The following is a 144,179-nucleotide window of genomic DNA, read 5'->3' as shown; positions in this document are numbered from 1 at the left end:
TGATCAAAGACCTCAAAGAAAGTGAAATCAAGCAGATGAATGAAATAAGGAAGTTAATCCAAAGCATAAATAGGAAATTGAACAACAGGGATTAGAAATTCAGAAAACAAAATGAGATTTGGAGAAAAAAACTTTATTTCAGAAACAAAAACTTTAATGAGTCAAAAGAAAGATGAGGAGGAAGTGGGAAAAGACTAAGAAAAAAGGAGACAAAGAAAGGGAAGACAGTGGAAAATAATCACCAAAACACTAGATCAAGAGAAGAAAAATTATCAGGGATTGAAGAAGAGATCAAGGAAATATTATAGCCACAGCAATAACAAAAGAAATAAATAAATGGGGATGCACAAACACAGTTTTCAGGAATTCTGGGACACGATGTAGAGAATAAACAAGGGACTACATGGGGAAGAAGAAATAGCAGAGATACAGAATAATGTCATACAAAACCTATTCATTAATTTACATCAAAAAACTTTCAAAATCCAAAGGAGATAGGACATCCAAGATTGAAGCATTTGTAACCCCAACTAGATATCACCACAAAGAACTTCTGCACATTACATTATAGCTGAAATGCCAAAACTACACAACAAAGAAAGAATATTGAGAGCTTTAAGAGAAAAATGACTTCTTATTTACAAAAAACAGAAACTCATTAGAAAGTCATCGACTCTCAGCAGAAATCCTAAAAGCTAGGAAAATATGGAACAATTTCTTTCAAACCCTGAAAGTAAATGCCTACAAAAGCAGGCAAGTCAGATGCTGCAAAAGGGTCCCTGAGTTGAGTTGGAATTCACTCAGAGAGGCATCAACACTTTCTATTCTCTGCTCACAGTCAGTGACCAAGGCTACAACTGAGCAATCCTAGGTAGGACAGAAGATTCTCATCTTAGCTCAGAGGGTAATATGACTACTGACTGGGGTCCAGGTTGAGTGGACATTCTGGACCCTACAGAGATAATAAAATTCAGTTAGTCACAATCTCCTGAGATACAGCCTTCATTGAGTATTTGAAGGCTATAGTGCCATATTTGACAGGCACACCACCATCTCCACTGACATCAAACCAAACATGTGATTCAATCCCAGCCAACCTTCCTCAGATGACTCCTGCACACTAGCACCAAGGATCAGTCATATCTACTGACTACTGTGCATGTTGACTAGAATGAGAAAGATACATTAAAGAAAGCAGGAAGGACAGAGATGCCCACATGAACCTCTGCCAACTCTAAGCAGCACAGCAAGGAGGCAGATGCCACTGATTTAAGATTGGAATAGGAATTGAGATCAAACACTAGACTTGGACCCTCCTTCCAGGGTTGACACAGTGAAACCCACTGTCATGCAGAGCTGAATGGCATCATATCAAAGAAGAATACCTGCAGACCAAACTTCTCAACCCTCATGAACCAAATGACTAAATGACTACTTCCATCATCCAACTGCCAAATTTGGAAAGCAAATTAGAAGCAAAGCTCCAGCTGCTAGATAATTGGGCAGGAACATAAGCATAGCAATGTGTCTTGGAACTCAATTTCACATTGGTAAAACTGAACATGATTGAACCCTAATGGGGTCTATCCACAGACCAGTGCCCATTGATGGTGGCTCTGGACTGATGCAATGCCAGACATCCACAGGTGGTATTGATCAATTATACTTAGCCAGAATCACCCAGTGCTGGTGGCACTGTCTCATGCCCAAGTCTACATCAGCAGCACCTTGCCCACTGTGGTGTGTTCTATAGTCCTAATCTTATGTGGCACTAATCTTGGTGGACTCTGAGCTCTGAATGTGATCTCACATTGGCACACTGGAAGCCACAGTACTGCCCACAACATTTTTCTCACAAACCCAGGCAGAATAACACAGAAAAAGCAAATTATCTACTCAGAGGATGGACAAAAAGTGAGTTCCACATGTGCATTGAAGCCTAGATATAGCTCCTTTGCCATGAGGCCTTAATGAGGGAAGAATCCCATGGTGCCTGATCACAGGCTTCTCACTATGGATAAACCACTTGTGCCAGTCACTGACAGATGTTCACAGGGATGGACTTACCCATTTTAGACACTCCTACAATTTATTGGGAACTACACACTAGCTGGATTTGAAATCAATTTAGACTTGGACCTTACACTATATGAAACTTTGGGAGCACCTAGAATAGCAGACTGAAGGAAAACCTAACTTTATGGCACCATCTATTGCTGATGTAGTACAAACGTTGACAGACTCAGAGAAATTATTAGACTGCTTAGAATTCCTGAAAGGATATACACAAAGTCAGATTATGATGACTTGACTATATACCTGATCCTTAAAATTGCTGATGATTTCATACACCTAAAGCATAAAGAACTTTCAGAGAATCATGCCCTCGCCTAAGGGACAAAACTAACAATCCAGTAACTGACATCTCTATACTCTGACATGGAAAATTTTAAATAGCAGTGTTGAGGGAATTCCATGATGGAGGCTAGAGGGAGGAAGCAGAAAGTGTTGCTCCTAAAGTAAAATCATGGAGAGATGCTGGAGATACACCTTACAGGAAAAACCACCAGAAGAGACAAAACTTTGACTCCTCCACACCACCAGCCTGTGCATAGCATCTCCACTTCATGTTAAATGGAGAAACCTTGAGGCTCCCACGCTGCCACCAGACGACAGTGCCCAGATGGCTAGGAAGACGTGTACCACAAGGTGAGCTAAGTGGTATGCATTACTCCCACAACCCTGGGCCACATCAGCATAGCCCCCTGGACAGACTGACCCCCACCCAGGGAAAAAAGAGAAACTGAATAATAAGCAATACCAACAAAAAGACATGTACCAAAGAGGGTGGGGTGCCCTGAGTGCCAAAGGTGGGGGAGGGGAAATCCCCCACAAGCTGACGGAGAAGTCAGGAGCGGTGGCACATGCCCAGCAATCAGGAGCAGGAAAGCTTGTAAAAGTGGCAGTGGGAGGAAAATTCCACAGGAGAAGGTGAAGACCCATATCCCATATGAACTGTAAATAAACATGCAGGCCTGAGAAAGCTGGTGCAGTGTCACCTCCCCCAGTGTGCTTGGAAAGGGGAAAGCTTATAGCAGTGGACCATGCCCAGGAGAACTCTAAGTAAACAAAGCCTGCAGGGCCAGGTGAGTGTTAAGCTCAATCCTGAGATCTGCATAAATAAAACCTCCAGCAACAGCAGGCTGACAGCAGTGGCAGGCGAGCCACAGGAACAGACAGCCATTCACAGAACTGTGTCCAGACTCTTTTTTTTTTCTGTCTTTCTTTGATGACACAACAACCAAACTACACTGTATTGCATTTGAACTCGAGACACTTTGTGGGGGGTTTTTGTTTTGTGCTGTTTTGTTTTGTTTTGTTTTGTTTTGTTTTGTTTTTAGTTTTTGTTCCCCTATGATGAGACAACCATAGAACTACTTCTCAGACACCATCTCCAGGATTGGAGGCTGAGGGACGAACACCAAAATTATTAAGACTGAAACTTTATTGCATTTGAACTTGGAGATTTTTATATATTTTTTTCATCTATTGATTTTTTATTTTTATCTTTTTTTTATTTTCTATTTTCAACTTCTCTCTGTCTCTCTAATGCCTGTTCAGCTTACTGTTGATTAGTACATTATCTCTCCCTGTTTATATCTTTGAAACTTTTTTTGTTGTTTGTGTGCTTTGTTTTTTTCTACTTGTTTATCTATTTTTCCCTTTTTCTTTAACTTCTTTGCTTTCCATCTCCTTTCACACTTCCATTCTAAATATCACCTTTGCTATTATTACAAGCTAGAAAATACAGAATTACACACAGTACAGGGACAATAACAATACCAAGGGCAATGATGGGAAGACAGAAAAAAACAGGGAAACTAGTTTCCCCACAGCAAAAAATTAGTACAGGAACAGAGGGAGATAAAGAAAACAGATACTCAGATCCAGACTCCAACAAAATGAAGATAAACTATGCCAAAGAACCCAATGAAGCCCACAAGAATAATTTAAAAGAAGAAATCCTACAGGTAATCAATGAGAGTTTTATAGAGATGATACTGGACATGGTCAACCAAAATGTACAGGAGACACTCAAGAAATTCCAAGACAACAAAAATAGAGAATTTGAGAAAGCACAAGAAGAAATAAAAGAAACCATAAAAGCACTGTATAAACAGCAAAGTGAAACAAAGAACATGATTAATAAAGAGATAAATTAACTCAGAACAAAAATAGACAACATTAAAGAGGAAGGGACTCGGGATATGAAAAACCTTAGAAAAAAGAATGAAACAGAATTGCAAAACAAAATAGAAGGCCAATCCAGAAGACAGAATCTCAGTAACTCTAAGATGAAATGGTAATTAAAGGAAAAAAATGAACTGTTAGTTAAACAACACAAAACCTGTGAAAAGAAAATGTAAGAACTCACTGACTCCATCAAAGACCAAACCTGAGAATCGTGGGCATTGAATAAGGAGAAGAAGTACAAGCAAAGGGAATGCATAATATGTAAAAATAATTAGAAGAGAAATTTCCCAAATCTAGAGAAATCTATTCCCATACAGATGCAAAAGGCCTCCAGAACAGAAAAAGACCAGACCAAAAGAGAACTACCCCATGACATATTACCATTAAAACAACAAATACAGAGACCAGAGAAAGAATATTGAAGGCTGTTAGAGAGAAAAAACAAATAACATACAAAGGTAAACCCATCAAAATCACAGCAGACTTCTCAACAGAAACATTAAAAGCAAGAAGAGCTTGGGGTAGATCTTCTGGTCACTGAATGAAAATAACTTCAAACCTAGGATACTCTACACAGAAAAACTATCATTCAAAATAGATGGAGCAATAAAAGTCTTCCATGATAAGCAGAAACTAAAACAATATGTGACCACAAAGCCACTGCTACAAAAGATTCTTCAAGGGATTCTGCACACAGAAAGTGAAACCCAACATAGTCATGAGAGGGCAGGCAGCACCATACTACAGGGAAAGAAAAAGCAAGAAAGTAGACAGTAACCTAAATTTAGGTACACACAATCAAACCTTCAAATAACTAAGACAACTAAATGACAGGAATCACCACATACCTATCAGTACTGACATTTAATGTTAACAGACTTAATTCACCCATCAAAGGCACCTTTGGATGAAATGGATTAAAAAGGAAGATCCAACAATTTGTTGCTTACAGGAGACCCATCTCACTGACAGAAATAAACATAGGCTTAGGATGAGAGGCTGGAAGAATATTTACCAAGCCAATGGCCCCCAAAAACAGGCAGGAGTAGCAATACTTATCTCTGACAAAGTAGATTTGAAACCTACATTGATCAAATTAGGTAAAGTAGAACAGTCCATACTAATAAAAGGGGAATACACCAAAAAAAATAACAATTATCAACCTATATGCACCCAATGTCAATGCACCCAATTTCATCAAACATACCCTGAAGGACCTAAGAGCACCTATTAACTCAAACACAGTGGGCTTGGGAGACGTTAACACCCCATTATCATCAATAGATAGGTCATCCAAACAAAAAATCCATAAAGAAATCCTAGATCTAAAATATACCAAAGATTAAATGGACCTAGTTGATATCTACAGAACATTTCATCCAACTTCTACATAATATACATTATTCTCAACAGCCCAAGTAACATTCTCCAAAATAGATCATATCCTAGGGTACAAAGCAAGCCTCAGCAAATATGAGAAAATAAAAATTATACCATGCATTCTATCTGATCACAATGCAATAAAACTACAACTCAACAACCAAAATAAAGACAAAAACATGCAAACAGCTAGAAACTGAATAACTCATTGCTTAATGAAAAATGGGTCACTGATGAAATAAAAGAGGAAATTTAAAAGTTCCTGGAAGTTAATGAAAATGAAAACACAACCTACCAGAACCTTTGAGACATGGCAAAGGCAGTCAGGGGAGGAGAGTTTTAGCCATGAGTGCATATATTAAAAAGACTGCAAGACCCCAAATCAATGACCTAATGCTACATCTCAAACTCCTAGAAAAACAAGAACAAGGAAATCAAAAACAACTATAAAGAGAGAAATAATAAAAAGTAAGAGCTGAAATAAGTAAAATAGAAACCAAAAAAAAATACAAAAATTTAATGAAACTAAAAGTTCATTCTTTGAAAAAATAAACAAGAACAATAGACCCCTGACAAACTTGACCAAAATGAGGACAGGAAAAACCCAAATTAGTAAAATCAAGGAATGCAAAGGGGGAGATAACAACAAACACCATGGAAGTCCAGGAAATCATCAGAGACTACTTTGAGAAACTATATTCAAACAAATTCGAAAATCTTAAAGAAATGGAATTATTTCTAGATACATATGATCATCCAAAACTGAACCAAGAGGATATTAATCACCTGAATAGATCTATAACACAAAATGAAATTGAATCAGCAATCAAGAATCTCCCCAAAAGAAAAGTCCAGGACCTGATGGATTCTCTGCTGAATTCTATCAGACCTTTAAAGAAGAACTGATACCAACCCTCCTTAAACTGTTCCATGAAATAGAAAGGGATGGAAAACTGCCTAACACATTTTATGAAGTCAGTATTACACTTATCCCAAGTCCAGGCAAAGACACCTCCAAAAAGGAAAACTATAGGCCAATCTCCTTAATGAACATTGATGCAAAAATCCTCAACAAAATAATGGCAAACCGAATTCAACAACACATCAAAAAGATCATTCACCACAACCAAGTAGGCTTCATCCCAGGAATGCAGGGGTGGTTCAATATATGAAAATCAATAAACATAATAAACCACATTAACAGAAGCAAAGACAAAACCACTTGGTCATCTTAATAGATGCAGAAAAAGCCTTTGATAAGATCCAACACCATTTCATGATAAAAGCTCTAAGAAAACTAGGAATAGAAGGAAAGTACCTCAACATTATAAAAATTATATGACAAACCTACAGCCAGCATTATACTTAATAGAGAAAAACTGAAATCATTCCCTCTAAAATCAGGAACTAGACAAGGATGCCCACTATCTCCACTCCTTTTCAACATATTACTGGAATTCCTAGCCAGAGCAATTAGGCAAGAAGAAGGAACAAAAGGAATACAAACAGGTAAAGAAGCTGTCAAAATATCCCTATTTGCAGACACTCTGATCCTATACCTTATAGACCCACAAAACTCTACTCAAAAGCTCCTAGGCACCATCAATAGCTATAGCAAAGTGGCAGAATATAAAATCAACATAGAAAAATCATTAGCATTTCTATACACTAATAATGAACAAACTGAAAAAGAATATATGAAAACAATTGCATTTACAATAGCTTCAAAAAAAATCAAATACCTAGGTGTAAACCTAACAAAGGATGTGAATGACCTCTACAAGGAAAACTATACACTTCTGAAGAAAGAGATTGAGGAAGAATATAGAAAGTGGAGAGATCTCCCATGCTCATGGATTGGTAGAATCAACATAGTAAAAATGTCAATACTCCCAAAAGTAATCTACATGTTTAATGCAATTACCATCAAAATTCCAATGACATTCAAAAAAGAGATTGAAAAATCTTCCATTAAATTTATATGGAACCACAAGAGGCCATGAATAGCCAAGGCAATACTCAGTCAAAAGAACAATGCTGGAGATATCACAATACATAACTTCAAACTATATTATAAAGCAATAACAATAAAAACAGCATGGTACTGGCACAAAAACAGACATGAAGACCAGTGGAACAGAATAGAGGACCAAGATATGAAGCCACACAACTATAACCAACTCATCTTTGACAAAGGCACTAAAAATATACTATGGAGGAAAAGACAGTCTCTTCAACAAAAACTGCTGGGAAAACTGGTTAGCCGTCTGCAAGAAACTGAAACTAGATCCATGTATATCACCCTATACCAAGATTAACTCAAAATGGATCAAAGATCTTAATATCAGACCCCAAACTCTAAAGTTGATACAGGAAAGAGTAGGAAATACTCTGGAGTTAGTAGGTATAGGTAAGAACTTTCTCAATGGAACTCCAGCAGCACAGCAACTAAGAGATAGCATAGATAAATGGAACCTCATAAAATTAAAAAGCTTCTGTTCATCAAAAGAAATGGTCTCTAAACTGAAAAGTACACCCAGAGAATGGGAGAAAATATTTGCCAGCCACACATCAGACAAACAACTGATAACCAGAATATATAGGGAACTTAAAAAACCAAATTCGCCCAAAACTAATGAGCCAATAAAGAAATGGGCAAGTGAACTAAACAGAACTTTCTCAAAAGAAGACATTAAAATGGCCAAAAAACCATGGAAAAATGCTCACCATCTCTAGCAATAAAAGAAATGCAACTTAAAACCACACTAAGATTCCATCTCACCCTTGTTAGAATAGCCATCATTAGCAACACCACCAACAGGTGTTGGCGAGGATGCAGGGAAAAAGGAACCCTCTTACACTGTTGCTGGGAATGCAAACTAGTACAACCACTCTGGAAAAAAATTTGGAGGCTACTTAAAAGCTAAACATTGATAATATGATCCAGCAATACCACTCCTGGGGATACACCCAAAAGAATGTGACACAGGTTACTCCAGAGGCACCTGCACACCCATGTTTATTGCAGCACTGTTCACAATAGCTAAGTTATGGAAACAGCCAAGATGCCCCACTACTGAGGAATTTTATGCAGCCATGAAGAAGAACGAAATGTTATCATTCACTGGTAAATGGATGGAATTGGAGAACATCATTCTGAGTGAGGTTAGCCTGGCCCAAAAGACTAAAAATCTTGTTTTCCCTCATATACGGACATTAGATCAAGGGCAAACACAACAAGGGGATTGGACTTTGAGCACATGATAAAAGTGATAGCACACAAGGGAGATATTAGAATAGGTAAGACACCTAAAAAACTAGCTAGCATTTGTTGCCCTCAATGCAGAGAACCTAAAGTAGATACTTTAAAGCAACTGAGGCCAATAGGAGAAGCGGACCAGAAACTAGAGAAAAGGTTAGATCAAGAATTAACTTAGAAAGTAACACACATGCACAGGAAATCAATGTGAGTCAACTCCCTGTATAGCTATCCTTATCTCAACTAGAAAAAATTCTTGGTCCTTCCTATTATTGCTTATACTCTCTCTACAACAAAATTAGAGATAAGGGCAAAATAGTTTCTGCTGGGTATCCAGGGGGTGGGTGTGAGAGGGAGGGGGTGGGGAGGTAAGGGAGGTTGCTAGGGTGGGGGGAGAAATGACCCAAACATTGTATGCACTAATGAATAAAAAATAAATTAATTAAAAATAGATAAATAAATAAAATAGCAGTGTTTTCTCTTAGCATATACTAATTGTACAAAATAATGGATATCATTGTGACTTTTGACACACACATGAAATGTACTTTGATCATATTCACCCTCCCAATCACTGCTTCCTAACCACTGATTTCTTATTCCTACTTCCTATTTCCTATTCCCAAATAGTCCCCCTCTTCTACTTTCCTCTTTTTTTCTAGACTTCATGTTTTAGAGAAAGCGTGTGATACTTGGCTTTATGAGTTGCTTAATTTGCTTAACATTGTGAGCTCCAACTTCATCTATTTTCCTGCAAATGACAAAATTTCCTTCCTCTTTATGGATGAATAATTCTATATTTTCTACACGTGCCATTTTTTCTTTATCCATTTTTCTGGTGATGCTCACCTAGGCTGATTCTTTATCTTGGGTATTGCAGATAGTGCTTCAATAAACTTGGACATGAGAGAATCTCTATCATATTATTACTTTTTTCCTTCATTTATATAAGCAACAGTCATATACCTGGATTGAATGTAGTTCTGTTTTTATTTTTTATTTCACTTATTTATTTATTTATTATTTTGAAGTTACTAGGGTTTCAACCCAGGACCTCATATTTACTAGGCAGACACTCTACCATGTGAAAAAACACTAACTCTTTTTGTGTTGTTTCTTTTTTTAAATGGTTTCATAAAATTTTGAATTAGCATATATTAATAATGCAGAAGATTTCTTTGTGATAATTCCAAACATGTGCACAATAAACTTTGAACAAATTCACCCCATTTATATTCCCATCCCTCCCTTCCTTCTCCCTACTTATTCATACATTGTTTGATGAGTTTCATTATGCTGTCTTCAAACATGTACAGGTAGCATACTTTAGGGTACTTTCATTTCCACCCCCCCCCCTTCTTCTGGTTGATCTCCCCTTAGGCTAACCCCTTTCACATTCATATCCCTTTGTTATTATTAGTATCACCATCATTTTAGATCCAGATTCTTCAAATGAGTGAGAACCTCATTTCACTTTTTGAGCTTGGCTTATCTCACTCAGTATGATCATCTCCAGCTCCATCCATTTTCCTACAAGTAACATAATTTCATTTTTCTTTATGGCTGAGTAATATCCATGATATATATACATGGCTATATATTTATATAACAGATATATGTCATAAAAATATATGTATATATACATACATTTTTGTGCATATATATATATACACACACATACATTGGCTGATAAATATATATATATATATATATATTTATATATATATATCAGCCAAGGTCCCAACAAATGGTGAATGATCCATTTCACCATTTGTTGGGCACCTTGGCTGATTCCATAGTTTAGCAGTTGTGAACAGAGATGCAGCAAACATGGATAATCAGGTATCTGTCTTGTATATTGATTTACTTTCTTTGCATATATACCCAACAGTGGTAAGATGGTGTCATAAGATAGGGAAATTTCTATTTTGGGCAGAACCTCCCTATTAGTATCCATAGTAGTTGCACCAGTCTACATTCAGCATCAGTGTATGAGAATTCATTTTCCCTGCATCCTCACCAGGACTTGTTGTTGTTTATTTTGTTGATATTTGCCAATCTGAATGGGATAAGATGGAATATTAATGAGTTTTGGTCTTCATTTCCTTTATAGATAAGGGTGTTGGATATTGCTTAATGTATTTATCAGCCATTTGTATTTCTTCAGAGAATGTTCTATTCAATTCATTTGCCCATTTGTTAATTGAATTACTTGTTCTTTTGCTGTCATTTTTGTTTCTGTTTATTTGTGGGATTCGGGTTTAAACTCCTGGCTTTGTACCTGCAAAGGAGGCACTTTACTGCTTGAGCCATGCCTCCAGTTCTGCTCCAGTTTTTTTGAGCTTTTTATATATGATGTATATTAATCTGTTATTGTTGAAGAGCTGGCAAGGGTTTTCTCCCATTCTGTGGATTGTCCCTTGATTCTGGTAAGTGTTTCTTCTGATGTACAAAAACTTTTTAATTTTATGCAGTCCCATTTGTCAACTTTTGGTCTTATTTCCTGGACAATTAAAGTCCTATTCAGAAAACAATTACATATGTCTATATCTTTCAGACTTTTTTCTGATGGTAATTTCAATGTTTTGGGTTTTGAATTAATGCCTTTGATACATTTAGAGTTTATTTTTGTATAGGGTGAGATAAATGGGGGGGTCTATTTTCAGTCTTCTGCATGTAAATAATGAATTTTCCCTAAAGCGTTTGTTCTAGAGGCTGCTTTTCTCCAGTTTGTTTCTTTGGCTCCTTTGTGAAAGATGTGCTGTCTGTACATTGTGTGATTTTATCTCTGGGCCTCCTATTCTGTTCCTTTGTTCTTCATTCTGCTTCTGTGCCAATACCAGGCTGTTTTTCTCATTATGGCTGTATAGTAAAAATTGAAGTCTGGTATTGTGATAACTCCAGCATTGCTATTTCACTCAGGATTGCTTTTGATATTCCTGTTCTTTTATTCCTCCATATGAGCTTCAGAGTTGGTTTTTCTATTTCCAAAATGAATATATTAGCAATTTGATGGGCACTGAATTAAATCCGTAGTTGCTTTCAATAGTATAGCCATAGTCATGATATCAATTCTGCCAAATAATGAACATGGGAGGTCTTTCCACCTTTTGTTGTGTTCTTTGAATTCTTTCTTCAAAAATTAGTTTTCATTGTAGAGGTCTTTCACTTCATTGGTTAAGTTTATTTCTACGCATTTTACTTTTCTGAGGCAACTGTTAATGAAATTGTTTTCTTGATTTTTTTTCTCATAGTTGTGTACAGAAAAGCTACTGATTTCTGCATGTTGATTTTATATTCTTCCTTATTGTCAAAAGGTTTCTCGGATCTAGGAGTTAAATCATTAGGGCCTTTTAAGTATAGAATCATATCATCTATGAATAGGGATAATTTGAATTCTTCCTTCACTATTTATATCTCTTTAATTTCTTCCCCTTGCCTTTTTGTTGGGGTAGAAATTCCAGTACTATATTGAATAAGAATGAGGAGACTGGATACCTATATCTCATCCTGACTTCAGAGGAAATGATTTCAGTTTTTCACCATTTACTTTAATACTGGCTGTAGGTTTGTCATATAATGCCTTTATTATGTTGAGGCACTGTACTTCTATTTCCAGTTTTCTCACAGTTTTTAGTATGAAAGGATGTTGATTTTTATCACAGGTATTTTCTATATCAGTTGAGATGATCATGTGATTTTTTTCTTCTGCTATTTAATTGAATGTGTTTTCTATCTCTTTAATTTACAATTCTTTTTCTTCTTTGCCTATGATTTTTTGGTTTTATCTCTTAATGATGGCATAGAGGTCTTGCATGTTCCATTTTTATTTCTTTGTTTTGTACCTTTTTTCTTCATCTGACTACTCTTAATACATCTCCTTTGGAGTCAAGCTTTTATATCCTTTCTTCACTTTGATCCACTCTACTGGAGAGAGTTTATACAGAGTTTGTATATAACTTATTGAGCTTTACATTTTGAAATTTTCAGTCTGAATCTTTTGCATGATTTCTGTATTTCTGTTGAATTTCTTTTCCATATCCTTCACAGTTTTCCTAGTCTTGTTTCTTACTCTTGTAATGTTTAAGTTCCTTTATCTTTTGGTACACATCCTCTTTCATTTCACTGATCATTTTTATATCCATCATTTTGAGTTATTTGTATGGGCTTTCTTCATCTTCATTATCCTCAGTGTCTGTTACTGTACAGTTATTGCATTTTTTTCATATTTCTTGCATTTCTGTGTTGATATTTATGAATCCAAGGCCAAATTAATTGGCTTGATATATTACTTAGGTAGTCTTCAGTTGAAGTATTCTCAGTTCTCATGCAGGACTGTGAGTAGGAGGATTGCAGTGTAATTTCTGACCAGCATACTGGGGGATAGCTCCTTAAGCAAACTTGTGTCTCCAAATCCAAGGCACTAGGCCTAGTCCCTAGCGTCATTCAGATAGAGAAGAAGTTATGGGAGTCTCTTGTGATTCCTTGTATATGAGTTGCTTTTATAAGTTGGTTGAGTAGGATGATTAAGGGTCAGTTGTACACTTCTATGCTGTAGAATTTTCCCTTATTTGTGTATTGGAACCCACTGCTGGGCACATGGTGCTCTTTAGTCTATAGGTCAGGCAAGTTCCCACTGCATGCATAAGCTCCCCATACTCGAACGTCCCCTCCAGGGACTCAGGTTGCTCTGCCTTCAAACCTCAGTTCCTTCAAACTCTGCCCAGAAGGGATGAGACAGAGCTCTCCACTAGACTTGGCATCATACCCTCAAAGCCACCGATAGCTTGTGGATGTTGAGCACTTGACAGCCCAGGACTCAGAGCAGTTCTCCACTAATCCAAAGGTATTGAGGCTTGCTTTTGCCAGGAAGGGTAAGCCACCAACAACCAGTATCCCCACTTCCTGAGCTCTTAGTGTGCTCCTTCAATTTCTGACCTATGTCAACCTGCTACCTCTCCTTGACCATGGCAATAACTGACGCAGTATATTGCTGTCATGGGAGGTGATTTGTGACAGGAACAGCCAGCATAAATTGGCAAAGGATTACAAATTAATTTTCTCTAAAAAGGACAATTTGAATAATAACTGTATTCTAGAAGATACACTTGTTTATTCTGGTAAGCCAGATGCTGAGGGGCATAAGTGGAAATCTTATAAGTTAGTGAAGTTTCCTGGGAAAATTTCCATTCTGGGAACTGTTTGAATAACAAATTAACTAGAAAGGTATTTATATTTAGGCAGAAGGTGAACTAAATTTTAAGTACTTCATCACTCAGTTTAAATAAAACTTCTGTTTGACAAAGTAAGGATTTTTTGAGTGATGATAACATTCAATCATTCTACCTTTTTGGAACAACATTACTTTATAAATTTTCCCTTGAGGGATTCCATTCATGCTGCACATATGTAAAATACTTCTTTTGCATCCTGTGTCACAATTTCACTGCAACGACAGTAATATAACTATAAAAGTCAATTATTTTTTTAGGCAGGAGGTGAGGAGAATCCTAAAAAGATAACAAATCTCACAAAATGTATGAGTCACAACAATAGATTGGAGGGTGATAACTCACTGGAGCAGGAAGAATGATGCTATAACCTAAGTGGACTGAAGAGAATGATTTCTCAAGAAAAAAAAGCATCTGTGTCCCTACAGTCTCTATAAGGATCCTTGTTTGGAAATATCATATGTCAAAGAATATATAAACTAATATGAAAAGATACATTTTCTTTACCAGGTTCCCTCCACATGTTCATTCATCAGGTAACTGATTTTTCTAAGAGGGAGAGGTTCACTCTTCAGAGAAGCTAATCATGAGAAGACCTGTACTGAGGAAACTTGAGCAGTGGCAAGGGTCGAATGAGGTTTGGAGCTGAAAAACAAGGTTTGGTAAAGGTTATTCCTTGAATTCTGACACTCATTTTTTTCTTCCTTTTCTCCCTAAACTCAGAAAACATGTATTCCAATAGAATTAAGAACTGTAAAGAACTCCTGATATTTTACCACGACATAGAAAGTTCTCTCAAAGTGCCCACCACAATGAATGAAATAAAAGCACTCTCCAAGGAAATAGTCATGGAATTTCAGAATACCAGGATTGAGGACATATTCATAAATCTTCAGAGAGATGTATCAAATCATTTATTAATACTAGTATTCACACTACATTGGAAATTTCAAAAGTAGCTGTTGCCTCATGTATTAGTCTATGGGGGTGTGAGAATATGTTTTCATACCTTTAAGTTTGTCATAATTTATCCCTCTATTTTCCAGTCTTCACCAAAACATAGACAATATGCTGTATCCAACTGTCTGACCAAGTCAAAGGGAAGTCATGGGCTCCAGGAATCAGGAGCACTCTTGGAGGAGGATGAGAGTGTCAGCAAAACTGCTGGCACAAAGCCTAGAAAATACTTAATTCAGAAAGGACCAGGTGTATGATGCAGGTGTGAGGAGTGAACCAGGAACAAAAAAAAGTGATTATAGTCTAAGATTTTCCAATAATGGGAAACTTATTCTTAGGGGTTTGAAGTAGCTCCCTGAATATTTGGAAATAATTTTAACTCAAGAACTGGAAAATTATAAAATGATATTATAGACACAGGGTTTATTTAAAGAAAGTACCAACAATGTAACATAATCATAGTTTGGTAATAGGGAACAATATTTACGTAGTCTGAATGATGCAATCAATATTCATATCACAATAATTATAATCTAATATACTCCTATGAATGCGCTGGGAGGAATCTTGCATGTGTGTACATTTGATCTGTTTATGCATATGTTTATATATGGGATGTTGTGTTAATTTTTGTCACTCTGACAAAGTACCTCAGAAAAACAATCTAAAGGAGGAAAGATTTATCTTGGCTCACATTTTCAGAGGTTTCTGTCCATGGTCAGCTGAATCCACTGTCCTGGACCAAAGGTGGGCTGAAGATCATGTCAATGGGATCCAATAGCAGAGGAAGCTGCTCATCTCATGACAGTCAGGAATTAGAGAAACAGAGAAAAGCCCATGGCAAAATATGGTATCAAGGACTCAACGGTGACCTAGATTCTCCACCTAGGCTCCACCTCAGAACATTTTCATCACACCACAATACTGCCATCAAATCATGAATCTATCAGTGAATTATTCCATTCATTGGGTCACAACCCTCATGATGCAATCACCTCTCAAGGATGGATCCACTAGCTTGTACAAAGCCTTGAAGAAAAGAGCCAACCAATAACAGGTGAAGATAGGGATAAAAAATTTACATCTCCCATAAGCAAGAAATCAATAAACATAATCTAACAAATGGAAGTAAGGAAGAGAGTCAATACTGAAAAATATGATTATAAGCTCCAGAAGGAGGCACTAGAACACTCAAAGTGTCCACACTGAGAAAGCAGGAAAATAATAAGTGGACCATTGCAAATTGTTCTGTCTCTCACACATACACACACAAAAATACATATGTACCTATAGATCCAATATGATTTTTAATCCCAAATGTTGTGATATAAATGTAATATTTGATTCCTGTCTTTCTACAAGGACTATAATTTCTTGATTAAATTATGTTTATATTGTGACACATTTATTTATATTAGCTTTAACAGATACTTTATGCATATACTAATGTACAATGACTTATTTTTGACAGGAATGGTATGTGTGTATTCACAAAAACTCATTTTATATGTCTAGATATACCCTTGGTATAATTTATATATCTAATGCTATTGGTGTACCTTCGTCATGCTCTAAGCATCCCTGAATTGCTACAATTTACATTTTTCTCCCTTTTCATCATTTCCTACTCATGTCTTGCCAGCTAAAGCCCAGGAAGAGATTGACCACATGGTTGGCAACTCTAGAGTCACTGCAAGCAGGACAGGTGTCACATTCTCTACATGAACACTGTGTGGCATAAGATCCAGAGATACATTGACCTCCTCCCCAGCAATCTGCCCTCCTCAGTGACCGTGACTTTAAATTCAGAAACTTTCATTTTCTTAAAGTGAACTTGTTTCTTCTGTGCTGCATCTTGGTGCTCTTGATGTTTCCACAGTTCCAGTACAAATCCAATCTTTAAGAACAGAAGAAGAGTGAAGTGAAAAATGTTTTGATGTGACAGCTTGACAGACTTTGTGTTGTTTCTGGTTTAGGTCTATAAACCTTTATCAAAAGTCTAGCTCTCGGGCACTGTGAGCCTTCCAATTTGTTCTAACTCTTTAAAATAGTTTTACATAATTGTAGGTGTATACAATTCCAAATTAATGTTAAAAGTTCAGTTTATTGAACTTTGTGTCAGTTTTGTCATTGACAAATTATCTCAGAAAGACTCTTGAGATTATTGGCAGGTTATCAATAACGCTATAAATAATTTTGAAAATAATTGATAATGTGACACATGGATTCTTTCAATTCAAGAAAAGGTGATGCTCCTAATTCATTTTGGCTGGGTTTATTTTTTCTGTGCAGTGTTTTGTTTTCAGTATAGGGGCTTGAAATTATTTTATTAGGTTTTTCTGGATAGTGACCATTTTTGCTATTGTTCAGAATTTTTATAATCTCCTTTCTGCTTTTGTGTACTTGGTTTATGGTAATACAGTTGATTTAATTATATTGCAGTTATATTTTGTAAACTTCTGAAATTTTCTGCTAATTTCTAATGATTTATTGGAAATTCAAGGTGTGTTATCCTCCTGTCTGGATAAATGTGTTTACTTATTTTTAAGATTTGATACATTTATGTAGCCCAGGCTGGTGTCAGCAGGCAACACTCATTCCTTGAGTTCCAGGATTATAGCTGTGCCACAACACACCCAATATAATGTGTATATCTTTTCTCTTTAGTCTCCTGTTGTCAGGAACAGTTAGTTCCATGTCCTTTCTTTGTTACCTTTCACTATGTTACCCTACCTGAAGAATCAAGGTTCAAGCATTTCAAACATTCCACAAGGTGGTTTTTGTCAGTGTTTTCTATAGATTAGCTTCCAGACATGATTTTGGAATAAAACTACATAGGTGCTATGTGTGTGACACTTAATAACATTGGTGAGATGGGGAATGGAATTACACCTAGGCCATTATTGATTAAGCTAGTTTCCATCTTTAATGAGATGATATATGATAAATCTCTCTATTGCAGTAATTTGGCTTTTATATGTAACTAATGAAAATCTATGGCATGGGACTTTAAAGCTGTTTCAAATCCTGCTTTCTAAACTGCCCTTCCATGTACTTTGGCTTCAACTGATGATTGTCTGAGCTGATAATCCTGACATGAAATGCTATAAAATGAATAATATTCTAATTTTGTAATCCTTTTTTGCTTATTCCAGTTAGCTTGAAATACAATAGCTCCTAGACTTTTTAAAATAAAGACAAATACAATTACAATTGCAAAAATTTAATGGGTTTATACTTGATTTAGACTTGTTGTTAATTTCAGCACATATATCAAGTGTTCATTTATAAAAAGGACTGTAGGTCTGAAAGTGTGACTAGATGAGTAGAGCACTTACCTAGCAACAGTGAAGCTCTGATGTCAAACTGCAACACTACCACAGGAAAAAAAATGTCTGTGAACTGTCACTTAGGGCATTTCACACTCCAACAGAATCTTCCATTTAAGACATAATCCACAAGAATCATGTAAAAACTGAAGTGATGAACTAGAGCAGCTGATGACAACAGACACAAATGTCCTAGCTTGACAATAGGGGAAATAGAGTCAGAAATTTTGGCATGGAGTGGGAGGATTCCAAGATGGCAACCAGAGGGAGGAAGCAGAAAGTGTGCTTCCTAAAGTAAAATATTGGAGAGATGCTGGAGATACACCTTACAGGAAAAAAACACTGAGTAGAGACAAAACTTTGACCCCTCCACTCTCAAGCCCACACATAGCATCCCCACTCCATGTTAAACAGAGAAACCAGGAGGGCTCCCGCACTACCAGATGCCAGCTCCCAGACTACTTGGGAAGATGCAGACCACAAAGTGAGCTAAGTGGCACATGGTACTCCCACAGACAACCCTGGGCCAGATCAGCATGGCCCCCTGGACAGACCAACCCACACCCAGGAAAATAAGAAAAAAACTGAAAAATAAACAACAAAAACAAAAAAGACACATAGCAAAGAGGGCAGGGCACCCTGAGCACCAAAGAGTGGGGGAGGGCAATCCCTTATAGAACTGAAATAAACAAGCTGGCCAGGGAAAGCAGGAGTGGCAGCAGCACAGGCACAGCAACCAGAAGCAGTAAGACTTGTAAATGTGGTGGTGGGAGGAAAACTCCACAGGAGATGGGGGAAGGCAAACCTCCCATGTAAACTAAATAAACATGCAGGCCTGAGAAAGTGGGTGTAGCGTCACCTCTCCCAGTGTTCTTGGAAAGGGGAAAGTTTGTAACAGTGGTGGCTGTGCCCAGGAGAACTCTAAATAAACAAAGCCTGAGGGGCTAGGTGAGTGTTAAGCTCACTCCTGAAATCTGCATAAATAAGCCTCCAGCAACAGCAGGCTGACAGTAGCGGGCAGATGAGCTGCAGCCTCAGATAGACATTCACAAAACTGTCTCCAGACTCCTTTTTGTCTCTCTTCCTTTGATGAGACAACAACTGAACTACAACTGCATGCTGAAAAGTTTATTGAAACTGTATTGCATTTGAATTTCGGACACTTTGAGGTGGTTTTTTGTTTTTTGCTATTTGGGTTTTTGGGGGGCTTTTTTCCCCTTTGATGAGACACGACAGAACTACTTTTGACACACCATCTCCAGGATTGGAGGCTGAGGGACTAACACAAAATTATTAAGACTGAAAATTTATTGCATTAGAACTTGGAGATTTTTTTTTTAATTTTAATTTTCAATCCTCTCTCTGTCTCTCTAATACCTGTTTAGCTTACTATTGATTAATACAGTATCTCTCCCTGTTTATATCTTTGAATCTTTTTGTTTGTTTGTTTTGTTTTTACTTCTTTGTTAATTTCTTTTTCGCTTTTTCTTTACCATCTTTGCTTTCCCTCTTCTCTCACCCTTCCATTCTAAATATCACCATTGTTATTGTTGCAAGCTAGAAAGTACTTAATTGCACACAGAACAAGGACAATAACAATACCAAGGGCAATGATGTGAAGACAGAAAAAAACAGGGAAACCAGTTTCCCTGCAGAAAAAAATTAGTACAGGAACAAGAGGAGATGAAGAAAACAGATACTCAGATCCAGACTCCAAAAAAATGAAGATAAACTATGCCAAAGAACCCAATGAAGCCCACAAGAATAATCTGAAAGAAGAAATCCTACAGATAATCAATGAGAATTTTATAGACATGATACTGGATATGGTAAACCAAAATGTACAGGAGACACTCAAGAAATTCCAAGACAACAAAAATAGAGAATTTGAGAAAGCACAAGAAGAAATAAAAGAAACCATAGAAGCACTGTATAAACACCAAAGTGAAACAAAGAACACGATTAATAAAGAGATAAATGAACTCAGGATGAAAATAGACAACATTAAAGAGGAAGTGACTCAGGATATGGAAAACCTCAAAAAAAAGAATGAAAAAGAATAGCAAAACAAAATGGAAGGCCAATCCAACAGAATAGAACAAACAGAACACAGAAACTCAGAACTCAAAATGAAATGGTAATTAAAGGAAAAACTGAAGAACTATTAGTTAAACAACTCTAGACCTGTGAAAAGAAAATGCAAGAACTCACTGACTCCATCAAAAGACCATACCTGAGAATCATGGGCATTGAAGAAGGAGAAGAGGTGCAAGCAAAGGGAATGCATAATACATTCAAAAAATAATTACAGAAAATTTCCAAAATCTAGAGAAATCTATTCCATAACAGATGCAAGAGGCCTCCAGAACACCAAACAGACCAGACCAAAATAGAACCACTCCACAGCATATCTATCATTAAAACAACAAATACAGAGACCAGAGAAAGAATAGTGAAGGCTGTAAGAGAGAAAAAACAAATAACATACAAAGGTAAACCCATCAAAATCACAGCAGACTTTGCAACAGAAACATTAAAAGCAAGAAGAGCTTGGGGTGACATCTTCTGGGCACAGAATGAAAACAATTTCAACCCTAGGATACTCTAACCAGCAAAACTATCATTCAAAATAGATAGAGCTATAAAAGTCTTCCATGATAAGCAGAAACTAAAACAATATGTGACCACAAAGCCACAACTACAAAAGATTCTTCAAGGGATTCTATGTGAAACCCAACATAACCATGAAGGGCAGGCAGCACCAAACTACAGGAAAAGAAAAAGCAAGAAAGTAGAGAGTAACCTCAACTTAGGTACACACAATCAAACCCTCAAACAACTAAGACAACTAAATGACAGGAATCACCATATACCTATCAGTACTAACACTTAATGTTAATGGACTTAATTCCCCCATCAAAAGACACTGTTTGATGAACTGAATTGTTGGATAAGATCCAACAATTTGGTGCTTACAGGACACCCATCACACCAACAGAAATAAGCATAGGCTTAGGATGAAAGGCTGGAAGAAGATTTACCAAGACAATGGCCCCCAGAACAGGCAGGAGTAGCATACTTATCTCTGACAAAGTAGACTTCAAACCTACATAGATCAAACGAGATAAAGAAGGACATTCCATACTAATAAAAGGGGAAATAGACCAAAAGGAAATAACAATTAAAAACCTTTATGCACCCAATGTCAATGCACCCAATTTCATCAAACATACCCTGAAAGACCTAAAAGCATATATTAACTGCAACACAGTGGCCAGGGGAGATTTCAACACCCCATTATCATCAACAGATAGGTCATCCAAACAAAAAATCAATAAAGAAATACTAGATCTAAAATATACCAAAAATCAAATGGACCTAGTTGATGTCTACAGAACCTTTCATCCAACTTCTACACAATATACATTTTTCTCAGCAGCCCATGGAACCTTCTCCAAAATAGATTATATCCTAGGGCAAAAGCAAGCCTCAGCAAATATAAGAAAATAGAAATTATACCATGCATTCTATCTGAGCACACTGCAATAAAACTAGACCTCAACAACAAAAATAAAAACAAAAGACATGCAAATAGCTGGAAACTGAATAACTTCTTGCTTAATGAACAATGAGTCATTGATGAAATAAAAGAGGAAATTAAAAAGTTCCTGGAAGTCAATGAAAATGAAAACACAACCTACTGGAACCTATGAACACATCAAAGGCAATCAGGGAAGGAGAGCTTATAGCCATGAGTGCATATATTAAAAAGACTGAAAGTTCCCAAATCAATGTCCTAATGATACACCTCAAACTCCTAGAAAAACAAAGACAAGAAAATCCCAAAACAAATAGAAGGAGAGAAATAATAAAAATAAGAGCTGAAATCAATGAAATACAAACCAAAAACTATACAAAGGATTAATGAAACAAAAAGTTGGTTTTTTGAAAAAATAAACAAGATCGACAGACCCTTGGCAAACCTGACTAAAATGAGTAGAGGAAAAACCCAAATTAGTAGAATCAGGAATGTAAAAGGGGAGGTAACAATAAAGACCATGGAAGTCCAGGAAGTCATCAGAGACTACTTTGAGAACCTATATTCAAATGAATTCAAAAATCTTAAAGAAATGGACAGATTTCTAGATACATATGATCATCCAAAACTGAATCAAAATGGTATTAATCACCTGAATAAATCTATAACACAAAATGAAATTGAAGAAGCAGTCAAGAGTCTTCACAAAAAGAACAGTCCAGGACCTGACGGATTCTCTGCTGAATTCTATACTTTTAAGTAGAACTGATACCAACCCTCTTTAAACTGTTCCATGAAATAAAAAAGGAAGGAAAACTGCCAAACACATTTATGAAACCAGTATTACACTTATCCCAAAACCAGGAAAAGACACCTCCAAAAAAGAGAACTATAGGCCAATCTCCTTAATGAACATTGATGCAAAAATCCTCAATAAAATAATAGCAAATCAAATTCAACAACACATCAAAAAGATCATTCACCACAACCAAGTAGGCTTCAATCCAGGAATGCAGGGATGGTTCAACCTAGGAAAATCAATAAATGTAATAACCCACACTAACAGAATCAGACACAAAAACCACTTCATCATCTCAATAGATGCAGAAAAAGTCTTTGATAAGATCCAACACCATTCCATTACAAAAGCTCTAAGAAAACTAGGAATAGAAGGAAAGTACCTCAACATTATAAAAGCTATATATGACAAACCTACAGCCAGCATTATACTTAACAGAGAAAAACTGAAACCATTCCCTCTAAAATCAGGAACTAGACAAGAATGCCCACTATCTCCACTCCTATTCAACATAGTATTGGAATTCCTAGCCAGAGCAATTAGGCAAGAAGGAACAAAAGGAATACAAATAGGTAAAGAAACTGTCAAAATATCCCTATTTGCAGATGACATGATATTATACCTTAAAGACTGAAAAAACTCTACTCAGAAGCTTCTAGACACCATCAATAGCTACAGCAAGGTAGCAGGATATAAAATCAACATAGAAAAATCATTAGCATTTCTATACACTAATAATGAACAAAGTGAGAAAGAATATATGAAAACAATTTCATTTACAATAGCATCAAAAAAAATCAAATACCTAGGTGTAAACCTAACAAAGGATGTGAATGACCTTTACTAGGAAAACTATAAACTTCTGAAGAAAGAGATTGAGGAAGACTATAGAAAGTGGAGAGGGGAATTCCAAGATGGTGACTAGAGGGAGGAAGCAGAAAGCGTGCCTCCTATAGTGAAATCTTGGAGAGACGCTGGAGACACACCTTGCAGGCAAAACCACCAAGAAGAGGCAAAACTTTGACCCCTCCACACCTCCAGCTGGCTCAGAGAATCTCCACTTCACAATAAACGGAGAAACCAGGAGGGCCCCCAGGCCACCAGTCGCCCATGCCCAGATGGCTTGTGAAGACACGGAAAAGGTGAGCTAAGCAGCACGCGGTACTCCACAGACATAACTGGACCACAACGGCATAGCCCCCTGGACAGACCAACCTCCACCTGGGGAAAAAAGAGAAACTGAGTAATAAGCATTAAGAACAATAAAGACATGTTGCAAAGAGGGTGGGGCGCACTGAGCACCCAAGAGTGGGGGAGGAGAATCCTTCTGGGAACTGTAAATAAACAGGCAAGCCTGGCCAGAGAGCCTCCGAGGGAGCAGGGGTGTGCACCCAGCAACCAGGAGTGGAAAAGCTAGTGAGAGTGGAGGAGGGAGGAAAACTCCACAGGAGAGTAGGGTAGACCCACCTCCCAAATGAGCTGTAAACAAACACGCCGGCTGGCAGAAGCAGCAGCACTGCCCAGCAATCAGGAGCAGGAAAGTTTGTAAAAGCAGTAGTGGGAGGAAAACTCCACAGGAGAGGGTGGAAGACCCACTTCCCACATGAGCTGTAAACAAACACGCAGGCCTGAGAAAGTGGGTGCAGTGTCACCTCCCCCAGTGTGCTTGGAAAGGGAAAGCTTGTAGCAGCAGCTCATGCACAGGAGAACTCTGAATAAACAAAGACTGCAGGGCCAGGTGAGTGTTAAGCTCACCCCAGACATCTGCATAAATAACGCCTCCAGCTACAGCAGCTTGACAGCAGTGGGCAGTCAAGCCACAGCTGCAGACAGCCGTTCACAGAACTGTCTCCAGACTCTTTTTTCTCTCTCCCTACCTTTGATGAGAAAACAACCGAACTACACCTGCATGCTGAAAAACTTACTGAAACTGCATTGCATTTGAACTTGGGACACTTTGTGGGTTTTTTTGTGTGTGTGCAGTTTTGTTCTACTTTATGCATCCCCTTTGATGAGACAATTGCAGAACAACATCTGAGGCACCATCTCCAGGACTGGAAACTGAGACAGACACCAAAATTATTAAGCCTGAAACTTCCTTGCATTTGAACTTGATGGGGTTTTTTTTAATTTTCTATTTCTCATATTGTTGTATTTTATTTTATTTATATATTGTTTTCTTTCATTTACTTATTTTTTATTTTTATTAATTTCTTTATTCATTTTATTTTTTATTTTCAATCCTCTCTCTGTCTCTCTAATGCCTGTTCAGCTTACTGTTGATTAGTACACTAACGTTCCCTGTTTATATCATTGAAACATTTTTGTTTGAGTCTTTACTTTGTTTTTTCCTACAAGTCTGTTTATTTGTTTTTCCTTTTTTTCTTTAACTTCTTTGCTTTCCAACTCCTCTCACCCTTCCACTCTAAATATCACCACTGTTATTATTACAAGCTAGAAAATACATAATTGCACACAGTACAAGGACAGTAAAAACACCAAGGGCAATGACAGGAAGACAGAAAAAAACAGGTAAACCAGTTACCCCACAGGAAAAATTAGTACAGGAACCAGAGGGAAATGAAGAAAACAGATACTCAGATCCAGACTCCAAAAAAATGAAGATAAACTATGCCAAAGGACCCAATGAAGCCCACAAGAATAATTTAAAAGAAGACATACTACAGGTACTCAATGAGAATTTCATAGAGATGATTCTGGATATGGTCAACCAAAATGTACAGGAAACACTCAAGAAATTCCAAGACAGAAAAAATAGAGAATTTGAAAAAGCAAAAGAAGAAGTAAAGGAAACCATAGAAGCACTGTATAAACACCAAAGTGAAACAGAGAACACGATTAACAAACAGATAAATGAACTTGGGACAAAAAAAAGACATTAAAAAGGAAACCACCCAGGATATGGAAAAGCTCAGAAAAAAGAATGAAACAGAAATGCAAAACAAAACGGAAGGCCAATCCACCAGAATAGAACAAACAGAAGACAGAATCTCAGAACTTGAAGATGAAATGGTAATTGAAGGAAAAACCGAAGAACTATTAATTAAACAACTCAAGACCTGTGAAAAGAAAATGCAAGAACTCACTGACTCCATCAAAAGATGGAGAATCATGGGCATAGAGGAAGGAGAAGAGGTGCAAGCAAAGGGTATGCGTAATATATTCAACAAAATAAAAACTGAAAATTTCCCAAATCTAGAGAAAGATATTCCAATACAGATGCAAGAGGCCTCCAGGACACCAAACAGACCAGATCAAAATAGAGCTACTCCACGACATATCATCATTAAAACAACAAGTTCAGAAACTAGGGAAAGAATATTGAAGGCAGTAAGAGAGAAAAAACAAATAACATACAAGGTAACCCCATCAAAATCACAGCAGACTTCTCAACAGAAATATTACAAGCAAGAAGAGCATGGAGTGAGATCTTCTGGGCACTGAATGGAAATAACTTCAACCCCAGGATACTCTAACCAGCAAAACTATCATTCAAAATATATTGAGCAATAAAAGTCTTCCATGATAAGCAGAAACTAAAACAATATGTGACCACAAAGCCACAACTACAAAATTCTTCAAGGGATTCTCCACACAGAAAGTGAAACCCAACTTAACTGTGAAAAGCCAGACAGCACCAAACCACAGGAAAAGAAAAAGCAAGAAAATAGAGAGTAACCTCAACTTAGGTACACACAATCAACCTTCAAACAACTAAGACAACTAAATAACAGGAATTACCACATACCTATCAGTACTAACACTTAATGTTAACAGATTTAATTCACCCATCAAAAGTCACTGCTTGACAAAATGGATTAAAAAGGAAGATCCAACAATTTGTGGCTTACAAGAGACCCATCTCACCGACAGAAATAAGCATAGGCTTAGGATGAAAGGCTGGAAGAAGATTTACCAAGCCAATGGCCCCTGAAAACAGGCAGAAATAGCAATACTTATTGCTGACAAAGTAGACTTCAAACTTACATTGAGCAAACAGATAAAGAAGGACATTCTATACTAATAAAAAGGGAAATAGACCAAAAGGAAATAATAATTATCAACCTGTAAGCATCCAGTGTCAACACACCCAATTTCATCAAACATACCCTGAAACACCTTAAAGAATATATTAACTCCAACACAGTGGTTGTGGGAGACTTTAACATCCCATTATCATCAACAGAGGTCATCCAAACAAAAAATCAATAAAGAAATCCAAGATCTAAAATATACAATAGGTAAATGGACCTACTTGATATCTACAGAACATTTCATCCAACTTCTACACAATATACATTCTTCTCAGCAGCCCATGGAACCTTCTCCAAAATAGATCCTAGGGCACAAAGCAAGCCTCAGCAAATATAAGAAAATAGAAATGACACCATGAATACTACCTGACCACAAGCAGTAAAACTAGAACTCAACAACAAAAGTAAAGCCAAAAAACATGCAAATAGCTGGAAACTAAATAACTCATTACTTAATGAACAATGGATCATTGATGAAATAAAAGAGGAAATTAAAAAGTTCCTTGAATGTGGGGAAAAAGGAACCCTCTTACACTGTTGGTGGGAGTGTAAGCTAGTACAACCACTCTGGAAAAAAATTTGGAGGCTACGTAAAAAGCTAAACACTGATCTACCATTTGTTCCAGCAATACCACTCTTGGGGATATACCCAAAAGACTGTGACACAGGTTACTCCAGAGGCACCTTCACACCCATGTTTATTGCAGCACTATTCACAATAGCCAAGTTATGGAAACAGCCAAGATGCCCCACCACTGATGAATGGATTAAGAAAATGTGGTATCTATACACAATGGAATTTTATGCAGCCATGAACAAGAATGAAATGTTATCATTTGCTGGTAAATGGATGGAATTGGAGAACATCATTCTGAGTGACGTTAGCCTGGCCCAAAAGACCAAAAATCGTATGTTCTCCCTCATACGTGGACATTAGATTAAGGGCAAACACAACACGGGGATTGAACTTTGAGCACATGATAAAAGCGAGAGCACACAAGGGAGCTGTGAGGATAGGTAAGACACCTAAAAAACTAGATAGCATTTGTTGCCCTTAACACAGAGAAACTAAAGCAGATACTTTAAAGCAACTGAGGCCAATAGGAGAAGGGGACCAGGAACTAGAGAAAAGGTTAGATCAAGAAGAATTAACCTAGAAGTAACACACATGCACAGGAAAGCAATGCAAGTCAACTCCCTGTATAGCTATCCTTATCTCAACCAGCAAAAACATTTGTTCCTTCCTATTATTGCTTATACTCTCTCTACAACAAAATTAGAGATAAGGGCAAAATGGTTTCTGCTGGGTAGGCAGGGGTGTAGGGGGAAGGGAGGGAGTGGGAGGGGGGTAAGGGTGTGAGTGGGGGGAAGGGGGGAGAAATGACCAAACCATTGTATGCACATATGAATAAAATAAAATTTTTTTTAAAAAAAGAATTTTTGGCATAAGATACCAAGGACTCAGTACTTCTAATGCTATTGGAAAGCACATTAACAAGATCATTGTGACTGATCTCATACTCATCCTTGCATGTTACATGATTTGTCATGCTGAATATGTTACCTTTTCTTTGAACTTGGTTTCCTTTGTACAGAGCAAAGTGTTGAACTAATTGATTTCTATTGTTTTCAGCTGCGTGACTTCTTCAAAATTTGGTTTATCTATGTGTATTGCTTCCACGGCACAACCATATTAACATAATTGACATCTCTGCTACGTGACAGTAAAGATTCCCCAACTAGAGATGTTTGACCTGGTCACTTTCTAGGTGAGAATGGCAACTATAAGAAAAGTGAATGCTTTGTGTCTTTCTCATTAGTCAATAAAAATTTGATTTGCATGTGTGCTTCAGGGACAAAATAGCTTTGGGGGATCAGTTGCAACTTACATGTCACCTATTCTGGGACTGGAAGATTTGTTCTCTTCTCCTGAAGAAGAGTACTAGTCACAATGCTCATGCACTTTTGCTACTCATGACACACCCTCATTGTTGTTCTAGAATAGTGTGCATTTAGTTTGTTAATCTGATTCTTCCAAATAGAGAAAGCCAGGGCATAGGTTGTTGGCATTCATTCTGTAGAGACGTCATAAGGTACTAAAGATCTTATTTTAGAATGTAAAATAAAAGATTGTCACCCACTATAAGAAAACTGGTATCACCTCACAGTTTCATTTATCTTCTGTGTTGTGATGCTCAATTCATCTCCTGGGCTTGTCTATGGAGATACAAGTCTCCAAAAGCACAGAGCAACACCAAAGGCCCTCCCATCAAGTTAAGGAAAAAGATGAGTCAATAGTTGTTTGTAACCCAAAGGACCAGTGATATGACAGAAAGAAGCACAAATTGTTGGGGTGGTAATTACTGTAGAAGAGCTGCCAGCTTCTTGCTCTCTCATAATCTAGTAAGCAAAAAATGGAGTAACATTTTAATTATGAAAAATCACTTAAGGATTTTCTAATAGGACAAATATAGTGGAAAGAAGAAAAAGCATGAAATTTTTATGGGGTAATGAACCACAGGAGCAGGACATTTACTTTTAGTCAAGAATGACAAAGCCCAGGTAAATAGCCATAAGGTTACAGACACTTTAGGGATGAGGTAGGACACCCTGCAATCAACGATCACAGCACACAGTTCCTTTCCTCCTATCAGAATCATGTGTCTTGGGTATTGTATCTCACATCTGCAATGTGTGAGCTGAAACCAAGACTATGCAAACTCCTTCACTGATGGTATACTTTTGATGTGTTTTATATCTGTCATTGTGGATACCATGATGACAAGGCACAGATCCCTCTTCAAGAAGTCACATATCTACATAAGACAAAAATCAAATCATTAGAATATTATGTTTTCAGGTGATCCAAGCTTCTATGACAATATGAACATGATGTTCAGGAACCCAGTAAGGGCAAAATACATTAGCTTTTGGGTGTCAGAAAGAGTGAAAAGGGGAAGTGACATTTGACCTGGGTCTTTTTTTTATTTTTACATTTTACAAATGAGCTCTTAGTTTATTAATAATTTAGTTCCTGTTGCGCATAAATTGAATCAAGTCTTTTAGTAACAGACTACAAGAAAAGCTAATGATTTTTTATTAGGTGAGCTTCACATAGACATTGCCTCCTTGTTTTGAAGAGGGTCTTTCTGATTTGCCCCCTTTCAGTATTTTGATATTTATTTGTTTGGATGAGTAGCCAAAAAAGAGGGGTGTTTCTCCAGACTCTTGGCTGTGGTCTGTTGCTACATAGTCATTCCCTGGATGGAAAGAGAGTAGGCTCTCTTCTCACTGAATGGACTGTGTGAAATTTGTTTACCTGGTTCCTTCTTGACCTGGGTCTTGAATGCTGTTTAAGAAAGTGCATCTACATGTTAAACAATAAGCCCAAGCTGCTGTTGGGGCTTTCTCTCAGGGCAATCTACTTTTCTTTCATCTCTCAAGTCCCTCCTTCCTTTATAGTTTGGTAATTCAGCCCAGTTAAAGAATCAGCCAACAGTGCAAAATGACACCAGCTTCCAAGTAATTCCAGGCCCTGGCTGCTTTCAGGTCTGAATTCCTTACCCATAGACAAAAGAGACTCTGTGTGTGTGTGCGTGTGCGTGTGCGTGTGTGTGTGTGTGTGTGTGTGTGTGTAACTGGGGTTTGAATTCGTAGCTTCACACTAGCAAAGCAGGCTCTCTATTGTTTGAGCCATGCCTCTAGCCAGAGACTTCTCTTGTGTGGATATGAGGCTGGAGATCAAACCCAGGGTTTTATATGTGCTAGGCAAGCACTCTACCACTGAGTTACACCTCAAACCCCTCTGACCCATAGAATCTGTGCACAGAACAAGTAATTATTTTATACTACTGAATTTTGGGATCATCAGTCACACAAGCCAGTATCTGGAGAACTCCTCCATTAGAAATGAGCTTTATAGCCGGGTGCCGGTGGCTCACGCCTGTTAATCATAGCTACTCAGGAGGCAGAGATCAGGAGGATCAAGTTTTGAAGCCAGCTTAGGCAAACAGTTCTCAAGGCACTGTCTCAAAAAAACTCATCACAAAAAAGGGCTGGTGGAGTGACTCAAGGTATAGGCCCTGAGTTTAAACCCCAGTACCACAAAAAAATAAAAAAGAAATGAGCTTTATGAGACCGAGACTTTATTATCCAGTTTATACTCTGGGCCATGCTTAGCACAGGGGCTAGCATAAAACAGTTTCTCAGCAAATATTTGCTGACTAAGACAATGTGTCTCTTGGGACTCAGAACCCTTTTTTCACAAAGTCATCCATAAAGCCTAAAAATATTACCGTTACCTTCCCACTCCCCAACACTGTGGAATTAATTTTATGAAGAAATTAAGACTCGCATTCCAGAGGGATCCTACCCCATACCAGGGAGGAAGAAATGCTACAACTGAGAGCCAGAAGACTCCAAACAGACAGGCCTTGTTGGCTTTCCTCACTCTGTTTCCATTAACTCAGAACCTTTTTCTCTAATCACATTTCCTCATGGCTGTCCATGCTTCAGAGCTAAACATAAAAATGGATAGTTTACCTTGGGGCCTTGGGGCCTCATTTTGAAGACTCCACTGTCATGTAAAGTTATGATTAAATAAATATGTGTGCCCTTTGTTTTTTCCCCTGATTAAAAAAAAAAAAGAAAGTGCATCTATGGCAGGAGGAATAGCATGACACAATGCTTGAAACTTCGTGGTGTGTTTTAGATGTAAGAAAAGTATTATGTCCAAAGCTTTGAATAGAAGGTGTGAAAAATGAAAAAAGTATGAAATATGAAATTACAAAAAGAAAACACAAGCAATGTAGATGAATTCCTAGTAGAATACCTATAGAAAATTGAAATTTCAGGATAGCATTTATAATGTGAAAACTTCTAACAAAGTGTTACAATAACCTGATATTCAATAAATATTTTTATGGATATATTTGTTAAGATTATATGTTAACATGTCATAAGAGACAGATAACAAATTTCCCCATCATTTGTTCATGTGTCTGTCTTGCTTTCCATCCATCCATCCACCAATTAGTCAATTCTCTTTTACCTGTTACATGCAGTGCTTCTTATATTCATAGTTACATACTAGGAGTAACTAAATTCCTCGGGATTTTTCTTTATTTTCAGTAAAACGGATTTGTGCAGGAGAGAGTCTGGCATGGATGGAACTGCTTTTATTCCTAGCTACCATTTTACAAAACTTTAAATTGAAATTTCTGGTTGACACAAAGAAACTCAACAACACCCCATTTGCCAGTGAAGTTGCATCTGTGCCTTGCTCACTGCAGCTCTGCTTCATTCCTGTCTGAAGAAGAGTAGTGTCTGGCTGCTACTTAGTTGTCACCAAATGTCTCTTCCTTTGAGGCTTCAGCCACCTCCTTTTCCCATGAAGGATGTCTTCACTCACATCTTTGTCACATATATTCCTTCCCTCTAGATCCAAGAAATGCGTATTCTCCATTCTGTAATTTTCTGATCCCTAGTGCTCTGTACCAGTGATACTGACCACACGAAGTGCTAATATATATATATAATGCTCAGTTTTAATATGTTGTCACTGGAAAACAGTGAAAAGATTAGTATATGAGAATTAAGATTCATGTCTCCTCTGCTTTTTCTTAATAATAAGAGTTATTAATAGCTGGACCTATTCTACAACTTTCCTTTTTTGTGCATTATTCTGATAAGAAATTAAGGAAAATAGTAACCAAAGAACCTGCTTTCACATGATGATAAGCATAGAGAATATGAAGGGAAGGATAATATAAATCTCCTTGACTATCAATCAGTGATAATGAAGGTATAGATTTGAAACAAAGGAATGTCCAGTAACAGTTCCATCCTGTAGGGGAATATTGTGAGAATGAGACATAAAAAGGAATAAACATTAAGGTTAGCACTCATAACCCTGCATAACCTACATTGTTTACAATTCAATATCCAACTAAAAATCAAATATATATTTATACTTTCATATTTTGAATCATAAGTTCTGTGTTATTCTTAATATGTTCTGAGTGTTATCTTCCTCTCCCTTCAAGAACAAAAGTCCAAGAAAGCATCCACTTTTCTATTATTTTTCTACTTTCAACTCATTCTTTTATACTCAATATAAGTGTGGTGGCAATTGAACTCTATGGCCCTGAAGATGGTACCACATCTAATCTCCAGAACACAGTGTATGTCACATATGACTTCAATTCAATTCAAGTTATCATTATCCCTTCCTTCTGCCATGAAATGTGTTATATGAGAAGGGGCATCACTCATTCCACTTCTTCATCTTCTCTTCCAGAGGAAGCCCTTTTGTCAGGCACTGTCAAGAGTTATTGTCATGCAGTATATTAGAGTCTACGTACACTTATGTAACTGTACATATGAGTGCATAGATATATATTCATACATAATATTTACTGAATATACATACATTGTGTATGGGATAAAATATGAATCTTTATAAAATTGGACTCATACTACATATATTTTGTTGTTTTTTTAATTTATTTTGTATTTCTATTGTTATGCTGGGTGGGGGTACATTGTGGCACTTACAAAAGTTCTTACAATGTATCAAATATATCATACATGTTTTGTATATGATGTGACTTTTTCTACTAAACAAAAGGTCAGAAAGACCCTTAAGACGAAAGAAACATAGGATGTGATTTATCAGGTTTAAAGTAAACTAATTTTAACTGATACACGAAAGACCCTTAAGATGAAAGAAACATAGGATGTGATTTATCAGGTTTAAAGTAAACTAATTTTAACTGATACATAAAAATATAGAACTATATATATTTATGGGGTATGATAAGATATTTTGATACATATATTGCTTAATATTTGTATCAGGTTAAATATATTCATATCCTTAATTGTTCATCATTTCTTTGTCGCAAAAAAAAATTCAAAACACTTTCTACTATATTTTGAAGATACACACATTTTTTATCAAGCTACCCTACTGTGCATGCACACCAGAATTTCTTATACCAATTTAACTCTAACTTAGTACCAATTAATCAACCTTTCTCATTTTCTTCTATACCTCTCAAGCTTTGACAAGTCAGTATACTCTCAATTTCTATGAGTTCACTTTTTAAATACATATTCCACATGAATGACATAATCCAGCAATTGTCTATTTATGCCTACCTAATTACATGTAACATAATGATTTCCACTTTCACATATGTCACAAGCATTACTACATTTATACAGCTGGATAGTATTCTATTATGTACATGTACCACATTATCTTATCCATTTATCAGCACATGGACACTCCAGTTTGCATTTTTGAGGTGTAGTGAAAAACTGCAGTACAATTCAACATGCTGATTTGAGTTCCTTTTGATATCTATAAGCATTGGCATTAATGGATCATATGGTAGCTCTGTCTTTAATTTTTAAGGAACTTAGAGATTATTTTCCAAACTTGCTATGCTAATTTGTATTCCCACCAGCATGTGCAAGAGTTCCCATTTCTCCACATCCTTGCCACCACTTATTACCTATTGTATTTTTTAGAGTAACCATTCTTACTGCGATTAGATGATATCTACTGCTCTTTTTATTAATGCTTCCATGATGATTTTTAGAACTACTATTTTAGCACTAGATGGTGCCCTAAGTTCAGTCCTCTGTTGGAGTGTATTACTATTTCAAAACAGCTGTTATCCAAGCCCAAGTTCTCATTCATATTTGCTGTTATTCAGCATGAAACAGAGGAGTACCCAAAGAGGGCAGACATTCCTGCAAGTCTCTCTGAGGCTTGGAAAGGCCTAGATACCTTGTCCATAATCATCAGTCTGTGGTCAGGCACTGTAGGATACTGCCTGGCTCTAGGAAGAAGCATCATGAGAGATTATTAGCTCCAAATTTGAAGCTAAAACTTGGTGTCAACCTCCATTTTCTTCCCCAGGAGAGACAGTTACTTTCTGTGTTTTACTTAGGGTTTGGTGAGGAATATTGTGGAAGTCATGCCAGCTCTAACACACAGGTGTTTCAACCATTAGCCCACAGTCAAACAGTAAGATAGGACCAAGATTAATACAGCTGTGTGATGCTGACTGCTGAGGTGAATTTATGCCTCATGACTACTGGAAGCAGCCGCATGTGATGCTGACTAGAAAAGAAGTCTGATAGATAGGAGCCATGTGTCACCTGATGCCATCAGGCATTGGCCTGGGAATAGCAGCTATTAGTATCTGGCCATGTTAGGTTTCATCACCATGACACTAGTTCCAAGGAAGTCTTGTGTTTCCTGCCCTGGTTTATGCCTAGCAAATGAAGTATTCTCCCACACCATGCTGCCCAAGATTGTGATGTAAAGGCAGCTTACTGCCACCAAGGGAGCCACTAGTTCTGTCAATGTCTTAGTCTCATTGCCACAAGTATCTCCAAGGATGGAAGTGATGCAGACCATAATATAAATCTGTGCCATTTAAGCACAAGTCTTCACCTAATATTGTGGTAGGTGTAGCTCTACAAGCTCTACAAGTTTGATCTACAAGCTCTGGACTAAGCATAGAGACTTGTTTTCTCTTTGTTGCTGGACTTCCCTGACTTTGGCCCAACACTGAGATCCAACACAAAATCCTGTTCTAAGTTTTGAACTCTGCTCCCAAGGAAGTGGCTTCTTACTCTCTTTTGGTGCCAGAATTTGGAAGAGGGATAGTGGTGTTAATTCCTAGGCTGCCAGGACAAAACACTTCAAGAGATTTAATACAAGCCTCTTAGTACACACAAAGGGGCAAGATTCATGGAGCTCTACAAACCAAGGGGTTTCATCATTGTCTATCTGGTGTTATATTCATGTCCAAGAATGGAAATAATTATTTTTACTTCATTCAAGACGGAAATATCTCTATTCCTGCTGCCTGTCTTGTACTTTGGGAGAGTTGATACAAGAAAGTCATTCCATCTTACCGTCCTTAGTATGTCTTTTTTTATTATTATCCTAAAATCAGGCACTATGGTATTTCATCTGGTTTTCTTAGGACTTGTGAATGTAGTATAGGTCACAAATATGAATACAATCTAATGTATCTCTGGGGAAATCTCCCTGGAAGATATTACTCACTCGTCTTCTTGCTCTATCCTTCAAATTTTCATCCTTCTTTGTTTACCTTCTCCCTCCATCTTAAAAATTTAAGTATGAATCCACTATAGGTGCAAGCAACTTAGGTATCTACGGTACTATTGATAAAGCTATGTTCATGTTACTTGTAAGATACATCTCGGATTGAAAGGATAAACCTGAAGAGGATTAACTTGGGGTGACCTACAATACTCTGGACAGGGAAAACCAGGTATTCACAGAGAGGAGTGGCTGAGCATCGTACCTCACTTCTTGAGCAGATTATCAGAACCTCCATGCTGATGGTTACTTCACTTAAGGTTTTACAAATGAAACAAGGCAATGACTAGGGCATGTTTTGTGGCATTCAGGTATCAGGTACCACTGCTTCAGTAAATTGGGAGGACTCTGATGTAGAGAATGAGGCAACCAGGAAAGGGGATTGACAGCAACGCTGGGTGAAAAGGGAATTACTAGTGTTTCATACCAACTGGCTGAAGTCATTCTACTCTACAGAGATATATATGCTAGTTATTCAAGGAAAGGCTACTGCATCTATCCCAGTTCATATGAGAGTGTTTTTAACCCTTTAGAAGCCACAGTGGTGGATGAGTGTGGACCATTGGGTGTTTCCTTCTTGCATTGCAGCTCACATATCTTGGAAGTTGGAGCTAGGTCTCTTGACAGCCACAGCAAAACTGAGGGCTCCTTCACACTAGGGGTCAGGCCTGGGGGGCTTGACAATTGTGCCCACAAAAAGTGCTACACCTCTTTTGAACTGGAGTGAGATGGAGTCTCAATATAGTTTTGTTTTGCATTTCCTTCATGGCCAAGGATATTGAGAATTTCTTCATATGTTTATTGGTCATTTGAACTTTTAGAGCCACTTGCACATCCATGTTGATTGTAGCATTATTTACAATAATCAAGCTTTAGAAGCAGAATAGATGCCTCAAAACTGATGAATTGATTAGTAAAAGGTGGTATATATATATATATATATAATATATATATATACAATGGAGTTTAATTCAGCAATAAAAAAGAATGAAATTATGTTGTTTGCAGGTAAATGAACGGAACTGGAGAGCTTCATGTTAAGTGAAGTAAGCTAGGCTCAAGAAATTAAAGGTTTCATGTTTTCCTTCATATGTGGAAGCTAGACTTATAAGTTAAGTGTATATAAAGAAACATGTATGATCATAAATATACACACATATATGTATATATATATATATATATACACATATAGTGAGAATGAGAACAAAATTCTGTTTGTGAGTCTGTCTGAGGTGATTATGGGAGGAGAAAGGTAAAAATAATGTTAGAGAATGAAAAATATTGAAATAACCCATCTATATATGAATATAATATAATGCACTATACAGTAAGCTGTTCAATATTAGGGGAGCATGGTGATAGAGAATGAGTAACAGGGGAGAGGTAGTTAATTTGATTGAAGAACAATATATACAAGCCTAAAGTACCAAGGCCAAATTCCCTAGGACTACGAATATACATTTTTTTAAAAAAATAAAGGGCAGGATGGAAAAATAGATCTTTTCTGAGAATGGGTACTAGTGGGAGGTGGGTGGGCACAAGGAAGGGGGGGATGATGGTGTATATGATGGATGTGTTTTGTATCAATATATGAAAATAGAAGAATGAAACCTCCTAAGAAGATTGTTCTAAGAAAGAATTGTTCTAAGAAGGTGGTGTAAGGAGCTGCTGAATAAAGATCACTCCACATGTGGAAAAGAAAGATTTATTACAGGCTGCTGGGCTGCCCCTCAGGTTCAGGGTGCAGCAGCTTGGCTGAAATGAGTAGTGGGCTTTGTAGGAGGGGCCAAACCATGGGGGAGGGAGAGAGAGTCTCTGGTCTCCAATTATCTGTGATAACCAGATGGAACAGGTAGACATGTCTGGCTAGTTGGGTAACTGGAAGTTCCTGAGATTTTGTAAGCAGAGAAACAAGCAGAAAAACAAGCAGGGGAGTTTGGCAAGCAGCCATAAATCAGGGGGTCTGGTTTTGGTATTAGCGTCAGGACCTTCCACCTGCCCCAAGAATGCCAGGGACCTAACATGCCAGCCTTTTGTTGGTATTATGGGTGCCAATTGATCTAGCTGCTTCGTGCTGAGTGGAGGCATCGTTGGGGAGGAAGGTTAGCTGGAATTTGGAGATTTGTGAGGTCCCCAAGAGTGGAGGCTGACAGTTTTTCCCAGGCTTCATTTGCAGACAAGGCCAATTATTGGTAAGTTCACCTATGGCAGAAAATTGAGAGCCAGATGAGGACAAAGAACTTATGTAGGAGAGGAAGAGGGAGAGAGTTTGCAGGAGAGGCATAGCTGTGTGGGGCCCAGTGGTACACAAGAGTACTCATCCTTTGTTGTAGTGGAAGTGAAGTGGTGGGCAATGTTTTATCCTTAAGAGGTGCTGCCACTGGGGGATCCCATTGAGCTTGACACTGGTGGACCTTGTGAGGATGACCAGATGAAGTCTGATCCACCAAGGTCCCAACAGAGAGGATCAAAGATCCTTGAGGAGAACAAGATCCCATGGTTTAACAGAAGTTGTTATGGGACCCTCTGAGGGGTGCAGCAAGATCTGGTCCACATGTTGTCTGAGAAGTTCCCTGAGAAGATTAAGGTAAAGCAGATAGTCAGCCAAAGGAGTAGGGTCTGTTGGAGGCAAGTTTCCTAAGAGAAATGGGCAGCCATACATTATTTCAAAGGGGCTCAAGAAGGAAGGGCTTGGGGGTGGCCCTGATGTGGGCCAAAGCTAAGGGCAAGAGCTGAGTCCAGGGTAAGTGGAGCTCAATGGAGAGCTTTTTTAGATTTTTTTTTTTATTATTCCATTTATTCTCTCTACTTTTCCTGATGATTGAGGGTGATAAGGGATATGTAGGTTCCAGGCCATTCCCAGGGTAGAGGAGACAATTTGGGTCACCTTTGAAATGAAGGCTGGACCATTATCAGATTGCAAAGTCCAAGGCAACCCAAAGCAGGGGATAATGTCATTGATTAAGTGGGTAGACACTATGTCTGCTGACTCGCCCATAGTAGGAAAAGCATCAACCCATCCAGAAAAAATGTCAACCAGGGTTAATAAATATTTAAGTTTTTTATTAGCTGGCATATAGGTAAAGTCAATCTGCCAGTCTTCCCCTGGTATGGCGCCCCAGACCTGGTGAGCAGAGAAGGAAGGGGGTGGTCTCAGGCCACCCTGGGAGGAAACCTGGGCACAGGTGGGGCACTCTTGTGTAATCTTTTTTATGAAAGATGGGAGAGAAGGATGAAAGAATAAGGGTTGAAGAAAGTGGAGAATGGCTTAGCACCAATATGAAGGGTTTTGTGAATGACCCTTAGAACCCCCTCTGCTTGTGCATTGGGGAGAACATGTTTTCCATTTAAAAGGAACCATCCTTGTGAGCCTGGCATGGCTTCTAGATTTATAAGTCTATTTTTCTCTTCTGATGTATAAGTAGGGTTTATCTTAGGAGTAGTTATGAAAAGTGCCATGGGGGGGTGGGGGTCTGAGCACTACCCCTTTCTGCCTTTCTGTCAGCAAAGGCGTTGCCTTCAGCAGTCTCTGTAGTTTCTGGTTGGTATCCCTTGCAATGGATTCCTGCTACTTTTGTGGGAAGGTAAGAGGCTTTTAGCAGTTTAAGAATTAGAGGCCCATTGGTGATGGGTGTGCCCTTTGTGGTGAGAAAGCCCCTTTCCTCCCAGAGGGCAGCATAATGGTGTATAATGTGGTAAGCATATTTAGAGTCAGTAAAGATGTTGGCTGTCTTACACTCATCTAAGGTGAGGGCTCTAGTTAGGGCAATCAGTTCTGCCTTTTGAGAGGTGGTACCCCATGGGAGAGGACTGGACTCAATAACATTTGTGAGGGACACTATGGCATAGCCTGCTCATCCAGTGAGGAACTGCCATCTATAAACCAAGAAATGTGGGGGTTGGGCAGAGGTGAGCTTGATAGGTGGGGTTGACAGCAAGTTAGAGTCCCTAAGGATTCCAGGCAAGAGTGCTCCAGGGGTGTGACATCAGGAAGTAGGGTGGCAGGATTAAGAGGAGGGCAGGCTTGTAAAGTAACATTGGGGTTTTCTATAAAAGTGAGATGGAGGAGTTGTAGTCTTGAGAGAGACAGGTTGGAAAGGAAGTGGTGAGACAAGAGGTCAGTCAGCCAGTGGGGGGACAGGACAGTGGTGGGCTTCCCAAAAGTGAGTTTGGAGGATTCCTGAGTTAATAGGGCCACTGCAGCCAAAGCACACAGGCAAGGCTGCCAGCCCTTGACAACAGGGTCAAGCTGTTTGGATAAGTAGGCTACAGGGGCAAAGGTGGAACCCTTCATTTGTCCTAACACTTCCAATGCCATTCCTCCTCTCTCGGTGACATATAGCTTGAAAGGGTCACCTAAGTTTGGGAGAGAGAGAGCAGGGACCTGGAGGAGGGCTTGCTGAAGTTAGAGAAAGGGAGTTTTGATAGGTTTGGCCAGATCAATAGGCTCAGTTAGAGGGCCCCTTGCAGCCTCATATAGGGGCTGGGCCAAGAGGGCAAAGTTGGGAATCCAGGTCCTGAGATCACCAGCCAGTCCCAGGAAGGAAGGTCCATCCCCTTTTGTAGAGGGGACCATCAATAACCTGATGTGGGCCTTCTGGTCTACTGTAATCTGTCTGGAGGTCGGTGTTAGAAGGACCCCAGGTATTTAACCTGTGGTAGGGAAAGCTGAGCCTTGGAAGGTGAAATTCGACAGCCCTTTTGTGCTAGAAAGTTGAGTAGTAAGGCAGTGTGGTCCTGAGAGCAGGTAAGGATGGGGCTACAGAGAAGGAGATCATCAACATATTGGAGCAGAGTACTGGGTTGAAGGTCATGTGAGGATAAGTCCCATGCCAGAGCCTGGCCAAAGAAGTGGGGGCTACCCCTGAAGCCCTGGGGAAGGACTGTCCAGGTGAGTTGTTGTGCTAGCCCTGAGGCTGGGTCCTCCCATGTAAATGCAAAGTGATTGTGACAATCAGGGTGAAGGGGGGTAGTGAAGAAAGCATCCTTAAGATGAAGGACAGAAAAATAAGAGGGATCTGAAGGAATACGAAATAATAGTGTATAGGGGTTGGTACCACAGAATGGGTGGGAGGCACAGCTGAGTTAACAACTCTCAGGTCCTGAACCAGTCTGTATGAGCCATCAGGTTTTAGGACAGGTAGAATGGGGGTGTTACATGGGGAGTGGGTGGGTTTAAGAATCTTCTTGTCTAGGAGTTTGTCAATGAGGGGCTTTAGACCCCACCTATGTTTTAGGGAGATGGGATATTGTGGCCTGTTTGGGTGAGATTTAGGATCTTTTAGATATATTTTATTTGGTGAGTGGTGGGAAGTGACAGAAGGGGAGGAGATATCCCAGACTATTGGATTTACTATATCAGGAGGCAGAGGGAGAGAGTTTGGAGCAGATGAGAGAGGGCAATTAGTAAGTACCATTAGGAAAAGGACATGGGACTGGTCTTGAGTAGTGAATGGGGTTAAAAAGGAGAAGGTGAAATGAAGTTTGGAGAGAAGATCCCTTCCCAACAATGGAGTGGGGCACAAGGGCAGGATAAGGAATGAATGTGTAAAGGGGACATCTGATAAGTAACAAGAGAGTGGGCCAGTAGTTTTTAGCCAGTGGAGGACACCATCTACTCCCACCACGGAGATCTGTGAAGGATAAAGCTAACCCAAAAAGTTAGGTAGCACCAAATAACTGGCCCCTGTGTCCAGCAGGAATGAGACTGGCCTACCTGCTACTTGGATGGCTACCCTGGGCTTCTCTGAAGTGATCTTGAAGGGGGCTGAGGTCCCAGGACTGAATCAGTCTTCTGCCACCAGGCTCAAGAGATCTGTGAGGCCTTCACTCTGTTGAGAGTGGGAGTGGGAGACTGACCTACCTTGCAGAGACAAAGAGGGGCAGTCAATCTCCCAGTGTCTATTCTGGCCACATCGTGGATAGGGTCCTGGCAGCAGGCAAGGTGAAAGGCAGTTTCTTGCCCAATGTCCCATCTGGTTGTACTTGAAGCAGGCCCCTGGGGGCGTGCATTGTTGTCCAGCCCGTCTTGGAGTTGGAGGAGGTGGCCTCAGGGCACCTGCCAAGAGCTGGGCCTTTTGCTGGCATCGTGCTTTGTCTCAGTTATTAAATACCTTAAATGCCATTTTCACAAAATCTCCCTGGGGGGGTTGAGGGCCTTCCTCTGCCTCTTTAAGCTTTCTTTGAATGTCAGGGAAGGATTGGGAAATAAAATGAGAGTTGAGAATAATTATTCCATACTTGGAAGATGGGTCTCATGCCAAGTCATATCATATGCTTGGGTTAGGTATTTAAATTCTTTAATATAGGAGGCTAAGTCATTAGAGAAGGAGCCAAGTCTCTTTTCAATTTGAGAAAGATCAGTCATGGAAAAGGGTACATGAACTCTGATAATGTCTTCAGCTTCTGACACCTCCCAGAGTGGGTAGAGATGGGCTGGGCATGCTTGGGAGGAGGTATGGGAGTGGGTATGGAATGTGGGTAGAAAGGAGAAGGGTGAGGGTGTAGCAGCGGCTGGGGGCAAGTCCAATGGTGTTGGCTTCTGGGGAGCTGATGGCTCAGGATCAATTGTGACCACTGTGGAAGGGGAATAGGGTGACGGATGTTTGGGAGAGCCAGCGGGGGTGGAAGAAAGGGGGTCTGAGTCATGGGAAGATAGGGTGAGAGAAGAGATTGATGTAGAGGACTGGCAGGAGGAGTTGAGACATGAACAGACAGAGCCCGTGAGATCACAAATAAGAGAAGAATCTTCTGAAGACTCTTCTCCACTCTTCAGTGGGAGGGAGAAACACAGACTTTGAGGGGGGTTTGTCACTGGCAAGGAGGATTTGAACAGTGTTACAAGATTGAAGCAGGGAGGGTTGAGAGCAGACAGAAAGAAAAGCTGCGACAAAGGGAATTTTGGATCACTTGCCATTGTGATGGCAGAAATTGTCAAGATCTAGAAGTGTGTGAAAATCAGTTGCTTAGGTTTTATATCGTCTTGGAGACCAAGGGGAGGGTGTGGAGAAGGCATCCCAGTGGACACGTCTAATGTAGAGTGTGTGGTCCCCATATGTAGAAGGAAAAAAAGGATAGAGAGAGAGGGAGAGAGAGAGAGAGAGAGAGAGAGAGCATAAGGCAGGTGCCTTAGTAAGTTTACTCTTCAGGCCAATATAGATCTATATAGATCAATATAGATCTAGGTCAAGATCTAGCCTCCCTTACCTGACTCAGGCAAGGAGAGCAGAATTGTCCAATTGCCATTTGGTCAAAGTGAGCTGGAGGGGCTGTTGAGATCTCACCCTAGGTAGAGGAAAGGAAAACAGAGAGGGAGAGCAAGAGAGAGAGAGAGTGAGAGAGTGAGAAATAGGGGAAAGTGTCACCCGAACAGGTTCCCAAGGGCAGGCGTCCATGGCCGGGGTTGCCAACATAGAAAATGACCAGCCAGTTAGCCAGGCATCCCCATGCTAAGCAGAGGGGTGCCCCTGCGGGCATAGGAGGCATACCTGGAGCAGTGCTATGACTACCAGACCAGACAGAGCAGGCAGCCCTGAGGAGGGTGACACCAAGTCTGAGGAGAAGAGTAGGTCAGGTGGAGAGCAGTGGAAGAGAGGCTAATGATGGACAGGAAAGCCGGTTAGGCAGTAAGTTCCAAAATCCACAGTCAGAGGCATGTGGGGTCCATTCATCAGTCTGGGTCCAGGAGAGGGCAGGACACGAAGGCCAAGGGACCAGCTCCAGGCTGGAGCATCCTGTTAACTTCTCTCAGGTTTCAGCACCAGATGTAAGGAACTGCCAAATAAAGACCACACCATGTGTGGAAAAAGAAAGATTTATTACAGAATGCTGGGCTGCCCCTCACGTTCAGGGTGCAGCAGCTTGGCTGAAAAGAGTAGTGGGCTTTGTAGGAGAGGCCAAGCCATGGGGGAGGGAGAGAGAGTCTCTGCTCTCTGATTATCTGTCATCAACAGATGGAACAGGTAGTGGGCTTTGTAGGAGGGGCCAAGCCATGGGGGAGGGAGAGAGAGTCTCTGCTCTCTGATTATCTGTCATCAACAGATGGAACAGGTAGACATGCCTGGCTAGTTGAGTAAGTAGAAATTCCTGAGATTTTGTTTTTTTTTTTTTTTTCATTTTTCTTTTATTATTCATATGTGCATACAAGGCTTGGTTCATTTCTCCCCCCTGCCCCCACCCCCTCCCTTACCACCCACTCCACCCCCTCCTGCTCCCCCCCCTCAATACCCAGCAGAAACTATTTTGCCCTTATCTCTAATTTTGTTGTAGAGAGAGTATAAGCAATAATAGGAAGGAACAAGGGGTTTTGCTGGTTGAGATAAGGATAGCTATACAGAGCATTGACTCACATTGATTTCCTGTGCATGGGTGTTACCTTCTAGGTTAATTCTTTTTGATCTAACCTTTTCTCTAGTACCTGTTCCCCTTTTCCTATTGGCCTCAGTTGCTTTAAGGTATCTGCTTTAGTTTCTCTGCATTAAGGGCAACAAATGCTAGCTAGTTTTTTAGGTGTCTTACCTATCCTCACCCCTCCCTTGTGTGCTCTCGCTTTTATCATGTGCTCATAGTCCAATCCCCTTGTTGTGTTTGCCCTTGATCTAATGTCCACATATGAGGGAGAACATACGATTTTTGGTTTTTTGAGCCAGGCTAACCTCACTCAGAATGATGTTCTCCAATTCCATCCATTTACCAGCGAATGATAACATTTCGTTCTTCTTCATGGCTGCATAAAATTCCATTGTGTATAGATACCACATTTTCTTAATCCATTCGTCTGTGCTGGGGCATCTTGGCTGTTTCCATAACTTGGCTATTGTGAATAGTGCCGCATTCCTGAGATTTTGTAAGCAGGGAAACAAGCAGGGGAGTTTGGCAAGCAGTCATAAATCAGAGCATCTGATTTCAGTGCTAACCTCGGTACCTTCCACCCACCCCAAAAATGCCAGGGACCTAACAGTAGGGAGGGGGGAAGAAGGAGAATGATGGAAGGGGTAAATCCAACTAAGATACATTGTAAGCACATATGTAAATATCACAATGTATCCCCTTGTACAATTATTACATGTTAAAATTATTTTTAAAAGGTCTTACAGCTCTCATGCTCTGGAGCTTGGGGAAGAAAAACTAGGCAGTTCTCAGCAGTTACAAGGGTTAGTACTACCCCTACAGCAGGTGGCCAACTGACCACTGTTCACACTGATGCCACTTCTACTAATGTTCCCATAATAGCAGGAGCTGCTTATTGGTCTGCTGCTTCTCATGCCAGGATGAGTCAAGCCAGCCCACCACTGCTATCACCTCCATCACTGCTTATTCTCTTCTTTCTTTGTGTCATCCACTCATATGCACTATGAATAATTAAAATCAAAACTAGAGAAAACACTACCTAAGAGAGGTCTTTATTGGACCAAATGTCGCAACATGAAGGGACAGCACAAGGTGTATCATGAATGACTCACACAGTGAGGAAAAAAGCTTACTTATATTGCCAGAAAGAGGGTGTAAAAAGGAAGTCTGCACCAATCAGTGCAAGTCACCTCATGCAAATGAAAGACTGTTTCCACCAATCATGGCACAGTCCCTGTCTTTCAACAATTATAGCAGTCCCTATGCAAATGAATGACTGTGTTCCTACCATTCCCAGTTCTTCTACTGGACCACCATTCTCCCCTTCAAGTCTGGAAGGAAGTAGTTTCCAGTTTTCTATGTTCCAATGATTTTGAAGGCAAAAAGTACAAATTCAAGACATTTGCTAGGGTAGTGCCTTCAGAGACAGAGTTGTGCTTTCTGTTCAATGTAGATGGTGTTGGCATGAGGCTGCCTGAATGACAACTCTTCATTGAAGGCAGCTGGGTCCCCACAGAATGGTCTAATCCTTGTCAATTAAGGAATCAACCTTCCCTGTCCTAAAACCTCACCACATTTAAAAGAAAAAATAAGCAATATCAATGGTGCTTACAATCCGGGCACATTATTAACAATATGAGACTTTAGCAACATTCAACAGTTCTATAAAGATGCTTAACTTTGTACCAGTGCCCCAGGGAATGGTAGAACACTACCATATTTTTCACCAGCATAGGGGTTCAGACCCCAAGAGAAATGAGGAGAGCACACCATGGTTCATGTTGTGGAAGTTCTTGACTGGGGAGTCAGAGAATGAATTGACATTTATTGTCTGAATTGACATTTATTGGGAAGTAATCAATTTGAGTCAAAATCTAGATGACTCTAATATATTAGTATTCCCTGATATTAATAGTTGTATTATAGTTATATGAGAGAATTACATTTTTAAGAAGTAATATACTAACATATATTGGGTTTTTGGTATATCAGTTCAGCTGTTTTCTCTCAAACAATTTAAATTAAAAGAATTTCTGTATAGAAAAATTCAACTTTTCTTCATATATGTGATTGTCAATTCTAACTATATATATATATACACACACACACACACACACACACACACACACAAACTACATTTGACCATTCACAAAAGAATATTTGATATGCAAATAAATACCTGTAAAATTCCTTTGCATAATCAATCTTCAAAGAAAACCAAGTATAACTATAATGAGATATGACTATATGCCAACAGGAAAGTTAAAATGGAAAATGATTGTCTCTAATAAATATTATCAAGAAACTAAATTATTTGGTACACTCATAGTAAAATTATAAATAGGCTCAATGAGTTTAAAAATTCAGTGATATATTTACTAAAATTAAAGGCATGCATATACAGAAATTGTACTTCTAGGTATTGATTGATATCACTTAGTGGGATACCAAAAGTTATGTATTAGAATATTTAAGCAGCATTATCATAAAAGTCCCCAAATTGGAGCAAACCATATATCCAAACAACAATGGAAAAACTTAAATTATGGAATAGTCATAAAAATCACTATTCATAAATCATTTCTGTTGTTTTTTGCAAAAGTATGAATGCATCTTAAAAATACACTGTTAAGTGCAAATAGCTAAATCCATCAAGTTGATATTATCCAAAACAAAGGACTGTGGTTCTGTTACTCTTTAGAGCTTGAATTTTCTAGTTTAGAGTTCGGGGCTCTGTGAATCAGGAAGCAAATTATTGCCTTTTGTCTCAAGAAAAAGTTCTTCAAGATTCAGATTTATGCAAGTTCTAAACACCAAAGTTTTCTGAACCCTATTTTAATCAATGGATTGTGTAATTATAAAGCCGATGTTTATTTTCGAAGTCACTGTCTAGGGAGAATCACACAATACTATAAAATATTATACATTTGGTAAACACTGAACTTGCTTGAACTGAATGTTTTACTTGGCAAGAAACTTGAGGGATCAGGATTATTGGTTCCAGCCTCAGCTCTACCACCTTCAGTCTATTGGTCCTTGGCCAAGACACAAAAATGATGAGGCCCAGTTTATTCATTCCTAAAATGGGAGCAATCTTAATTAGCCATATGTATTTAAGGGAATCAACAGTGAAATGGTAAGTATAAAAATGTCCATTGATTGTCAGAATTCCTGTAAAGTACATATCATACATTGTATAATTAGAATCTTGACAACTTGATTCTCCTTACAAAGAATTTACAAATGACTATACTTGCCAATATAACATGAATACATGGATGTTTACTGTACTCACCTTTGTATAAGAATTATCATTAGTAATCTAGATGTATACAGCAATCCACTGACATATCAACCCATTTCTACAAAATGTAGTCTCCCATTAAAATTGGCATATTGTATTGCTGGGCACAGTGATTCACTTACATAAGCCTTGCCATTCAGGAAGCAAAGATCAGGAGGATCAATGTTTGAAGCAGGCCTGGGAACAAGAAATGTTAGCAAGATCCCACATGAACCAACAAAATTTGAGCATGGTGGTGAGCAACTGTCATTCCAGCTATGTGGGAAATGGATTTGGAAGAACTGCAGTCCACTATGGCCCAGGCATTCCTCAAATAGGAGCAATGTTACTTTAGCCCTGTGTTTATGTCTGGCCCAGGCATAAACACAAGATCCTATTTGAAAAATCACTCAAGCAAAAAGGACTGAGGGCCTGGCACAAATGGTATTGCACTTGCCTAGAAAGCATAAGGCCCTGAGTTGAAATCCCAGTACCACCAAAAAAATGGCATGCTGCTTATGCCCTTCTCTGCTGGAAATATGTTCCCTGCATCCCATCACCTCCAAAGATGAAGAATGGAAAGGAAAGTTGTTACATATGCACAATGGAATGCTACTCCACCATAAAGCAGAATGAAATCAGGTCATTTGAAACAACATTATGGAAACTTGACATCATTATGTTAAGAGAAGTATGCCAGGCACAGAAAGACAAATACTACATGTTCTCACTCAAATGTGATATCAAAAAGTTGAATGCAATCCCACTCCTGGGGATATACCCAAAGGAATGTGACACAGGTTACTCCAAAGGCACCTGCACACCCATGTTTATTGCAGCACTATTCACAATAGCCAAGTTATGGAAACAACCAAGATGCCCCACTACTGATGAATGGATCAAGAAAATGTTGTACTTGTACACAATGGAATTTTACTAAGCCATGAAGAAGAATGAAATCTTATCATTTGCAGGTAAATGGATGGAACTGGAGAACATCATTCTGAGCAAGGTCAGCCAGGCTCAGAAGACCAAAAATCATATGTTCTCCCTTATATGCAAACTTTAGATCTAGGGAAAATGCAGCAATGTGGTTGTACTTGGATCACATGACAAGAGGAGAGCACATACGGGAGATATAGGAATAGGTAGAAAACCCAAAACATGAAAGCATTTGATTTCCCCACTCCAGAGGAGCTAATACAGAAACCTTAAAGCGACAGAGGTTACCATGAGAAGGGGATCAGCAACCAGTGTAAAGATCAGTTAGAGATGAATTAACATGGGTCATTACACATGTGTACACAAAAGCAATGCTAGGAATATTTCTGTATAGCTATCCTCAACTCAACTAGCAAAAACGCTTTGTCTTCCTTATTAGGCTTGTGTCTTTTCTTCAACAAAATTAGTGATAAAGGCAGAATGGGACCTGCCTGGAACTTAAGGAGGGAGGGGGGAGAAGGTCTGGGGGAGAGGCAGGGTGGAGAAATGACCCAAACAATATATGCACATGTGAATAAATGAGTTTTTAAAAAGTTGAATGCACAGAAGTTGAGAATAAAATGGTGGTTACTGGAGCCTCAGGATGTCAGTCTGGATAAATGGCTCTGCAAAGTTTGAACAATGGATACTAACTTAAAGTTAGAATATGTTAGACTAAGAATTTCTGGTGTGCTACTGACCAGTGGGGTGAATATTGATAATAGTAATAGACTGCAAATTTTTAAAAAACTAAAGAAAGATTTTATATATTTTTACTACAAAAAATGATAAATGTTTGAGGAGTTACCTGATTTAACACTTCATAATGTGTACCTATATGAAAACATCACACAAAATTTCATTCATGTGTATAATTTTACGTTTCATGTTTCAATCAAAACTAAGGTTAACTGAAATGAAAACTGAGAGTTAGCATCAGCACTAATGGTGATACCCTTGACATTTTATGGCTAAGGTCAAGAATTAGGCAAGATGTCTCCACCCACCGCTCTTACTCACATCATAATGAAAATCTTAATTAATGCAATAGCAAGAAAAGAAAACAAAAATTATACTCATTGGAAAGGAAGTACTAAAACTCAATTTTTGAAGATTATATGATGGTCCATGTAGAAAATCCCAAAGAGTGAAAAAATACCCCAGAAACCAAATAAATAAAAGAGATGTACTTTGTTTGTGAATATGAAGACTCCTTACTGTTGTCAGTCTTCTTCATTTGATCTATAGATAAATTTAATCCTGATAAAAATCCAGAAAAACTTTGTTGTAGATATGGACAATCTGCAATGCTTATCCAGAGGCACAACACCCATAAGCCAATACCCAAAGAGAACAAAAACAGAGGATTGACCCCCAACTGTCACTACAAGACTTATTGTGAATATACAATAATCAGGTTTCTGTGATCCTGATAAAAGAATAGAAAATTGATACTGAAATAGAATAAAGGCCATAGTCAACTGAACATTGAGAAATCTACTGATCATTGTGACAATCTCATATTGTCACCATTTTCTCATTTCTTTTAAGCAAAGTTTTGACTATTGATTTCAAAGATCCTTCTTTCTTTAAGTGAACTGTGATTCTTACATTCTATAAAAGGAAAAGTTCATGCAGAAGCCTCACTTCACCCAAGGAAAGAAGGACCAGATCAGGGACAACTAATTATTAGGGTATTAAAAGATGCTACTGCTTAAAGAAAGCTAACAAGATTGTTTTATCAAAAAAAAAGGTGGTTTCTGAAGTTAAGAGCTCCATGAGTCAGGTAGAAAATTATTTCTTATTTTACTCTGGATAAAGGGCAAATGACACCTTGAATCATTCGTATTCTATAGTTCATAAAACAAACTTTTTTGACCTTCATTTTAATTAACTGATTATTAACCAAACATGTTTATCTGACTGTTACTGATAAAAGCTGAACATCAAATATTGAATCAAAGTACAGAGTCAGTAAGTGTATGTCAACCCTGTTGAACTATCATCTTGCTTAAAGATGATAGGGATTAAGGTTCCAGCCTCAGTTCTAACTGCAGTCGCTCTATGGCCATGGTACTGAATCCAGTTTCTCAGCACTAAGATGGAGTAATTTCACTGTAGACAAAGAAAATTGAGAGAATCAAAAGGGATAAGATGGATATGAAAATTCTCTGTAAAGTTTTGGAATCTTTGTATACATGACTGATTAAATGTTATATATCATGGTCTTAACAAGACTTAATTTTCCATTCTAAGAAAGGTGAGAGATACCTACACTAGTCAATTTTAAAATGTATTATGATATCATTGCAAAACAAGTCTTTGGTTAAGCATTGTCATTAGCGTTCTAATAACATATTTTATTGTAGGGGTGTCTGAATACTTAGGATAACCACATGATGCCTTCTATCTGTTCTGCATGCTGTGGTGGCTTTTATGTTGTGATGAAATATTCCTACCTCAATTTTCTATGGCATCCACAGCTATTGCCATCTATAGTTTCCTTTCCTTGCTATGCATTTCTTTAATGTTTTATTCCTGACAATAAGAAATCAAAAACAACAGCAACAACTTGTCTTGGGTAACTGGACAGTGAAAAAGCCATAGTTCCTCAAGGTCTTCCTAATAAATTGCCTGATATTAGCTATCCACTCATTTATACTGATCAAGTTTAAACCCTGCAACAGCAGGAAGAGAAAAATTCTGAAACTACTATTCAGGAATTATGGTAAAGCCATAGTACATCCCAATGGCCATGAGAAGACCTAACTAAAATCCCAGTTCTTATACCTATGAGCTTTGTGACACTGCCAGTTCTCAATTTTCCTTTTCCAAATTGGAAAAAATAATAATAATAATAATCTCTGTATTACATGTTTTTGTTAAAAAAAATGGGGAAAGACATGCAACATTATTTAGCAAGAACTCGTTGCATATTGATCATTCAGGATAAATGAGTCATATTTGGCATTTTATATAACATACACAATGATCAAAGAGTATACTAAGTACTGGAAATGTTACCATTACTGAGAATACATCTGAAAGTGGCTTATAAGAAGAAGAAATATTTTTAAACATACAACTCACAGAACCTACAGAATAGCCTCAAACTCATAAAGTCTCAACTTGGCATTAATTTGGTAAAGCAGAATTTTGAGCAATTTTCTTACATGGAATCATTAACTTCAGTATTTCTCAACCATGGCTGTATGTTGTAAACATCTGGGTTTAACCCCTGACTTTTAGTGCCCCCATGAAAGAGGTGGATCCCTATCATGTGTTTCACCAGCATAGAAGAGAATGAGGGAGGCACTACCTGGGGCAAGTGGGAAGGGGCTGCCTTGACTGAGGAGTCAGAGAATGAATTCTGTACTGATAAGGGATACCACTGACATTTACTAGGAATCAGGGATTCTTTTGCTCTGATGCAACAATACTAATTTTCTGATAGTTGTGTTGTAATTATATGGGGGAATTATTTTTTTATTTATTTTTTATTATTCATTTATTCACATGTGCGTACATTGTTTGGGTCATTTCTACCCCCTGTCCCCCTCCCCCATCCTTTCCAACCCCCGACTCTCAGGAATAGTGTGCTAACATATATGAAGTGTTAGAAACATCAGTGAAGTACTTTACTCTCAAATAATTTAAAGTAAAACTTCTGTATACAAACATCCAACTTTTCTATACACATATGATTGTAAACTCTACCTATGTATCCAAACAATAATGTGTGTATTCAAACTATTTATAGCCTTTCACAACAGAATACATGACATTACAAATGGACATCTGAAAATTTACTTAGCATCATCATTCTTCACAGAAAAGCCATACATAACTACAATGAGATATGATTACATGCCCAACCAGAAATCTTTTTAGTGATACAACCTAATTTGTATTTTTTATTGTGGTGCATTACGCATTTGCAAAAGTACTTACAATATATCTTAGTAAAATTCACTCCCTCCATCATTCTTCTTTATTTCCCCTACCTTTTTTCTTAGAACAGCTTCAACAGGTCTCATTATTCCACTTTCACATATGCATGCATAATACTTCTACCATATTCACCCTCCTTCACCCTTTCCCTATAATCTTCCCCCGACCCACTGTTACCAACCTCCAGACAGCACCCATTTTACCTTCCTGTCCTTCATTTTTGAAAAAAGACATTTCTGTTCCTTTAAGACAGCTACACAAGGAATTTCATTAAGACATTTTCATGTAGAGCGGGTGAACATTTCAAAAGCACTCTATATGCATGCATGACATTTTCTTAGTTTACTTAAAGGTTTGCCTCTCTTATTATTAATGTATGATTAATGAAAATTTTTTAAAAGTCACAACAGATAAACACCTTTTGTATGATCCTGGTAAGATTTAAGGAGAGAATAGAGTTAGTGAGTAGGAGGAGTCAGAAAGGGTCTTATGGATTTCATTTGTTAGTATTTTATTGAGAATTTTTGTATGCTCATTAGCAATATTATCTATAGTTCTTGGGGTTTTTTTTATGTGTCCCACCTTGTTTTGGTATCCAGGTATGCTGACTTATAGAACAAGTTTGGAAGTGTCCCTTTCTTTCAAATGTCAGGAATTTGTTAAGACATATTGTTGTTACTTTTTTTTAAATTTATAGAATAGTAGTGAAGGTATTGGTCATGGATTTTTATTTTTTGGGAGATGTTTTATTACTGACTTAATTTTGCTGCTCGTTTTTGGCCTCTTTAAGTTTTCTATGTTTTCATAGCTCAATTTTGGAAGATTATAAATGTCCAGAGACAGATCCAATATGTGGATAGGCATAGATTTTCATGATAGTCTGTGATGGTCTTTTGTATTTCTGCTGAACATGTTGCATTGTCATGTTTTTCCACCTATACTTTCATTTATTTGGGTATTCTGACATATTTTTCTTAGTTTACCTTTTAGCTTTTAGCTTTAATTAGTATATACTAGGGATACATAATAATGAGTTTTATTTTGACATTTCAATACATGCATATTATATACATTGATCATATTCACTTTCTCTATCATCCTTCCTTATCTTACTTCCCCATTATCCCTTTATCCATTCCACCTCCTGGTATTCCCCCTTTTGCTTTCATGTTCCTTTTATCCCCTAAACTTCACATAATAAGGTTAACAACAATTCTTGTCTTTGTGAGATTGGCTTATGTTGCTTAACATGATGGTGTCCAGATGCATCCATTCCCCTGCAAACATGATTTCGATCTACTTTGTGGCGGAATAAAACTGCATTGTGTGTACATACCAAATTTTCTTTATCCATTCATCAGTTTATGGGCACTTTAGGCTGATTTCTAATTTGGCCACTCCTCCAACTTCAGCAACTTTTGTTGTTTTTTGTTTAATTGGCTGTACCATTCTGACTGTGGTGAAATGAATCTCAACATAATTTTAATTTGAATTTCTCTAAAGAATAAAGATGTAAAATTTTTCATGTATTTATTGGACATTTATCATTCTTAATTTGAAAACTTCCTATTCAATTCATTTTGCCACTTAATAATTGGTTTATTCTTTTTGTGTCTAATTATTGAGTTCTCTGTGGATTCTAGATATTAATTCCCTGTCAATGAGGACTTCCTGCCACAACAATACCTTATTGAATTGTTATTCCATGTTTTTCAAATATTATTTTTGCATTTAAGTCAATTTCCCTATACAATGATATGTAGATTATTTTGTACTCTTCAAATAAAAATATTGGTCTGTACATATACTTTTTTTTTCTTGCACTATTTCTTTATAATGGTCTCCTAGAATGGCTACAGTATATGCACTATAGCATTTGGATTTTATTTTTAGAAACAGTGGCAAACCGTGCATTAAATATGGTGTGTTTAATTTTATGTTATAAGTGAAACTATTTGTTTTCTTTCCAACAAAATTAGAGATACGGGCAAAACAGATTCTGCCTGGAAGAAATGGTCTCTAAACTGAAGAGAACACCACAGAGTGGGAGAAAATATTTGCCAGCTACTCATCAGACAAAGGACTGATAACCAGAATATATAGGGAACTCAAAAAACTAAATTCACCCAAAATTAATGAACCAATAAAGAAATGGGCAAGTGAACTAAACAGAACTTTCTCTAAAGAAGAAATTCAAATGGCCAAAAAAACACATGAAAAAATGTTCACCATCTCTAGCAATAAAGGAAATGCAAATTAAAACCACACTAAGATTCCACCTCACCCCTGTTAGAATAGCCATGATTAGCAACACCACTGACAACAGGTGTTGGTGAGGATGAGGGAAAAAGGAACCCTTTTACACTGTTGCTGGGAATGCAAACTAGTACAACCACTCTGGAAAAAAATTTGGAGGCTACTTAAAAAGCTAAACACTGATCTACCATTTGATCCAGCAATACCACTCTTGGGGATATACCCAAAAGACGGTGACACAGGTTACTCCAGAGGCACCTGCACACCCATGTTTATTGCAGCACTATTCACCATAGCCGAGTTATGGAAACAGCCAACATGCCCCACTACTGACGAATAGATTAAGAAAATGTGGTATTTATACACAATGGAATTTTATGCAGCCATGAAGAAGAATAAATCTTATCATCCGCAGGTAAATGGGTGGAACTGGAAAACATCATTCTGAGCAAGGCTAGCCTGGCCCAAAAGACCAAAACTCATATGTTCTCCCTCATATGCAGACATTAGATCAAGGACAAACACAACAAGGGGATTGGACTTTGATCACACAATAAAGCAAGAGCACACAAGGGAGGTATGAGGATAGGTAAGACACCCAAAAAACTAGATAGCTTTTGCTGCCCTCAATGCAGAGAAACTAATGCAGAAACTTTAAAGCAACAGAGGCCAATAGGAGAAGGGGACCAGGAACTAGAGAAAAGATTAGTTTGAGAAGAATTAATTTAGAATGTAACACATATGTACAGGAAAGCAATGCAAGTAAACTCCCTATATAGCTATCCTTATCTCAACTAGCAAAAACCCTTGGTCCTTCCTATTATTGCTTATACTCTCTCTTCAACAAAATTAGAGATAAGGGAAAAATAGTTTCTGCCTGGTAGCGAGAGGGTGGGGGGAAGTGGGAGGGTTGTAGGGGAAAAGGGGGGGTGGGGGAAAGAGGGGCAGGGGGAAGGGGGGAGAAATGACCCAAACAGTGTATGCACATATGAATAAAATTTTTAAAAAAACTCTAAATCCAACCACCCTATTGCAGGTTGGTTCAGGGCCCCCAGATCATGACTGTTTTAAAGGTTATAGATGAGGTATTCTCCAAAGAGCTGGACTTGACTGATCAGCCTGTCAGTAATCTGGACATTAAGTATTCCACAGATGGCAGCAGTTTATCTGGATCAGCACCCATTTTGCCAAATATGCAGTAGTGACTCTGGATGCTGTCACTGAAGCACATCTGCTGCCAGTCAGGACATCTGCTCAAAAAAGCCAAGCTCATTGCTCTCACACAGGTGCTCCAGCTTGCTGCAGGAGTACAGGTAAACATCTATATGAACTCCAAGTATGCTTTTACCACTATTCATGTCCATGAATCCTTATATAAAGAAAGAGGGCTAATTAACTTGGGAGGAAAGAATGTTAAGTATGGACAAGAAATCTTGGAATTGCTAGAAGCTGTATGGGTCCCTAAGCAGGTGGCAGTTATGCACTGCCAAGGACACCGGAAGGGAGCAACAACAATTTTCCAGGGAAAACAGAAAGCTGATAGGGAAGCCAAGTGAGCCACTCTCACAGCAGGACAAACTTCAACTTCACTGACAGCTGCCTTGTCCCCATGTCCTTTATCTGAGTGGGACCCAGAGTACACATCACAAGACTGTTCAGTCTTGGCTTAACACTGAAGGAGGAAGTTTTCTGCCAGGTGGATGATGGAAATTTTCTGATGGCTTTTTCCAGAGTTGCTGGCTCCCACATTTATCAAGCAGTTCCAGGAAGGGACTCACTTGGGGTGAACAGTTCTCAAGACCACCTTGACCCAGCATTTTTATGTCCCCAAGCTCTCCAGCATAAGTAAGACAGTATGTGAGAGGTGCAGTCTGTGTGCCAAAAACAGTCTCTGACAAGGGCCAAGAGTGCCACCCCAGGTGCAGAGTGTTGGAGGAACTGCTTTTGAAAAGTTGACTGTGGACTTTACTAAGATGCCATGGGCCAGAGGATATAAATATTTGCTGGTGCTTGTCTGTACCTTCTTAGGATGGGTACAAGCCTTCCCAGTGAACTGAGGAAGCCTGGGAAGTGGCCAGGTGCCTGTTAAAGGAAATCATCCCTCGGTTCATAATATCTGTTTCTATTGGATCAGGCAATGAACCAGCCTTCATGGCTGAGGTGGTACTGTTGGTGGCTAAGGCCTTATGAATAACTTGGAAGCTGCACATGGTCTACTGCCCCTAGAGTTCAGGAAAGTAAAACATATGAACAGGACTCTAAAATTGTAATTGGGAAAACTATGCCAGGCAACCCACCTACAATGGGATCAGTTAATACCCGTAGTCTTGCTCAGGATTAGGTCTAGCCCCACCAAGTGGACGGATCTCTCCCTTTTTAAAATTGTTTTTGGGCACCCACCCCCTTTAGTCAAGGGCCTGTGAGGGGACCTTAAGGAAATAAGGTGACTTCCCTCTGAGGCACCAGATGCAGGTCCTTGGGTTCACTCAAAAATCAATGACTGGGTAAGAGAGAGACTCCCCATTAGCCTGACAACTCCTACACACCCTTATAAACCAGGAGACACTGTTTGGTTAAAGGAATGGAATGTTTAACCACTAAAGCCCCACTGGAGGGGCCCTTTCATTGTTGTTTTATGCACCCCCACCACAGTTAAGGTATAGAGATAGTTCTCTGGATCCACCACAGCCTTGTGAAGCCAGCTTCCCTCAAGTAGAAGTATACCCTTGACCAAGCCTCACCATGCAAAATCACTCTCCAGAACACTTGCGCCCTTCCTGCTTCCCAGGAGACCACAAACAATGAGACATCAGCCCTGCTGTAGTCACTCCAGAAGCTGACTAGTCTAGTATGGTGGGAGCTTGAGGAGTCACCTATCTCATCTTTGAGAATGAGTCCCTTCCATGTTTTCTTCTTGCTGATCTTGGTCAGCTCTCTACCTGGGGACTCCCAGGCCTTGAACTGTGACTCATGTATGTACACTATCCAAGTGGGAAGTGTTTTCCATACTTATTATTCTTGTGCAGGCACTGTTGTTGGGTCATGCACCCACAACCATACCACCTACTCAGTGTGCTCTTATAATGGTCAGTATATCTATTTTAACCCCATCTATCACCCTCGGGAGCAGTGGCTAGAGGTCTGAAGCTTCACCAGAAATGGGGAGCTTATTAGTCAGACACAGGTTTACAACCCCCAGATCAAGATGATGCTCTTTGACCCAGAAGTGGGTTCAAGCATCAAAGGGGGGAATGTGGCAGGAAGGCAGGGAGAAGGAAGGGAGATAATGAGAGATAATGAGTGCTGAAGGCAACAATGAAAAAAAAAAAAAACAGATTTGAGGAATGTCACCTGGGGTGAGACTGGAGAAGGGTCACCTAGCCCCAGAGGTTAAAATGGCCAATGAAAGAGTATGTGACCATGTATGGGACAAGCTGTTCCCCCCGATTTCTGTTATCTGCTCTAAATGATATATAAAGGAAGCCCCCTTTGTTTTCAGGGCTCAGCCTTTGGATTGAAGTCTGCTGAGTTGCTGCCAGCCTGGTTAGTAAACTTGCTTCCCGAAAGCCTTGGTACCCTGTCCCTCTGTCTGAGCCATCCTACAACATGGTGAGGTACTTTTCTTATACTGCTTGTAAAAATAGCTACAGTCTTTATTACATAAAGGTCACCTGCAAATCATAGCTACCTTGTACACCTATACACATACACATGTTTCTGTATGTGTGTTAGAGAATAGCCATATATACATATTTATCTCTCTTTGCCTTTACATTTCTATGTCTGTGTATGTGTGTAACTGTGGGTGTATTTATTCACTGGAGGGGAAAAGGAAGGCTACCCTGGACAAACTAACCAATTCAAGTTTAACTTTGTGTTATACCCTCCGTCTATAATAACCTCCCCTAGTTTTTCCCTACAAAAAAAATGCAAATATACACCTATGTATGCATACATGTATACATGAAAATGTACATAACATATATACATGCACACACAATTATATTTTGATAACCCAGTGGGAAAAGACAAAATATATGCATGATAAACTGTCAATAGATTCGTTATTCATCTAAAGAGTTACATAGGAGTAAGATGAGTTAATTTCATATTTTATTTTAAACATATTTTTACAAAGTCACAGAATAATTTCTAATTGACAATTTTTACTTAGACAATATAAAATATATAATGTTCTTCCCATTTGGTATATGTTTCAGATGAAGATGTAGCTTATGATCTCAGGATTGTATTACTAAAGAAATTTTATTAGAGATGAAGCAATGAGATTTCTTTCAGTCAGGGAAATTTGTATTGGATCTTAAAGGATGGGGAAAATGAGAAGAGGCAGAGATCAGGAATGGCATGTCTGCTGCTGAGAAAGCCGAATGGCTAGTACTCTGACCAGAGAATACCTGCTTACTCAGATGAGGCTGCAGAATTTCATTCAGCAGTCTGACACCCTACCATTTTTTCAGATTGGAATAAAACAGAGCTCATAGAAGGGGGGTAGAGAACCAAAACCAGTTAAAATAGGGGTGGTGTCAATTTTCTTTGGATCAACCAGAGGTTTTAAGGTAAAATGTTGTAAAATCTTGGTCAGGACTAAAAACAGCTCCATGCGGGCCAGGCCCTCTCCAGCACAAACTCTTTTTCCTAAAAAACAACATACAAATTGATAAGTCATTTAGTTCTGATTACAAGTTGGCACACATGGAGCACACAAAAATTAAATGAATATTGAATCAATAAATATATTAATGAATGGCTAATTAACCTATGTTTATCTCTGTGTTTGCAAAAAAGTCAGTTTTCTTCCTTTCCTCAGCGTAAATTTCTGTGTGCATCCTATATGAAAAAACCTTTTCCATACAAGCACGTTGACACTGCTGTGCTGAGGCTTTGTAAGAACAACTTTCTGTAAACACACACACATATGCACATGCTTGCCTATTCCAACTGACATGATTCACAAAGTGACACAGATCTCATTAGATAATTTTCTGTAATCAGTATCCTAATCTCAACCTTCTCATATACCTGTTTAAAATTTTTCCAGTGCCTACCATTGCCAGATATAAAAAGAAATGTTACAAATTTGGCCAGAAACAATTCTTAGAACTTAATTTCTTCATGCTCCTTCCACCCAGTTCACCTACACCTGAGGCATTACTAATTATTCACCAATCCCCAAACAGATTGGAACCTTCAAGCTTGATCTCAGATTTCAGTCACTCCTCTAACTGGAATAGTCCTCCACTCTGTCTGTTATTCTCCAATCCCTTTTATATTCAGCTTAGCTGCAATTTATTCTACACAAACTCCTTTTGGTAGAGAACCAAAATCAGTTAAAATAGGGATGGTGTCAATTTTCTTTGGATCAACCAGAAGTTTCAATGTAAAATGTTGGTCAGGACTAAAAACAGCTCCATGTGGGCCAGGCCCTCTCCAACACAAATTCTTTTGACATGCTCACATATAAAATTCACTAATCCTCTAATGTAGTACATTTCACATGAAGTTTAAATTATTCATCTGTCTCAGGGACTGGAATGTAAATTCTTAAGATAAGGCCTTAGCTCTTGTAATGATACTTCTGGTATGGGAGATTTGTGTAGAACCAAGAGCCTCCACTTAACCTTGCTGGGTTGGGTATTTAGCCAGAGGGAGGGTTGGAGTTCCAGGTTCTTGTCTCAAGAAGCCAAAGACTGAACTTCACAGACATTGAGAGTGAGTAAAGTGGAAGAGTTTATTGAGGCAGAAAAGTGTAAAGTGGAAGAGTAAAGTCCCTCAGAATTTGGTGAAGGGGTGGTTCCCAAGAGAAGGTGAAGAAAGGCAGAAACTCCTGGGGCATAGGAGGTGCCCAGAAAGACTAAACTATGACAGCTCTGTGTAGAAAAGTTTTTAATCTAGTTTTTGACATGCTTTGGAAGCCCCTGGATACAACTTTCTGATAGGGCCCCCCTATTTTTTCCTTATATGGTCTTGGTGTGCTTTCTTCCCTTCCCCCCTGAGGACCATTTGTCTTTAAATTTTAAATATTTTGTATTGCTTAATCCACTCTTTACTCAAGAGTCATTTACATCTTAAACATCAGCTAGATATCTCTCTGTCTCTCTCTCTGTCTCTCTCTCTTTCTCTCTCTCTCTCTCTCTCTCTCTCATTTAACAAGACAATGACCCCCAAACCCAGGAGATAACCCAGGGAACAAATAAACCCAAAGCTAAAGCTTCTTTAATAAACAGTCTAACCTTTAAGAGCCTAACCTGTTCTTCTCTCCCTTGAGGCAACCCACATTCAGACTGTATTTCCTAATAAACTTTATTTTTTTATCATAATAAATTTTCAACTTACTTGAATTCTTCTTAGCTGGACACAAGAACCAAGGTACTTATCAGCACTATTTTTCTAGTAACATACTTGCTGACTTTAATTGCTCCTTTATAGCCCCCAGCCCTAACTGCCTGAGATCAAACTAGCCCCTAAAACTTATAGTGCCAGGACAAAGCATGCCTGCATGTCATGTGAAATAAATAGAAATCCCATGTGGTAGTAGACTCCAAAACACAGGAAGAAAGATGGAAAGTAGGACAGCAGTGATGACTTTGAGACCATGCCTAAACATTGTACATAATTTTGGAACCACAACACCAAAGTCTGCTTAGTACACATTTAAGGCAGACTAGTTAAGAAAAAAAAAGAAGCCCTGGGACTTTCAGGGGCCATAAGGCATGGCTTTTCCTAGCATATTCCATGCTAAACCCCTTATCTCAGGCAATGCTATCCTTTGCAGTTGTAAAATTCTTTTCAATCATAAATCCCATACAGTTGTAAATTCTGAAGATTGTAAGACAGAAAGCCTTGAGGCAATTCTTTCATACCCTCTAGTACCTGTCAGGTAAAAGCCCCTTGCTTAAAACATAAATTTTAATTGTACCTCATACATGTAATTAAAATACCTGAGAGCTAGCTTTAGTGCATGAAATGTATCAATCCAGTCAATCACCCTACCCCATCCCACAAAAGGCATCCAAATAATTCCCGCGCTTTGCCCTTTTAATTTATAAAAGGCCCCTTGAACAAAGGCCAGCTCATCTTTTATCCCACCTGGCCAGGGGCCAACACTGCTTTCTTTACAGTAACTTCCCCCCACTTTTAATAAACTTAACTACACTTCTGAGTCTTGTATGTATTCTTTTCACAGAGAACATAAGTGCCTACAAGTCTTTTGACCAGAGCCTTTAGAGGCCACCTATCCACAAACACTTGTCTTACATATTCCAGAACAAATATCTTTTTTTCTGCCCCTCTTTCATTTCTAATGCAGAAGAGGACTTTTACTCTCTTATCTTTCTACTTCTTCTCCCTTGAAACCTGCCAAATATTCTTTTATCCCTCTTTTCAGATTCAATATGTTTTGTTTGCTCCATAAGCCTACCTATTCCCAGGAAACTGACTTCTATGAAATTTATTTACCAAAGAACTAGTGCCCTTCAGGCTTCTGAATGAACTCAAAGGAATAGGTCTTGAAAAATCAGAGTATTATTGTTTCAGTCCCATCCTGACAGGCCTCAGCTTGGGCAGAGGCTGTATGACTCCATGATGCATGCATTTCCAGTTGAAGTGAGACAGACTAAAGTAGGGAAAGTTCAGGACTCATAAAAAAAAAAAATGTTACATCTTAGATTAACCATGCTTTGGCTCAGAAACACCCTCACCTGGCTGGGAACTGCCCATGCTCCTTCCTAGTCATTGCTCATTTTATGAGAATCACCTGGTTCTTTCCTTCCCCTAGGTTATCACAGGCTTTAAAAACACCTGAAAAGCAGAAATAGTCTCTCTCTGCCAGCAGACTCCACCTGCACCCGCTTTGTATTTCCTTTCCTAACTTTCAATAAATCCCATTTATACCCATGCATTCTGCTTAGATTCTTCCATGCTGGAACACAAGAACAAAGGTTTTCTGAAAACATCATTTTGCCATCAACATTGGACTAGCCAAGGTGAACCAGCCAGGAGTTGAAAAGGTAAAATGCTATGCTTATTGGTTTGTTTTCATCTAATCCATTCCTCCCTGTCCTCTTCTGGCCCTGTGCCCCTTCTGCATCAGCATCTCACCTATAGCATGCTGCTGGGAGATGCTGAGATGCGTTCTATTAGCCATTCCTATGTGGCACAAGGCATGTGAGGCCTAGCGCACCTGCAAGTCACCCTAGTCACATCCTGATAGGCAAGCAGCCAGGAAGGGCAGAATTACAGAGGGGGCCAGTGCTGACGGGCACAAGTTCACCATCTGGCCCAGGTGGAGAGGGCAGTCAGGACCTCCCATAAGGCCTTAAGTTATCATCCTTGGTAGCCATTGCTTCTTTCCTGCAACTTCCATGTGTCTGCACCTTCCCTCTCTCTCCCCCTTCTCCCTTCTCTCTGCTCCCTTTCTAATTCCCAGGCCCAGGCAGCTACATGGCCCAGGAAGCAAGCTACCAATGGTGGACCTCAGCCAAGGTGGTCTTGCTGGTAAGTTAGAGAGCATGTCCCACCTGACAAGCCTCAGGCCTTGTCTCTAAAGTGAGAACAATGAAATCAGATTTTAAGGTTAAAATATTTACTAAGAAACTCTTAATTTTGGTTCTTTTGGCCCTGGGGTGGTTTTCTGAGTTTGGATCATTGTCCTGTTAAGAGAGACACTGAATAATCTCCTAGTTCCTGCTCTAATGGATGTAGAACTTCTGTTTGAAATTCCTAGCTTTTGCTCTGCCTAGCTCTGCAGTCTGTTTTTTGTTTTGGTTTGGTTGGGTTTTTTCTTTTTAATTCACTTGTAGAAACCTCCCCACTCCAAACATAGTTCTTTAGGATGTGGATTGCCCTTGGTACAAAGTGAATTAGGAGTTAGAGTGAAGTTAGGCTAACTTTAGAATTTCCTGTAATGACCTCTGGGCTCTGGCTACCTAATCTTAAACAGAAATTAGTGGAGTTGAAAAGTGATTCCTATGGCCACCATTTGCCTGCTGCCTAAAAGAGGAACCTGGGACACGGGCCTGAGCCCCAAGTATCTGGCCCCGCATATCAACACCAGCCTGGGAGCTTCAATTCAAGCTGGGAGACAAGCTTGGGAGCCAACCCCACCTCTCAGCACTGCGGACAGCATGGACCTAAAATACCCTGCCTAGCCAGCCTATGCAGCCTGCTGTCACCCTGCACCTCAGGCCCTACAGCTGTTTGTTGCTATAGACGTACTTAAATTCTCTAAGTAAAAACAGTGCTATTTAATTAAAAAATGGACATTGTTACCTATAAAGTATAATTCATTTACTCTAAAGGTAAAATTATTCTATTAATAAGATGTCATTTTTTTAAGTACTTGAGATAAGGAGAACTTAATGATACTAATTAATCATTGGTTTTGTTTTGTATTTTCCTTATAAAACTAACTGTTCTCTGTGATAAAATTAGGCTTACTTACAGCAAAGAAGTTAAAAAATGGTTCCTTATGTGTGGGTATTTTAAATAGGCAATTAGAGGATTTATTCTTAAACAATGATTTTGTTTTAAAATTAATAAAATTTTGTTTTCTATAGCTCAAAGAAGTATGTCAGATTCTAAACTCATTTAAGGTCATTTCCAAACTGTAGATCCATAAATGGCTGGATTCTACAGAGTTTGAATTCTTGGTTTTCTAGGTAATAAAGCCCTTTTAGAAGCAATTCAAGATCTAATTATAAAAACCTGGAGTAATTGGGACACTAGCAAAGCCCCTCGAAGCTTACAGGTTTGCTGACATTTGCCCTAGCCCTAGTAATTCTAAATTTAAATAAACCTTTAAAACTAAATGACAGAACATTATATTCAAAGAGAAAAAGTTCTACAACCTATGATTAATTCTCTAAAATTATCAAGTGATGTCACACCCAAGAAAGCTAACAAAACCTTTTAAATCCCACCTTACCTTGTTTCAATTTGATCTTTTCATTAGCATGCCTAACTCATGGACACCTGTCTCTCAGAGGGAGATGTCTTTTATTCCTATAATAGACTTCTATTTTGAGCCTGTATGTTGCATGTAACATATTTTTGTGTTCCATTTGAGAGACCCTTTGGAGAAACCATGTAGTAACAAAAATGCTGCCACCATGTGTCCAGCACCATCTCGCCACTCCCTAGGAAAAGGAAAGTCATGGGTGATGCCATTTTGCCATCCTCTAGGAAAACTGGAACTAACTTGTGGTTAAAATTCTCTAGATTAATATAGTTTTCATACATGTTGTTTTTACTGCATTGGTATGTTAATGACGGGACAAAGGGTAGAGTGTTTGTATTGGAGAGCTGATGTGAACTACTAAGGAATCTAGCTAATCTATTAAAAATAATAAAAAATATGATTTGTTTAATAAGAGTGTACTCCAAATTAATGTGATTGCTTTGTGTGTCATTGTGTGTGTTTTCTGTGTATGTCTTTGTCTCCTACCAATTGTGGCCACTTAATTTTTACTTTTTTTTTTTTTTCCTTAGCTTGAAGGATGGACTGCAGGAGGTCCCAAAAGTTGATAAGTGGTCGAGGAGACACCACTCCTTCCCAGCAAACCTCTGTCTGCACCTGAGAGACATCTCGGTCCTCAAGCAATGCAAAAAGGCTATAAAAACCCAATCCCCAACCTGACCCACTGGATCACCAGTTTCTGGGTCCCCCTGCATTCCCCAATATGCAGTCTTTCTCATCTATTCTCTACAAATCTTTCTGACCTCTGCTATTGGAGTCTGTCTGTGCTTTCAGTCTCAGAGCAGGATCAAGAACCTGAGCACTTGAAATTCCTGTGCGTGTCATCCATGCATCATATTTGGTAATGCACAAAGGGACCAGCTGTCACCTGAGGTCAGTATAGGTTGTGCCAAACTGGGGAAGGCTGCCTAGGAACATGACCATGAGTGTCCAGCACTCTGATGGAGTCTATTTTCCAGGCGAGACCCCTCACCATGGCCTAGCTAACGTGGAACTCTCAGGTCGACCTTTTTTCTCTTTCTCTCTCTCTCTCTCTCTCTCTCTCTCTCTCTCTCTCTCTCTGTCTCTCTCTCTCTGTCTTATTAAGGAGGGTTTCTTCCTTGGGAAACTGAGGAAAAACTCCAAGCCCATTACAGCTGTAAGGCAGGTAATCTGAGAGAACTCAGACACCAGGTGGGTGTTTATACTGCACTGCCAATGCTACATGGGCAGAGCCCGACTTCAGTGAACCGAGGGTTTTTCTTTTTTCCTCTCCTTAAATGCTAACTTTCTCTCTTTCAAGATCTGACCTGCTTAAGAGGAGGTCCAAAAACAGCCAGTGGAAAGAAAAGTTTGTCTTCAAGCCAAAAAAAAGGTGTTCTGGCCAGGGCACTCCCCAGTGTCACCCAAAGGCTGGAGATACAACTTTCTGACCTACCCTGACACTCCAAAGGTGGCTAAGTCTCCGATCCTCCAGCCATGTCTGTGGCAAACAATCAGATCTCTTATGCTTCCTTCATGGTTTCCATAGCCCGAGAGTGGAGGTCACCCCTTGCTTCCAGTGCTCCAGTACTGCCTTTGAGCAGGATCGACCTGGACAGCTGGGATGACCAATAATCCCTGGAAACTCTCTTTTCCCCCAACCCTCAGGCTCTCCTTCCCCTTTCCCAAGTAGTTCAGGGTGAATGTTCCCCTCCCCACTTTGCTCTAAACAGCAGTGAACTTCCTTCAGGGGGGTTTGGGGGAAATCCCTACAGGCACCAGAAAGTGCTAATCTCTATTTTAGGCTTAACTGTCTTTGTCAAGTATCAGATTAACTGGTTAAACAGGTTCCACAGCCTGCCCTCAGGGAAAGAAAAAGACAAAAACCTAAGGTCTTCTCCATTTTTGCCCCTTACCAGAGCAAAAGCCTTCAGACTCTCTTTTCATAAAAAGCATAAATGCCTCACAGGATATATAGGGGGACAAAAGTCTACTTCATCAGGAGTCCCCATCCATGCCTCTATAGGGGTCCTCCTTCTGGTGATGCAAGCTCTCTTGGTTACTTTGATAGTTATTTTTTTAATTACAAGCCTTCAGCTGGTAGAGGAGAACCAGGCCTACCTGGGTTTCAGGGCAAACAGGCAAGTCAAAATAGATAAGAGATTGGTCAAAGATCATTTCACAGGGGTGGGTGCACCTGACATATCTGTAAATCCATGACTTTACCCACAAGTGGCAGTGGAAGGAGCAAGGTAGAGAGGGACACCCTCTCCCACTAGAGTTTCTCCTCATCTGGGGATGCCTAGATAAAAGGAGAAACCTCTGTTAAGGTGACCAATTTTCCCTTGTTCCCCTTTTTTTAGATGGGGAATCAAGCCTCAAGGGTCTAGGAAGGATCCCCCTTGCCTGCTTTTTAAAACATTGGAATGATCTTGATCCAGAAAGTCTTCAGCAAAAGCAACTCAAGTTTTACTGCACCCAGGCTTGGCCACAATATCCTCTGGGAGATGGGGAAAGATGGCCAGAAGGAGGGAGCATTAATTATTCTTCAATTAGATATGTTGTGTAAAAAGGAGGGAAAGTAGATCTAAGTTCCATATATTCAACTGTTCTTTTTCCTAAGAGATGACTCAGAATGGCTGAACAAATGTAGGCTAGATACCCAGACCATGGTAACCCTTTGCAAAAAGCCCCCAAACTCCCTTGAACAAAAAAATCCATCTGATGCTCCATCAACTCCCCATCTCCCCCATTACCCAGATACCTCACACACCAGACATCATCCCACAGGACTCTACCCCTTCCAATTAATTCCTGGAGGGGATAGGGCTCACATTCCTTTTAGAGTGAGTGAGCTTAAAGAAATAAAAAAGGATTTAGGAAATTACACAGAAAACCCAGATCAGTACATCCAGGCATTTAGAGTTTCCAGCCAAAACTTTGAGCTGGAAAGATGTAATGCTATTGCTATCTCAGACCCTTACTTCTCTGGAGAAACAGTGGGTACTAGATCAGGCAGCCACAGCTGGAGACAATTATCACTTAGATAAAAGCGGCCCTACAAGGCCTGTCTCAGACTGGGCCCTCACAGGAGGAGGAGGAGGGGGAGGGAGAAGACAAAGACTGGATACCTAGAAGGCAACCCAATTGCAATAGGAGATCAGGCAGTACTTAAGTATGACCCTAAGTGGGACCCTGAAAATGACAGGGATGAATGGAACTGTAACCATTTCATTCACTGCATTCTTGAGGGTCTAAGGAGAGCCAAGGTCAAACCTTATAATTACCCTTAGAAACCCCAGTAGCTTTCCCACAGAGACTTAAGGATGCTTTATGAAAGCATACCAACATTGTACTAGAGTCACAGGAAGAGGAAATCATCCTAAAAGATACATTTCTAACATAGCACCAGATATTTGTAAAAGCTTCAGAAACTGGTGGCTGAAGGAAGCAGAGATCTGGACCAATTGCTCCATGTAGCCACATCTGTATATTATAATAGGGACTTAGAAAAAGAAAAAGGGACCTGGAAAAGGAAATGAGAAAGGATAAGTGGCAGGAGACTCTGATCGAAACACTCAGAAAGGCTTCCCCAGGGCAAAGTCCAAACCTGAGAACATGCTTTCAATGTGGACAGGCAGGCCATTTTAGGAGGTAGTGCCCCCAGTGAAAGCTACCTCCAGGACCCTGCCCCATTTGTTGGGGAAAACATTAGAAGGCACACTGTCCCAGGTTCCCAGGGGAACCAAGGCCAGAGCCTCCCACCCAATGACAGGTCTCTGGGCCTCCCATCCAGGCTCTGTAACCACCATAAAAGCAGAGGAGCCCCAGGTTAAGCACAAGGTAAGCCTATTTATCAATAATGAAGCCAGCATCTCAGCTATTCCTTTCTCTCCCAGACCCAAGTCCTCCAAGAAAATTACTGTTCGAGGCATATCAGGCCAGCCTCTAGAGCATTATTTCACTCAGCCTTTAACCTGCTCCTGGGGAGATTTCCATTTCTATCACTCCTTTTAAATTGTCCCAGAAACTCCTACTCCTCTGCTAGGGTGAGACCTTCTATCGAAATTGGGGGTACAGCTCCTTTTACCCCCAGGAGAATACTTTTGCTTGCCCCTGATAGAGGAATGAGTAGACCCCACAGTGTGGATGGATGGACACACCGTGGGACAGCATGAACAACTATCCCAGTCCTAATTCATCTCAATGACCCCTCCTGGTTTCCCCATCAAAAATAATATCCTTTAAAGCTAGAAGTTAAGGAGGGGCTAATTCCCATAATCAAAGACTTAAAGAGACAGGACTGCTAATAGAATGCTCCAGCCCATATAATACTCCTATTCTCAGTGTCAGGAAGGAACCTAACAAATAGAGGCTAGTCCAGGATCTCTGCCTGATCAGTGAAGCAGTAGTGCCTCTCCACCCTGTAGTTCCAAGTCCCTATATGCGTTTAGCCCAAATGCCTCCAGGTACCACTTACTACTCTGTCCTGGACTTAAAGGATGCCTTCTTTTGCATTCCCTTATACCCTAAAAGTCAACCTATCTTTGCCTTTGAGGACCCCACAAGAAAGTCTGGACAGGTCACTTGGACTGTCCTCCTCCAGGGATTCAGAGACAGCCCCCACCTCTTTGGGTTAGCTCTAACTCAAGACTTGGCAGAATGACAATAGCCACAAGCTACTCTGCTACAATATGTAGATGACCTCCTGCTCTGTGGACCAAGTGAACCTGTCATTTCACAAACCACTGAATCTTATCTTAGCAGATAGAAGTTATAAAATCTCTAAAGAAAAAGCCCAGTTGTGTCAGTCTAGGGTTACATATTCAGGTCTTGTCCTGGAGAAAAAATGCGGTCTCTAGGAGAAGATAGAATCTGTCCAATCCTGATATTTCCTCTACCTAAAACTCTAAAGCAATTGAGGGTCTTTTGTGGGGTCACAGGATACTGTAGAATTTGGATCCTGGGATATGCAGATCTAGCCAGGCCTTTATATCAAATCCTTAAGGAAGCATAGAAGGATACCCAGTCCTTTATTGAGTGGGATGGCAATTCAGAAAATGCATTCCACAGATTAAAAAATGCTTTTATGACAGCCCACAACCTGGGTCTCCCAGTACAAAACAAGTTTCAATTATATGTCTATGAAAAGGGAGGACTGGCCTTGGGCATGGTGACTCAGCTCCAGGGCATCACTCCCCAGCCAGTAGGATACTTAAGTAAAAAGTTAGCTCAGGTAGCCAAGGGATGGCCAGGATGCCTTAGAGAAATGGCCTCATTAAGCCTTCTAGTGCCTAAAGCTCAAAAACTTATCCTAAATTGCCCTCTAATGATTTATATTCCACACGACCGAGGAGGAATTTTAAACTCAAAAGGAGAACTTTGGCTATCTGACAGCCATCTACTTAAATACCAGGCCCAGCTTCTGGGAGAGACAGAAATAACTTTAAGGACCTGTCAGAGCCTAAATCCTGCATCCCTTCTACCAGAAGGAGAGGGAAATCCTGAACACTCATATGAGGAGGTCCTTATGGAAAACTATGCTGCCCTACCCAACTTAACTGATCAGCCCTTAAAAAATCCAGATCTAGAATTATACACTGATGGCAGTTCCTTTGTCAAGAATGGTGTCAGACATACAGGGTTTGCAGTTGTGACAGAATTTGGCATCCTCAAATCAGGTCCTCTTCCTCCTAATACAAAGTGCTCAATTGGCAGAATTAGTGGCCCTAACAGAAGCCCTAAGACTGTCAAAAGAACAGAGAGTCAACATCTATACAGATTCTAAGTATGCCTTCCTGACCCTATATGCTCATGCAGCCATCTGGAAGGAAAGGAGAATGCTAACTACAACAGGAACAGCTTCCCATAGAAATAAAAGGGAGGTTACTTAAATAGTTTTAGGGATGACAGCATTAATTATAGCCCCAACTGGAATCAGCTATGGGGTAATTGCCAGTCATGTAACTGCAAAAAATCCTAACCAAAGTAGTAGAGGACACCTCAGACCAGGTAGACCTTGCCATTAAGGACATGCAAAGATCTTTGTTGTCCCTTGCCTGTATGGTCATGGACCACCACCTGGCCCTAGATTTTCTTTTGGCCAAACAAGGGGGTGTATGTGCCATCACCAATACTTCCTGTTGTACATATATAAACACTTCAGACATTGTAGAGGAACATGCAGTTTACATTCTCCAACAGGCTAAGTGACTCCAGGAGCAATCTCTTGAAACTCAGGTTTCTACACAGGTGTGGGACCAAATAATCCTGGTTCCCCTCCAGGACTTGGTTCCTACCCTTTCTGAGGCCTATAGTTGCCATTATTCTCTTGCTTGTGTTTGGGCCTTGCATTTTAAACTTACTTGTCAAGTTTGTTTCTTCTTGCCTAGGATCCATCAAACTACAAATGCCTCTGATGGAGATGAAAACAACCTACTATCAAAGTCCCCTTGACAACCCCTCTTGTGGTCAACCCAGATGCCACAGCCCCTTCATCGCCCCCTCTCAGCAGGAAACAGTTACTGAACAGACTTCATTATCCCTATCCCTAACAGCAGTTAGGGTGACCATTAAGGGGCAGGATTGAAGGAAGAACTGCAGGAGGTCCCAAAAGGTGATAAGTGGTCAAGGAGACACCACTCCTTCCCAGGAAAACTCTGTCTGCACCTGAGAGACATCTCTGCCCTGAGGAAATGCAAAAAGGCTGTAAAAACCCAATCCCCAACCTGACCCATGGGATCCACTGGTTTCTGGGTCCCCCTGCATTCCCCAATATACAGTCTTTCTCTTCTCTTCTCCACAAATAAAATCTTTCCAACCTCTGCTGTTGGAGTCTGTCTGTGCTTTCATTCTCAGAGCAGGATCAAGAGCCCTGAGCACCTGAAATTCCTATGCGTGTCATCTGTACATCAAGCTCATTATGTGCACTTAGATTCTTCGGCATGCCTAAATCAAAATGTGTGTGTGTGTGTGTGTGTGTGTGTGTGTGTTTAGATGTCTTTAGAATGGGTCACAAACTGCCTTTACAAAGTCATTGTGCATGACTATTTCAAAAGTTATCTAAAGTTCTAATCCCAATCGGGGCTAATTATTCTCTGCCTTAAAACTAAAAAAATTTATAAACAATAATCTCAATATGTTTCATTTTAACATGAGTATAATTTACATTTAACTCTTTTTATAATTAGGCTTATTGAACTATGTGTTCTCATAGATTCTATTATTAAAAGATGGTTCAATTTAATTTTCTTCCTAAGTCTTTTAGGGTATAAGATTACTAAGAATTTTATTTAAAACACTGTTATCTAAATTTGGGTTTTTACAAAGATTATTTCAATATACAAATTAAGGTCTTAAAGCTTATAAATTTATAATTTAAAATTTGCCTAAAAGTTTTCTAAGATCAAAATTTAAGGTACCAAAGTGTATTTAAAAATTGGTTTCTGTTTTATCAAAATAACTACCAAGATCTTTTGGTGCTGTAGGCTGATACAGAATTTTACCAAAACCAAACAAAAGCTCACCTTTCAGATGTAATGATAAAACCTTAAGTTTTTAAGAGTCTACAAAAAGATAATTAATACTAAAATACCAACTTATGCACATCATTAACTCCCAATAACTAAGTCTGTCATTTTTGGGCTCCAGGGGCTACACAGGTAAACAACCCTGCTATCTGTCCCAAGTCATTCTGTTAGTTAACATCAACAGTCTGGGATGTAATCTCTTAACAACATCCAAGCCCCGACCCTTAGTCATTGGGTCTCCTAACTTTATGCTTAATCCCTTATCTCTGTTTCTGTATCTAATTATTTAAAACATTAATCTCAATTGGTTTATTAAAAATTATACATGTTCTCCCATTTTTCTCTGTTTATAAGCTGAGTACAACCACACGGCCTGATGTAAAAACTAACCACAAGAGATGGGTTTGTATCAGCCAAGCTTACCTTGGTGCAATTTAAATTTGATAGTTAATTTTGTACTGGTTGAACAAAAAGTTCATATTAAGATGTTTCCTTTGCAACAATCAACAGACTGTCTAACTACATATTGCTGTATTTTCATTTTACATGTTGTTTTGATATCAGCCTCTTTGCTCAGTGCATAATAGTTCTGATGTTTTAATAGTTGGGTCAATATTTCAGGATCAACATCCTATCTAAAAAAAAAAAAAAAAACCTTCATGCTGGGATGGAAAACACTGGCCCTTAGGGGAACTGTTGACTCACCAGACAGGGTACCCTGCCACTCACTTGCTTCACAGCTGTGTGACAGAAACAGGTTGGAGGCACTTGTGTTGGGGATTTCAGAAGGTTCAAGAAGGATGCTTTCAGAATCTAGAAAGTTCTCATTTTTCTCTCTCTGAAAGGGCAACTTTGCTCCTTTCCTTCTCCTTTCTTTCACTCTCTACCAGTTAGCCTAGGGAATTCCATTCAGAAGCTCTCATGCAGGGGTGGAGGGGTGAATGGATTCTCCCCTCCCCTTTTCCTCTCTCTCTCTTTCCACCAGCCAGCATAGCGGTAGCCAACATACTCACTTAGCTGTATCTTTCAATACTGGGAGATACTTTGATCCTGCTAACCAAAAATAAGATGACTAGTTCTATTCATAGGCCACTTAAGATTATTTACTACTCTTTACATCCTGCTTAAATTAGCCTCTTGTCAGACACAAAAACTCTAAGGTATTTTTCTGGTAACACTAAATAAACTGTTTAAACTAAGTAAAATTCTCTTAAATGGTTCTAATACTGCTAGTGCCTTATATAGGTAAAAGTGTATACATGTAAATAACTATAGTTCTTTTACCAAAAGTATAGTCTATCTAACAAAGTCTTTGACATTTCTTCTCTTTATGACAAATGCTAAAATTTCTACTATTTAGGCCTGACATCTGTCTGTCAGATAAACATCGGTTTATCTGACATTGGCTAGATACTGTTTTTCATATATAATATGCAATTGAGCATCAAAACAGGGGCTATTCAGAATTACTGACACTGCCTTCCCTTAGCCATTGTATAATTTAGGGTTTTTAATTGCCAGTACTGTATTGACAGTACTGACAACCACTAACTTGTTACTTTACCTAACCAAAATTCAAGGTGTAAATTGCAATCAACCATGGTTACTTTAAGTTTTTTCATTACAGTTCTGATCCTTCAAGAACATTCACAGGCAAGCCATGAAAAATGACTCTGACAAGTGCTTATCTATCAAGTAGGACAAACATTCGTTAAGTATTGGGGTCGTTTTGTATTTTCCTTGTAAAAACTTTATAACTGTTACCCGATAACACTTTACAACAATTTAAAGTTGTCAGTATACCCCCCTAGGGGACAAATGATTAGATTTAATTAAGCCCAGCCTGAGAGCCATTTTTTAATAAATCTCTTTCTTGCTTAATTTTGACAAAAAGGTCACATTGGCACTGACTTCTGATCTGTTTGATGTGTTACCCCTCTCCTCCATGGGACAAAATCTGCCTTTCTGGACTTTCCAGGAGAAGCCACTCCACAACAGTGGACAGAACTGCCAAACTGGCAAAATCTTCAGAGACAACTCTTCAAAGAAACAGTTTAAGAGGACATGACCCCTGAGCAGTCAGTGTCCCCCAACTTCTCAAGAAAACAAAAGATGTTCAGCCACATGAGACAATTCAAAAGGACTACACAAATGAGGGAACTTCTTCAGATGCAAATGGAGACAACTATGCCAGACCTCTAAAAGTAACCAAAGCCAAGAGATTTTTTAAAGGGAGTTCTTATGCATGTACTCTAATATTTAAGCCTCTAGGCTTCTGGAAAAAGGCAAAGTCATGTCTTTGGCCAAGACTTCCTGGTTAAGCAAAGGCAATATAACTTTCAATGGTATCTAACTTCTGCTTAGGGACACTGTGAATCTTCTTTATGTATAGAATTGACTCGTTGATGTTTACTCTCTAGTTGGACTGATATTTGCCCGCTAGGACACCTGACCCCTAATGTAGTAAGCCTTTAACTGCCCACTATAACAATAGTCCAAAATATAGGGTCATCTAAGAGTTAAAAATAGCTAAATGTATAAACAACTATAGGTAAAGTAACCATAAGATTCTGTCACTTTTCAGAATTATTTCATCCTTCCTGCCACACCTGACAAGTCCCCTTCTGATGCTTCTATCATTGCTAAATGTCAAGGTTTTGCCTTCTAAGCCAAATTTATCTCTTCCAGAATAAAAGTCTTTAGGACCCAAATCGTGAGGTAACAAGGCTATTGATCTCTACAAACAAGGTCTCCATGAGCAACCCAGATCTCCATGAGAAACTTTAACTATGCTGGACAATAATTCAGACACCTTGTGTCCAAATGAGCCCCAAAGGAAAAAATAGGAGAAACAATTTCCCTTTATAGGTAGGGTCTGCTGCCCCTTGTCAGCTTGAAGCAGATACTGAAGATGGACTGCCTCCTTCAGCAACCCTCAAAAATTGTATCTCAGGGGTAATTTAGGGCAGGCTAGAAGTGGGAAAAGTTGGGGGCTCATGTAGGTTGCCTGGAGATGGCCCAGACCACCCTCACCAGGCTGGGGACTGCCCATGCCCCTCTCCACTTATTCATTATTGGGTGTGAATTTCCTGGGTCTGCTCTCCTGTGGGTTAGTGTGGGGTTTAAAAGCACCCAAAAAAAGAAAAGCATGTGCTCTGCCATCAGATTCCACTTGTGCCCCACCCTGCTCCCTTTGTATTTCCTTTCCTAACTTTTAATAAATTCCCTTTACACCCACATGTTCTGTTTGAATTCTTCCATTTGGAGCACAAGAACCAAGATCTTCTGAGAACAACAGTTGCCTATAACAGAAGCATCCACTGTCTCATAGATAAGGGCTATTGGGGTTCCAATATTACTACTCTTTCTGTGCACCTTCCAACTGGAGTGGTAACATTTTCCCACTGATGCTTGTCCTGAATAATTTACCATACCTTTTACTTCCCTTGTCCTGTCCTCACCCCTGAAAAAAGTCTATTCATTAAGCTTTCTCATTAACCTTTTGAATATGACACCTATTTCTTTCCAGATTCTTAGAAATTTAAGGAAGATATTCAAATGAAACTCTACAAGAGAATTTCCCTTGCCCTGCAACTACTCTGCCACTGCTCCAAGAAGACCAGAAACAGGAACTCCTCTTTCTGACCTCCCATGGCAGCCTCCAACTTGATGTTCATCTCTCTATTAATTTGTCTTCCTCCCTCTGCTTTCTATCCACACTTGTATATTGTGATAGGAACATTGGATAAAACTCCATATAAGTTGCTCAATAAGTGAGCAAAGTGGGTTCTCAAGTTGCCTGAGAAAAGCCTTTAGTTGAACTGTACTTCTAGGAGAAGCTCATAAGAATCTTGGTGCTGGATCAGAAAGCAGAATTAAGGAATGGAAAGTACAATCTATAAGAAACAACCTGGACATTGTGAGTTTTGCCTCTAGCCTCATAGAAATGGCAATTTATCCAGCACAGAACCACCTCCATGAAATATCCTTGCTCATCTCATTTGACCCTTGATGCACAGATGAAACCAAAGCATGCTTGCCTGCTGAAAAGGGCATGAAGTAGTCACTCTTCTTAAAGTTACCGCTTGCATCCAGAAAGTGATTGGGGTCAAACTTTTCTGGGTTGGGAAACGCTTTTTCATCATAAAGGACAGAAGTCAGAGATGTTACTATATTTGTACCCTGAAAGAAAGAGAAAACCCAAATAATAAAGGAGGTCATAGAACTTGAAAAAAAAATTACACATACATCAGCTTACCCTTTTGTAGACAAGGAGATTGAGCAAAGAAAAGAAGAATTTATTTACTTGGTGTCACAGAAAAAATCAATGGCCAAACCTAGCTTGTCTTAAGCAATAATGAGGCAGTCTAAAATTAGGGAAAGTTCAGGACTCATAGAAACTTAATATTGTATTTCAGATTAACCACCCTCTGGCTCAGAAGCCTCCCTCACCTGGCCAGGGAACTGCCTATGGCCCTCCCCACTCATTGATTTTTGGATGGCAATCTCCTGGTTCTTCCCTCCCCATAGGTTAGCATAGGTTTTAAAAGCACCTGGAGAAGAGAAACATGTTCTAACTCCAAATTCCACCTGAGCTCCACCATGCTTCCTTTTGTATTTTCCTTCCCTAACTTTTAATAAACTCCATTTATACATGCATGTCCTACTATGAATTCTTCCCCATGGGACACAAAGAATGTGGAAGTCTTATGATCACAGACTCCACTCCACCAATGACAATAACGTAAGGGCACAAATGTGAAGGGAAACAAAATGGCAGAAATGTCCCTAGGAACAAATGACAGAAATAACTCTGGGAATGTAAAGGGACAGATGGCAAAAGTAACTTTGTTTTAGATAAAGGAGATGGGAAGGCATACTTAAAAGCAAAACATTTAGGGAGATGTGAGAAACCAACTTTGCACACAGGTGCGGAGACAGCAGTTTTCTTGCTAGATAAGGGAAACGAGATAAAACATTCATCTAAAGAGATGAAATATAGACCCCCTAAAGGAGAGTAACACAGCAAACTTTCACAAGATAAAGGGCTGAAATAAAGACCCCTAAACGGAAAGTAACACAGCAAACATTACCAAGATAAACAAAAAAGGAGTCTCACCAGAACAGTGAGTGGTAGTCAAAAAATGTAGGTGACAAGCCTCAAGGATAGGATGGTCTAATGAGGACCTCTTGAAATGTCCAGTCTGATAAGGGTGGGAGGCAACTACATGGCCGGAAGTCAAGAAGACAGTCAATTATAGCCAAGTGGTCAAAGATAGAGTGGGGAGAGGTGCCTAAGTTAGCCTCTATATAATCTCTTGAACTTCAACCATCCTTTGGCTTAGTTCTTTCACTAAGTCCCACCCATCAGGGTGCTTTGCTATCCTTTCAATAAACTTTGTGCTTGCTTTGCTCTTAACTCCTGGTCTGTTGCTTGAACTTGCTGTAACTCCTAACTGCTGTCTGGTGCCTTCAATCATTTACTGAGCCAGGAAATAAACATGGGAACAACATCCAGTCTGGTATCAATATGAAACCCAGTCCTAGGCACTGTTCATTAATTGCAAAGCCTTGCTCACTAGATTGTAGTCTGACACCAGGACTTAATTTCCAGGAAACCAAAGAATATCCCTGGAGCTCATTGCTCTGGACAAATAAACCAAAGAATTGTCTAAGAGTGCCAGTACCAATGTCACTTAAAATCCAATTTATTCTCTTTAGAACCAAATAGGGAGCCTTTTTTAAAAAAAACTCCATGACTGAGTGGTCATGTTCTAGAAAATAAACAATTTCCTATCATGTTGAGAAACTGATAGAGAATCCCTCCTATTGCTACATTATTGCAAGTGAATTATAACAGATTCTGTGGAAAGAAGGGAGCATTTCCAACTTCTATGTTTTTTCTAAACCCAGAGGTGAGGTATACTACAAGGAGTTAAGAGTTCAGTTTTCAGAATCAATGGACTCTTCATCTCTATCAAATTAAGGGAAGATAAGTAACTTGTTTAGCATTTCAGTGTTTCATTTTCATCACTATGATAATGTAAACACACTTGCATTAGATTATTATAAATGCAAAATGAAATAATATAAGAAATACTTTTTTGGTGCTAAGGATTTAACCCAGGGACTTCAGCATATTAAGCACATGCTCTACTACCAAACCACAACTTCAATCAAAAGTATTTTTACACAGTGATTACCTCATGTTACTTTGCTCAGTGGAGAGTGGTTTGTACATTATAATGACAATGAAGATATTCACCATGTTTGAGGATTTACACCATGGTCATACCTTTACTGTTTGTCAGAGACAAATTTAAAATTCAGATCTGTCTGGATATTTGCTGAAACAATGGAAGGCCTCTCCAAGTATATGATCTAGGTCTCATTCCACAAAATCTATAGGTCAAATCCATAAACTCATTTCCATGTGGACTCTCTTTCCAAATGAAAGAGAAACTGAAGTTTCAGTCCCTCCTCAGCCTCTTCCCTATAACACAGCTACTACTGTGATTCTTTTACTGGCCTGGATGAACTCTGAGCATCCCCGGCAAGAGGTACAGGGAGATTCTATGGTCAGCCCCAGAGCGGGTTCCATATACAGTTAATTTGTAATAAACACTTCTCCAGGCTGGTGGGACCAACAGACTCTGGTTATGGTAGTGCAACTATTTTGGAGTTGTCCTACAACTAGACAAATATAAATCTGAGAGAAATAAGATGAGTAACGGGTTTTTATCACTGAACTAGGGAAACTCAGACTGTGAAACCTTACTGTAGCTACATCATGCCCTACAATCATCCTCGAATTCTAAAAATACTTTCCTCTCACAGTGAAATTTGGTAAGGGTCAAGAAAAGTGATTTTCATTGTAAGCAAAACAGACATAAATATTTATAACCTAGAATTGTAAGGCACAGCACAAGATAGTAGATTCCTAAAAATGGGGAAATCTTAGAAGTGTACAGTGTATTCTCAGTAAGTCCATGGCTAAGGTTTGGTGGCACATATTCATGAGGGAACTCCATGAAGCTCATCACAGTATGACTGCTTTAAAGCTGAGAAATGAAGATACATTTGAGAAGTTGTGTCCTGGTAGGTGCAACTGAAGTTCCAACCCATCCAAGGCAGAGAAAACTCTCTTATCACTCAAAATCAATATGCTTAAAGAAAACAGCATAACAGACTCCCCACAAAACATCATTCAAAATACCCAGCATACAATAAAAAGCTAAATAAATTTTTCCATGTACTTTGAACATGGAAAAGAAGGAAATGTGACCCATAAACAAATGAAAACAAGCCATATGGTATATACATGCCAGAATTACCACACAAGAATGTCAATGTATAGATGTTATTAATATATCCAAATACTTAAAGGAATAATAATAAGTGAATATAAACTACAAAAGCAGAATTTCTAGAAGTGAAAGATCAGAAATGAAATTTTACTAATTGGAATTTATATCATTGGTGACACAAAAGGAAAGTTTAGTAGAGACATATTAATGAGGTGAAGCTGAAAAACTCCAAATAGAAGATTTCAGATAAGAACACACATATAATGGGTGGGAATTTAGCTCAGTAGTACAACATTTGCCAAGCAGGTGTAAGGCCCTGGGTTCAATCCACAGCACTTCAAGAAAAGTTTTTTAAAAATTAGATACAATGACAGCAAAATGCATATATATACATTTACTGAAGGTTCTGGAACACAGAGACTTTTAAGAAAAGACACCAGTAGTAAATGATTATTTCATTTCTGTGACTTTGTCTTGACAGCAGGCACCAGAGGAAAAAAAAATTGGCTGACTAAATTTTGTCTATAGAACATCAGTCTCCCTGGCTTGAAGAAAAAGTGAAAAAAATCAGGTGTTATACTGCCCACACAGAAGCTTAAAAGAAAGAGAATAAATTCCAGAAAAGGAAGACCAAAGAAGGAGGACCCTAAACTCTCAATATGAGTTCTATCCTAACTCAGAATAGCTCTTGAATTAGACATATGCAGACAAAACTCCAAAACCTGAAAAAAATACCAAAAAATAATTGAACCCCAGTAGTTAATATAAAAACATTTTGAGAGAAAGAGAAGCTATATATTTAGCTCCAGCAAACTTTGAATTTAAAAAAATGCGTAACCATGGAATACATGGAAATGTCAAACTGAAATACCCTATACAGATGTCTTAAACAACAAAAATGTCATTTTTCTTAAAAAAACAGAGGACAAGAAGGCAAAACAGGTCCTGTCTGGGGGGTTGGTACCAGTGGGAGTGGGGAGAACATAAGGAAAGAGTGTAGGTGGGTGAAAATGGTGGAAATATTATATGTATGCATGTATGTAAATGGAAAAATTAGTTCTGTTGAAATGTTCTAGGAAGGGTAGAGGAGGAAAAAAGAGAATTTAAAAATGCATTACCAAATAAAGAATATGAAAACACAAATATGTAGACAAATAACATAAAAATGAAGAGATTATCACATAACTAATGTGACAAGTGAGTGTATCCTAATAAAAGACTTCCAGAAGAGTATTAGGTGTTGCCAAAACCAAACAAACTTAGGCCTGAAAAACACTGATTGAATTTAATAATATGGAGGTCATTTATGGCAGTGAGGAAAACAGTGTCACTGGAATGGAAGGTAATTTTCAATGGGTTGATGAACAAGGAAATATTCATAGCTATATCCAACTTATTTGTCAATAAATTTTGAATATAATGGCATTGATAAAGTAAGTTTGAGTGAGAAGGGACAGTTTATAATAAGTATATTTTACTATGTAAAAGAATTGAACATGTACAAATGCTGATAGAAAGGAGCCAGAAGGGAAAGAATGGATGAAAATTATGAAGCAATAAGGAATTATCATGTTAGGAAGACCCTTGAAAAAGTGAGAAGGGAGCCATGACAGAGGTAAAAATGTTTACTTTAGATAAAAGGACAGTCCATTTTTCACAACAACAGACATTAAAAAGAATTGTGTGAATGTTGCTAAGTAACCTATAGGGAGGAAATTGAGAGTTTCCTTCTGATACTCTTATTTTTCTCTGTCAAGCAGAAGGCCAGAGAACCTGAGAAAAGAAGATGGTGGAGAGTTGCAACTTTGAGAAGGATTCAGGGTTGGAAGAATCATTGTGGCACACAGTGAAGCAAGTTAAGTTAGGTTGAAAAGCAGGAATGTTGCATAAATAAAATTGAGAACACCTTTGGGCTTAACAGAAATGATACCAAAATATTTGGGATGGCTAGTAATAATAACAACCTGCTGAGCTGCATTGGCTTTTCTGGCAGGGAGCCATATTCCAAGGCAAAGAGATTGAGTTGGACATTTTAAAAGTTAGCAAAACAGAAGGGAGAGGGGTGAGGGAGATGTGGGTATAAGATACTGTTTTATTGCTAAGAGTAATAAAACATAACCTATAAAGCAACAAATGAATAGCAGATTGCACAAGAAAAAAAGCAGAGTGTTGAGCTATCATACCATCTGTGAAAGTGTAAGCAGTATTACAACTAGAAAATTTAGTCAACAAATAGGAAGGAATGCAGAAGTGGTCAGTGGGTAAGATGCCTGAGTTATGATTATGCCATATCTGTAGAAGGCCAGGCAATCTGTAATTCTACTGCTATGTTCACTGACAATCTAAGATTCCTAAGGGAAGTGTAGACAAAAAACCACTCACCTTTGGAATAAAGTATTCTCTGAACTGAATGTCCTTCATCACCACATGGGGCAAATTATTTGGAATAAGGTCAATGTATCTCTGGATCTCATGTATCACTGCATCTGTGTAGGGCATGCAGCCCCTGTCCTGCATGCAGGGACTCCGTTGTCTTCCAATCACACGCTCAATCTCTTCCTGGATTTTAACTGACAAGGCAGGAATCAGAATTCATATGAAAGGGAAAATAAGTATTTTTTTTACAGGATGTCTCCATCATTATGAAGATAGATGGGGAGATGGGAAAATTATTTGTTGCCATCCCATAAGGAGGAAAAGGAGAGAGAGCTGCCATTCCTTGGCCAAATTGGAAGCTCACTGGGCATTTAAATATATGAACCCATAAAATACAATTATACTATACCATTTCTCAACTCTACTTCTCTGTTTTTGAATTTCTGCTGACAGACTCAGAGATCTAGAATCTTGACAAATCACTGAAGACCATGTAGTTTAACTACGTTGTTTATGCTAGCTTGTATTATAAATATGTAAATTCCAAGAAGGTAGTGAGTACCCAGTGCACTAAATGCTCGATAAACAAAACAATGGAATAGAGATATAGTTGATTCAGCACAGGAGAAAAAGAATAAAGATAACAGATTTTGTGACCGATATACTGCTCTATTCGCTACACTACTTTATAATTTCTCTAACTAGTTCTAGGTATTATCTATTATTTTGTGTGGCTTTTAAAGAAACCAGTGGAAAGAAATAAGTGTATTTCCTAAGGATACCAAGGTAATGTGTGGTCTTCCCCATATTATTCCCCTAGAAGAAATAAGTGAGTGAGTGATGAAGAGATAGGAGGCTGAGGTCACATAGCTACTTACTAGTGAAATCACAATCTAAATCCAATATTATTAAAATCCGTCACCCATTTTCAAAAGTGGCAGGCAATGTGTTATTGCTACTAATGTCAACTAGTATTTATCTACTAACTAAAGAAAATATGACAGTAATGGAGCAGCAAAAATTATGTAACTTGACAGCTGTGTGTGTGAAGTACACACTCATTTAATTTTAGCACTCAGGATGCTGAGGCAGGAGGATCACAAGTTGAGGTCAGCTGGGGCTACATAGGTCACCCCATGAAGAAGGAGGAGGAAGAAGAGAAGGAGCCACAGGGGAAGGAGGAGGTGCAAGAATTTAAAGAGGACAATAGAAGAAAAAGAAGAATTCTTAGGTTGAAGGTGAGTTTCTTTTAGAAGGCATTGACCATAAAAAAAATTGTCAGGAACTACTTATAAAATCAGGATATTTAATAGAATGGCACAGTATAGGATGACATGGGAAGGAAGAAAAGTAAAGTACACATAGATGCAGTGCAAGAAAAAAAAATCAGGAAGGAAAAATGAAAGTGAAAGTAACAGGCAAACATGGCACAACAAGAACTGATGGAATGTGTATAAAGTTTGAAGATTGATAAAATAATATGTACTGTTTCTACTCATAATGAACATTGGACTTTAAGAGTTAATGAGATCATTTTGCTAAGTGTGTTGTGTGAAACAACATCGAAGCACCACATTTCACCAAATGTGTACTATCAAAGGGACATTGAGGCTATGGTTCTTAAATTGTACCACTCAGGAGTAATCTCCCATTTATAATGGGAAGGCAGAAAGAACTTAAAGTGCAAATTTTGGATGCTGATTTCATGGTGATATCTTTTAGGAGGTTTACACCCAGTAAAATTGTTTTAATGACTCAAATCAGAATCATGATATACTAGTGAATGAAATGACCTATAGAGAGAACAAAATTCTTAAAAGAGGTGGAAAAAAAGAAAAGTAGTGTTTGTGAATAAATTTTTATTTACCAAAAAAGACAAATAAGTGAAGCCTGGTGATACACAGTTATAATTTCAGCACTCAGGAAACTGAAGCAGTTAGATTATGAGTTCGAGACCAGTTCAGGCTACACATTAAATTCAAAAACAGCCTGAGCTACAGAGACTCTGTCTTAAAACAACTAAAGCTAATAGTAGAGCACTTGCTTATCATGCACATTTTTTTACTATGAACTAATTCAAATTCATCCAATGGCAGGAAAATGTAATACTGACAGAAATTTTTCTTATACATTATCTAAGCAGATAAAGAATGGAACAGTTATCTGTGTTGTTTGTCTGTTTCTACCTGACTTTTAACTGTCCATCATCTGTGATCATACCTGAGACCTCTGGATGCTTCAACAAGAGCAAAAGCCCATATCTCATTGTGGTACTTGTTGTCTCTGTTCCCGCACTAAATATGTCCCATATGGAAATGACCAAGTTTTCCATGGTAAATTCAGACTGTTTATTGTTTTTTTCCTAGAAACAATGTGTAAGAATTACTTGGTTAAAAAAAAAGCCTCACAAGGAACATAAAACAATTCAATATAACAAAACCATTTGGTAAATTAAGTCAGACAATATAAAATGCCATTGCTGAAGGTAAAGTTAGATGAATATTAGACTCTTTATATAGTAAGAGTTACAAATATCCAACTCCTTTCTGATTCTATACCTTCTCATCTACTGTAGCAAGCCAGATCCTCTCTAATATTTTTCATACATACATTGTCTTAAGTTATTCATTGGTACTCATTGTCAACCTAGGTTTTATTGTCTACTCTATCATGTCTAAATTTCTCATCTGAGCACCCAGTTTGACACATCCCCCAAACCATTTTACAGTTCTCAACTCATCAGTCATCACACTCACCACTATGCCTCAAATAAAATGAAAATCAAAATTTCCACACACTTAAGAACTACAATTAATATTCCCTGGAAATATTTTATCCTCCCTCTTAATTGCAGCCAGAGTTTCTTTAAAATCATACTGGGTGCTCAGATGAGCTAGCATTTTTGCCTTTAATGCAGAGAAACTAAAGCAGATACCTTAAAAGCAACTGAGGCCAACAGGAAAAGGGGACCAGGAACTAGAGAAAAGGTTAGCTCAAAAAGAATTAACCTAGAAGGTAACACACACGCACAGGAAATCAATGTGAGTTAATGCCCTGCATAGCTATCCTTATCTCAACCAGCAAAAACCCTTGTTCCTTCCTATCATTGCTTATACTCTCTCTACAACAAAATTAGAAATAAGGGCAAAATAGTTTCTGCTAGGTATTGAGGGGGTGGGGGGGAGAGGGAGGTGGTGGAGTGGGTGGTAAGGGAGGGGTGGGTGCAGGGGGTAGAAATGACCCAAGCCTTGTATGCACATATGAATAATAAAAGAAAAAAAAATAAACATGATAGAGTAGACAACAGATCCTAGGTTGACAATGAGTACCAATGAATAACTTAATACAATGTATGTATAAAAAATATTAGAGAGGATCTGGCTTGCTACAGTGGATGAGAAACAGAAACCCAATAAAAATATAGAAATTCTGAAAAAGAATCCATCTGAAATGAACAGCTCAATACCCCTAGCTAGAGCAATAAGACAAGAGCAAGAAATAAAAGGGATTCAAATAGGGAAGGAAACTCAAAAGTCTCAGCATCTAAGAGAAAGAATGAACAAATGGGACTGCATCACACTTAAGAGCTCTGCACAACAAAAGAAACAGTCACTAGACTCAAGAGACAGCCCACAAAATGGGAGAAAATCTTTGCCAGCTACTCATCCAATAAAGGACTAATATCCAGAATCTATAGGGAAACTCATAAAACTTAACCCCCAAAGAATCAACACCACAATGAAGAAATGGGCACATGAATTAAACAGGGAATTTTCAAAGGAAAAGATACAAATGGCCAGCAAATACATGAAATGTTCAACAACCCTGGTTATAAAAGAGATGCAAATCAAAACTACACTCAGATTTCATCTCACCCCAGTTAGAATGGCCATAATCAAGTGTAATAACAACAACAAATGCTGGCAAGGATGCAGTAAAATAGGAACTTTTATACCCTGCTGATGGGAATGCAAATTAGTATAACCACTATGGAAAGCAGTATGAAGATTCCTCTAAAAACTAAAGATAAAAGTGCCATATGATCCAGTGATACTGCTCCTAGGCATCTAGGAAAGGAAAGTAAGTTAGGATAAAATAGAGACACCTGTACACCGACGTTCATCACAGCAGTATTCACAATAGAATGGATCAAGAAATTGTGCTATATGTATACAATGGAGTATTACTCAGCCACAAGGAATAATGACATGTGGTTTGAAGGTAAATGGATGCAATTGGAGGACATGTTAAGTGAAGTAAGCCAGGCTCAGAAACACAAAGGCCACGTGTTTTTTCTCATATGTGGAAGATAGATCCAAAAGATAAACATATACACAAAAACAAGCATGATCATATGCAAACTCATATGTAGAATGTTTGTAGTAGTAGAACTACTCTATGAACTCAGGGAAAGAGGAAAAGGAAAAGAGAATGATAACACATCAGTAATGTTGTAAAACCTAACATTTGTGAAGGTAGAGGATATAAGGATGTTTATTGAAAGCTGTTGAAAAGGGGGAGGTGGGAGGTAAAGGATTAAGGAGCACAATGGGAGGGATTAAGTGAACCAAAATAAAGTATACTTTCAGTGGGGATACATAGAGAAACCCTTTGAACCCCAACTTAAATATTAATAATGAAAGATGGGACTATAAAATAGGTATGGGGGGTAACTAGTAGGAGGGGGTGGGTGAATGAAGGACTAAGATGAGGGTATATGGTTGATGGACTTCACACACTCATATGAAATAGAACAAAGAAACCCCTTGCAATTGCTTTAAGTGGGTCAGGAAAGAGGTTGAGGGGAAGAGAGGATGGGGGTGAGCTAATTGATGTACAATATAAGCCTAATCAGAATTGTCACTATGAATCCCCCTCTGTATAATGAATATATCCTAATGAAAAAAATTATAAAAATAAAAGAATATATTTTAAGAATGGAACATGTGTTTAAATACACTCTTAGGGACTAGCCTAGAAAACTTGAGGTCCTGAATTCACCCCAGTGCTGCCAAAAAAAAAACTGAAGCATAAATACACTGTTTTCACTATGAAAAACAAAGGTAATCCATGAATCACATCAACAAGAACATAAGGTAGCAAGTCAGGGTCTCATTATACCTTTTCCATTTTGATCAGGAAATAGTCAATAAAGTCCCGAGGGTTATTGAGGTCCAGAGTTTCTTGATGTTCTTTTATTTTCTCCAAAATAAACTTCTTTTGGTCAGCAAAGTTTTTAAAGAACTCATTATGACTTCCTGGGAGATAATGTAAAATAGGGAAGGCATTGTAGAGCTGAAAGAAGAAAGAATCTTCATGTACTTATTTACTGAATATTTACAGACCTTTATTAGGTATCAGATACTTTGCTATATACTAAGTAAAGATGGATAGGACACCTTCTGAGCTAACAATTGCTTAGAGTTTGAAGGTCAGGGCATTGATAAAGTGATCAGAGTCACCATTTGCACATTTTACAAAGCAACTTCAGCACCACTTACATTGTTTTCCCAACCACAACTCTCTAAAGGAATTTAGCCTACTGAGACCTCTCTTCTGAGAACATTGAGATTCAGAATGGCTCATCTGCAATTCCAAAACACCAAAATAGTATCAGTAATAACAGCCAGTCTTCTTCCACAAATTTCTCCAGGAAGTCACCTCTCTGACACTGTGTTTGTAACAACAAATCAGTGCATCACAATGATTAAGGAAGTGCCTAAATCACATAATATATCTGTGTTTAGGAATTTGCTGCTCTCAGGAATGTGCACATTTACTTGACTTATTGGTCTTTGCTGATCCCAGAGTTCACTGACCCTACTTTAGGCAGTACCTTTAATAGCCACAAAAGAAGCTATTCATACTGGTAGCTTGAGTAAAAATAGATACAGAATCAAGAAACTTAAATTCTATGTCTAGCTCACTGACTGAGTTGATAAACTACTTTGAAAAAATGTGCTTACTACCTCTGGGGTTCAGTATCATGTTCCAAAAAATGAGAGGCAACTTATTTATTGCCTAGGGTCCTCCCCTAGGGGACTACATCATGACATTGCAATATACACATATTGTAGTTGTTGATGATCATAAAACATAGGTTAGCATGTTTTGACAATGCACTATAATAATAAACACATTGTATATCATCAAACCCTACAACTGTAATAGAAGAAAATCAGATCCTAAATGGAGTTTCCTTGTGACATTTCCATGTATATATGTATTATAATCCAAATTGGTTCATCTCCTCTATTTTTCCTCCTTCTACCTTAGTCCCCTTCTTATAGTGGTTTCAACAGGTTTAAAAATTAAACAGATTGTCTTTTTTTTTTTTTTTTTTTTTTACAAAATCAGAGAACAGGAGGGCTGAACAGGTCTCGGGGGAGTGGGTGATGCCAGGGAGAGTGGGGGGGATGTAGAAGGTAAATATAGTATAAATACTGTGTACACATGTATGTAAATGGAAAAATGATACCTGTTGAAACTAGTCCAAGAATGGAGGAGAGAAGGATAAAGGAGAATCATAAAAGGAGTGGATTACATTGTAAAAACTTTTGTAAATGCCACAATGTACCACCACCACACACAACAATTTTTAAAAAAGAAAATCAGTTTCTCAAAAAATGACTTACTATAAAGAAAAAGCACATTGATGTTATAGTTCTCTTCCTATTCTATCTTATTCCCATTTGTAAACCTCATTTGAAACATTAAAGTGATTTGATAACCCAAAAGAGTTACAAATTCTGTTTTGATAAACATCACTTTGGTGAAGTAATTAGGTAGGAACGCACAATAAATTAGCTAGAAAATTATTTTATAACCAAGAATAATCCTAAAAGCATGAAATCTTTGGCTTCTCAAATTTTTAGTTCATTTTCAAAATAAATAATTTTTGTCAGCCATGTTGGCTTGCACCTTTAATCTCAGCACTGGTCATGGTAAAGGCAGGAGGATCAGGAGATCCAGGTCATCCTGGGCTACAATGCATGATCCTGTCTCGAAGAAAAAAAATTAAATTTAGATGCTACACAGCTGACCAATACACTATTGGTCTTCCATTATCTGTGCTGTAGATGAAACCTTTCACTGGATCTGGATCTGCTTAACCAGTTGAAAGTGGTCTTCAAAATTTTCATTTGATTTCCTACCCTGTTCTATGTCTTAAACACTAACTACAAGGGAGTTGTAGCAGTGTTGTTAGTGAAGCTACATTATCTTGTATCTCCCTTTACTAGATTAGCCCGATGTTGTAAATTGCCCTTTATAGAGCTATTGTTTTTTTCCATTTGCCCAGAGTTTCAAAATCTAAGTAAAGTTGCATGTATTCATTTATTTATTTATTCGTATGCTTACTTTCTTGCTTACTTAGTTTTTTTATCTTTTTTCATTGAGATGAGGGGTCTTGCTATGTACCCCTTCTGGCCTCTGACTCAACCTCAAAAGTAATTGGGTACAATGCCGGCTGTAAATCCAGCTTTAAATGACAGAAATTTAAACTGTCATAGTCAGATATACCAGGAAAAGGGACAGGAAAATCATTGGACCTAATAGTTCCTAATCAGTAATCTTTCTTCAGTTTTCAGAATCAAGCATATCTGATGATCTTAAGATAATGTTAATGTGTAGATCAAGGACTTTCTAATACTGTTCTTTAATTAAAACCAGAATGATATTTAACTTGCAAGAAAGAAAATATGTTTCACTACAGAATTACAGGGACTACTCTAGAAGACAAAAGTCAGTTTTTATCCCATGCATGTTTCATCAAAAAAAAAAAAGAAAGAAAGAAAGAAAAGAAAACCTCCTCCAAGTAATGTAAATGCACAATTTAGCACACAACCTTCTTAGCTATTACACCACTCCCCTCCTTTCTCCCTGTAAAAGCCCTTTCATATACTTCAGTTCCCTAAAAATGGTATCTTTTATTCAAGTATGACAGCTTCTTGCCATCTTCTCCTTGTGCTAGCATTGAATAAACTTAATTTCCTTCTCACCAACTCTCATCAACCAAGTATTAGATTTTGAGCTATCAGCAGACAGATTTGGAGCCAGTAACAATTTCTGATTCAAAAAGAACTGGACCTTACCTGTATCCAAGGACTGCTTACAATGTTTGCATTTTCCTTGAAATATTTAGTCAAGGTGTGAAATTTCTGATCACTGTAGTCAAAACGATTCTGAAAAATGATGGAGGAGATCACATTGCATGGAACACAGGACAGAAGAAAGCTAGGATCACAGGGAGATCCTATAGAACAATGGAAGTTAGAAATTAATACACAACTCTCAGATGAATCTTAAATTTACTATTTAAATACTTGGGAAGGATAAACTACATAGACATGCCCTTATTGCTAAAAACACTGCACATCTAAAAGTTTATTGTATTACTCCCCTCAAAAAAGTGTCTAATTTACTGTAGCTTGTTAATTTCTCTCCAAATATTTTTCTGTTTTCATTATGTTCCAAATATCCTAATTCACAAAAGGAAACACATGAATAGAGGTCATTTTAAATTGTCTTTAAATGTGTGCAATTTAGATCTCAGTATAGACACTTCTTCATGGAGCTCATAGAAATCTTAGCAACATAATTTTTAAAAATGAAAAGACTGGGAAACTTGAAATTTTATTAGCAAAACAGTTGAAGTTATCAGTTTCGTTTTTCTTATACAACAGAAAAATAGTAAGAAAAAGTGGATTTGTATTTAGATATTTGAAAAACATATTGTAGTTTTGTAACAGGTTTCCTATGTGAAGTAAAGGGCTTGAATCTATTTTTGGAAGTTTGACTGCTGGCATCTTTTAAACCTCACCATTTATTCTTTCCCTTCCACCCAGATGTGGACAAGTGGATTAAAAAGCCCAAGTGCTAAGCTAGGAGTGGTGGCTCACTCCTGTAATTGTATCTAGTCATGAGACAGTGATCAGGAGGCTCCAACTTCAAGGACTGGATGGGTAAAAAGTTCACATGACCTCATCTCTGCCACCTGTGGTGGTGTGCACCTGTTATTCCAAATACTCGGGAAATGTAAATAGAAGGATCCTGATCCAGGCTGCCCCAGGCATAAATGCAAGATCCTATTCAAAAGACACCTTAAAAAAGGCTAGGGTCATGGCTCAAGTGCTAAAACACCTGCTTAACAAGTGCAAGTCCCTGAGATCAAACCCCAGTACCACCAAAAATAAATTTAAATTTAAAAAAACCACAAGTGCTCCTTTCTTCACCACAAGCAGGAAGTTTACTCCATGAAATCCTCATCTGCACAAAGAACCTTCATCCTGGCCCCACCTTCCTTATCATCAAAAAACCTCAAGCCAGTAGTGCTGCTCTGCTCTCTCACCCAATTTTTAGACTTGCTTGGGAGTCAGCCTGTTATCCAGAAAACATCACTGTGTGAGTTAGAACTCTTCCTATCTTATTGGTTTGTGTGGAATCATCAGTCTCAACTTCTGCACCCTGTTTCTGAGCAGTAACCATCACTTCACTGTAACTCCAGAAGGAAACAATTAGCTAAATCAAAAAGTTTCATTTACAAGGAAACAGTTTCATTCATGAAAGAAACTACCAACAGTTGGCTACAGAGTGATAATATGAGTATAGGCAACTGTGTAAGGACTTCACAGCAAAGGGGAATGAAGCAGAGTGCCATGAAAATAGGTTGGTAAACTGAGAGAAGGTCATAGCCACTATGGGAAAGTTGAGTTGGGTTACAGTAAGGTCTACTTACTTGCACCTACCTGTCCAAATTATAGGTGCTAATTGAATTTTCATGTTAAAATAAAGAAGATATTGATCCAAAATATTTAAGAATTTTTAGTGATAAAGTAAATCAACTCCACCAGAGAAACGATTATAATAAGAAAAGAAGCTGATACAGAAATTAGGGAAAAGACAAGTTTGAGCATTTTAAAGTATGGCAAATGTCTATAAATATCCAATGAAATTCTACTTAGAATGTCCTTGTGCTCTTTCTTGTTCACCATCCAAATGTATTAGGTTAGATTAATGGACCTGAATGTATTTTGTGATTGAAGCTACAACATACCAAAGAATAAAACACAGAAAATCACATTACTGAAAACAGTTTGGAGAATGTTAACTTTTATGTATTGTGAACTATCGCTCCAAGAAGCATTCAAATGAACATTTCTACCATCAGGTTTGGGATGTAGAAGACCTTTAATTAAAAGCCTCCATGATCATAGCAGTCTTATTAAAAAGTCTTCTATTTTGCATGGTAAAATTTCTTCCTTTTCCTTTGACACTAGAAACAATTTTGCTGCCACCTCTTGTAAATGCTGTACTTAAGATTACTTTTTTTAAAAATAAAATAATGAATAGAATCACATTTTTGAACTATGATTCAAAATATTTTCCCTTAAGAAACATTAAGCTGTTTCCTTGTTTTAAAATATTTATACATAAATTAAGTTTACAAAATCACTTCCATATAATATGTGTTAATCTTCTGTCATTGCTTTACCAATTTTATCCTAAGAAAGTAGCCTGAGATCTGCAATCATTTGTATGGATTTCATTTTTATATTAATGGCATCAAAGATTAGAAAAAAAAATCTGACTAAGGGTGGAAGAATGATTATATAAAATTTGACATCAAAAATAATGGAACAAAGTACTATTCTATTAATAATGTTCTTGACAAACTTTCAAATGTCAAATACATTTTGATAATCAATCAATAAGGTATATTTAAAATAAGTTTAATGTATATTTAAAATAATATACACAGAATATAAATCATGTTCTTGGCCCTTATCTGCCAAATCTCTGAATCATTTTTAAGTAATATGGATTGTCCACATAATGTTCCTTAACATCCTTGCTCCATCTTTACAAAGTTAGTCTAAGGATGAAACCAGATTATGCAGATATTTTTAATAATTGAATTTTATTTTAGTAGCAGCAAAGAAAATGGAAATACCATGTGTGGACAATTGAATAATATTGGCTAAAAAACATAAAACAATTCACCATAGAAATAAAATAATGTTAACAATTTTCCTTAAAATGTTTAAATATTGGTGTTCTAAACCTACATGTATTTTGTGATCCTGAAATTACACCTTCCTGCATGGTCTCCTGCCCAATCTATCTCCTACCCTAACCTGCAGTCTACACGTGCATATACACATCTATGCATTTTGAGATTTGTGCTTGGGAGCTCCTTGACTTCACATCCACAGTCTTCTATATGAGATAAATTTCACCCTACATATTGGAAGAATTTGGTGGCCCCCTTTATTGATTTTCAAGAATTTGTTTTCCAAGTTGATTTGGCCAAGACTATTGGCTAAATACCAACATCCATGGCCTTCTTCCTGTATATATCTCTAATGGCATTTGCTGGCTTCTCTAGAAATTAGGTGTTCCCTTGTTACTAAGAATGTGAGAGAAATTTTTTCTTGGAGAGTTTTTTTTATTGTTGTGCTGAGTGGGCGTACTTTGTAGAAGTAACAAAGTTTCTTACAATATATCAAATATATCATACTTAAATTCACCCCCTCCAGAGAGAAATTTTCTGTGTCACTTCTTTCCTTGGTCTTTTCTCCTTCTACTATCACACAAAGAGGGTGACTCATCCCTTAGAAGATATTGATAGCCAAATTATGAAGACATCAAATGCCTGTCAATCTGATTTCCTAAAAAGAATGTTATGCCAACCACTTCACTTCTTATTGCTATTATGGGAGCAAAAAGTAATCTGCTGTACTTGAGATTCCATAGCCTTTTTAAAAAATCCATTTTAATGGCATTTAGTATACCCTAAATATTGTTGCTAATTATGTAAGTAAATAAATACCATTGGTTTTTTTTAAGGCTTCCACCAGACACAAAGTTTCCTCTTGAATTCGGTCTTCTATAGTTTTCTTCCCCATCCCCATATTTCGCAAAGTCATGAGGGAGAAACGTCGGATTTGCTTCCATCTTTCTCCATTGCTGAAAATAATACCTATAATGACAAAAAAAATGAATATCCTTCATTGTCATGATTTACAGCTGAGCACACACATCTCAAGAACTGATCCTGACACTTCAGCAGGGATATAAAAATATAATTGTGTCAGCTTCAGGATTCCACTGAACCCACCTCACCTTCCACCTCTCTTAACCCAATCTAGTATTTTACTACTGAGACTCTTGACTGCATATATTACAAAGCTCCTTTTCACCAATTAGCTCCTTAAACCTCAGAGTAATTCCATGAACCAAGTGGCATCCACCTCTATTTTACTGACAAGAATGTTAAATATCATCCTTGGAAAGAGGATCTTCAAATGATCCTCATTTGGAAGCAATGCTAGCTTTATGATCATACAGCTAATATCCTGGTAAGTCTAAGTCATGATTCAATTTTCTGATTATATTTGAGTTTTAAACTAATCGTCAGGAGGAGGCAATTCTCAAGAGCAAAGTGCTCACTTACTGTGTGCAGGGCCCTGAGTTGTTCAACACCCAGCACTGAGAGAGCATGAGAGAGAGAGAGAGAAAATTCAAAGGAATCTTGGGACAATATACTCCTCAAAGCATATAGATATTGAAAGATAGCGCATTACATTTTTAACACCCTGCCCTATTTGTTTTAACACTTTCAAAAAATATCACCTTCACACCAAGGAAGATCAACATTAGATTTCCAAGGGCAAGACAAAACCTGGGGGAAAATAAGTTCATAGGAAACTGTCCAGGATGCATCTTAGAGAAAAATGTGGAGAATAAAAGGAACCCTTATGTCCACATTCCAGAACCCAGTGATCCACCAGAAGATTGGCAACTTAAAGCCAGTTACAAAAATAAACAGTTCAAATACAAATGGTCCTCAACTTAAATGGTGTTTCAGCTTCTGATTTTCTTTTTACTTTGCAATAGTGCAAAATGGTCCTATATATTCAATTCAATACAATTCAATACAAATTTTGAATTTTCATCCTTTCCCAGGTTGGCATGTAGTACAATATTCTTTCTTAATCCTAGGCAGTTCCAGTGAGTCAAGGCTCCAGTCAGTCATGCAATCATAAAGTAATCAACATTCTGCAATGCACCATTTTGGAAGGCTATGATGTTAGGGAGGCTAAGTGTATTAAATACATTTTCATGTTAGAATATTTTCAACTTAGATATTTTTATAGGGATGTAATCACATTGTAAATTGAGGAGAATCTGCACTTAATTTTGAAAATCTTTTCTAATATTAATCCAGTGTATAATTACTGTGTTTCTTCATGATCTTCTTTTCAGAGCACAGCTGTGCTTTATGCTTTACATTCTATTGGTTCAAATATTTATTTCTTAGGTGCTTTTAAATGAATAGGTATTGAAGTTAGCAACTCTGGAAATATTCCAAACATATATTGGTTCCCATACTATACACACTTCTTAAATAGTCTCTTGGATCGATGCTTCAGGCCACTAAGCAAAATATTCTGTGAATTTTCCCCTTGTTCTCTTAGTCTCTTCCTCATTATCTTAAAAAGATGTAATTTTTAAATGAATGACTTTTTTTTAGTGGTTCTGGGGTTTGAAATCAGAGCCTCTTGCTTTCTAGGCATCTGCACTACAACTTGAGCCATGATCCCACTCTTCCATGTATTATTTTTCAGTTAGTGTCTCATGATTTCACCCTGGGCTGGTCTGAGATCGCAATTCTCCTACCTATGCTTCCTGTGTCCCTGGGATGACAGTGTGCACCAACACACTTATTGAGAGAGATAGGTTTCATAACTGCTTCCTGAGTAGCTTGGGTTACAGGAGTAGGTTATCCTTCCATTCCCTCTAAAAAGAGTGTCTTAATCACAAGTTCACAGTATAGTAGTGCCTCCATGGTTTACTGTCATTAAATCTAATATTTAATGGGGACAGGGACATTCGTAGATTTTAAATTTAATTTAATGACGTAAAAAATGTATTCATTAGTGATTACTAGAGATTAGATGGATAATGGATGGTAAAGAAAGTGAGGATACATTTCATCAGTGCACACTGTACGTATGCATAGAAATACCATATAGAAGTTCATTAGTATGTACAACACTTGTTAGTAAAAATGTAACACAATTTTAAAAATGTATTATTGGGCTTAGCTTGGAATTGTAGAAAGTATGTTACAACTACATCTCTAAATGGTCTAATTTCTCTCTTTTTTTTTTTTTGCATAGTTGAAATCTTTGAAATTTATAAATCCATGGACATTCCCCTAAAAAAGAAGCATACCTAATCCTTGTAAGACTTTCTCAATCAATGGGAAACTCCCTCTGCCAGAAAACTCCTCTGCCCGGTCAATCAGGGCTTCCTTGACTGCTTCATATCCATGCAACACCACAGTGGGCTTCATGCCAAAATACAGAGTGAACACAGGGCCATACTCTTGTGCTAGCTGGAAAATGAGCAAGAAATGCAAGAAAAGTGAGGATTTCAAAACCAAAATGTTGATAAGTGAAGAAAAAAGTGATTTAATCTTACTGGAGAGACATTTTTATATTCATCTAGCCATTATAAAAGATTTCAACTTATAGAAACAACAATTTAATAAGAAAATACATAAAAAGAGTGATTATCATATTATCTTATATATAATTATATTAATTTATAATTATATTTCTTATAATATTGAAATTACTATTATTCTTATGCAGGTCCTTCTATGTGATAGAGACTACATTGTGCAATTAACCATATTAATGTACTAGCATTTCCTATTGAATCTATAATCACTTCAGGAAGGAAACTGCTTATTCTTACAATAAATGATGTCTTTCTCTGCCTGTTTAAGGGAAATCCCTCCCACTTACCCTATGTGTAGAATAACAATCATCCCTCTTTATCCTTCTCCATATAATCCTTTTAGCACCAACAACCTCTAAGTTTTAATAATACATTAGAACATGGCAAGCTGAACATAGTATATGTCTGCTCTTCAAACTGCAAGTTCTATCATGCTACCATGTTTAATTTTCATTGAATATTAAAATCCCCTATAAGCACCTAATATAGTGCTTAATGTAAAATAGGCATTTAATTATTGTTGAATGCATGATATACTCAAGTAAATTGTGAAAAAACATTATTATTTACATCTTAAGAAATCTATATTAAAGTTTGGAGAAATTGACAACATGTACAAAACTGTGGATTAGCAAATGGGTAAGCTGAGATGCTGGTACCATCTTCTTTACCTAGAACTCAAAGCACAGCTTCCATGGGCAGTGCTCTGGCAATCAGCTATGTCAGGGAAAAGGCAGATTTTGATCATTCCTAAGGTTTCAGAGAGCTACTGCTGTGTAAATACACTGGAGTATAGAATCATTCATTTAGCAAATATAACTGCCAAATCTCTGAAGCATTATTATGTCTTTGACTGCAATCAATGTGTGTTCTAGAAATATTTACCATTGAAAATCAGGAAGTCAATGGCCTTTTTAAAAACTGAAAACAGTTTTATTTCTATTAGAGTTCATCAAAGAATAAGTATTGTACTAAAAAAGGAACCTATTTCACAATGTAGATAGAGAATTTCTGATTTGACAATTTCAACAATGATCAATCTCATGGGTCTTGTTTCCTTATATTTCTCTATAAAACAGAAACATATGGAATGGGTTTGCTAGAAAAAAAATACCTTAAAAAAACCTCATTTTTCATATGGGCCTGAAAATGCCTGATAGGAAAAAAAATAAAGGACTAAACTTGGCATCTCTGCCTTCATTTTTTAATGTTACTTTGTCTTAAACTGTGAGTGAGATTTCTGTTCAACTCTTCATGTAGGCATTTTGAAGATAGCTGAGGTGTTTTCAAGATTTATAGATACACTTAAACTTCCTATTTCAAATCCTCTGGAATAAGACTTATATGTCTTCAGTCATTGCCCTACACCTTCCAAGAACAATGTAGCCTTGCAGACATGATGAAGATGGCCTCTGAACAGGAACAAATATCTCATGGGAACCAAACCACCCCCATTTGGTGATACAGGACTGATAGACAAGACATCTTGTAAAGCAAATGGAGATTACACTTGTTCAGCAGCAACTTTCTTAAAAGCAAATGGAGACAATATCGTTGACACCACATGAAGATTTCCCCCAGCTACCAAGTATCAAAAAGATCTGTGCTATGCAAACCTTTCAGTTGTTATCATTTTACTTTCCCTTGTATATAACCTCAACACAGTTACTTTTACCTCAAAGACAGCACTTAGACTGTCCTTCACAATGAAATTAAAATGTCTTTTCTGTTTTATTGAGTTTACCTGTTTTCCTTTTGGGATGGGTAGATGAATCTAATCAGTTGGGACACCTATATCTGGGTTTCTGATCTCAAACTCTAGTAACATTAACATTCTAAAATCACTTTTGGTGGCCAATGGACACTTCCCATTAAAGCCATCTCTTTAAAACGTATTATATGGCCCATACACTACTGAGCTTTAAGGCTGTGTTATACATTCATTGCAAACAACTGAAAGAAAATTAGTCATACTTACTGTGCTTAAGGATTTTTTTATATCCTTATTATATAACTGTAGAATATTTCCAACAATTGGGAAAGGAGTTGGACCAGGTGGGAGCTTCCCTTTTACATAGCTTTTGTTCCACAGAGAAAGAAGAATCAAACAAGAAAGACAAATCACCAGGAAGATGAAGAGATCCATTGATACACTTTGTGTAAGTGCAATTGAAAACTCTGACTCCAGGGATTCTATAAATATTGTGCACTATGATCACCAAACAGTACAAAGTCTTCTTGGAACTTTGGGTAAACAGAGTTTGCACAAAGATACCCTTTAACTTAATGATAGAAATTAAAACAAATATACATTTCCTACTGATAAGTTCCAATTTGCCTGTCATTCAAACTAAAACAACTCCCTAATTCAGAGATGGTATGGCTATACTTCAACAATAAAGTTGAAAACAATCAAAAATTCAAAGAACTAGTTACAGTTCATGAACTTGAAAAACTCCTTAGAATGATTATTCCTTCTATCAAAATTCATCATCATATAAATGAAAAAAGGAGTATTCTCTTAGTGCCTTTTTCCAGAAGATGCTGGAGGAAAGTCCAGGACAGAGGAATTAGGGGATAGGAAGCCAGTCTTTTTTTTACAGAAATTGGAAATACCCCAATGCCTGAGACCTGAGTGGGTATTCTGCATGAGCCTGACTAAGAGCAGCGGGGAATGAGAAATAAGATACACACAGACATATAAACATAAAACAGAAAATCTGGGGATGGCAGAGCTGCACGTTCCTGATGGGAAATGTGAGTGGCTACCTGAGCCAGAGTGTTCATTTTTCCTGAGGAAAAGACTCAGGTAAAAATCAAGCTTTAACAATTCTTGATGCAAGGTAAAAGGAATGAGGTTTGGTGGGCTAACTTTCCTAAGGATCATGAAGCTTAATTACAACACATCAGTTCTGGAATCATCAAGGCATGTAGGACACCTTATCTAAGGTATTGATTAATCTGGCATCAGGGAGTCTCCTAACAGTTCTGGTACTTTATCTAGTTTTGTATCAGGGGGCTGGTATGCAGACACAGCAGGTTGTATTCTTCAAGGAGATGTGAGAACAAAGGTCAAGGCACCAGGTACTGGAAAAATATGGTAGGAGAGGCTGTGCAAACTCATACCATGGAGAGGCTGTGCAAACTTCATTATATCCCAGGCCAGAGTTCATGCCTGGTCTCCAACATCCCAATTCTCTTGCAGAGTACTCCTCCAACAGGTTCAAGTAATAGTAATCACTTTTAAAAGCCTGAAGGATTTATAAAAATAACTCTCAAAGGCCTGAATAGGTAATATACAATGTCCTAGAATCTACCCACCTCAAAAAAAAAAACTTTTCTTAAAATTGTTCAAAAGGAAAGCCCCTTCCCTTCACATCCTCTGTCCCCTACCTTGCATATATATACCTAATAAGGGTCATGTAGTCACAACCTGTGTTTTCTGTTCACATGGAGAGAGAATGTCCTCAAGGCTCAGCTTTACACATATAGACAGTGTCTAAAAACTTACAGAAATGAATAATCCTCCCATTATTCATTTGCCCCTTCCAGCCTGTCCAAACTTCCAGTAATTACTGTTTTACCTTCAGTTCAACTTTTTTGTTGTTATATGCTTCCATGTATGAGGGAAAAAATGTAGCCATAGTATACCAATCTGTCTTACTTCTCTCAATCCAATTTCATCCATTTTGCTTCAAATGAGAGAATTTCATTCTTATTTGTGGAGGAATATTATACCATTTTGGATTTTAATCACATTTTCTTTTTTGGCTCATCTTTGATTGGCAAAAAGGTTGATTCCAACTCTTAGCTAGTATGAATATTGTGGGAGGGAAAGCATCTTTCTTATATGTTGATTCCATTTCCTTTGGATATATAACAGAATTGAGTTCACTGGATCATATGATAGATCTATTTTTGGGGGGGGGAAGCCAACTTTATGTTTTTTTCAAAAAGTTATGCAAATTTAACTCCATATCTTCAAGATTTGATGGATTTAGGTGCATCAGTTGCTAAATAGCAAGCGGTGAACTAAAAGAATGTATCTAATCAGAAGCATCTGAAATGTCCCTTACACCACTCCTCACATACAGGGAGTGCTGCTGGAAATCACAGCAAAGTCCTGCATGTTAACTCTCATCAGAAAATGGATAGTTAGGGTGTCCAGCAATGAACTCAGCAGGAGCATGGCGAAAATCTCTGTTCAGGTCATCTAGAACTTTCATGTCCTCTAATGGTAACTGGAATTCAAAAGCCTGTTCTCTTATCTCCTTTTCTTTGTAACTCTGGGCCAAGGTCACAATCCCACATTGCAGATGATAGTGAAGGGCAATCTGGGCAGGACTTCAATTATGTTTTTTTGCCATGGCACAAAGAACTGGATCATCCAAGAGAATAGGGGCGTTTGAGTCCACCCATCTTTTAGGTCGTTGAGTTCCCATAGCACTATAGGCAACCAGCACAATGTCTTTTGACTTGCAGAAATCCAGCAGTTTTTTCCAATTGAGATAAACATGACATTTGACTTGGTTGCACACAGGCTTTTACTTGAGTCCTGGCTTATTCAGGATCATCTCCAGCTGCCTGCAGTTAAAGTTGGACACCCCAATGGACTTGGCCAGTCCTGCATCCTTACACTTCTCCATGGCCTCCCATGTGGCACAGAGATCCACTTTGTCAAATATTGACTTTCCATGTTCATCTGTTGGAAAAAGCTCCTCTCCAGGATTCATTGACACAAGGTAATGAATAAGATAAAGGTCAACATAGTCCAAATTAAGTTTTTCTAGCGATCTTTCCAAGTTTTGTTGGATGAGGTCTGGATGGTGGAAAGTGCACCAAAGCTTTGAGGTGAGGAAGATGTCATCTCTCTTCAGAGTGCCATCTTCAATCTTACTTTGAATGGCCAGTCCTACTTCTTCTTCTACTTGGTATGAATAAGCAGTAGCAATATGCCGGGACCCGGCATCTATAGCTAGTTTTACCGCCTCCATTGTCTTACTCTTAGGAAACTCTTCAGGTGTATAGGTGCCAAAGCCCAGAACAGGAATAAAGTGACTATCATTTAGTTTCACACACTGGTGTTCTGTACTCATTGCTGGTCAGTTCTCTGCCCAAGTAAATTCTGTTTCTTATGTTGCCTGCACAGGGCAGTTAAAAATTGCAAGTCTATAGATCTATTTTTTAGGGAACCTACACTGTTCTCCATAATGGCTGTATGAGTTTACATTCCCAGTAATGGTGTATGAATGCCCTTTTTAATCCATATCCTACCCACCAATTTGAGAAAATCCAACAGCAAAACAAAAATCTAGTTTAAGAATCAAAAAATTAACTCCTGGTGAAGTTAACATTAAAAAAAATGGAAAAAAGTTAAAATAACAATAATAATCTCAGATAAATTAACTTCATTTAAAGAATAAGGTATTTGTAAGAAAAAATTTCCTGGCAATTACAAATATGCTTGCAAAAATAATTTTAATAAATGGATATGCTCAGTACTACAATAGATTTAGCTTCAGTTAACTATATGTATCAGAAATAGCAAAACAAAGTTTTCCTAAAAATAGAATATAAAATCAGATTGATGAAAACTATGAGAAAAATTAAGGAGCATGAACAGTAGTTCTAGAAATTTCAGTGAATTTGTAATAAAACTTTCAATGCCATAAATATAATTATCCAGACATGGTGGCTCACAGCTATAATCTCACCTACTTGGGAGGCACAGGTAAGACAATCCTGCTCTGAGACTGGCTTTGGGCAAAAAGTGTGAAGTGCTATCTGAAAAATAACTAAAGCACAAAGGCTGGGTATGTGGTTCAAGAGGTAGAGGACCACACAAGCTCAAGACCCTGAATTCAATTCCTAGTACCACCAAAATAATAATAATAATTGAACATAAAATCAAGGAAAGGGGATTAAATGAACAGATGAAAAGATTGTCTCTCATCCTGCAGGCTGTCTCCTCATTCCGGTAGTTGTTTCCTTTGATGTGAAGAAACTTTTTAATTTGATGCCGTCATATTAAGCAATTCTTGTTCTTATTTCCTGGTTAATCAGAGTCCTATTAGGAAAACAATTGCCTGTGACTATGTCTTCAAGAGATTTCTCTGTGTTTTCCTGAATTAGTTAAAAAGTTTCATGTCTTATATTAGTATCTTTGATTCATTTTGGGTTGGTTTTGTACAAGGTAAGAGATAGATGTCTAGTTTTAGCTTTTATCTGTACCAACAATTAACAGGCTAAAAAAGTAATCAGAAAAACAATTTCATTCACAGTAGCCTCCCAAAAAAAGAATATTCCAGAATATACCTGACTAAAGAGGTGGAAGATCTCTACAATGAAAACTAAACCTTGGAAGAAAGAAATTGAAGAAGACACCAGAAGATGGAAAGCCCTCCATGTTCATGGATTAGCAGGTTTACTATTGTGAAAATGACTATACTACCTAAAGCAGTCTACATATTTGATGAAACCCCAATCAAAACAGAAAAAAATCAATCCTAAAATTCATATGGAAACACAAAATCTCCAAATAGCCAAAATAATCTTGATCAAGAAGAACAAAGTTAGAGGTATCTCAACACCAAGCAAAAACTGTATTACAGAGCCATAGTAACAAAAATAGCATGATACTGGCACATAAACAGGCATGAAGACCAATGGAACTGAATAGAAGACCCAGAAATAAATCTGCATAGTTACAGTCATTGATTTCTGATAAAGGAGCCCAAAGTACACATAGGAGAAAGTACAGTTTAATCAGCATTGATGTGGGAAAAGCTGGTTATCTACGAAACAAATGCTGTGAAATTTATGAAGCACAAATATGAATATTTTACTATTTTATTCTCATTAGAAAAAAACCTTAAAAGCAAGAAGGGCATGGAGTACGGAAATTTTGGGCACTGAATGAAAATGACTTCAACCCTAAGATACTCTTACCCAGCAAAACTATCAATCAAAATTGATGAAGCAATAAAAATCTTTGATGATAAACAGAAACTAAAACAATATATGATCACCAATACACCACTACAGAATGTAATACACAGAGGATGAAAGCAAACAAAACCACAAAAGGATGGGAAGTATCAAACCATAAGAGAAGAAGACAAGTAATCAGAGAGTAGCATTGATTCATCTGCACACAATCAAATCCTTAAACAAAAACAACAGAATGGCAGGAGTAACCACATACCTATCAGTGTTTTGTTATTCATTTATTCACATGTGCATACATCATTTGGGTCATTTCTCCACCCTGCTCCCTTCCCCCATCCTCCCCCTCCCCCCTCAGTTCCAGGCAGGTCCTGTTCTGCCTTTATCACTAATTTTGTTGAAGAAAAGACACAAGCATAATAAGGAAGACAAAGCGTTTTTGCTAGTTGAGTTAAGAATAGCTATACAGAGAGATTCCTAACACAGCTTTCATGTACCCATGTGTTTCAACCCATGTTGATTCATCTCTAACTGACCTTTATACTGACCTATCCATATTAACAATGAATGTCAATGGACTCAACTCCCCCATCAAAAGACACCATTTAGCAAACTGGATTAAAAAGGAAGATCCAACAATCTCTTATTTACATGACACCCATATCATTGACAAGTAAACACTGGCTTAAGGTGAAAGTCTTAAAGAAGATTTACCAAGCAAATGGCCCCCGAAAACAAGCAGAAGTGGCAATACTTATCTCAGACAAAGCAGACTTCAAACTTACATTGATCAAACAAGATAAAGAAGGACACTCCATACTAATAAAAGGGGAAATACACCAAAAGGAAATAACAATGATCAGCCTATATGCACCCAACCTCAGTGCACCCAATTTCATCAAACATACTTTAAAGAACTTAAAAGCACATATAGACTCCAATACAGTGGTAGTGGGAGATTTAATACTCCCTTATCACCAATAGATAGGTCATACAAACAAAAAACAATCAATACAGAAATTCTAGAACTGAATCACATCATAGATCAAATGGACCTAGCTGATGTCTACAGAATATTTCTTCCAAGATCTGTACAATATACATTCTTCTCAGCAGCCCATGAAACTTTCTCCAAAATTGATCTTATCTTGGAGCACAAAGCAAGTCTCAGCAAATATAAGAAAATAGAAATAATCCCATGCATTCTATCTGATCAAAATTCATTAAACCTAGAACTCAACCACAAAGACAACAGCAGAAAATACACAAACAATTGGAAGCTGAACAACACATTGTTCAGTGATCCATGGGTTATTGATGAAATAAGAGAAAAAATTAAAATGTTCCTGGCAGTTAATGAAAATAAAAACATAACTTACGAGAACCTATAGGAAACAGCAAAGGCAGTCCTAAGAGGAAAGTTTTAGCTATGAGTGCATATATTAAAAGGACAGAAAGATCTCAAATCAATGGCCTAATGCTACATCTCAAACACCTAAAGAACAAGAACAAACACAACCCAAAACAAGAAGAAGGAGAGAATTAATAAAAATAAGGGCTGAAATCAATGAAATAGAAACAACAAAAAAAAATACAAAGAATTAATGAAACAAAAAGTTGGTTCTTTGAAAAAATAAACAAGATTGACAGACCCCTAGAAAACCTGACTAAAATGAGGAGAGAAAAAACCCAAATCAGTAAAATCAGAAATGCAAAAAGGCAGATAACAACAAAGACTGTGGAAATTCAGGGAATCATCAGAGACTACTTTGAGAACCTATATTCCAATAAATTTGAAAATCTTGAAGAAATGGACAAATTTATAAATACTTAAAACCATGCAAAATTGAATCAAGAGGATATTAATCATATGAACAAATCTATAACACAAAATGAAATTGAAGCAGCAATATACAGTCTCCCAAAAAAGCAAAGTCCAGGACCTGATGGATTCTCTGCTGAATTCTATCAGAACTTTAAAGAAGAACTAATACTAACTCTCCTTAAACTTTTCCATGAAATAGAAATGAAAGGAAAACTGTCTAACTCATTTTTTGAAGCCAGCATTGCACTCATCCCAAAACCAGGCAAAGACACATCCAAAAAGGAGAACTATAGGCCAATCTCCTTAAGGAACATTGATGCAAAAATCCTCAACAAAATAATGCCAAACTAAATCCAACAACATACTAGAAAAATCATTCACCACAACCAAGGTGGCTTCATCCCAGGAATGAACAGGTGGTTCAACATACACAAATCTATAAATGTAATACAGCACATTAGTAGAAGCAAAGACAAAAACCACTTGATCATCTCAATAGATGCAGAAAAAGCTTTGATAAGATCCAACACCACTTCGTGATAAAAGCTCTAGAAAACAAGGAATGTATCTCAACATTGTAAAGGTTATAAATGACAAACCTATAGTCAACATCATACTTCATGGAGAAAAACTGAAACACTAGCCCTAAAATCAAGGATGAGACAAGGGTGCCCACTCTCCCCATACTTTTCAACATAATCCTGGAATTCCTAGCCAGAACAATTAGGCAAGAAGAAGAAATAAAAGGAATAGAAATAGGTAAAGAAACTGTCCAGGACCTGATGGATTCCCTATTTGCAGATGACATGATCCTATATCTTAAAGTCCCAAAAGCCCCTAGATACCATAAACAGCTAGAGCAAGGTGGCAGGATACAAAATCAACTTACAAAAATCATTAGTTTTTCTATACACCAACAATGAACAAACTGAGAAGGAATATATACAAAAAATTCCATTCACAATAGCCTCAAAAAAATACCTAGGAGTAAACTTGACAAAGGATGTGAATGATCTCTACAAGTAGATCTACAAATCCCTGAAGAAAGAGATTGAAGAAGACTACAGAAGGTGGAAAGATCTCCCGTGCTCATAGACTGGTAGAATCAACATAGTAAAAATGGCTATACTACCAAAAGCAATCTACATGTTTAATGCAATTCCCATCAAAACCCCAATGACATTCATCACAGAGATTGAAAAATCTACCCTAAAGTTCATTTGGAAACACAAGAGACCACAAATAGTTAAAGCAATACTCAACAGAAAGAGCAATGCTGGAGGTATCACAATACATGACTTCAAACTATATTACAGAGTCATAGCAATAAAAACAGCATGGTACTGGCACAAAAACAGATATGAAGACCAGTGAAACAGAACAGAGGACCCAGATATGAATCCACACAGCTATGCCCACCTTATTTTTGACAAAGGCACCAAAGACATATGATGGAGAAAAGACAGCCTATTCAACAAATGTTGCTGGGAAAAGTTGCTATCTGCCTGCAAAACACTGAAACTAGATCCATGTTTATCACCCTGCACTAGTATCAACTCAAAATGGATCAAGGACCTTAATATCAGCCCTGAAACTCTCAAGTTAGTACAGGAAAGAGCAGGGAAAAGTCTGGAAGCAATAGGTATAAGCAAGGACTTCCTCGATATAACCCCAGCAGCTCAACAACTAAGAGAAAGGGTGGACAAATGGGACTTGATAAAATTAAAAAGCTTCTGCTCAACAAAAGAAATGGTCTCTAAACTGAAGAGACCACCCACAGAGTTGAGATAATATTTATTGGCTATACATCAGGCAAAGGACTGATAACCAGAATATACTTGGAGCTCAAAAAACTGAACTCTCCCAAAATCAATGAACAAATAAAGAAATGGGCAACTGAACTAAGCAGAATTTTTTCAAAAGAAGAAATTCAAATGGCCAAAAAACACATGAAAAAATGCTCACCATCTCTGGCCATAAAGGAAATGCAAATCAAAACCAAATTAAGAGTCCACCTCACCCCTGTTAGAATAGCTATCATCAAAAACACCACCACCAACAGGTGTTGGCAAAGATGTGGGGAAAAAGGAATCCTCGTACACTGTGCTGGGAATGCAGGCTAGTACAACCACTCTGGAAAAAAATTTGGAGGCTTCTTAAAAAGCTAAACATAGATCTGCCGTATGATTCAGCAATCCCACTCCTAGGGATATAACCAAAAGAATGCGACTCAGGTTACTCCAGAGGCACCTGCACACCTATGTTTATTGCAGCACTATTCACAATACCCAAGTTCTGGAAACAACCAAGATGCCCCACTACTGATGAAGGGATTAAAAAAATGTGGTATTTATACACAATGGAATTTTACTCAGCCATGAAGAAAAATGAAATCTTATTATTTGCAAGTAAATGGATGGAACTTGAGAACATCATCCTAAGTGAGGTTAGCCAGGCTCAAAAGACCAAAAATCACATGTTCTCCCTCATATGAGGACTTTAGATCTAGGGTAAAGGCAGTAATGTTGTTGGACTTGGATCACATGCTAAGGGGAGAGCACATATGGGAGGAATGGGGATAGGAAGGAAACCCAAAACTTGAAAGTGTCTGATGTCCCCACTGCACAGGAGCTAATATAGTAACCTTAAAATTACAGAAGTCAATATAGGATGGTGACCAGGAAGCAGTGAAGAGGTCAGGTACAAGTGAATCAATTGAGTTGTAATACACTTGCGCATGGAACCAATGCTAGGAATCTCTCTGTATAGCTATCCTTATCTCAACCAGCAAAAAAGCTTTGTCTTTCTTATTATTGCTATGTCTTTTCTTCAACAAAATTGGAGAAAATGGCAGAACATGTTCTGCCTGGAAAGGAGGGGTTGAGAAGGAGGGGAATGGGGTGAGGGGTAAGGGGAGAAAGGACTCAAACAATTCATGTACATATGAATAAATGAATAAAGAGAAAATAAAGTGGACCAAAGACCTTAATATAAGACCTGAAACATTGAAACAATTCCAAGATGCAGTAGGAAATACACTGGAAGAGATAAGTATAGGGAATGACTTCCTAGCAGAACTCAAAAGTCTCAACATCTAAGAGAAACAATGAACAAATGGGACTGCATCAAACTAAAGAGCTTTCTGCACAGCAAAGGAAAGTCACCAGACTCAAGTGACAGGTCACAGAATGGGAGAAAATCTTTGCCAGCTACTTATCTGATAAGGGACTAATATCCAGAATCTACAGGGAACCCAAAAAACTCATCCCCCAAAGAATCAACACCACAATGAAAAAAGGGGCACATTAATTACACAGGGAATTCTCAAAGGAAGAGGTAAAAATGACCAGTAAATACATGGAAAAGTGTTCAACTTCCCAGGTTATAAAAGAGATGCAAATCAAAACACTTAGATTTCATCTCACCCCAGTTAGAATGGCCAAAATCAAGGGTAATAGCAATAACAAATACTGGCGAGGATGTGGCAAACAGGAACCCTTATACACTGATTGTGGGAATGCAAATTAGTATAACCCCTATGGAAAGCAGTATGGAGATTCCTCAAAAAACTAGAAATAGAACAGCCATATGATCCAGTGATATCACTCCTGGCCACCTACCCAAAGGAATGTAAGACAGGATACAGTAGAGACACCTGTATACCAATGTTCATCTCAGCAATAATCACAACAGCTAATCTTTGGAAACAACCCAGATGCCCTATAACTGATGACTGGATCAAGAAATTGTGCTATATATACATAATTGAGTATTACTCAGCCACAAGTAATAATGACATATGGTTTGAAGGTAAATGGATGCAAGTGGAGGACATCATGTTAAGTGAAGTTAGCCAGGATCAGCAACACAACAGCCACATTTTCTCTCATATGTGGAAGATAGATCCAAAAATAAACATATCCACAAAAACAAGCATTATCATAAGCAAACTCAGAAATAGAACATGTTTATAATAGTGGGACTACTCTATGGAACTTGTGGGAAGAGGGAAAGGAAAAGAGAATGATAGAGCATCAGTAATACCACATACCATATGATGTGAAGGCAGAGGATACAAGGATGTGTATTGAAAACTGTTGAGAAATCGGGGACTGGAGGTAAAGGGGTAAGGGAGAGCAATCTAAGGGATTAAACAGCCCAAAGTAAAGCACACCCACAGTGGGAATGCATTGAGACACACATTTGAACATCAACATAAGTATTAATAACTAAAACCAAGATTATAAAATAGGCACAGTGTTTTGGGAGAGGAAGAAGAGTGAAGGAAGGAGATTCACCCTCCTATACCTTTTCCTAATATCTACCCACCTCCTTCTGATACCAACCCTCCTCCCAGGAAGGAACTTTTCCGTCCTCCTGTTCTCCTTTGTTGTATCACAAAGCAAATATTAACAAATAAAAGAAAATTGAAATAACCCCCTGCATACTGTCTGATCACAACGCAATGAAACTAGAACTCATTGTTTCCCAATGGTTTTGCCATCAGAATGCAGATGTTGTGAAAACCACCACTAAAGCAGAGCAAAGTGCGAAAGTAAAAGATTGAATCAACATCGTAGTCACTGGATGTATAGATTCCCACAAGTCCACCACTACTGACCATCTGATCTACAAATGTGGTGGAATTGACAAAAGAACCACTGAAAATTTCAAGAAGGAGGCTGCTGAGTTGGGAGTATGACTGGGTCTTGGATAAACTGAAGGCTAAGCATGAATGTGGTGTCACCATTGACATCTCCCTGTGGAAATTTGAGACCAGCAAGTATTATGTGACCATCATTGATGCCTAGGACACATAGACTTTATCAAAAACACGAGTAGAGGCACATCTTAGACTGACTGTGCTGTCCTGAATGTTGCTGCTGATGTTGGTAAATTTGAAGCTGGCATCTCCAAAAATGGGCAGACCCATGAACATGCCCTTCTGGCTTACACTCTGGATGAGAAATAACTAATTGTTGGTGTTAACAAAATGGATTCCACAGAACTACCCTACAGCCAGAAGAGATATGAGGAAATTGTCAAGGAAGTCAGCACCTACATTAAGAAAATTGGCTACAACCCTGATACAGTAACATTTGTGCCAGTTTCTGGTTGGAATGGTGACAATGTGCTGGAGCCAAGTGCTAATAAGCCTTAGTTCAAGGAATGGAAAGTCACCTGTAAAGATGGCAGTTCTGGTGGAACCACACTGCTTGAAGCCTTGGATTGTATGTACCACCAACTCACCTAACTGACAAGCCTCTGCACCTTCCCCTTCAGGGCCCACTCCCTGTGGGCCGAGTGGAGACTGGTGTCCTCAAAGCTGGCATGGTGGTCACCTTTGCTCCAGTCAATGTCTGAAGTAAAGTCTGTCAAAGCTTTGAGTGAAGCTCTTCCTGGACAATGTGGGCTTCCTTGTCAAGAACATGTATGTCAAAGATGTTTGTCATGGCAATGTTGCTGGTGACAACAAGAATAACCCACCAAGGGAAGCAGCTGCCTTCACTGCATGGGTGTTTATTCTGAACCACCAAGGACAGATCAGTGATGGCTATTCACCTGTGCTTGATTGCCACACAGCTCACACTGCTTGCAAGTTTGCTGAGCTTAAAGGAAAGATTGATTGTTATTCTGATAAGGAGTTGGAAGATAGCCTTAAATTCTTGAAATTCAATGATGCTGCCATCTTTACATGGTTCCAGGCAAGCCCATGTGTGTTGACAGCCTCTCTGATTATCCTCCTCTGGGTTGTTTTTCTGTTCATGATATGAGACAGCTGCTGTGAGTGTCATCAAAGACGTGGACAAGATGGCTGTTGGAGCTAGAAAGGTCACCAAAGCTGCCCAGAAAACTCAGAAGGCTAAATGAATATTGTCCCTAACACCCACCACCTCCATCTTAATCAGCGGTGGAAGAACAGTCTCAGGACTGTGTGTCAATTGGCCATTTAAGTTTAATAGTAAAAGGCTGGTTAATGATAACAATGCATTGTAAAACATTCAGAAGGAAAGGAAAATATTTTGCTGACCAATTTTTTGTGTGTATGGCAGTTTTATTAGTTTTTAAAAATCAGTACATTTTAATGGCAACAACTTGACCAAAATCAGCCACAGAATTTTGAGACCCATTAAAACAAAGTTTAATGAAAATAAATAAATGAAAGTGAAATTCAACAAAAGAAACAGCAGAAAATAAACAAACACCTGGAGAATGAACAACACATTGCTCCATGAGCAATGGGTCATTGAAAAAATAAGGGAAGAAAGAAGAAAGTTCCCAGAATTTAATGAAAATGAACACATAACCTACCAGAACCTACAGACACAGCAAAGACAGTCCTAAGGGGAAAGTTTATATCCATGAGTGCATATATTAAAAACACAGAAATATCTCAAATAAATGACATAATGCTGCATCTCAAATTCCTAGAAAAACAAGAACAAGCTAAACCCAAAATAAGCAGAAGGAGAAAAACAATAAAAATAAGGGCCAAAATCAACGAAATAGAGGCCCCCCCCAAAAAAATACAAACATTGAACAAAACAAGAAGCTGGTTCTCTGAATACAATTGGCAAACCACAGAAAATCTGACTAAAATAAGGAAAGAAAAGATATATTTGAGGAGCAATGTGATGGGATTTTTTTCCATTATAAACATTGGATACTGACCAACTCAGGGTAATTAGCATATCTATCATCATAGAACAGTGTCTTTTCTCTATGGTGAGTACATTCAAAATCCTCTCTTCCAATTATGCTTACATACTGTGAGTTATGGTTAATATGTTTACCCTGATGTGCCATAGAACATTGGAACTTATTCTTCCTTATCAAACTATAACAGTGTACCCATTGTCCAATCTCTCTGCATCTCCCATCCCCTTAATCTTCCCAGTCTCTGCTAAACACTCTCAACTTCTATGAGAACAGAATTTTTATATTTCTCTTATGAGTGAGCTCATGCTGAAAGATCATCATGTGAGATCATGACATTCTATGCATGACTTACTTCACTTAACATAATTTCCTCTATGTTCATCCAAGTTGTCGATGAAGACAGGGTCTAGGGCTTAATGGCTGAATAGCATTCCGTTGTGTATATATAGCATGTTTTCTTTGTACATTCACCCACTAATGTACAGTTAAATTGATTCCATATTGACTATTGTGGATAATGCTGCAATAAACATGGGACTCTAGATGTCTTTTCAACATACTGATTTCATTTCCTCTTGGGACATATCAAGTAGTAAGATGGCTGGATAATATGAACGATTTTAATTCTTTGATGGCTGTATATAATCATTTATACACACACACACACACACACACACACCACACCACACACACACACACACACACACCACACCACACACACACACACACACACACACTACACACACCACACCACACACACACCACAGACCATACACACACACACACCACACACCACACACACACACACACACCACACACCACACACACACACCACACACCACACACACACACCACACACACACACTACACACATACACACAACACACAACACACACACACACACCACACACATACACACACACCACACATATACACACACACACCACACAGACCACACACCACACACACACCACACATATACACACATGCACACAACACACACACACACACACCACACACCACACACACACCACACATATACACACATGCACACAACACACACACATACACACACACACCACACACCACACACTCCACATACACACACACACATACCACACACCACACATACACACACATACAAACACACACACCACATACCACACACCACACACACACCACACATAGCCACTATATAATGGCTATCTGGTTTAAATTTCCACCTAGCATATGTAAAATTTCCTCTTTCTCCAAAAGTTCTCCAGTATTTGTTAATTTTGTTGTTGTTGTTATTATTTTGATAAGTTATTCTAACTGGAGTGACATGATATCTTGGTACTTTTTACTTTCACTTCCTGATGATTTATTATATTGAGCATTTTTCTATATCTGCTGGTCATTTCTCTTATCTTGACAATTATCTATTAATATGTTGAGACAATTTTTCAGTTGGGAAGTGTTGGGGTTTTTTCTGTCAAGTTTTTTTTAGCTCCTTTGTACATTATACATTTGGAATATAAACACTTTGTTATATGCATACCTTGAAAATATTTTCTTCCTTTCACTTTTTGAAATTATTTCTTTGCCTATACAGAAGTATCATAGCTTCATCTGGCCCCATTGTCAACTTTAGTTTTTGTTGTCTCTTCTTTGGGGTCATCATTCCCCCAAAAAAACTTTATATAGGCCAAGGGTCTCAAGCATTTCCCATATGTCTGTTTTTATCTTGAGCTCATGATCCTACTATCTCTATTTCCCAAGTGCTGGAGTTTTATCTACAAACCACCACACCTAGCTCTCCTGTGCTGTCTTTAAGTAGCTACATAGCTTGGGAGCTACACTTAAGTCTTCAATCCACTGTGAGTTTTCAAGTTACAGATGTTCTAGTTTCATTTTTCTGCAAGTGCATATCCAGGTCTCCTAAATTAGAAACTGTCTTCTATACAGCCACTTAGATTTTTTTAAATAAAATTCTTAGGATTTTTATGTGAAAAAAAGAAAATAAAATGTTTTTAATTCAAAAATAATTTCTCTTATTATAGAGTCTGTGAAACTTACAGAGCACTTTTGAAAATATTTTATTTGAATTTCATTTCCATCTCATAAGACAGGTAGAAATGTTTTTATCAATTTTATGTGAGAATCACAACTGAAGAGAAGACCTAAATTGCCACTGCTAAGTTATAGTAAAGACATCAAAACCAATTTTATAACTTGAGAAATCTGTATTGGAAAGAATTTAAATATAAAGACATTCCACAAATATTAGTTAATTATTGTGTATCCACAGTCTTATTTAAAGTCCTTTAAACTTAACACTTCATGTATCCATAATTTCCTCACGGATAAATAAAAATGAGAGTTCAAACAAGTTTGTTTCTTTGTAATCTTTAGAACATTGGGAAACCAAAGTCAAGGACTATTTATTCTTACGAAATGTCAATTTTGGTTTGCTATCAAAAAGCATACACTGTCCCAGGATCAATGCCATTGCCTAAGAAACTTGTATTCTGTCTCTGCTTAAGTGACATTCCATGGAATCCATCTCCCTGGCCCTTTTACTCTACATTGAAGGAAGAAAACACAGAAATAATTGAGTTGAAATAGATCTTAGAAATCATCTAAAGAAAATCCTGACTTCCTCATTTTCCAAGCATTGACACGGGGTCTCACAGAACCAAAAACCTTTCCATTTAGTCACACTGTGGGTTAAATCAGAGGTCCCAGGTTAAGGGTGTTGTTTTCCCCACACAAGAATTTTAATTTCCTGAATCTAAAGAAATTATAAATACAGCATTTAAGATAAGAAACACATGCTTTTAATTTTAATTCTCTTTGCATAAGCATAGGCTTTCTGGAGTTTATGAAACTTCTCAATTACAGATGGCAGTGAGCAAATTTTTGTGCAGTGCTAAGGAGATCAAAGGACTAGGAAGCAGTTGTACTTCACCTGAAAACTTCAGTTTTACCTCAAAAAGAAGCTAGACTCTTAATTCAAAATACATTATCTTTACTGTTGGTGACAATGAAAATTCTTAATGGAGAATGTATGGGAATATTAGAGGGAAGAATCTACTTTTGATATCCTGGCCTAAATTCTGAGTTGAAGTATTACTCAGTGTTCTCCACAGAAGTATAACCAATAGGCTAGATATAGACATATGAGGAGTTTGTTAAGGGAATGGGCTCATATGGCTGTGCAGCCCGAGAAGTCCTGTAATATGCCATTTTCAAGCAGGAGAACCAGAAAGCCAGTGGTCCAAGGCCCAAGGCCCAAGAAGAGAGAGAAAATGGCCTGTCAGTGTGAGTTCTGTTTGGGGAATTTTTTTGTGGGGTTTTGTGTGTACGTGTGTGTGCATGTGTGTGTTGTGTGTCAGATATCAAACTCAGGTCTTCACACATACTAGACAGCACATTGACACTGAACTATTTTCCCAATCCCATTATAAGTTATAATTTCCAAAGGCCAGAGAAACTAATATCCCAGTGTGCAAGCACAGGAGAAGATGGTATCCCAGTTTGAACTCTGAAAGGATTGCTTCATGATAAGACATTTTCTTTATCTACCCTTCTGATTCAAATGCTAATTTCTCCCAGAAAAAACTTCATAGATTCACTGAGAAATAAGGCTTCTCGAGCTATCACCTTTAACAAGCTCAAAATGACCCATAAAATAATCCATTAGAGTAGGTACATGTCAAGCATAACTACTCATGAAAAGTACATTTAAGTAATGATACATGTATCACTTACTTAAGTTTTTAGGCCTCACCATCTCAAAATGCTTCAGTCTAGACATAGTACCATGTCCAGATTCCACAGACAAAACCTGATACACATTAAATCAGGATCTCAATAGAGTAAAATCAAAATGTCACTTTTTAGGTTTTTTGCAGTACGGAGGCTTGAGCTCAGGGCCCTACCTGGCAGGCACTCTACCGTTTGAGCCATCCCACCGGCCCTATTCTGTGTTGGGTATTTTCAAGGGAGGGTCTCACTAATGATTTGCCTGGGCTGGTCTCAAATCTCTATCTTCCTGATCTGTGGCTCCTGAGTAGCTAGATTTACAGGTATGAGCTGCCGGAGGTGTGGATGAAGTGGTAGAGTGCCTGCTTTGCAAGCGCAAAGCCCTGAATTCAAACACCAGTCCCCCCTGAAAAAAAGCCTAAAGTGCCACTCTTGTTACCACTTCTGTAAAAATAACATCTATCTTATCTTTTTACTTTTTCCATTGACAGATATTTGCACATACTTATGAGTCACAATGTGAGTTTTTGCACACATACATTGTGCAGTGATCAACTCAGGGCAATTAGAATATCTATCATCATAAACTTTTAGTATTTTTTATGGTGAGTACACTCAAAAACCTCTGCTCCAACTATATTCACATATACAATGTTCTATTGTTAATTATGTTCACCCCCCCCATATGCAATAGAACACCAGAACTTATTTCTCCTATCAAACTATAACATTTCACCCATTGACCAATCTCTCCCAATCCCCACTGTCCCCTAATCTCCCCAGTCTCTGGTAACCACTCTCTACTTCTATGAGAACAGAATTTTTATATTCCTCTTATGAATGAAATCATACCATGCTTGTCCTTCTGTGCCTGACTTGTTCCATTTAACATAATATACTCTAGGTCCACCCATGTTGTAGAAAATGATGGAATTACATGTTTTTGTGGCTGAATAGTATTCCATTGTGTACCTATGGCACATTTTCTTTACACATTCACCAAATGATGGACAATTAAGTAGAATTCTTTGACTACTGTGGATAATAAGCAATAAACATGGGACTCTAGATGTCTATTCAAGACATTAATTTTATTTCCTTTTGGGATACATGCAGTAGTAAAATGGCTATACTTATTTACATTCCCACTAACAGTAGATAAGAACTCACTTTTGGAAAATGGAAGAAACTGGAGATCATCATGCTAAGTGAGATAAATCATCCTCAAATATTGCTTGTTCTGGCTTATGGAATCTGGACCTAAGATGATTATGATGATAATGGAGCATGAATGTAAATGGGGGACTGTTAGGAGGGATCAGTAGGAGAGGGGAGCAAGAAAGGAAAGTATACTGATTGGTAAAGAGGATCAATGTACATTTCACATATATTTATGAAGGCTCCCTAATTAAACCCACCAAACACTGTTTGAGAAAGGAGTGAAGGAGGGAAAATGGAATTTAACAAAGGAGGTACTTGTTCAAAGTACAGCTTGCACATGTATACAATTATAATGAAATCACCTCATGTTACAAATATATAAATATATATACTTTATTTTTTAATTAAAAAATAAAGTATAATTACTAAATAAATGGTCCTGTAACACATGAAAAAAGAGCCCCTTCCAAAGTACTGAGTTCAGTTCATAGTATCTTCCCTGCTCTGTTAATTAAACTTTAGAACATTGAAACTGGTTGGAGGAAATGACTCCATAGAAAATGTATTTCTATAAGAGATAATAAGAAAGGCATAGTGTTTTTGCTAGTTTGAGATAAAGACAGCTATATAAAAAAATTTAAACAGCAAAATATATTTCTATTCATTTAATCCCCAGTCTATATATGAAGAGAAAAAGGAAAAAAAGAAGTTTCCCGTTCTCTAAAAGTTCACCAGTATTTGTTATTTTTTTTTGTCTTTTTGATAATAACCATTCTAACTGGTGGTTCACTATATTAAGCACTTACATATATATATATATATATATACATGTAAGTCATTTCTCTTATTTTGATGAATATCTATTCAATATTTAGCCCATTTTTCAATTAGGTACTTAGGATTTTTTTTCTATCAAGTTTTTTTAAGTTTTTTATATATTCAGGATATAAACCACTTATCAAATATATACCTTCAAGTTATTTTCTTTAATTCAGTAGGACGTCACCTCACTGTGTTGAGTGATTCCTTTTCTGTGCAGAGTTTCTTAGATTCATGTGGTCACATTTGTCAATTTTAGTTTTTGCTGCCTGTGCATTTTGGACATTCCCCCCAAAATTGTTACACAAGTCAAGGCACTAAACCATTTCCCCTATGTTTGGTGGAGGTGGTTGGTTTTGATTTTGTGAGATTGGATCTCCCTTGTCATTTTTTTTCTTTTACAAAATCAGAGAACAGGAGGGCAGAACAGGTTCTGCTTAGGGGTTTGTTATCAGTGGGAGGAGAAGAGGTGGGTGAAGGATATGGGAGGGTAAATAATAGTGCAAATACTGTGTATACATGTATGTAAATGGAAAATGATACCTGTTGAAGCTATACTAGGAATTGAGGAGAGGGAATAAAGGAAAATGGTGAGGCAGATGAATTCAAGTATGATACATTTGATATATTGTAAGAACTTTTGTAAATGCCACAATGTACCCCCACCCAGAACAATAAAAAAAAAACTTTCTTCTCTAGAGTCACTGTTAGCTTTTTAAATAAAATTTTTTTTTCCCATTTTATTTTATTTTTTTTTTCATTTTTCTTTTATTATTCATATGTGCATACAAGGCTTGGTTTATTTCTCCCCCCTGCCCCCACCCCCTCCCTTACCACCCACTCCACCCCCTCCCGCTCCCCACCTCAATACCCAGCAGAAACTATTTTGCCCTTATCTCTAATTTTGTTGTAGAGAGAGTATAAGCAATAATAGGAAGGAACAAGGGGTTTTGCTGGTTGAGATAAGGATAGCCCTGTTTATACCTTTGAAACTCTCTTGTCTGATACCTCGTTCTGCTTTCTCCCTCTTGTCTGTATATTTGTTTTCCCCTTTTCTTTAACTTCTTGCTTTCCATCTCAGCTCACTCTTCCATTCTCAATATTACCATTGTTATTATTACAAGCTAGAAAATACTTAATTACACACAGTACAGGGACAGTAACAACACCAAGGACAATGACAGGAAGACAGAAAAAACAAGGAAACCAGTTTCCCCACAGCAAAAAATTAGTACAGGAACCAGAGGGGAATGAAGAGAACAGAAACTCAGAGCCAGACTCCAACAAAATGAAGATAAACCATGCCAAAGGACCCAATGAAGCCTACAAGAATAATTTAAAAGAAGACATACTACAAGTACTCAATGAGAATTTTATAGAGATGATACTGGATAGGGTCAACCAAAATGTACAGGAGACACTCAAGAAATTCCAAGACAATAAAAATAGAGAATTTGAAAAGCAAAAGAAGAAATAAAAATTTTTTATTTAAAGAAGAAAACTTGTTTTTCTTAGTCCAAACATAAGACTTTTTATTATAGAGTATGTGAAACTTATGAAGCACAATTGTGAATATTTTATTATTTGAATCTCATAACCAATTCATGAGACAGGTAGATACATCCTTATCCATTTTACATGAGAAAAATGAGACTTGCACTAAAAGGATTTGTCCAATTTGCTAAGGCAAGATAAAGACTCTAACACTGATTTTATGACTGGAGAAATCTGTATTTGGAAATATTTAAATTTAAAGTCATTCCAGAACTACTAGTTAATTATTGTGCATTCATGCAGTTTCATTTTTATCTTAAATAAGTCTTTTAATTTTAACAGTTATTGACTCAATGATTTCCCAAGAGATGAATAAAAACAATAGTTCAGAAAAGTTTGTCCTTTTGTAATCTCTAGAAATGCTGGGAAACCAAAATTCAAAGACTATTTATGCCAAAGAAATGCCATTATCAGTTACTCAATAGCATACACTACCACGGGACATTTCTGGTCATAGAAGAAGAACAAACTTTTAAAACAATATCATATAATTTATATATGTAATTATTTACACACACACACATACGTACAGGTCAATCCCATTGCCTAAGAAAGTTGTATCCTGGATATGCTTAAGAGACATAATCAAGCTGGAATAGATTTTAGAAATTATCTATTGAAATTTATTAATTCCTTATTTTAGAGTAATGGAATAATGACTTGAAGTGGCAATAAAACTGCTTTTGGCCAGATTGGGGGTTAACACCAGAGCTCCTATTTTAAGGTGTTTTTTTCACAAATGCAAGAATTTTTATTACTTATATCTGAACAAATGGTAAATAAAGAATTTAAGGTAAGAATACGTGATTTTAAATTTTAACTCTCTTTTTGTGAAAGCATGGGCATGCTGAAGTTTATTAAACTTCTTTATAAATTTTCCATCTGCTACAGATGGTTGTGAGCAAATTTTTGTGCAGCACCAGGAAATCAAAGAGCTAGAAAGAAATTGTATTTTTACCTTAAAACCTAAGTGTATGCTCAAAAACAAACTAGACTCTTCATTCAAAATACACTCTCTTTTCTTGGTGTTTTTGAAAATCTCTAATGGAGACTTTATGTGAATATTAGAGGACAGAATATACTTTCTAGATACCCTGGAATAATTCTTGAAATGGTGTATTACTAAGCCTTCTACAATAGAGAAAAGAACCAATAAACTTCTAAGAGGAAGTTTGTTATGGGAATGGGCAGAAGTGGTTATGGAAGCTGAGAAGCCACACAATAATCACTTGCACATTTGCAAGCTAGAGAACTAAGAAATCCAGTGTTGTAACTCCCAGACCCAGTCCCAAGGCCTGAGAAGAAGGAAAGAGGAGACTGCCAGTGTAAGTTCTGTTTCTTGGGGAAATTTTTGTGGGATGCACATGTGTGTTTGTTTTGTGGCATAAGGAATCAAACCCAGAACTTCACACATGCTAGGCAAACACACTACCACTGAGCTATTCCCCCAGTCCCAGTATAAATTCTAAAATCCAAAAGTCAGAGAAACATGAACTCCAATATCTAAGTGAAAGAGAATATGAGTATCCCAGTTTGAACCCTCAATGGACTGAATGCTGCCCACCCACATTTCTGGGTGATAGGAGATTTTCTTGACTCAACCTATTGATTGAAATACCTTCACAAGACACATATGGAAATAATATTTCACCAGACAACTTATATCATTTGGCCCACTAAATTTGACACATAAAAGAAACCATCACAGTACTTATAACACATGCATAGCTACTAGTTGAAAGTATATTTAAGTAAATGAAAAACATGAATCATTTACTTAAACTTAGTTTTATAGACCACAGACTTCTTTTATCATTTACTCTCACTTCCTTGGACAGCTGCCTGACAATGTGGCTGCTGCTTGTACAAGTATGTTCCATCCATATCTAAATATCGGCAAACAACCATGACACCAAAATTTGTGCAATGCCTTCTCCTGTTGTATTGTTGTAGGATTCTCTTCTGTCTTGGGTGAAAGTGATTTTTATACCTTCTAAGTAAATAATGTGGAAGAGAGTATTAAAAAGGTAAATTAGTAGCCATTTTGTGTTCGGTATACAGTTCATTTTCTAGAGAAAACTGTATTAGATACGTGAAAGTATAAGTAAAGGGACCTAACATTTGCTATAATCTTTAAATTCCTATTTCTATTTGCATGCTAATGCAGTCAGGAAGAATCCATTTTTTGCTTTTTCTTTCTAACTAAGCTTTTTTAAGATAATTATGTATTCAGCTATCAAAACTTACACAGAGAACATCTATTGCATCCTTGATCCAATTCCTTCCAATAGGAACATCTTGCAAAAGTACACTAAAATATCACATCCAGGATATTGAAATTGACACAGTGAAGATGCCAAACAATTCCATTGTTAAGAAAGATCCTCCAGGTTTCCATTTTATACCATAAAGACATTTCTTCTTTCACCCCTACTTCAACTTATTTTTTTCCTTTATTGTTGTGCTGGGTGGGGGTACATTGTGGCACTTACAAAGATTCTTACAATGTATCAAGTATATATCATAGTTGAAATCACCCCCTCCAATGCTTTCATATATGTCCCCTCCCAATTCCTGGAACAGTTTCAACATGTATCATTTTTGCATTTACACACATGTGTACATATTTTTGTACCATATTTTCCCCCATACCCTCTTTTTTTGCCACCTCCCACCTCACACTAGTGCCCACCCCCAAACCCCTGGGCAGGACCTGTTCCACCCTCCTGTTCTTGGATTTTGTAGAAGAAAAAACAAAAGATGAAATTAAAAACATGATGTTTTTTCTTGTTTGAGATAAAGATAGCTACACAGGGAGTTTCCTTGTGATAGTTCCATGTATATATGTCTTATAACCCCGATTGTCTTAGCTCCTCTAATTTTCTTCATCCTGTCTAACTCCCATTTTTTTTTTGGATTTGGATTTGTAAACTATTTTTATTATTATTATTTTATTCACATATGTATACATTATTTGGGTCATTTCTCCCCCCTGCCCCCCTCCCCTATCCTCTCCCCCCTTCCTCCCTCTCCTACACTCTCCCCCCTCCCCCCTCAGTCCCAGGCAAGTCGTGTTCTGCCTTTATCACTAGTTTTGTTGAAGAAAAGAGACAAGCCTAATAAGGAAGACAAAGTGGTTTTGCTGGTTGACTTGAGGATAGCTATACAGAAATATTCCTAGCATTGCTTTTGTGTACACGTGTTATGACCCATGTTGATTCAACTCTAATTGATCTTTACCCTGGTTACTGATCCCCTTCTCATGATAACCTCTGTTGCTTTAAGGTATCTGTATTAGTTCCTCTGGAGTGGGGACATTAAACGCTTTCATGTTTTGGGTTTTCTACCTATTTCTATATCACCAAAATGTACTCTCCCCTTATCATGTGATCCAAGTCCAACCACATTGCTGAATTTGCCCTAGATCTAAAGTCCACATATGAGGGAGAACATATGATTTTTGGTCTTCTGAGCTTGGCTGACCTCACTCAGAATGATGTTCTCTAGTTCCATCCATTTACCTGCAAATGATAAGATTTCATTCTTCTTCGTGGCTGAGTAAAATTCCAATGTGTACAAGTACCACATTTTCTTGATCCATTCATCAGTAGAGGGGCATCTTGGTTGTTTCCATAACTTGGCTGGAAAAAAATTTGGAGACTCCTTAAAAACCTAAACATAGACCTGCCATATGATCCAGCAATCCCACTCCTGGGGATATACCCAAAGAAATACAACACAGATTACTCCAGAGGCACCTGCACACCCATATTTATTATGGCGCTATTCACAATAACTCCCCTTCTTATGGTGGTTTCAGTCAGTTTAAGATTTCTATATCCATTCCTGTATAGAGAGTATACCAACCATGTTCAGGTTCTTAGTTTCCTTCCCTTATCCTACTCTTCTTGTACATGACCTCCCTTTCATATGACCAATGTTTCATAATATTTCTGCATTTGTATTTGGTCTATATTCCACATATGAGAGAGTACATGTGGCTTTTAGCCTTCTGAGTCTGGCTAACTTCACTTAAGATGATACTCTCTAATTCAATCCATTTACCTGCAAATGACAAAATACCATTCTTCTTTGTGGCTGAGTAAAATTCCATTGTATATAAATATCACATTTTCTTAATCAGTTTATCAGTACTGAGGCATCATGGCTCTTTCCATAGCTTAGCTATTATGACTAGTCCTGTAATAAACATGGGTGTGCAGGTGCCTTTGGTATAACCTGACTCATATTCCTTCTTTATTTTTAACCATCAGGAAACACTAACCTATTTTCCATTTTTATGATTCTGTCATTCAAGAATGGCATATAAATGAAATCATACAGTACATAACTTCTTCAGATATTCTTTTTTCACTTATCATAATTCTTTGTGAATTAAGTTGTTGCCTGCATCAACAGTTCATTCTTTTCATTGTTGAGTGACATTCCACAGCATCACTGTATCACAATTTGTTGAATGACATATATATTGTAGAATATGTAGGTTGTATCATGGTTCTGGTTATGACAAAAAACTGCTATAAACATAGCAGAGTTTTTTGTGAACATAAACTATCATTTCTGTGAGAAAACTTTCCAGGAATTTACTTGTTACTGTGGGGAAATTGCATGTGCAATTTTCCAAGAAACTCTCTATCCATCTTTACAGAGCTACCATTTAGATCTGAATGTTTCTCAAAAACTAATACAATAAAATATAATCACCAGTATGACAGCATAAAGAGGTGGGATTTTACAGATATGTAAGCCACATGGTTAGAGTCCTCAGGAAATATGATAAGTGACTTCATAGAAAAAGTACAAAGAAACTTTTCATTCCTTTGGCCATGAAAGGACACAGCAACATGGCACTACCTTGAAAACAGAGACCAGGCTCTCACCATACATGGAATGTGCTAGTGCCTTTATCTTGGATTCCCACTCTACAGAACTTTGAGTAATGATTTTTATCTGTTTATAAAATTTTCCAGTCTAAGGTATTTTTCTTAGAGCAGCAGGAGTGGACTAAGAAAAATGAGTGGACATTTTACTTTGCCACCAGCAAAGCTTGAGTGATTTAGTTCTTCAACATTCTCTGTAACATCTGTGTTATAGTCTTTGATATTAGACATTCTGAGATAAATTGAAAATAATGATCTTATTATTTTAATTTGCATTTCCCTAAAGGTGAATGATTTTTTCACGTGCATATTTGCAAGTATGTATATCTTCTTTAGTGAAATGCCTATTTAGGTATTATGTCCATTTCCAAATTGGATTTTTCAAAACTGTTGAAATTTGAGAGATTGATAAATATATAATTTGTAATAGTTCTCTGTCACAAACGTGGCTTGCAAACATGGTCTCCCATTCTATAGTGTCAGGGGATTGAGTTTTTTTAAGTTAAATGAAAAATGACATTGTGCTTATTTTGACCACACATATGCAAAAATTGGAATGATACAGAGAAGATTAGCATGGTCCCTGTGGAAGGATGACATGCAAATTCATAAAGCATTCCATATTTTTATACCCAACAGACAAGACCAGAAAAGAACCATTCCAAGACATATCATAGTCAAAATGTGAATTTTGCATGAAAAGGAAAGAATATTAAAAGCTGTACAAGAGAAGCAACAATATATAAAATATAACATATAGATAATATAAAATATAATATAAAGACAAATGCACAGAATAACAACATATTTCTAAGAGAAACCTTCAAAGCAAGGAGAGCAAGCACTGAAAGAAAACAACTGCCAACCTAGATCATTCTACCCTGAAAAGCTATCATTCATAGCTGAAGAAGAAATAAGAACCTTCCATAATTAAGAAAACGTGGTATCTATACACAATGGAATGTTGCTCAGCCATGAAGAAGAATGAAATCTTATCAACAGGATTCAAGATGGCAACTGGGACACAGCGGCAGATCATGTGAGCTCCGCAATCCAGGGACTTTGCTGAGAGGCTGGAGACACACTTGGCTGAGGTAAAGCACCAGGGAGAGCTGAAACATCAGCACTCTAAACCCCTAGCTCATGGAAGGCTTCTCCATACCAGGATATACTAAAAGAATAGCTGGTGCTGCACACCAAGCCCCACCCCATAGGACCACGGAGCTGCTGCTCTGCAGACTGTGGAATCTCTGATCCTCTGGCCAAACTCCTAAGCCCACCAGAGCCGCACTGCCCCAAAAATCCCACCCCTCAGACCTGCATGATCCCCACCAGACCGAGCCCTTAAGACCTGCCAAGCCAGGGATACACAGACATTCAGTTTCTCCACCAGGCTGCATCCTCAGGCCTGCACAGGCCTACAGGATCTCTGCTCTGCCAGACCACACCCCTCAGACTTGCCAAGCTGGTGATACACACACAAACACACAGGATCTCAGCTCTGCTGGGCCATACCCTCAGGTCTGCACAATCTCTACTCTGCCAGACCACACCCCTAAGGTCTGCCAAGCCAGCAATCCACACATGCACAATCGCCACTAGGTCACGAGCTCAGGCCTGCAAAGGCCTGCACGATCACCACTCTGCGAGCCTGTGCCCCTTATGCCTGCACAGGTCTGCATGATCTCCACCAGGACCATGCCCCTAAAGCCTGCCAAGCTGGCAATCCACAGACACTCACAATATCCACTCCACTGGCCCATGCCTTTCAGGCACACCAGGCCCATGCTCCAAAGACACGCTAATTCGCCTAAATGAAAGGACTCCACCTGTAGGCCCATGAGACTCCACCCACCTACCACCCACCAGAGGAGGGCTCCAAACCTGCCTAAGAGACACACACAGACAGGTCTGGATGCTAAAGGAGTAATATCAGAACAACTAAGACTGCAATGCTACTGTTCTAGAACTGGTGACTTTTTTTCTTTTTTTTTTTTTCCCCTTCTTTAAAGGATTTGTTGCCTGGTTTGCTGTTTGATTACACACCATCTCTCCCATTTTGGGGAGGGAGAGGTTTGTTGGGTTTTTTTTTTCTTTTCCTCCATTCTCTCTTCCTTTTATCTTTCTATCCCTTTCTCTTTTTTATCCTTCTCTCTTGGTTTTGTTAGTATTAATATTGTAACCCAGCCAATAATAAATTACACCTAGTCCAGGGATAGAAATGGTACCTAGTGGAAATATGGGAAGAAGAATAAGGGAGGGAAACCATTCTCCCCCCAAAAATAAAGTAGTACAGGATTTAGAGAGAAATGAAGAAAACAGATACCCAGATCCAGACTCGAACAAAACAAAAATAAACTATACCAAGGAACCCAATGATGCTCACAAGAACACCCTGAAGAAGAAATCCTACAAGTAATTAATGAGAATTTCATAGAGATGTTACTAGGCATGGTCAACCAAAACATACAGGAGGCCCTCAAGAAATTCCAGACAACAAAATTAAAGAATATGAGAAAATACATAAACAAATAAATGAAATCATAGGAACCCTAAATAAATACCAAACTGAAACAGAGATCACCATAAACAGAGAGATAAATGAACTAAGGGCAAAAATTGACAATATTAAAGAGGAAGTAACCACAATATGGAAAACCACAGAAAAAAGAATGAAACAGAAATGCAAAACAAAATGGAAGGCCATAAAGGAAAAAAAATGGAAAGCAATTCCCCAAAATAGAACAAAGAGAAGACAGAATCTCAGAAGTTGAAGATAAAATGGCAATTAAAGGAAAAAGTGAAAAACTATTAGTTAAACACTGAAGACCTGTGAAAAGAAAATGCAAGAACTCACTGACTCCATCAAAAGACCAAACTTGAGAATCATGGGCATTGAAGAAGGAGAAAAGGTGTGAGCAAAAGGAATTCATAATATATTCAACAAAATAATAACAGAAAATTTCCCAAATCTAGAGAAAACTATGCCCAATAAGATACAGGAAGCATCCAGAACACCAAACAATCCTGACCAAAATAGAAATACCTCATTACATATTATCATTAAAATGACAAGTACAGACACTAGAGAAAGAATATTGAAGGCTGTAAAAGAGAACAAACAAATACCATACAAAAATAAACCCATCAAAATCACAGCAGACTTCAACAGAAACATTAAAAGCAAGAAGAGCATGGCGTGAGATCTTCCAAGCACTGAATGAAAATAAATTCAATTTTAGGATAATCTACCCAAAAAAAACTATTATTCAAACCAGATGGAACAATATAAGTCTTCCATGATAAGCAGAAACTAAAACAATATATGACAACCAAGCCACACTACAAAAGATTCTCCAAGGAATTGTGCACACAGAAAATGAAAGCAAACTAAGCCATGAAAGAGTAGGCAATAACAAACCACATGAGAAGAAAAGGCAAAAAAGTAAAGAGTAACACTGATTCAGCTACCCACAATCAAACCCTTAATCAACAAAGACAACTACATGACAGGGATCACTATGTACTTATCAATACTAACACTGAATGTTAATGGACTAAACTCCCCCATCAAAGACACTGATTGGCAAACTGGATTAAAAAGGAAGATCCAACATCTGCTGCCTACAGGAGACCCACCTCATCATCAGAAATAAGCACTGGCTGAGAGTAAAAGGATGGAAGAAGATTTAACAAGCCAATGGTCCCCAAAAACAGGCAGGCATAGCAATACTGATCTTGGACAAAGCAGACTTCAAACCTACATTGATAAAATGAGATAAAGAAGGACATCCATACTAATAAAAGGGAAAATATACCAAAAAGAAATAACAATTATCAACTTATATGCACCTAACATCAATGCACTCAATTCCATCAATCATACCCTAAAGGACCTAAAAACATATATAAATTCCAACACAGTGATAGTGGGAGACTTAATACTCCCCTATCACCAATAGATAGGTCACCCAAACAAAAAATCAATAAAGAAATCCTACAACTAAATCACACCATAGATCAAATGGACCTAGCTGAGGTCTACAGACTATTTCATCCAACTTCTGCACAATAAACATTATTCTCAGCAGCCCATGGAACCTTCTCAAAAATTGACCATATCTTAAGGCACAAAGCAAGCCTCAGCAAATATAAGAAAATAGAAATAATCCCATGCATTCTATTTGACCACAATGCCTTTAAAACTAGAACTCAACAACAAAAACAGCAGTAAAAAACATACAGACAATTGGAAGCTGAACAACACATTGCTCAATGATGAATAGGTCATTGACAAAATAACGGAAGAAATTAAAAGTTTCCTGGAAGTTAATGAAAATGAAAACACTACCTAACAGAACATATGGGACACAGCAAAGGCAGTCCTAAGAGGAAAATTTATAGCCATGAGTGCATATATTAAAAGGACAGAAAGATCTCAAATCAATGACCTAATTCTACAACTCAAACTCCTAGAAAAACAAGAACAAACAAATCCCAAAACAAGCAGAAGGAAAGAAATAATTAAAATAAGGGCTGAAATCAATGAAATAGAAACCAAAAAAACCATACAAAGAATCAATGAAACAAAAATCTGGTTCTTTGAAAAAACAAACAAGATTGACAGACTCCTGGCAAACTTGACTAAAATGAAGAGAGGAAAAAAAACCAAATCAGTAAAATCAGAAATGCAAAAGGGGAAATAATAACAAACACCACTGAAATCCAGGAAATCATCAGAGACTACTTTGAGAGACTATATGCTAACAGATTTGAAAATCTTGAAGAAATGAATGGGTTTCTAGAAACTTACAACCACCCAAAACTTAACCAAGAGGATTTAATCACCTGAACAGATCTATAAAACAAAAAGAAATTGAAGCAGCAATCAAGAGTCTCCCAAAAAAGAAAAGTCCATGACCTGATGGATTCACTGCTGGATTCTATCAGATGTTTAAAGAACCACTAATACCAATTCTCCTTAAACTTTTCCACAAAAAAGAAAAGGAAGGAATACTGCCTAACTCATTCTATGAAGTCAATATTACTCTCATCCCAAAACCAGACAAAGACACCTCCAAAAAGGAGAATTATAGACCAATTTCCTTAATGAATATCGATGAAAAAATCCTTAATAAAATAATGGCAAACTGAATCCAACAACACATCAGAAAGATCATACACCATGACCAAGTCAGCTTCATCCCAGGGATGCAGAGATGGTTCAACATACACAAATCTATAAATATAATACAGCACATCAATAGAAGCAAAGACAAAAACCACTTGATCTTCTCAATAGATGCAGAAAAAGCTTTTGACAAGATCCAACACACTTCATGATAAAAGCTCTAAGAAAACTAGGAATAGAAGGAATGTGCCTCAACACTGGAAAGGCTATATATGACAAACTTACAGTCAACATCATACTTAATGGTGAAAAACTGAAGCCATTCCCCCTAAAATCAGGAACAAGACAAGGGTGACCACTATCCCCACTCCTATTCAACATAGTACTGGAATTTCTAGCCAGGGCAATTAGGAAAGAAGAAGAAATAAAAGGAAAATGAATAGGTAAAGAAACTGTCAAAATATCCTTAATTGCAGAAGATATGATCTTATACCCTAAAGACCCAAAAACCTCTACCCAAAAACTCTTAAACATCATAACCAGCTACAGTAAGGTGGCAGGATACAAAATCAACCTACAAAAATCATTAGCTTTTCTATACACCAACAACAGACAAACTGAGAAGGAATATATGGAAACAATTACATTCACAATAGCCTCAAAACAAATCAAATACCTAGGAGTAAATTTAACAAAAGATGTGAATGAACTCTACAAGGAGAATTACAAAAACCCTGAATAAAGAGATCAAGAAAGACTACAGAATATGGAAAGTTCTCCCTTGCTCATGGATGGGTAGAATCAATATAATAAAAATGGATATACTACCGAAAACAATCTACATGTTTAACACAATTCCCATCAAAATCCCAAGGACTTTGATCACAGAGATGGAAAAATTTCTTTAAAGTTCATTTGGAAACACAAGAGATCACAAATAGGCAAGGCAGAGTCGCCGGTGCCCAGATGGCTTGGGAAGACACGGACCAGTTGAGCTTCACGGTACCTCAGTACTCCCATGGACAAGCCTGGGCCAGAGCAGCATAACCCCCTGGACAGACTGACCTCCACCCAGGGAAAAAAGACAAACTGAGTAATAAGCAATAAGAGCAATAAAGACACGCTGGAAAGAGGGTGGGGCGCCCCTCTTTCCAGCGCCCCACCCTGGCACTGGAAAGGGAAAGGGTGGGGAAGGGAACCCTTCCCAGGACTGTAAATAAACAAGCTGGGCCAGCCAGAGAGCCTCTGGTGGGAGCGGGGGCACGCACCCAGCAACCAGGAGCAGGGAAGCTTGTGAGAGTGGCGGAAGGAGGAAAATTCCACAGGAAAGGAGGGAAGACCCACTTCCCAAGTGAACTGTAAACAAACATGGTGGCTGTCAGGAGCAGCAGCACCACCTAGTAAGCAGAAGCAGGAAAGCTTGTGAAAGTGGCGGTGGGAGGAAAACTTCACAGGAGAGGGGGTAAGACCCACCTCCCACATGAACTGTAAATAAACACGCAGGCCTGACAACATGGGTGCAGTGTCACCTTTCCCAGCGCTTGGAAAGGGGAAAGCTTGTAGCAGAGGCTCCCGTACAGGAGAACTCTGAACAAACAAAGCCTGCGGGGCCAGGTGAGTGCTAAGCTCACCCCAGAGATCTGCATAAACAACGCCTCAAGAAACAGCAGGCTTACAGCAGCAAGCAGGCAAGCCACAGCTGCAGATACCATTCTCAGAACTGTCTCTAGACTCTTTTTTTTCTTTTTTTCCCTACCTTTGATGAGAGAACAACCGAATTACACCTGCAAGTGGAAAAACTTACTGAAACTGTATTGCATTTAAACTTGGGACACTAGGTGGGGTTTGTTTGTTTGTGTGTGTGTGTGTGTGTGTGTGTGTGTGTGTGTAGTTTTGTTCTACTTTATGAGTCCCCTTTGATGAAACAACTATAAAACAACACCTGAGGCACCATCTCCAGGATTGGAGATGGAGACGGACACCCAAATTATTAAGATGGAAATTTCATTGCATTTGAACTTGGAGGGATTTTTGGTTTGTTTGGTTTTTTTTTAATTTTCTATTTTCCATTTCATTTTAATTCATTTTTAATATATAGATATTTCTTTCATTTACTTATTTTTTATTTTTATTCCTATCTCTATTTTTTTATTTTTGATTTTCAATCCTATCTCTGTCCCTCTAATGTCTGTTCAGCTTACTGTCAATTAGTACACTAACGCTCCCTGTTTATACCTTTGAAACTTTCTTATCTGAAACCTTGTTCTGCTTTCTCCCTCTTGTCTGTGTATTTGTTTTCCCCTTTTCTTTAACTTCTTGCTTTCCATCTCAGCTCACACTTCCATTCTCAATATTACCATTGTTATTATTACAAACTAGAAAATACTTAATTGCACACAGTACAGGGACAGTAATGACACCAAAGACAATGATGGGAAGACAGAAAAAACAGGGAAACCAGTTTCCCCACAGAAAAAAATTAGTACAGGAACCAGAGGGGAATGAAGAAAACAGAACCTCAGATCCACACTCCAACAAAATGAAGATAAACTATGCCAAAGGACCCAATGAAGCCCACAAGAATAATTTCAAAGAAGACATACTACAAGTACTCAATGAGAATTTTATAGAGATGATACTGGATAGGGTCAACAAAAATGTACAGGAGACACTCAAGAAATTCCAAGACAACAAAAATAGAGAATTTGAAAAAGCAAAAGAAGAAATAAAGGAAACCATAGAACCACTGTATAAACACCAAAGTGAAAGAGAGAACACAATGAATAAATGGATAAATGAACTCAGGACAAAAATAGACAACATTAAAGAGGAAAACTGTCAGGATATGGAAAACCTCAGAAAAAAGAATGGAACAGAACTGCAAAACAAAACGGAAGGCCAATCCAGCAGAATAAAACAAACAGAAGACAGAATCTCAGAACTTGAAGATAAATGGTAATTAAAGGAAAAACTGAAGAACTATTAAGTAAACAACTCAAGACCTGTGAAAAGAAAATACAAGGATTCACTGACTCCATCAAAAGACCAAACTTAGGAATCATGGACATCAAAGAAAGAGAAGAGGTGCAAGTGAAGGGAATGCATAATCTACTCAACAAAAGCATAATGGAAAATTTCCCAAATCTAGAGAAAGATATTCCCATACAGATGCAAGAGGACTCCCGACACCAGGCAGACCAGATCAAAATAGAACTACTCCACGACATATCATCATTAAAACAACAAGTTCAGAAACTAAGGAAAGAATAGTGAAGGCTGTAAGAGAGAAAAAACAAGTAACATACAAAGGTAAACCCATCAAGCCCCGCAGACTTCTCAACAGAAACATTAAAAGCAATAATAATAAAAACAGCATGGTACTGGCACAAAAACAGACATGAAGACCAGTGGAGCAGAATAGAGGACCCAGATATGAAGCCACACAACTGTAACCAACTTGTCTTTGACAAAGGAGCAAAAAATATACGATGGAGAAATAGCTGCCTCTTCAACAAAAACTGCTGGGAAAACTGGTTAGCAGTCTGCAAAAAACTGAAACTAGATCCATGTATATCACCCTATACCAAGATTAACTCCAAATGGATCAAGGATCTTAATATCAGACCCCAAACTCTAAAGTTGATACAGGAAAGAGTAGGAAATACTCTGGAGTTAGTAGGTATAGGTAAGAACTTTCTCAACGAAACCCCAGCAGCACAGCAACTAAGAGATAGCATAGATAAATGGGACCTCATAAAGCTAAAAAGCTTCTGTGCATCAAAAGAAATGGTCTCTAAACTGAAGAGAACACCCACAGAGTGGGAGAAAATATTTGCCAACTATACATCAGACAGAGGACTGATAACCAGAATAGATAGGGAACTTAAAAAACTAAATTCTCCCAAAACTAATGAACCAATAAAGAAATGGGCAAGTGAACTAAATAGAACTTTCTCAAAAGAAGAAATTCAAATGGCAAAAAAACACATGAAAAAATGCTCACCATCCCTAGCAATAAAGGAAATGCAAATTAAAACCACACTAAGATTCCACTTCACCCCTGTTAGAATAGCCATCATCAGCAACACCACCAACAACAGGTGTTGGCGAGGATGCAGGGAAAAAGGAACCCTCATACACTGTTGGTGGGAATGTAAACTAGTACAACCATTCTGGAAAAAAACTTGCAGGCTATTTAAAAACCTAGACATTGATCTACCATTTGATCCAGCAATACCACTCATGGGGATATACCCAAAAGAACGTGACACAGGTTACTCCAGAGGCACCCGCACACCCATGTTTATTGCGGCACTATTCACAATAGCCAAGTTATGGAAACAGCCAAGATGCCCCACCACTGACAAATGGATTAAGAAAATGTGGTATCTATACACAATGGAATTTTATGCAGCCATGAAGAAGAACGAAATGTTATTATTCGCTGGTAAATGGATGGAATTGGAGAACATTATTCTGAGTGAGGTTAGCCTGGCCCAAAAGACCAAAACTCGTATGTTCTCCCTCATATGTGGTCATTACATCAAGGGCAAACACAACAAGGGGATTGGACTTTGAGCACATGATAAAAGTGAGAGCACACAAGGGAGGGGTGAGGATAGGTAAGACACCTAAAAAATTAGCTAGCATTTCTTGCCCTTAACGCAGAAAAACTAAAGCAGATACCTTAAAAGCAACTGAGGCCAATAGGAAAAGGGGACCACGAACTAGAGTAAAGGTTAGATCAAAAAAGAATTAACCTAGAAGGTAACACACAGGCACAGGAAATCAATGTGAGTCAATGCCCTGTATAGCTATCCTTATCTCAACCAGCAAAAACCCTTGTTCCTTCCTATTATTGCTTATACTCTCTCTACAACAAAATTAGAAATAAGGGCAAAATAGTTTCTGCTGGGTATTGAGGGGGTGGAGGGGAGAGGGAGGGGGCGGAGTGGGTGGCAAGGGAGGGGGTGGGGGCAGGGGGGAGAAATGACCCAAGCCTTGTATGCACATATGAATAATAAAAGGAAAAAAAAAACCAAATAGGCAAGGCAATACTCAGCAAAAAAAGCAATGCTGGAGGTATCACAATATCTGATTTCAAACTATATTACAAAGCAATAGCAATACAAACAGCATGGTACTGGCATAAAAACAGACATGAAGACCAGTGGAACAGAATAGAAGATCCAAATATGAATCCACACAACTGTACCTACCTCATATTTGACAAAGGTGTCAAAAACATACAATGGAGAAAAGACAGCCTCTTCAACAAATGTTGCTGGGAAAAGTGGTTTATCCACCTGCAAGAAACTGAAACTAGATCTATGTCTATCACTGTGTACTAGTATCAACTCAAAATGGATCAAGTACCTAAATATCAGACCTGAAACTCTGAAGTTACTATAGGAAGGAGCAAGAAACACTCTGGAACTAATAGGTATAGGCAAGGACTTTGTCAATAGAACCCCAGCAGTCCAGCAACTAAGAGAAAGGATAGACAAATGGGACTTCATAAAATTTAAAAGCTTCTGCACAACAAAAGAAATGGTCTCTAAACTAAAGAGACCACCCACAGAGTGGGAGAAAATATTCACCACCTATATATCAGACAAGGGACTGATAATCTGAATATACAGGGAACTTAAGAAACTAAACTCTCCTAAAATCAATGAACCAATTTAAAAATGGGCAACTGAACTTAATAGAACTTTCTCAAAAGAAGAAATTCAAATGGCACAAAAACACATAAAAAAATGCTCATCATCTCTAGCCATAAAGGAAATGCAAATCAAAACCACACTGAGATTCCACTTCACCCCTGCTAGAATAGCCATTATCAAAAACACCAACAAAATGTCTTGGTGAGGATATGGGGAAAAAGGAACCCTAATCTACTGCTGGTGGGAATGCAAGCTGGTACAACCACTCTGGAAAAAAATTTGGAGTCTTCTTAAAAATCTAAACAAAGACCTGCCATATGGTCCAGCAATCCCACTCCTGGGGATATACCCAAAGGAATGCAACACAGGTTACTCCAGAGGCACTGCACACCCATGTTTATTGCAGCACTATTCACAATAGCCAAGTTATGGAAACCACCAACATGTCCCACTATTGATGAATGGATCAAGAAAATGTGGTACTTGTACACAATGGAATTTTACTCAGCCATGAGAAGAATGAAATCTTATCCAGAAGAGCTAATACAGAAACATTAAAGCAACAGAGGTTATCATGAGAAGGGGATTAGAAACCAGGGTAAATTAGTTAGAGATGAATCAACATGGGTCATAACACATTTACATGAAAGCAATGCTAGGAATATTTCTGGATAGCTATCCCTAACTCAACTAGCAAAAACACTTTGTTTTCCTTATTATGCTTGTCTCTTTTCTTCAACAAATCTATTGATAAAGACAGAACTGGACCTGCCTGGAACTGAGGGGGGATAGGATAGGAGGGGGGGCAAGAGGGAGAAATGACCCAAACAATGTATGCACATGTGAATAAATAAATAATAATAAAAAAGAATAAAATACCTACATAAATTTAATTAAGGAGGTAAAAGACCTCCACAATAAAAACTATATAACCTTGAAGAAAGAAAATCAAATAAGACACCAGAAAATGCCAAAACTTCCCATGGACATAGATTGGCAGAATTAATATCATGAAAATTACTACACTACAAAAAGCAGACTACATATTCAATGCAATGTCCATCAAAATCCCAACTTCATTCTTTGCAGAAGTAGAAAAATTAATTCTAAAACTCATATGGAAGCATAGAAGACCCCGAATAGCAAAAGTAATTCTTAGCCAAAAAAAACACAAATACCAAACTTCAAATAGTACACCCAGCCATAGCAACATAAACACAAAGCTAGCATAGAGACCAACAGAATAGGAAAGAACACCCAAAACAAACCACACTACTGCCATCTGATCTTTGACAAAGTAGCCAAAAGCCCACACTTGAGAAGAGGCAGCCTCTTCAACAAATGGTGCTAGGTAAACTGGCTATTCAGAAGACTGAAACTAAACCCCTATCTCTCATCCTGTACAAAAAATCAACTCAAATTATACCAAAGATCTTAATGTAAATTTGAAATTACTACAGTGGAAAATAGGAGAAAATCTGGAAGATATAGCATAAACAATTATTTTCTGAATAGGACTCCAATTGCCCTGGAAATATGATCAATAATTGCCAAAATAATTGATATAAAATTACAATGTTCTGCACATCAAAAGAAACAGTTACCAGAACCAAGAGAAAACCCACAGACTGGGGAAAAATCTTCACCAGCTATTCAACAGATAATGGATTAATATCCAGAATATACAAAGAGCCCAAAAACTAAATAACAAAAGAACAAATAATCCAATTAATAAATGGGCAAAACAAATTGAACAAATGGTTCTCAGAAAAAAAAATACAAATGACTAATAAATACATGAATAAATATTCAGCATCTTCAGCCATAAAGTAAATGAAAATCAAAACAACACAAAATTCATCTCACCCCATCAGATTAGTCATCATCAAGGAAAAACAAAACAACAGCAATAACAAATGCTGGTGAAGATGCAAGGAAGCCTCACACACTATTGGTCAGAATGTAAACTGGTACAACCATTATGAAAATCAGTATGGTGTTTCCTCAAAAAAGGAAAAAAAATAAACTTACCTTATGACCCCAGCATAACATTCTGAGCACATGCCCAAAGGAGTATAAATCAATATACAAGAGGGATACCTGAAAACAGATCCTGCCTGGAGGTTGGTACCAGTGGGAGAGTGGGAAGATATAAGGAGAGGGTGTGGAAGGGTGAATGTGGTGGAAATATTATATATTCATTTATGAAAATGGAAAAATGAGACCTGATGAAAGCATAACAGGAATTGGGGAGGCACAATAAAGGAGAATGATGAAGGAGGTGAATTCACCTGTGATATATTGTAAGAGCTTTTAAAAAAGTTACAATGTATCCCCAGCACAACAATAATAAGATAATAAAAAAAGATTTGTATCTTGCAAAATGCAAACATTCCTTCTGGGACCCTTCTTACCATTTTATCATTCTTATCCAAATTATTTTTCTAGATTGGTTAAATAAGAGAGAATATGAAGAAGCCAATGATAGTATTATGATGATAAAACTATGAAAAATAAGAATATCAATGATGGAAAAAGGAGTACATAAATTCATGTAACTTTGAGAAAATGGACAGCTTCAAGTTCAGACACTAGGTGTGTATATATGTAGGTAATATGTGTGGAGATGTATTGTGAATAAATATATATAACACGAGAAAAAGAAACTATCACTGAATTTTGATGTAGTATCAAAGAAAAAATATCCACAATTAACCTGAGTAGGTTATTAAAACAGTCCTCCCTTCATGATCTATGCAGTCTATCCTCAAATGACTAGGAAGACAATTATATGGAGGTAGGAAGAGTAACAATGCAAATGTAGAAAAATGTTAAAAACTGATGAACCTGACTAAGCACCATACAGTGGTTATTTACAGTATTTTTTCAGTATTTCTGTAAGTTCGAAATTTTTCCAAATAAAAGTAGAGTACACATTTTCTATGCTGAAGAAAACAAAGCACAAAAGAGTCCTCCCTTTTCTAACAATGTATTTGTGAGACATATTTTCTTACCATACTACAACCAAGTAATCATTTCATGGAAACAGATATAAAATCCAGTTTCTTCTATTAAATCAGGCTTAAAGAGAGTACCAAAAATGTAAAACAATGCTTTCTTCTCACAGGCTATTTTTATTTGAAAAATGAATTTATTTTTATTTTAAAATGCAATTTAACTACCATATACTGAGTTCATTATTACTGCATTAACATTGTTATTAAAGATATTTTTAGTTCTCAAAAAAAGGATATCTGCATATTCATATTTATTGCAGCTCTGTCATGATGCCTGTATCATGGAAACTCCAGAAGTGCCTAAAAACCAAAGAATGGATAAAAAAAATATGATATTTATCAAAGAATAATGGGTAGACATTAAAAGTAAAATTTTCTCATTTGCAGGGAAATGGAAGGAAGTGGAAATCATCAGGTTGAGTGAGAAAAGCCAAGCTCAGTATGCCAAATATTGCATGCTCTCGCTCATTTGTGGAACCTAGACCTAAAACAATGATGAGGATGATGTTAACAATAATAATAACAAATGAATGTAAATAGGAGAGTATCTGAGAGATGGATATGTGTAGGTAGAAGGATACTGAGGGATGAATATAGTCAAAATAGGCTTTCTATATATATAAAGATAAGTAAACTCCCTGTGTAGCTATCTTAAACAAACAAAAATATATATTTTTTCTTTTTTCTTCTACAAAATGAGAGAAAAGAGAGGCGGAACAGATCCTGCTCAGGGTGGGGTGTTGGCACCAGTGGGAGGGAGGAGGTGGTGGAGAAAGGGTTTAGGAAGGTGAATATTGTGCAAATATTGTGTATACATGCATGTAAATGTAGAAATGATACCTGGTGAAACTATTCCAGGAATGGGGGAGGTGGTGAATTCAAGTACGATGGATTTGATACATTGTAAGAACTTTTGTAAATCCCACATTGTACCCTCACCCAGCACAATAAAAAAAATACAAAAATAAATAAAAGACAGCATAATGAGCTGGATGCCCATGACTCATGTCTATAATCCTGGCTACTCAGGAAGCAGAGATCAGGAGGATGCTGTTTGAAGCCAGACCAGGGAATTAGTTCAGTTGAAAATACCCAATACAGGAGGATCCCAAGATGGCAGCTAGAGGGAGGAAACAGAAAGCGTGCTTCTTAAAATAAAATCTTGGAGAGAAACTAAGATACACCTTACAGGAAAAACCACTGAGAAGAGGCAAAACTTTGACTCCTCCACACCTCCAGCCCACACATACTATCTCCACTTCATGTTAAATGGAGGAACCAGGAGGGCTCCAATGCCATCACTAGATGGCAGCACCCAGACTGCTTGGGAAGAGACAGACAACAAGGAGAGCTAAGCGGCATGTGGACAATCCTGGGCCAGAACAGCATAGCCCCCTGGACAGACCGATCCCCACCCAGGGAAAAAAACTGAATAATAAGCAATAACAACAAAAAAGACACATAGCAAAGAAGGTGGGGCACCCTGAGCACTGAAGAGGGGGAGAGGGGAAATCCCTCAGAGAACTGTAAAGAAACAAGACAGCCAGAGAAGGCAGGAGCAGCTGCACATGCCCAGCAATCAGGAGCAGAAAAGCTTGTAAAAGTGGCGGTGGGAGGAAAACTCCACAGGAGGGGGGACAAGGCCCACTTCCCACGTAAACTGTAAATAAACACACTGGCCTGAGAAAGCAGGTGCAGTGTCACCTCCTGCAGTGTGCTTGGAAAGGGGAAAGATTTTAGCAGTGGCGGTTATGCCCAAGAGAACTCTACGTAAACAAAGCCTGAGGGTCTAGGTGAGTGTTAAGCTCACTCCTGAGATCTGCATAAATAAAGCCTCAAGCAACAGCAGGCTGACAGCAGCGGGCATGTGAGCCACAGACCCAGATAGCCATTCACAGAACTGTCTCCAGACTTTTTTTTTTCTCTCTTCCTTTGATGAGACAACAACCAAACTACAACTGCATGCTGAAAAACTTACTGAAACTGTATTGCGTTTGAACTTGGGACACTTGGTGGTGTTTTTGTTTTGTTTGGTTTGGTTTGGTTTGGTGTTTTTCCCCTTTGATGAGACAATGACAGAACTACTCTGAGACACCATCTCCAGGATTGGAGACTGAGGGACTAACACCAAAATTATTAAGACTAAAATTTTATTGCATTTGAACTTGGAGATTTTTTTTTCAATCCTCTCTCTGTCTCTCTAATACCTGTTTAGCTTACTGTACATTAGTACACTGTCTCTCCCTGTTTATATCTTGGAAACTTTTGTTTGTTTGTTTTGTTTTGTTTTACTTATTTGTGTATTTGCTTTTCCCTTTTTCTTTAACTTCTTTGCTTTCTCTCTCCTCTCACCCTTCCATCTAAATATCACCATTCTTATTATTACAAGCTAGAAAACACTTAATTGCACACAATACAAGGACAATAACAACACCAAGCACAATGATGGGAAGACAGAAAGAACAAGGAAACCAGTTTCCCAACAGCAAAAAATTAGCACAGGAACCAGGGGGAAATGAAGAAAACAGATACTCAGATCCAGACTCCAACCAATGAAGATAAACAATGCCAAAGATCCCAATGAAGCCCACAAGAACAATTTAAAAGAAGAAATCCTACAGGTAATCAGTGAGAATTTTATAGAGATGATACTGGATATGGTCAAGCAAAATGTACAGGAGACACTCAAGAAATTCCAAGACAACAAAAATAGAGAATTTGAAAAAGCACAAGAACAAATAAAAGAAACAAAAGAAGCACTGTATAAACACCAAAATGAAAGAGGAACATGATTAATAAAGAGATAAATGAACTCAGGATGAAAATAGGCAACATTAAAGAGGAAGAAACTCAGGATATAAAAAGCTTAGAAAAAAGAACAAAACAGAATTGCAAAACAAAACAGAAGGCCAATCCAGCATAATAGAACAAACAGAAAACAGAATCACAGAACTCGAAGATGAAATGGTAATTAAAGGAAAAATCAAAGAACTATTAGTTAAACAACACAAGACTTGTGAAAAGAAAATGCAAGAGCTCACGGACTCCATCAAAAGACCAAATCTGAGAATCATGAGCATTGAAGAAGAAGAGGAGCAAGCAAAGGTAATGCATAATATATTCAACAAAATAATAGCAGAAACTTTCCCAAATATAGAAAAATCTATTCCATAAAGATGCAAAGGATCTCCAGAATACAAAATAGATCAGACCAAAATAACCTACCCCACAGCATATTATTATTAAAATAACAAATACAGAGACCCAAGAAACAATATTGAAGGCTGTAAGAGAGAAAAAACAAACAACATACAAAGGTAAACCCATCAAAATCACAGCAGACTTCTCAACAGAAACATTAAAAGAAAGAAGAGCTTGGGGAGAGATCTTCCAGGCACTGAATGAAAACAGAAAAAAACAGGGAAACCAGTTTTCCCACAGGAAAAAATTAATACACGAACCAGAGGGGAATGAAGAGAACAGAAACCCAGATCCAGACTCCAACAAAATGAAGATAAACTATGCCAAAGGACCCAATGAAGCCCACAAGAATAATTTCAAAGAAGACATACTACAAGTACTCAATAAGAATTTTATAGAGATGATACTGGATAGGAACAACCAAAATGTACAGGAAACACTCAAGAAATTCTAAGACAACAAAAATAGAGAATTTGAAAAAGCAAAAGAAGAAATAAAGGAAACCATAGAACCACTGTATAAACACCAAAGTGAAAGAGAGAACACAATGAATAAATGGATAAATGAACTCAGGACAAAAATAGACAACATTAAAGAGGAAAACTGCCAGGATATGGAAAACCTCAGAAAAAAGAACGAAACAGAACTGCAAAACAAAACAGAAGGCCAATCCAGCAGAATAAAACAAACAGAAGACAGAATCTCAGAACTTGAAGATAAATGGTAATTAAAGGAAAAACCGAACAACTATTAATTAAACAACTCAAGACCTGTGAAAAGAAAATGCAAGAACTCACTGACTCCATCAAAAGACCAAACTTGAGAATCATGGGCCTCGAAGAAGGAGAAGAGGTGCAAGCGAAGGGAATGCGTAATATATTCAACAAAATAATAACGGAAAATTTCCCAAATCTAGAGAAAGATATTCCCATACAGATGAAAGAGGCCTCCAGGACACCAAACAGAACAGATCAAAATAGAACTACTCCACGACATATCATCATTAAAACAACAGGTTCAGAAACTAAGGAAAGAATATTGAAGGCTGTAAGAGAGAAAAAACAAGTAACATACAAAGGTAAACCCATCAAAATCACAGCAGACATCTCAACAGAAACATTAAAAGCAAGAAGAGCGTGGGGTGATATCTTCCGGGCATTGAATGGAAATAACTTCAACCCCAGGATACTCTACCCAGCAAAGCTATCATTCAAAATAGATGGAGCAATAAAAGTCTTCCATGATAAGCAGAAACTAAAACAATATGTAACCACAAAGACACCATTACAAAAGTTTCTTCAAGGGATTCTGCACACAGAAAGTGACACCCAACGTAACCATGAAAAGGCAGGCAGCACCAAACCACAGGAAAAGAAAAATCAAGACAGTAGAGAGTAACATCAAGTTAGGTACACACAATCAAACCTTCAAACAACTAAAACAACTAAATGGCAGGAATCACCACATACCTATCAGTACTAACGCTTAATGTAACAGACTTAATTCACCCATCAAAAGACACCGTTTGACAAAATGGATTAAAAAAGAAGACCCAACAATTTGTTGCTTACAGGAGACTCATCTCACCGACAGAAATAAGCATATGCTTAGGATGAAAGCCTGGAAGAAGATTTGCCAAGCCAATGGCCTCCAAAAACAGGCAGGAGTAGTAATACTTATCTCTGACAAAGTAGACTTCAAACCTACATTGATCAAATGAGATAAAGAAGGACATTCCATACTAATATAAGGGGAAGTAGACCAAAAGGAAATAATAATCATCAATCTGTACACACCCAATGTCAACGCACCCAATTTCATCAAACATACCCTGAAAGACCTAAAAGCATATATAAACGCCAACACAGTGGTTGTGGGAGACTTTAACACCCCATTATCATCAATAGATAGATCATCCAAACAAAAAATCAATAAAGAAATCCAAGATCTAAAATATGCAATAGATCAAATGGACCTAGTAGATGTCTACAGAACATTTCATCCAACCTCTACACAATATACATTCTTCTCAGCAGCCCATGGAACCTTCTCCAAAATAGATCATATCCTAGGGCACAAACCAAGCCTCAGCAAATATAAGAAAAGAGAAATAATACCGTGCATACTATCTGACCACAATGCAGTAAAAGTAGAACTCAACAACAAAAGTAAAGACAAAAAACATGCAAACAGCTGGAAACTAAATAACTCATTACTTAATGAAGAATGGATCATCGATGAAATAAAAGAGGAAATTAAAAAGTTCCTGGAAGTCAATGAAAATGAAAACACAACCTACCAGAACCTATGGGACACAGCTAAGGCAGTCCTGAGAGGAAAGTTTATAGCCATGAGTGCATATATTAAAAAGATTGAAACAACCCAAATCAATGACCTAATGATACATCTCAAACTCCTAGAAAAACAAGAACAAGCAAATCCCAAAACAAATAGGAGAGAAATAATAAAAATAAGAGCTGAAATCAACGAAATAGAAACCAAAAAAACCATACAAAGAATTAATGAAACAAAAAGTTGGTTCTTTGAAAAAATAAACAAGATCAATAGATCCCTGGCAAACCTGACTAAAATGAGGAGAGAAAAAACCCAAATTAGTAGAATTAGGAATGCAAAAGGGAAGATAACAACAAACACCATGGAAGTCCAGGAAATCATCAGAGACAACTTTGAGAACCTATATTCAAATAAATTTGAAAATCTAAAAGAAATGGACAGATTTCTAGATACATATGATCATCCAAAACTGAACCAAGAGGAAATTAATCACCTGAATAGACCTATAACACAAAATGAAATTGAAGCAGCAATCAAGAGTCTCCCCAAAAAGAAAAGTCCAGGACTGGATGGATTCTCTACTGAATTCTATCAGACCTATAAAGAGGAACTGATACCAACCCTCCTTAAACTGTTCCATGAAATAGAAAGGGAAGGAAAACTGCCTAACACATTTTATGAAGCCAGTATTACACTTATCCCAAAACCAGGCAAAGACACCACCAAAAAGGAGAACTATAGGCCAATCTCCTTAATGAACATTGATGCAAAAATCGTCAACAAAATAATGG

At 37.9% G+C, this 144,179-nt stretch overlaps 1 protein-coding gene, 1 long non-coding RNA gene, 1 other non-coding gene and 3 pseudogenes across 6 annotated transcripts; 3 read left to right on the top strand and 3 right to left on the bottom strand.

Annotated features, from left to right (window-relative positions):
* Nucleotides 1–36,917: 36,917 nt before the first annotated feature.
* LOC141424772 (uncharacterized) lies at nt 36,918–44,067 on the bottom strand. 2 transcript variants are annotated; one of them, XR_012449675.1, is made up of 3 exons: nt 43,438–44,067; nt 43,157–43,234; nt 36,918–41,781 (listed from the first exon to the last, which is right to left on the bottom strand). It is a non-coding gene; the product is annotated as an uncharacterized lncRNA (long non-coding RNA). The 2 variants fall into 2 exon arrangements; XR_012449676.1 differs by having other exon boundaries at nt 36,918–38,152.
* Nucleotides 44,068–58,861: 14,794 nt separating this feature from the next.
* On the bottom strand, nt 58,862–98,653 carry LOC109675594 (cytochrome P450 2C21-like). Of its 3 annotated transcripts, XM_020152270.2 has the most exons (9): nt 98,445–98,653; nt 96,176–96,338; nt 93,768–93,917; nt 90,031–90,191; nt 87,059–87,232; nt 84,158–84,299; nt 81,944–82,131; nt 76,295–76,436; nt 58,862–59,426 (listed from the first exon to the last, which is right to left on the bottom strand). In XM_020152270.2, exons 1-9 carry the CDS (start codon nt 98,610–98,612, stop codon nt 59,245–59,247), a joined length of 1,470 nt encoding a protein of 489 aa, XP_020007859.1. In that variant the 5' UTR covers nt 98,613–98,653; the 3' UTR covers nt 58,862–59,244. The 3 variants fall into 3 exon arrangements, with proteins under 3 accessions (XP_020007859.1, XP_073934797.1, XP_073934798.1); XM_074078696.1 differs by lacking the exon at nt 76,295–76,436; XM_074078697.1 differs by lacking the exons at nt 81,944–82,131; nt 84,158–84,299.
* Nucleotides 98,654–100,367: 1,714 nt separating this feature from the next.
* On the bottom strand, nt 100,368–101,618 carry LOC109675593 (prostaglandin-E(2) 9-reductase-like; annotated as a pseudogene).
* Nucleotides 101,619–109,803: 8,185 nt separating this feature from the next.
* LOC141424856 (elongation factor 1-alpha 1 pseudogene) lies at nt 109,804–111,107 on the top strand (annotated as a pseudogene).
* A 6,161-nt stretch (nt 111,108–117,268) lies between these two features.
* LOC141425309 (small nucleolar RNA SNORA36 family) lies at nt 117,269–117,392 on the top strand (annotated as a pseudogene).
* A 7,205-nt stretch (nt 117,393–124,597) lies between these two features.
* On the top strand, nt 124,598–124,706 carry LOC141425164 (U6 spliceosomal RNA). Its single transcript, XR_012450256.1, has one exon. It is a non-coding gene; the product is annotated as a U6 spliceosomal RNA (small nuclear RNA).
* The last annotated feature ends 19,473 nt before the right edge of the window (nt 124,707–144,179 follow it).

This window comes from Castor canadensis, chromosome 7, assembly GCF_047511655.1.
Source record: "Castor canadensis chromosome 7, mCasCan1.hap1v2, whole genome shotgun sequence".
Lineage (NCBI taxonomy): Eukaryota > Metazoa > Chordata > Mammalia > Rodentia > Castoridae > Castor > Castor canadensis.
This window is presented reverse-complemented; position numbering and strand designations above follow the sequence as displayed.

Bases quoted from the DNA above. Each gene is read 5' to 3' on its own strand.
- LOC109675594 (XM_020152270.2), bottom strand. From the start codon at position 98,612: ATGGATCTCTTCATCTTCCTGGTGATTTGTCTTTCTTGTTTGATTCTT. The intron at 93,918-96,175 runs GTATGCTTCTTT...TTGTCATTATAG, and splicing joins GAAAGTCTTACAAGGATTAG to GTATTATTTTCAGCAATGGA. The intron at 84,300-87,058 runs GTATAATGAGAC...CATTGTTTCTAG, and splicing joins TCCTGATCAAAATGGAAAAG to GAAAAAAACAATAAACAGTC.